Source organism: Coffea eugenioides, chromosome 6 (genome assembly GCF_003713205.1).
Source record: "Coffea eugenioides isolate CCC68of chromosome 6, Ceug_1.0, whole genome shotgun sequence".
Taxonomy (NCBI): domain Eukaryota; kingdom Viridiplantae; phylum Streptophyta; class Magnoliopsida; order Gentianales; family Rubiaceae; genus Coffea; species Coffea eugenioides.
The window spans coordinates 17,245,693-17,386,295 of NC_040040.1; the positions used below are offsets into that span (position 1 = coordinate 17,245,693).

General features: G+C 35.0%; 16 protein-coding genes and 1 non-coding gene across 25 annotated transcripts in view; 8 read left to right on the forward strand and 9 right to left on the reverse strand.

The window, feature by feature from the left end:
• Positions 1–2,168: 2,168 nt before the first annotated feature.
• LOC113776053 (protein FATTY ACID EXPORT 1, chloroplastic) lies at positions 2,169–9,759 on the reverse strand. The gene is made up of 6 exons (XM_027321123.1): positions 9,250–9,759; positions 6,939–7,179; positions 5,811–5,978; positions 2,797–2,843; positions 2,668–2,708; positions 2,169–2,535 (listed from the first exon to the last, which is right to left on the reverse strand). The coding sequence occupies exons 1-6, from the start codon at positions 9,349–9,351 to the stop codon at positions 2,442–2,444; spliced, it is 693 nt and encodes a 230-aa protein (XP_027176924.1). The 5' UTR covers positions 9,352–9,759; the 3' UTR covers positions 2,169–2,441.
• Positions 9,760–13,790: 4,031 nt separating this feature from the next.
• On the reverse strand, positions 13,791–17,048 carry LOC113774528 (E3 ubiquitin-protein ligase CSU1). Of its 2 annotated transcripts, none has more exons than XM_027319064.1 (3): positions 16,937–17,048; positions 16,532–16,780; positions 13,791–14,653 (listed from the first exon to the last, which is right to left on the reverse strand). In XM_027319064.1, exons 2-3 carry the CDS (start codon positions 16,768–16,770, stop codon positions 13,978–13,980), a joined length of 915 nt encoding a protein of 304 aa, XP_027174865.1. In that variant the 5' UTR covers positions 16,771–16,780; positions 16,937–17,048; the 3' UTR covers positions 13,791–13,977. The 2 variants fall into 2 exon arrangements, with proteins under 2 accessions (XP_027174865.1, XP_027174864.1); XM_027319063.1 differs by having other exon boundaries at positions 16,532–16,784.
• A 3,229-nt stretch (positions 17,049–20,277) lies between these two features.
• Positions 20,278–26,669, forward strand: LOC113773035 (DNA repair protein recA homolog 2, mitochondrial). Of its 3 annotated transcripts, none has more exons than XM_027317556.1 (9): positions 20,278–20,551; positions 20,678–20,729; positions 21,770–21,987; positions 22,504–22,591; positions 23,560–23,732; positions 24,487–24,633; positions 24,720–24,854; positions 25,741–25,915; positions 26,139–26,669. In XM_027317556.1, exons 1-9 carry the CDS (start codon positions 20,453–20,455, stop codon positions 26,144–26,146), a joined length of 1,095 nt encoding a protein of 364 aa, XP_027173357.1. In that variant the 5' UTR covers positions 20,278–20,452; the 3' UTR covers positions 26,147–26,669. The 3 variants fall into 3 exon arrangements, with proteins under 3 accessions (XP_027173357.1, XP_027173356.1, XP_027173354.1); XM_027317555.1 differs by having other exon boundaries at positions 26,254–26,669; XM_027317553.1 differs by having other exon boundaries at positions 25,741–26,669.
• Positions 26,670–30,032: 3,363 nt separating this feature from the next.
• Positions 30,033–31,915, forward strand: LOC113776527 (glucan endo-1,3-beta-glucosidase, acidic-like). The gene is made up of 2 exons (XM_027321711.1): positions 30,033–30,163; positions 30,794–31,915. The coding sequence occupies exons 1-2, from the start codon at positions 30,085–30,087 to the stop codon at positions 31,744–31,746; spliced, it is 1,032 nt and encodes a 343-aa protein (XP_027177512.1). The 5' UTR covers positions 30,033–30,084; the 3' UTR covers positions 31,747–31,915.
• Positions 31,916–33,660: 1,745 nt separating this feature from the next.
• LOC113776530 (probable glutathione S-transferase parC) lies at positions 33,661–34,629 on the forward strand. The gene is made up of 2 exons (XM_027321715.1): positions 33,661–33,988; positions 34,258–34,629. Exons 1-2 carry the CDS (start codon positions 33,662–33,664, stop codon positions 34,606–34,608), a joined length of 678 nt encoding a protein of 225 aa, XP_027177516.1. The 5' UTR covers position 33,661; the 3' UTR covers positions 34,609–34,629.
• LOC113776529 (glutathione S-transferase U21-like) lies at positions 33,995–36,054 on the reverse strand. 2 transcript variants are annotated; one of them, XM_027321714.1, is made up of 3 exons: positions 35,680–36,054; positions 35,233–35,369; positions 33,995–34,056 (listed from the first exon to the last, which is right to left on the reverse strand). In XM_027321714.1, exons 1-3 carry the CDS (start codon positions 35,773–35,775, stop codon positions 34,032–34,034), a joined length of 258 nt encoding a protein of 85 aa, XP_027177515.1. In that variant the 5' UTR covers positions 35,776–36,054; the 3' UTR covers positions 33,995–34,031. The 2 variants fall into 2 exon arrangements, with proteins under 2 accessions (XP_027177515.1, XP_027177514.1); XM_027321713.1 differs by lacking the exon at positions 33,995–34,056 and adding an exon at positions 34,564–34,644.
• Positions 36,055–36,481: 427 nt separating this feature from the next.
• Positions 36,482–38,162, forward strand: LOC113776526 (glucan endo-1,3-beta-glucosidase, acidic-like). Its single transcript, XM_027321710.1, has 2 exons — positions 36,482–36,682; positions 37,049–38,162. Exons 1-2 carry the CDS (start codon positions 36,508–36,510, stop codon positions 38,002–38,004), a joined length of 1,131 nt encoding a protein of 376 aa, XP_027177511.1. The 5' UTR covers positions 36,482–36,507; the 3' UTR covers positions 38,005–38,162.
• Positions 38,163–41,171: 3,009 nt separating this feature from the next.
• LOC113776528 (glucan endo-1,3-beta-glucosidase, acidic-like) lies at positions 41,172–42,832 on the forward strand. Its single transcript, XM_027321712.1, has 2 exons — positions 41,172–41,334; positions 41,700–42,832. Exons 1-2 carry the CDS (start codon positions 41,256–41,258, stop codon positions 42,647–42,649), a joined length of 1,029 nt encoding a protein of 342 aa, XP_027177513.1. The 5' UTR covers positions 41,172–41,255; the 3' UTR covers positions 42,650–42,832.
• Positions 42,833–53,330: 10,498 nt separating this feature from the next.
• On the forward strand, positions 53,331–54,809 carry LOC113772826 (glucan endo-1,3-beta-glucosidase, acidic-like). Its single transcript, XM_027317304.1, has 2 exons — positions 53,331–53,409; positions 53,857–54,809. Exons 1-2 carry the CDS (start codon positions 53,331–53,333, stop codon positions 54,807–54,809), a joined length of 1,032 nt encoding a protein of 343 aa, XP_027173105.1.
• A 418-nt stretch (positions 54,810–55,227) lies between these two features.
• Positions 55,228–58,940, reverse strand: LOC113775319 (protein IQ-DOMAIN 14). 2 transcript variants are annotated; one of them, XM_027320145.1, is made up of 7 exons: positions 58,845–58,940; positions 58,488–58,702; positions 57,755–57,890; positions 57,410–57,685; positions 56,835–57,065; positions 56,323–56,454; positions 55,228–56,181 (listed from the first exon to the last, which is right to left on the reverse strand). In XM_027320145.1, exons 3-7 carry the CDS (start codon positions 57,827–57,829, stop codon positions 55,639–55,641), a joined length of 1,257 nt encoding a protein of 418 aa, XP_027175946.1. In that variant the 5' UTR covers positions 57,830–57,890; positions 58,488–58,702; positions 58,845–58,940; the 3' UTR covers positions 55,228–55,638. The 2 variants fall into 2 exon arrangements, with proteins under 2 accessions (XP_027175946.1, XP_027175945.1); XM_027320144.1 differs by having other exon boundaries at positions 58,787–58,862.
• Positions 58,941–64,615: 5,675 nt separating this feature from the next.
• LOC113775537 (probable inactive purple acid phosphatase 16) lies at positions 64,616–70,165 on the reverse strand. The gene is made up of 5 exons (XM_027320466.1): positions 69,768–70,165; positions 67,605–67,829; positions 66,577–66,853; positions 66,104–66,269; positions 64,616–65,053 (listed from the first exon to the last, which is right to left on the reverse strand). Exons 1-5 carry the CDS (start codon positions 70,066–70,068, stop codon positions 64,841–64,843), a joined length of 1,182 nt encoding a protein of 393 aa, XP_027176267.1. The 5' UTR covers positions 70,069–70,165; the 3' UTR covers positions 64,616–64,840.
• Positions 70,166–82,588: 12,423 nt separating this feature from the next.
• LOC113775403 lies at positions 82,589–85,484 on the forward strand. The gene is made up of 3 exons (XM_027320260.1): positions 82,589–82,913; positions 83,051–83,149; positions 84,360–85,484. Exons 2-3 carry the CDS (start codon positions 83,056–83,058, stop codon positions 85,274–85,276), a joined length of 1,011 nt encoding a protein of 336 aa, XP_027176061.1. The 5' UTR covers positions 82,589–82,913; positions 83,051–83,055; the 3' UTR covers positions 85,277–85,484.
• Positions 85,485–88,170: 2,686 nt separating this feature from the next.
• On the reverse strand, positions 88,171–89,816 carry LOC113773723 (cytochrome P450 71D7-like). Its single transcript, XM_027318345.1, has 2 exons — positions 88,914–89,816; positions 88,171–88,821 (listed from the first exon to the last, which is right to left on the reverse strand). Exons 1-2 carry the CDS (start codon positions 89,814–89,816, stop codon positions 88,171–88,173), a joined length of 1,554 nt encoding a protein of 517 aa, XP_027174146.1.
• A 16,178-nt stretch (positions 89,817–105,994) lies between these two features.
• LOC113774861 (U4/U6 small nuclear ribonucleoprotein PRP4-like protein) lies at positions 105,995–110,400 on the forward strand. The gene is made up of 6 exons (XM_027319505.1): positions 105,995–106,077; positions 106,749–107,674; positions 108,703–109,156; positions 109,301–109,498; positions 109,588–109,669; positions 110,142–110,400. Exons 2-6 carry the CDS (start codon positions 106,764–106,766, stop codon positions 110,234–110,236), a joined length of 1,740 nt encoding a protein of 579 aa, XP_027175306.1. The 5' UTR covers positions 105,995–106,077; positions 106,749–106,763; the 3' UTR covers positions 110,237–110,400.
• Positions 110,401–112,185: 1,785 nt separating this feature from the next.
• On the reverse strand, positions 112,186–112,405 carry LOC113776597. The gene has a single exon (XR_003469087.1). It is a non-coding gene; the product is annotated as a small nucleolar RNA U3 (small nucleolar RNA).
• A 353-nt stretch (positions 112,406–112,758) lies between these two features.
• On the reverse strand, positions 112,759–119,539 carry LOC113774519 (UDP-N-acetylglucosamine--dolichyl-phosphate N-acetylglucosaminephosphotransferase). The gene is made up of 11 exons (XM_027319048.1): positions 119,149–119,539; positions 118,743–118,830; positions 116,727–116,818; positions 116,486–116,601; positions 116,163–116,278; positions 115,940–116,067; positions 115,754–115,840; positions 114,342–114,402; positions 114,122–114,162; positions 113,913–114,033; positions 112,759–113,350 (listed from the first exon to the last, which is right to left on the reverse strand). The coding sequence occupies exons 1-11, from the start codon at positions 119,490–119,492 to the stop codon at positions 113,291–113,293; spliced, it is 1,254 nt and encodes a 417-aa protein (XP_027174849.1). The 5' UTR covers positions 119,493–119,539; the 3' UTR covers positions 112,759–113,290.
• A 12,902-nt stretch (positions 119,540–132,441) lies between these two features.
• LOC113776505 (DNA-(apurinic or apyrimidinic site) lyase, chloroplastic) overlaps positions 132,442–140,603 on the reverse strand; it is a 9,522-nt gene continuing 1,360 nt past the window's right edge. For all 4 annotated transcript variants that reach the window (XM_027321683.1, XM_027321686.1, XM_027321684.1 and 1 more), the window contains exons 4-12: positions 139,565–139,644; positions 139,169–139,405; positions 138,747–139,063; positions 137,074–137,184; positions 136,629–136,766; positions 136,495–136,542; positions 135,043–135,123; positions 134,183–134,342; positions 132,442–133,065 (exon numbers count right to left, since the gene is read on the reverse strand). In XM_027321683.1, the coding sequence (XP_027177484.1) occupies positions 132,944–133,065; positions 134,183–134,342; positions 135,043–135,123; positions 136,495–136,542; positions 136,629–136,766; positions 137,074–137,184; positions 138,747–139,063; positions 139,169–139,405; positions 139,565–139,644 (1,294 nt within the window). In that variant the 3' untranslated portion in view covers positions 132,442–132,943. The remainder of the gene's footprint in view (positions 133,066–134,182; positions 134,343–135,042; positions 135,124–136,494; positions 136,543–136,628; positions 136,767–137,073; positions 137,185–138,746; positions 139,064–139,168; positions 139,406–139,564; positions 139,645–140,603) is intronic.

Genomic DNA, 140,603 nt, shown 5'->3' on the forward strand with positions numbered 1-140,603 from the left:
ACCTTTAATACACTCAACAAGAAGTCACTAAATCTTGCCCAGTGCATTGAATCAAGACCACTGTTATCAGTTGCCTGCAAAAAGATTTTTGTTCATTTTTTCTTCAACCAAGACGGTGTCTACAAAGAAGGAATGGAGAAGGGGAATTCTTTCTAATGGCAAACATGAGTAGACATCTTGAAAGTTGAGGAGAGAACCAATCTTGGGGTTCAATCAAACAGCACCACCACTGGCCTTCTTGTAGCTGTATAACTAACAAAAACTGTATAATTAGTATGGTAGTTTGTGAAGTTTGAAACGTGAAAGGAAATCCCAAAAGGTCTGAGAGGACTAGAATTTGGTTGAAGTTAGTTGGTGGAGAACATGTTATGGGCCATGCGATTGAGTCAGGTCTGACAGCAAATTGGAGGCAAACATCTGACAAGATGAGCTTTGGAGGGGGGGCTTCAAGCTGTGCTTGGAATTTTGCCACTTGGAAGCATAATATTGGGATTCTTGGTTTATACTTGACACCCTCTGTTGTTGTTTTGTCAGAAGAGTAATGAAGACTAGAGAGCAAAAGGAATTGGAAGCTTATGTAGCACTTGACTTTCCTCATCAAGAAAGTAGGTAGCTGTCTTCAAAGATGCCGAGGGGTAGCAAGGACTGCAGGTGGAACCATTCCAAACAATTGAGGGTAAAATTTCGTGTTTGGATTGCTATTTTTTAGAATTTTTATAAAAAATATATTATAATAATTTGATACACGTGAGATAAGACGGTGATTAAAAAATATATTTACGAAAAACATAAAAATCGTTTAGTAGAAAACTCCAATCCAAAACACCACCTAAATTTTGAACTAAAATTTACCCTTAATTAATTCTGATAATAGATGCACATCGTTTTGACACACTTATCAGATTTAAGTGATAGTGTTATAAAATTTACATATTGTACAACAGGTTTATAATGGTAAATGTAATATTTATAATTTGTTAAGCACGTTATAATTCAGGAGAGTTGGAGCCCCTTGTTTCTTGAAGATAATTGAGGAATTATAGGCTGGGGTGGTGGTGGAGATTTGGATTTCTTAAAATAGTTTCACTTTTGACCCTATGTTTAGCTTTATTAACCTTCTGTGCATGTTCTACTTTAGTCCCTCATTTTTTACTTTGGCACATTTTGGCCCCCTACGGTTCAATAATTTGCAATTTAATTATGCTGTTAGTTGTCCCAAAATAACAATTTTATAGATCAAAAAGTGATTAAATTAGTGATACGTAAACACAAGAGACAGAACAGGATAAACGGAAACTGCAGGGACCTGAAATTTTTATGAGACGTATGGGATTAAGATCCTGTTTGACAACCCAATTCAGCATTTAAATTTAATAGATTCAGATCTTAACATATTCAGATCATTTGATAACCAAAAATTAAACATATGAATTAATTAAGTGACATTAAATTTTTTAGACAAAACTTGCTCCCGATATTAAGTTTTATCAAACTATAGTTTTATCAAATGCAGCCTAAATTGAGGATGCTAGTGCCAAACATGTAAGGCGGTTCATGAATTTGCACCAAATTTTTCTTCATTTTTCCCAGCTTAAGGACTAACAAAGACATGTAAACCGGAGAGCGACCCAAGGACGAACTAGCTCAATCAAACATGAACAATCTCGGCCCAACTAAGACGGTTCCCTCGGGCTGCTTTGTTGCAAATTTTTCTAGGTTTTCTAGCATTAGAATAAATAAAATAATTGTTGCATAAATCTAATTATTAGAAAATTTGTTAGAATTTTCAAAACTTTGTCGAGATTGTTTAGGAGATTTGTTAGCAAGTATTTTTCAGTTAAATTTTGGCAAGAGATATTTGCGATTGGTTTGTATTCTACCTCTCTATGAAAGAAAAAAATTGACGAATGAAAATTAAGTTAATTTTTTTTTTTTTAACAACATTGACTAAGATATTGTTTCTTAGTTTATACCTTAAAAACCAACCCGTTCGCTCATCTATGTTGACATTTTTGCTAAAAAACACAAGTCTTACTCCAACACACAACCGCGATCCCCCCAAACCATAAATAAATAAATAAACACTGATTTGAATTTCATTCTTGAGCCCAAGAGGTGGTAGAAACAATACTTGTTTTGAGCAAGAAGTTCCCAAAATCACAAGCACATACCTAGATAATGTGAAGACGATATTATAATGAGATAGCACAAAAAAAACATAGCAAGTAAACTGTTTATTTTACTTTAACTTACACTATCATACATTCACAAAGCCAACAGCAATTCTACAAGTAATCCAATCTATCCAATTATTTAGTTGGTTGTATTGCTATATATAAAGCCTAGCCTTCGCTTATAAATCCAACCTCACATACGAAGCACCAGACAAAAATGTTCAAAACGAAATTAAGAATCAATTTGACCTTCTGGGAATCTTCTTATCATGACTGGACAGCAGCAGACAACTTCTTCTTCTTTGGTGGTGGGTTGCCACCAGAAATCATCACATAGGCGTAGAAGCACAACATTGCAGCACTGTAGCAAATGAAGAGCAAAATAACCACAATCACCAGAAGTAGCAAAGTTGATGTAGCAGCACCATTGATTAATAAAAAGGCCGTTCAAAGAATAGCTAACATTTGGAAGAAAAGGGATTCATCGTCGTACCTAATTGCAGCATAAAAGCCGGAGGGAAATAGCTTTTGTGTCTGTATCAAACAGCAGCAGCATTTTACGTTGAAGTCCAAATTAACGAATGCAACAAATGAATAACAAACTAAAAAGTTTTTATAATACCAATGAGTATGTCTGAGTGTTCTTCCATATGAGGACTGCAGCAAGCACTGCGATGCATAAACCAATGAAAGAATTAAAGTATAGATAAAGCAATTTCAAACTAGACAAGAAAAAAAAATGCTTCACATCCTCCAAACACAGTATCAATAGCGCGCGCGTGCACGTTGGGGCCAGGGGGACTATCATCTTTTGGGTTGTGCGCAAGTTAGAGCAAACTGCTTCTTCTAAAAATAGGAAAAAATCAACTTTTCGGCTTGAATTTTGACAAGCAGCTGTTAACACTTGACTGTTATCAGCCATTCTAAAATACATCGTGGCTCAGAGGTAATGACCAGACATCAAGTTGCCTCATATGAATGCATGCACATAAAGGAGGTAGCTTTAGAATTCCACAACTGTTACAAGGTATCTCTTTTTAAAAGTCAGCCACTGCAAAATAATGTTCAGAATTCTAATGCATAAGGCAAACTTTGAGAAAAAGACACTCTGTCAGCGATAGAAAGTAAGAAACTTTATGACCAAGGATAAAAAATTCATGCCAGAAATAAGCTGATGCAAGCTTCACTATGTCGTATGAAGTCAGAAATGGGAGGCAAATATTGAAGAAACCTTGATAATGAAGATCAAAGCACAGATCAGTGTTGCCAAAAAAGAATAATTGTATTACTGTCCACAAGTCCTGTGAAAGACTGAAAAGGAGGAAGTATTCAATGCCAACCTAATTGCCATAACACTATCTACAATTTGTGTTCTATTACAAACTAAATATTTTGCTAAAATGATGCATTTGTTCATGATAGAGTAACTGTAAATAGTCCGGTTATATGATATATCATCTACAAGATAAGACCATCAACAGCATTAGCACCGCAAATACAAAGATCTGTCTGGCTTTCCCTTTTCTCGGCTGTGGCATTAAGTTCCCTAACAACCAATAAGCATGTCTTTCATTTTACTACACAAGTAGCACAAGAAACAACCTGTAAAGCTCACATTATTCCATCAATAACTTACAAAAACCTATTAAGGAAATGCTGGGTTTCATAACATCCGACAAGCTGACCAAACATAAAATCTGTGCAGGATCTTATGCCCACTGCCAGCTATTTAACATTTTTGACTGAAAAGATTGTATGGTTCCCAAATATACTCTATTTTTATTTTTAGAAGGGCAAAATGCACAAGAACCCTTCTTTCCCACTTACAATAAATTTTTCAACTCATTCTTACTAACTGCAAATCCTCTAGGCATACCCAAAATAAAAAATTTCATTCATGATAAGGAACTAAACATCATTTTTTTGTATTCAACTTGACTATAGTAGATAGACATGATTCTGAACTCTTCACTATACCAGAATATGCTTTTGTCAAATTTGCACGATAATTGTACATTATTTTAGAATCTAAATAAAATAAATTTATTCTCAAAATTTGTTATACCAATTCTATACTGATAGAGACTTAAAATAACAAATTGCAACAAAAGTTCAGCGCATCTTAGTTTGTTGAAGTAATAAATAAGTTACATTTGAATAAATTTACATGCCACTGTAAAATCATTTTTGAATTGACACTAATAATTAATAAACCGATTAAAGATTAAAAGGCCAGTACTTTGAATCAAATTTGTATTGACACTAATAAATCAATTCAAGATTAAAAGGCCAGTACTTTGCTTTTAAATGCCCAAGCTTGAGAAGAAAACAATAAACTAACCATTCAAACTTAAAATTCATTAAATCCCATTTCAGAAGAATAAGTACAATAATTGATCGTTAGACAATTTAGAGATTTGCATGGAAAAGAAAAATAATTGATTTAATATAGTCATGCGGTCACGGTGAAAAGATTTGAGAATACGCCATACATATAACTAAGAATTTTCTTGATGAAAAATAAAATTTAAAACATAAGCAACTAGTCCACGCAGAAAAGAAGCAGGAGTTTTTACGAAAAAATGATTTATGCCCAAAAACTACTAGAAGTCTAGGATTTTACTAGAATATAGGAACATGAGCTATTCAGAAATTCTGTATAAATTCATAAATCAGCTCTCAACAAATAAACATATTGCAAGCATAAGGAAGCTGTTAATACACCTTGATTCAAAGAGGAACTACTTAATTTAACTCAGATCAGGATTCTTTGATTACATGGATATTTTAGTCTATTACCTTCAGTTAACTGTTAGAGATTCCTACCCCAATTTCTTCCTATAAGCTAGATTTAGACAGTAGAACCAAATATAACCATAACCGTGTACCAAGGTTCTTAAGAATTAACATGTCCAGCTACTGCCAATGGCCAACATACCTTTCATTTTGAAATGGAATAAACAAAAACATACCCAAAAAAATGAAAAATAAGGAATTAAAAAAAAAAGGCCAGCACAACATTGGCAGATTTCAAGAGTCAAAAATTGAACTAAATGAATCATAATAGAGAGCCCAAAATTGCCAACAACAAGTTCCAGCAGATCAAAATAGTTTCTTTCATTATAGGCACGCTTCACACTTCAGAAAAATCTAATTATTGTCCAACTCGTTGTAAGCACTTAATTTAGTACATTACACAACGATATTGTGGTAAGAGTCAACTTTCCAAAAAATCACGAAAAAATGGCAAGCTCCAGAGAAATCAATAAGCCAACAGCTTCCTATCAACAACATGAGTGGCAATTTAAACAGTTGAACTGCTAAAGCACCAGCTGGGAAGAATGGGGGGTTTTAGTTTTTCATAATATGGACACTACATAATGTAAAATGAAACATCCAACAACAGAGAAATCAACAAAGGCAGATAGCCTTGTACCACAAAAACAGTTTAGAACACAAAGGACAGTAAACATTTCTAAAAGTTAAGTCAAAAGTAGAAGAAAGTTGCAATATTTTCTCAAGAGAAAAAGCAAACTACAAATAGAAAGATGAGCTAACCATTTTATATCAACAATGCTAACATTTTATATCAACAACGCTAACATTCTAAAGACATTAATAGGCAAAAAGCAATACCTGCTTGACCTAGCATGAAGGGCAGGCTAGATTTCCCTTTTCTCCAGACTGTTAAACTAAGAGTGCTCAAGGCCAGCAGAGGACCTCCAAAGAACACCCCAGTTATAAACGTTGCAGGGTTTCTGGAGAAAATGAAGCCAACAAGGCCCCCACATAAAACAAGTCCACCTGATCAAAGAAACTATCAATAAGCGTCATCTCCTAAATGATTTAAGCATTTCACACCTCCAGTTCATAATTAAACAAGTACAAAGAACCTACACAACCTTCTTTTACAAAGAATCATTAACAGGATTTAACCAAGGTCAATATGTTAGTTAAAACAGTCTGTTATATTTAAAACAGCAGTTCGGAACACTAGCAGTAGAAACTATGAAACTTACCGCACCAAGATAAGGAACAAATCTACCCTTCAAATTCATTTGCAGAAGCAGATAAGCTTATGAACCACACAAAGAGCACTTGACATTGTAATTGAGACCAAATTTTCAGCTTATGATACCTAAAAATGTGCTCATTGAAACTATTCTCTTGCCTAATACAAATTTGAACATCACATGTATCGACAAAACAAATCAGAACAGGTGGAGTTCACCATTGAAAAGATAAGACAAATACTGCATCAATCTGTGGCAAAATGTGGTTGACACCAATACTCAACAATTTAAAGTTGAGAAAAATCCTAGCTATCCACATGGAAAGACCTAGTTTTTTCCATTAAATTCTTTCTTTTACATTCTCCAGTTTTATATACTCTTGTTTAATCCACTAACTGCTTTCTCTCTCAAACATGGCAATACATCCCCCTTGTTAGTGAATGAGATGTCACATTTCTAGTAGACATCATTCTATGAGAACCAAGCATGCGGAATTTTATTATTTATACTTGACATGATTGAGAGAAAAAGCAACCCTTAGTACTTACAATTTGTGGTGAATTAAGAGATATATTTGCTAAAGCTTCAATCTGTGCAACAAGCTGAAGCTGCGCCATGACCAATTGACATGCTTTAACTTAGTTACAGCTCAAAAAAGTACTTGCACTTTGTCATGACATTGCGATTTTAGTCTTTCAATTTTTACACACACTGATTAAAATAAGACACTTTACCATGAATAAAAACTTACCAAAAGGAATTCCTAGACAAAAATCATGAATCTTGGCTGCCCTTATTTGTTGGGTTGCAATAGGTTCTTCTACAGGTTCGCTCTCCCCTTTAATAGCTACAGGTTCTTCAGCAGTAGAATCTACTATCAATGACCTTCCATTATGAGATTTTGGTGCACCGTCTGTGTAACTTAGAGCTGTCTTTATTCTTGAATTGGAAATGTCTGTGGCGCGTTCATCTTTGCTCATAACAACTAGAAACTGAATTACAGAAAATCTGAGATTGATATCATTTTCAAGCAGCCACATAAAAGAAAAATGAATTTTCAATCCACCTTTGCTGCCAAACATTCAACCAAGACTTTCATGTATGTATTTAAGAAACATGATCCTCCAAAACAAATTCACCAAATCCAAAGCTACAAAAAATGATGCTAATTTACTAACACCAATTAGTCAGTGAGTGCAGCATGAAAGCGACCAGAACTCCATGAGAAATAACAAAAAAAGAAAGAAATGATCATGTAACACAAGGATCCATAATACATCATGAGATACAAAAGTACTTAAATGCAGTCGGTAACTCAGAAAGTACAAGCACGAGAACAGCAGTAAAGTTCACATGATTGACGAACAATCTCCTTCTCAAAGCATAGTTGCATGACAAATATTTGGCAACTAGTCAATATTCCTCCGAAGGAATAATCTTTACATGCTTGCACATGCTTGTTTTCATTAGATGAGCAATATACCTAGTGCACGTATCTTGAGGGTTTTCAAAGTGTTTTAACACATGTTCCAGAAGTTGGAAAATATGTTCATAAGATTGTAAGCAAGGCATTCAGTCATCATCATAGAAATGTCCAATGCACATGCAAGATTATCTGCAGAACCCCAAGGATTCACAGATGCAAAATCGGGTCAAGATCTTATCTTAATTCTCAAGTACTTGATATGATCAAAATGTTCCATGGTTTTGATCATATAACTTGAATCAAAATAAAAGTAACCAAAATCATTGGGAGCACAAATGTGAATAAACGGTTGTATTAAAAATTCAGTAATTTAACCATAACCCCTTGTCAGAGTCTAATCCCATTGCCCGCCCAGCATTTGGGTTTCAAGGGTTATTCTTTTGGTTGTTGCCACCCCATCCCCACAGCCTGTATTCACCTCAACATAAACCATAATGTCAAAACCATCTAACTATTTTCTGCAAATCGTCAATTTCTTCCTAGATGGAAAAATGAATACAAACCACTCATGATGATGTCCTACCAATAATCAGTATAAATTTATTACTCCACCATAGGGAAGGGACATAAAGCTACCATTTTTTTCAACTATCTCCGTTCTGGCATGCAAATTTCTCCCATTTGACCAATGTACTTCAAAAACGGGGACAAGACCAGAGAGGGGCTGGCAGCTAAGAATTTTTAAAAACTCATTTGCCCCCTTATATTAAAAGTTTTATTCGTATTATGAACTTAACGTTAAGAAATTATTCTGATCTTAAGTTCTTGCCCCCAAGCTTGAGAATTTGGTATTCAGCAGAAATATTTTATACATTTTACTTTCGCCCCATAAAAGTTTCAAACACTCTGGTGTAAATGAAGCTAATCAATCCACACATTCTAGTGTTCAAGCTTGTCTGTCTATCTTAAAGAGTTTCAAATTGTTTCAAATTTGACTTATTTATTCATCAAGCTGGAATTCAGATGAACTTTTATCAAGCCAGGCTTGAGTCGAGCTCATTTGACTTTTTTACATATAAATTCCAAATTTATGCTAATCAAGCCAATCTCGAGCAGGATTTGAAATTTCACCAAATACAAAATGTTATTCATGTTTGATTTGAGATCAAATGAGCTCTTAGTAATCCAAGCATGATTAGACAATCAAATAGTTTGGTTCGTCTTCCAGCCCTATTTGCAAGTATAAAATTGATATTAAGTCCGTCTCCTCTAAATTTGTATATTTTCGCCCTCCAAATTGAAATCCTGGTTCCTTCGTTGTTTGAAATCAAGAATAAAAAAGGAGTCAAACGAATTAACATTATTGGAGCACAAAAAAATTGCAAAGAAATCAAATTACCAGTAACTATATATGATGATCCTCACTTCAACAGGAGGTAAAAATCAGAGCTTTGGCAATATTTCATTTTTTTTCTTTAAATTCACTCCAGAAGGCTACCAGTCTACCACTAACAATGAAGCCATTATACAGAAGGGGGAAAAATTGGGTTTTTCTTTTTTTGTTTTTTAATTCAAGTATGAAAGCAAAAACACAAATTTCATTCAAAAAGAACGAAAAGGGAATTAGTGAATTTGCCTTGGACCGAAGGATGGGATTTGATCGGGTTTGAAAGCTGAGTTGCTGACCCCGACTAATGGAGGAGAAGGCTGGCAACTGAGAGATCGCCACCGATGCCATCCTTAACCTTTCCTTCCTTCCTTCCTTTTTTCCCCCGGATTCCTTCCTTTTTTCCCCCTGATTCCTTCCTTTTTTTTTGGCTTCTGGGTTTTTGCCTGTGGGATCTTAGTTCTTCCTGAGAGCAAAAAGGGGGTAAATTGACTTGGAATTCTGGAAGGTGCTGCTAACTGCTGAAAAAATGTGGTCGCTTTTTGACAGTCTGAACTTGAGCTGAATTTTTTTTTTTTTGGTGGCAACGGCCGAATTTTTATAATTTAATCTAACCTGATCTAAAGAGTAGGGAAAAAGGACTCGATGTGAACAGATGCTTCATCGAAAAAAGTCAATTTAAACCGTTACAGTGGCAATTCACGAAAGGCAAGGGTTGAACTTTGAGCTCCCACCCCACCAAGACAGACCAAGACTGAAGGTGACCACCCGCCCAGCAGCTCTGAACTTGAGCTGATATGCAAGCAGTCAAAGTCGAGTTACTATTGCTTTTTGCACGCTTGATGTGTACATGATTATAATAATACAGAAATGAATACTAATATTAATATTTTTGACATTCTATATAAATTCTTCATTGCTAAAAAACCTTAAATTCTTAAATTTTTTTGAACATAATAATTGTTATATTGGTAGTTATAATGCTTAGGATTAATTTTGTTGAAAAGTAAATAGTTAAATTTAAATGCGTTCTTTCAAGAGAATTAGGGGAAAGGGAATGAATTTGGTGATATAGGAGGAGGAGAGATCAAGAGAATACAAGTGACAAATAATTTTTATACAAAATTCCATTTCTCTCCCTTTATAATATTTTGTATGTATATATGCCCTAAAATGTTTATAATTAGTCACTAGATTTTCATAAAAACGATTCAATTGTTTGGATAGTAATTTTTCAAAAAATTTTAGAAAACTTGAAATACATTCTCCAACAATTTTTTTTTTTATCTCACATACATATTTCTATAAACAAAAAAGTCTTAATTAGTATACCATCTTAAAAAAAAAACAATTTTCAATGTATGTTATGCCTAAACATTATTAATGAAAATATTTTGTGCATGACTTATGGTAGATTGAGCAATTGTACCTAGATAAATTTTGACATAACATTGTTTAATGTATTTTGTACCACTATTAAATTTTGTTATTACGTGATAGTTTTCTGGGATTTCCCGAGAAATTTTTCCATAAATGATTGCTCATGAAGATTTAAAATCCACCAATTAGATTAGGGTTTAGATCTTCTCCATTATTTTTTTCTCTTCATTTATATATCCATTTTTTATATTGATATAACTAAATTTTTTTTCACAATAATCTGTTTGTTTCGATAATTTTATTTCCGCAATTAAATCAACATATTTAAAAATCAAGCTCATTTGTGAATATAACTATGGGATAATTTCACAAACCTCTCCTGAGGTTTCTCACAATTACAAAGAGCTCCTCTCAGATTTTAAAAATTACATATACTTCCCTACTTTTACTGTTTAGTAACAATGTATGTTTAAGAACTTAGATTTTCTTTCAAAAATCCTAAATTGCCCTTTTGTACGAAACAAAGAAAGAAAACAATAGTATACTCAATCATTTTCTTCCACACTTTGCATAAATCAAACATATTTAAAAATCAAGCTCGTTTGTGAATATAAGTATGGGATAATTTCACAAACCTCTCCTGAGGTTTCTCACAATTACAAAGAGCTCCTCTCAGATTTTAAAAATTATATATACTCTCCTACTTTTACTGTTTAGTAACAATGTATGTTTAAGAACTTAGATTTTCTTTCAAAAATCCTAAATTGTCCTTTTGTGCAAAACTAAGAAAAAAAAACATAGTATACTCAATCATTTTCTTCCACACTTTGCATAAATCAACAAGCCAAATCCCTAATGACCATCCAAACATAAGTTCTAAAATCAAGTAGTCATCCAAAATATTCCAAATTGTATTATACAGTATCAATACTTGCCACGATAAAAAAAAACACACAAAACCCCATTGACAACCAATTTTATATTCACAAATTAAATGCTCAAATACCTTTTCAATATAAACTAATTTGACCTAGAACCACCATTATAACTCTCCTATGCCCTTCAAAATATTAATATCTCAAAAGTAAAGAATAAATTCTACCTCCTAAATAAAATCATAATAAAAAATTTCTAATCCAATGAAAGAAATCATTATGTAATTATTGACATTTTATAAATTTTTTTTCGTAACAACAAACAAAATATGACAAATTCCATAGCTTTAGTTCTTTTTCCTATTTCAATAATCAATTTCATTATTTATTTCTCTATCACTGCGGGTTTCTTCATTTCCTTCTAGTTTGACAATAATCTACTTTCTTTGTATATTTTGTAATTTTAATTTCAAAACTGAAGATAATAAAAAGAGATTATATTAACTAGAAAATAGACAAGAGATGGAAAAATAATTTTTTTTAGATTTTGTAATTTTATTGCCTTAAATTTAAAATTGTCTACTGAGTGGAGGACATTATAGATATTTTATTATGGATAATTTTAGAAACCTCCCTTGAGGTTTTTCCTAATCATACCTAGCACCCCTAAAGTTTCTAAAATCACACTTAGCACCCTTAGAATAACAACTTTTGTAACATATCAACCCCTTTAGGTAAAAATTGTATTAAAAATGTATTTAGAAGAGCAAGTTGATTTTTGAAAACTAGAAGATGAAAATAAAAACAAGTTGATTCTTTTTCAGCCTTTTTCATATTTCTTATGTAGGAAAAGGCAAGAAAAAAGAAAAATATTTATGTTCAATTATGTAAAAATAAAGTCACAAAAATGCCATAAAATTTGGGTACATTTTGGGCCTTTGTTTTGCATATGCAACTGAAGATAGGTTTTGAGGTACTTAGATAATCTAAACATAGAAAATCTATCTTTTTTTTTACTACGATTTTATCTTGTTATCTAGTTTAATCATTAAGAGGTGAGGAAAAAATAGGTTAAAATCATTCATTTGGTGATAAAAGGCTGAGATGTAGTTGAAATAATGATAAAATGCATATTAAATATACCTATAATGGTGTTCAATTATCAAAAACAAAATTTTTCAAAAATTGGTTAACAAACAATATTCAAAAATTTGTATTTCCTTTCTATCCAAAACTTTCGCACAAACCTTATAACAGTCATAAGAATCAACAAAAATTATACAATTCAATAGTTATTGTACTTACATCCCCTCAATTTTTATGTAAATATTGTAGTTCTATTTGTTTTTATTTTCATCTTCTAAAATTCAAAAATCAACTTGCAAAAGGGCAAACTTGAAAGAATATTATAGTATCTCTCCTAAATACATTTTTTAATATTAGTTTTACATAAAAGGGCTGACATGTTACAATGGTTGTCATTCTAAGGGCGCTAAGTGTGATTTCAGAAACTTGAGGGGTGTTAGGTGTGATTAGAAAAAACCTCAAGGGAGGTTTCTGAAATTATCCCATTTTATTATGTCAAGAGAAATAAGTATAATTTTTTAAACCTGAAGGAAGCCGAGTGAAATTATAAACTTCAAGGGAGGTTTCTGAAATTATCCCTGTAACTATTGTTGCTGGGCTGAGCAATGACAGAGGGAAGGGGAGAGTAGAAGAAATCTTAATCCAGTGAGTGGCACTTCATGGTCTGAATTCATTTTGTGGATTTGTTGCTCGACTATGACTCAGTTCTTAGGTACATCAAAGCATCCGAGCGGTCTTAAAAGCAATTTATTCTATTTCGAAGCTCAAAAAAAAAAAACCTCCTGGTTTACAACGCGAAAGTATATTGCGATATATCTTTACGACAAATTAAAGGTGTGGAATAATTATATCTTCATCACAAATTAGGAGTGTGAGATTTATCAAATAAAAATTCTAAAATTTTTAATTGTGTGTTTCATTCTCAGATTTCCTTTATTGCTTTATATTGCCCCTATATATGTAATGTAATTACACGTAGTTCCTACTTTGAAAATAAACACATGCTAAATGAAAATAAAGAATCATTTGCGGGGAAAAAAAAACCATATCCATAAGGTGTGAAATCCATATCCTTGTTTAATCAACTTACACTAGTGTAATTAGGGTAGTCATAATCGCTTCGTACATCGTAATTATTCTCAAAATAGAAGGGAAACCTTGGAAAAATAGAGAATACATGAGCTTTTGCCCTAAAACCAAGCCTTGGACAAGAGTTGGAAAACCTGCAACAAATATACATGAACTCAACACGCACAACTGCACTCTTTTAAGTTGCTGTTGCAGTCACAGTGACTTGAATCATCGTATTGCAGCAATGCAGGACAAAGACGTGTATGTTAAATCACTTCTACTTTCACCTAATCATATTCTATCCAAGTGTAAAAAACTGCCTCAATGTGTTGTGAGCAGTCGTACATCCTAATGGCAGCTAAACAAAATTGCATAAGATGACGAAAGAGAAATATCTGAAGAAAAACACAAATGCTAGGCCTTGGGCCAGAATATCAACCAAACACTTTCAGGGAGTTACGACAGACATAACTGATCCAAAGAAATGTAAAGGTAATATATCAGGTAACAGCCAAATATACATGCAGCTTGGACTTGCTTAACTGCCAAAAAAGAAAGGGAAAAATCATGTCTTCATTGCGGGTCTTACCAGTCCCAAGCCACTTCCACTACCTAGATGCTTGAAATCCTTCGCTTCAAGATGATCTCCATGGCCAGCAAAGCCTGTTCCTCCTTTTCCCAAATTGACCAAATTCCTCTCTTTACAAGGTTTGTTGCAGACCAGACAAACTTTGTCAACAGCAATAAACTTTTCTCCACATTTCTTGCAAAACACATGCCCACAAGAATTCAGAGCCATTAGTGCAACGGTGTTTGTTAGGGTGACCTTGCAGCTAGGACAGATAAAGTTCTTATCAAGAGACTTTGATTTCTTCAATTCACTGGTATCCTCTGTGAAGTAAACTGGGAAGAGTGACTTCAACTTGAGTTTCTCCCTCCCCTCTGGACAAATCGTGCTCATAGATGGAGCTTCTACTTTAACTGGAGCGTCGGGTGTAGCAGAAGGGAGCCAAAAGGCTTTCATGGTACGGAGTGCTTCTTCTTCAAAAGACGTGGTCTTCACACTGTTAGCCCCATGGAAACCATTCTTGTCTCTATTGTAGTTCTTATCACTATATTGGGGTACTGCACCATGGTTCTGTTGATCAAATGCATCAAGCTCTCTAGCCTTTTGCAGCATCAACCTCTCTTCCTCCTCTTCCTTGTCTTGCTTCTGCTGAGCGGAATGGGCTTCTAGCTTTCTGTAAGAAGGAAAAATATCATCAATTTGGATTCCAAAGACACTAATATCAATAAACAACCAAAACTAGAAAACATACAATTATATCCTACTATCATATCTGAGAGTAGTTACTGAAAGTTGCAGTAAAGTGACTTCTAGTTTCTTAAAAATACTTTAGGTGATAACCAGCTGAAACATTTTTGTTTTAAGACAGGTAAGCCAAACACGTGTGCAGCTCAAGTGCCGCACAATTGACTTGAATTCTGGAATTATGTATTTTAAAGCAATTAATTACTCAAACTAAAAAGCTCCCATACTCTTTTAACTTTCACGAACCGTCGAGGCTATGAAACCACATGGTTACTAAGCTCCAAATCTCACTTTAATAGGCATCTAGATGCAAGCACCACAAAGATGCACCAAAACTCAACATATTTGATAATGCAAATACTTTTTGATAATGCAAATACCTTTTCCGTTATCGATTCCAACTCTTCTCCTCTCTCCAAATTCCAATAAGCATCTATGGCAACAATACAATACTTACTTTATCTGGTATAGTACTAATTGTCTATGCCATCAAACAGGAACCAAACCAATTAATTTCTCTTTCTTTTAAAAATACTATTTACTTTGTTTTTAATTCTTTTCACACCTATTTTTAGCCTTTCAGTCACTGCACTCAACTCAACAATCCATAAAGTGTTCCAAACTACAGCAAGAGAATATCAAGTACAGATTGACGGCCCTTGAACAAGAGGAACCCATCTTTCCAGAACAAAGGTAGATGCTTACTGGAATTTTTTTTTTTTTTTGGGGGGAGGGGGGGGGGGGATATATCATGCATTAGTTGATACAGAGAATTGTTGTATTCTGGTGCATTACTATGCATGCGGCTCCAACAAAACCAAGTATTTTTCCTTTGACAAAGCATAAATGTAAGCGCAATTATATGTGGCTTAAGTGTCGCTTAATTGACTTGAATTCCAAAGCCATTCATCTCAAAAAATATACAGGTAACTGTATTCTTTACATGTACACTTTAGCACTCCCATACTTGCCCTACTCTGAAGGAACACCAAAAAGGATTTACCATCTTACGGCAAATTCCACTACACTAGTATAGATATATGCAAGTGCTACATGAACCAGAATAACAAGTAAAATATACAAAAAAAAAAATGCTTCTTCCAGTACATGATCTATACGTGCATAACCTATGTATTTAGAGTGCAAAGCAAAGAATCCGCCTAGTGACAATACAAGCAGAAATCTTTCCAATAACTAACTCAAAACTTAACAAAAGTATCCAAAAATTCTTCCTACTAATCACATATAAGCAAGAACTGAACAAGAAATATAAGTCCATACTTCTTGCTATGGCCAATTGAGCTTTCTGTTTGCTGGTCTAATACTTGATTCAATTAGCAAAAACAGACAAAATTGACTTTTCAATTACGAAATAATGTCTTAAAGGGATGATCGCTTTATGTAACATTTCAAAGTGGTTGACCTAGATTGAGCAAGTCCACCGATAATATGGTACATTAGACATTCAGTCCTTACAGGATATACTTCATAAAAAACCAACTGATGCATTATATGGGCTTTGAGTTGGACTACAACAATTAAACGAGTAATTCATGCCCACTTCACGAACATTAATATCAGCTAGCATGATTACACCTCTAATTTCACCCCCATTTCCAACCCAACCAAAAAAAAAAAAAAAACCCAAGATTCACGCAGTTTCAACATAAAGTTGGCAGCAACAACAAACAGAAACAGGCGCGTCATTTCAACATCAATATGTACAAAAGGTAATCTTCAAAGAACAGCAACATTCCATGAGACGAATCAGTGAGACAATAACATCTCGAAAGGGAAAAATACTTACCTTTGGATGTCCTTTTTCTGAGACAAAAGGCATTCAAGAATGCACTCTTTACAAAAAACATGACCTTTTTGACAGCACAAAGGGTCAATAAATGGCTTCAAACAAAGACAACAAGCATCAAACGGCTTGATAGAGTCCCTCCCAAGCCTCTCCTTTTGAGTTCCATAGCCAAGCTTTCGCTTCTCGTCGTATGTAAAGAAGGCAAGATCATTGTTGTTCTTCGAGTGTCTTTGCGGCATCTTCTAAACCCTAGCTGAATTAAGGAGAAATTTCGAAAACCCACACGGAAAAAAACAATAATACAACGTAAGAAATACTTCTAAACCTCGTATTAGAAGCATTAAATTGACCACAAAATTGTTCAACTCAGACCACCCGGAGAATAAGGTCAGGGCGTGGATTTACCTCACCGTTGGCTGCCGGAAAATTTGAAAAAGTTCTGCTGGGAAGTTAAGAGTCGGAGACCTTCAGATGTTAAGATGCAAATCTGGGATTCCTCCGTCTTCGGAAGCTAATCCTTAATGGATCCGAAATTAGGAAATTAGGGAATGGAGCGAGGGCGTAGATTTTTAGTAGACCCGAGCTTCTTGGTAACGGGTCGGGTCCTATACTATTAAATTGAGTCCCACCCTATTTTGTTTGTTTTGAGCCTAGGCAGACTACGTCCAACGGGTCAAGGCCCAAAACCAGGTCGAGATCCTTTATTATTATTATTATTATTATTAAGAAAATGTTGTTTGCACTCTCATTTTGTTAATCATACTTTCACTATTATTTTAATATTATAGTTTGAATTTGTTTTAATCATACAATTTGCATTATTAGATTATATGATAAAAGTATAAAACAAATAATAAGAGTGCAAATAGCAAAAAATGAAGTGCAAATAGCATTTTCTATTATTATTATTATTATTATTATTATTATTATTTATTTTGCTATTTTCTTTTTGGATCTATCTAACGAGTGCTTACTAGACACTCGTTAAAATGGATTTCAAGTGTTCATATTTTGAAAAGTAATTAGGAAAGCATATAAATCAATATGGGGTAATGATTATTAGTATGCGAATTCATATGATAGGTTATATATGATTTAGGTATACCTAGAAAAAACCTTGTTCCCTTCAACAACAGTTTTCTAAATTCTACAAGCAACTTTTACCAAAATCTTTTTATTTTTTCGAATTACCATTTTAACTCTCGCATACTAATTACAATTTAGCTATTGAGTGCTTTTTTTTTTTTTTGTGATATAGCAGGGAAAGGGGAACCTAGAGAGGTCAAAGGGGAACCAATAAGCCAACACCGATCCAGTTGTGATATACTAAGGGGAGGGGCATCTAAAGAGGTACAATGCAATTGTGATATACTAAAAGGAGAGGAATCTAAAGAGGTCAAAGTGGAATCTGATGAGCCAACACTGATCCAAATGGTTGGCTAAATTTTCAGGAAAATCTGAATATAAGAGCCAATCCCTTGACCTATACTTAAGTAGAGTTTTAAAACTCTATTGGTGGTCAACTACACTAGGATATTGAGTGCTTAAGGCACCCATTAAAAGGGTTTCAGATATTAGTTTTTTTTTTTTTGCAAAACTTTTCTAAATTATACGAACAACTTTTGCCAACATCTTTTTATTTTTTCTAATTACCATTCTTAACTTAAGCATAATAATTAGAGTTTGGCTAGTGCCTAAGGCGCTCATTAAAAGGTGTATAAGATAAGGGGAAGGGATAGATTGAGAGAGTATAAGTGAAAGGTTTGGAATTCGAATTCTTTTATTTATATTTTAAAAAATTTTAAAAAGGCACTTATTAAAGGGATTTTGGATATTAGTTTTTTTTTTGGAAAAAAAATGTATTTAATTAAAAAAATTGTCTAAATCCTTTTACTATATAAGAATGAGTTTAGATTTTGAATTTCAACCGCAAGGGTGGGGCTTTTTTAGAAATGTGAGAGTGTTTGAAGTGCAATTAGAGTATTGAATATGAGTCATTATAACTAATTTAATTTTGTTGTAATTACTTGGATGTCCTTTTAAACATATAAAGCTAGGGGTAAGTTTGATATGTGACCGTATTTGATATCTGATTAAATATTGGGTACAACTGAATTCATCTTGTATTTTAGTGAAATTACATAAAAGCCCTTCTAATCATTTAATTGTATTAACATCTAAGTCTTTTAATTTCTTAAAGCCTTTCTCATCAATTATTTGCAAAGTTATGATATATAGATGTTAAGACACAATTAATGTCAATTAGTAGAGAAGTCCGGTTCCTCAGCCGTTACCATAGTAACCCCCATCTATTCAAATTCATTTCATTTACTTATAGGTTTCGTTCCACCACAATCATGCAGCATATTGAATTCGGATGTTGCTATATTAGCTACTCCTCTTCTCCATTTTACAACACCTTTTTTAATAGGTATGTTTTCTTTAATCAATCTACTTTTTGATTGTAAAAAATCTGTAATATTGCAAGTTGTATGTGCAATAATTTTTTAGTATTTTAATTCAATTGTCCATGTTAGACAAGCTTGATAAAGAAGAGACCACATTTGTTAATTGTTATTTATGGTTTAAAATAAGTTTATCATTATAAATTTTCCCATTTATAGATTGCTTCTACTTCTTTTGTTGTTTTAACTATTAGTTAGGCTAATTTTCAAATCGTTTGCTACTTTATTGACTATTCCATTTAGATAATTTTTCATTTCATCTGATTTGCCAATATGTTTAACTATCTACTTAAAACTATTTGGCTACAAATCTAAAGCATGTACCTAATTACTTTTAATTGTTTTTTCTTGAATTGAGTGGATTAAGATGCTTTAGTACTTTTTTGAGGTAATTATTCCTCTAAATTAGCATGTTAGTTGTTGTATATCTTTGCAACTAACACAAAACTGATATTTCGTGATTGTAACCCCTATCGAGAAGGAGATGCTTTGCTATATGTCCTAAATCATATAATAAATTATAATTAATTGTTTGCTCAATGCGAAGACCTTGTGATGATATATGTCCTTGGAATCAATATAAATTCAAGAATTTGGCTTGCAAGAACCGAAATTTCACTAGCAATGATTTCTTCAAGTATGCTAATTGTTCAAATCTCACTTATATGACAAGATAATGCGGTGAATTGCTCTCATATCAAGATCAAATTCAAACTAAATAACAAATTTTAATATCCCTAAGATGCATGAGTAGATATAAATAGGTCTTTTATTATACTAGGTTAGATGCAAAGTAGTTAATCGTATCTTATAATTATGTTTTATTACATATTATATTTTTTAACTCAATATATAACTTATGATTTTTTTATTTATAATATCACATAATAAAATTGTTATACTTCAATTCTTATACTAGAAAATGTCAAATAATAATTATTAACCATCTTTAATTATAGACACTAAACTCCCACGTGTTGCGTGGGCTTTTCCCCCTAGTATAAAGCATGCATTTAAGTTAAGTGTAATTTAGATACGTTAATGAATACTATAACTCTTGTTTGGATTGCAGTTTTTTAAGAAAATTTTTTTATATTATTTATGAATATATTTTGTAGTCACCTTTTTACCTCCTCACGTGCATCAAATCAAATGGTTACACTACTTTATTTCTAAAAAAAACCTCTAAAGATTGGCTATCCAAACCGGACGAAAAACAGGGCAAAAAAAAGAAGAAGCTAGAATTGACAAAACACAAATAGAAATCCCATTTCAGCGGGCCCGCGCGAGGCAGAGGTCGGAAGCAAATAACGCCGCTTTCTTCCCTCCTCGGCCAACACTTCCCTAACCAAAACTTCGCCATTGGAATTCTTCAGACAAAAACTTTAATACTACTACAGACTACAGAGTATTCAGAATTTCAGTGAAGTGTTCAGAATTTCTGTGTTCCCCAAAAATGGTGCCTTTGGCGCCTCAAAATTTTCAAAAATTTCTCCGACTCGGTGCTTTCTCTGCTTCTCGGCTTTTCTCAACACTCCCCTTGTTCAATTATCAGGTACCCTCTCTCCCCCCAACTTGACAAAACCCTATTGTTGTTTGGTTAAAAAAAAAATCTTTATATAACTTCAGTGTATTCTTTTTTCTTTCGTTTATGGAATTTTAAATTTTGTATATTTAACAGAATGGGTTTTCCTGGAGACAAGTGATAGATAGTCGGCACTTCTCTTCAGCAGGTAATTTTTAGTTGGTTCATTTAGCTATTTTATTATTTGTTATTATGGTTTAATGTTTGTCAGAAAAATGCTACCTTCAGTAGCGAATGAAGTTTTATCGTTTTGCTGTTTTAATTCATGGGTGATGGGTTTGAGGTATTATCTGTTTTTATTAGGTGGGTTTTTGTCGTAAATTTTGATTCTTTGTTTTGTGGTGTCATTTGATAAAGCGGAGAGGTAAGCAATTAGCAACTTTTAATTTCGTTTTGCCTAAAATATCAATAACTATTTTTTTTTTTGTTTACAGAGCTTTTGAGTTGTTGAATGATTAGACTGGTATTTCCCACGAACGACTCATGAGAATTAATGAAAACTATTACGAATTTATGAAGTGAAAGGAAGATATTTGGGGTTTAGACAGGGGTAATGGAAAGAAGAGGTCTAGGAAATTATTGCTTGTATTTTCTGGCCAATAGTCCTCTTTTCCGCGTAGGAAGAAGGATTCATGCAAATAATAGTTTAATTTTCTTGGTTAAGTAAGATAATAACTATTAATTACATGTTAATAACAACACATTGTAACTCTAACTTGTCCAAACCAGCAGACAGTGCTTTATTTATTCTTTGTGCCATCATTACTTCTCATGGATAGGAATTTCCCTAGTAGGCCATATCCAACATATGCATTTGCTTCAAGGAAGTAGTCGTTATTTAAGTATATTTTTTGGGCAGGATAAGAAAGGTGCATCCTGTTTCGTGTGATTAATTTCAGTGATAAAGTTTCTCAAAATTTTACTTCAAGCTCCCAACGACATTATTATTATTATTATTATTTTGTTCTTTTCTTTCAACATTCTGCACTTAATGTTGAACTTCATCCAGTTGGCTAACATTAAGTTTGATCTTCACTTAAAACTAAAGGCTGAAGCTTTGGTTCTTTTTGCCAAAAACTTGGAAGTTTCATGGTGTTAGGATATTGTGATTGTTTGGTCAAAATAAGATGTAACTGTGTAGTGATATAGTCTGATGTGATTTGTGGATTAATTTCTTTCTTCTTTCAGCTGAAGCTCCAGAATTTGAGTTTGATGACATCCCTAATGATGCCAAGGCAACAGAGAAAGATGCTGCTTTACGTGTAGCTCTATCACAGCTTGCTGGTGAATTTGGGAAGGAATCAATGCTGTCTTTGCAGCGCTTCTTTCGCTCTAGGCGTGCACCAGTGATTCCTACAGGCTCACTGAGGCTTGACCTAGCCCTTGGGATTGGTGGGCTACCAAAGGTGAGCTACTGGTAAAGTTAGCTGCATATTGTTAATGTTTGTCCTCAATCTGCTATGTTGAAAATTAAAGATGGTGGTAATTTTTGCACTAGAAAAGCAACCATTGAATTTACACTTACCCTATAAGAAGAATGAGTTCCCTCCTTTTGGAATAGGTTTATTTTCTGATGCAGTGAAGACAGGTTTACTCTTCTCTGTTGTGCTAAATTACCTTCTTTGCATGCAGTATTGGCTTGGGAAGAGTAACTGAGATATATAGTTGGAGGAGCGAATATCAAGGAGATAATAGCTACTTTTTTTGTGAAACAAACATAACTTATTGACTGAAAGTATCTATTATCACCTTGACTACTTTAAGATTTTCATGGTAGTTTTACTTTGGAAATTGCAGCTGTTTGTTTTGTGGTGTTTTTTAGTTTTTTCAAAATCTGATGAATTTTCCTGATGATATTTAAAGTTGTTTATCTACTATAAGAAACAAATATGATTAAAACTAACTTGAATCATTCTCTGCAGGGAAGGATTGTTGAGATTTTTGGGCAAGAAGCATCTGGGAAGACAACGCTTGCACTTCATGTTATTAAGGAGGCTCAAAAGCTAGGAGGTGCTCCTTTGTTTATTAACTTCATTATGAGGTTTTGAAAGGATTATGCATGTGTATGTCTTTGTTGCTCCAGAGTATATTAAGAGTCCTACTGTCCTGCTTGTTACTGAACTTTGGCTGCTTCTGCTGGCTGGCTACATCTTATAGTCTGTTGACATGTCACTTGTGGATTGTGGTGAGCCATATGAAGTTGTCCATGTGACTAACTTAAATTCTCCTTGGTGCTTGGAAGGGCTTGAATTTTGAGGCTTAGATTAGTCAGTTGGAGACTGCTCAACTTATTTGACTTTGGACTTTTTGGTGGGGCTTGGTATTCTCAGATGGTTGTTTGTTTCTCATTTTGCCTATTGAGGAAACTACAATAGTTGGAGTTCTATGCTGACTAGTGATTTGCTTTTGGGGATCTTACTCTAATTATTAGGATATTTTCTTTTGTCTTACTGATGGATTATTCCTTTTTGCCTTTATAGAAGTGCTTTAGCTAATTATTTGACCAGAGTTGGAATAGGACAAATGCCAGTACTGTCATAGGAAAGTGTGCTTTAGATACTGTCAGCTTAATTATTTGCCTATTCTTCTCTTTGTAGTGTGTTAACCTCTTATTATGGTTAGTGGCTTATGATTTTCAGTGCATCAGAAAAGTTTTGAAGTTTCACTATGGCTTACTATCACTCATTAAGCTGCAACACTTCTTACAGGTTTTGTCCCATTTTAAGTGCAAGTTACTGATAGCCATTTACCCTTTTTAGTGATTGATGATCATAATCTTTGAGCAAGCAAACAAAGGTTCCATTTTTCCTGTTGCTTACTTCAACATGGAATTGACATTCCTTTTGGAGTCACTCCATCTGCTACAGTTCTTAATTAAACAAATGAAAGATTTGTGTAATTTGAAAGGCTGCAATGGTTTTGATAATCCTTTGTTGTCATGAAGTTTTGTTCATGATACTGAATTATCTTTCTAACAGGTTATTGTGCATATCTGGATGTGGAAAATGCAATGAATCCTTCCCTTGCTGAATCTATCGGTGTAAATATAGATAATCTCCTCATTTCACAACCAGATTCTGCAGAGAATTTGCTCAGTATGGTTGATACACTGACAAAAAGCAGGTCTATAGCTGTGGTTGTTGTTGACAGCGTAAGTTTTTCTAAAATCCGAAAGAAATATACAAGAACATTCTCAGAAGGAAAATGTTATGATGCCAGAGATTAGTTTAGGAAAGATTGAGTGTGCTTTAAGGAATATATGTTTTACAGATATCTTGAGATTGTACTGTTAATAGAAACTGTGCCTCTAACTGAGTTATTGTAGATTTCCTTGTGCATTCTTGGAGTACAAATGATAAAGCTTGTGTTCTAACATTGAGGGAGAGATGGTGTTGAGCTTACTTTACCATTATGACTAATAAGTTAAAAAAAGGTTATTTTATTGTGCTTTTACGGATTATTTGTTGTCTTTTTGTCATGTTGATGCTTCTTCCTATGTAACTGGAGTTTCCGTTATGTTGGGACTTCAAGGTAGTTCAAAGTTTACCTGGAACCTATGACCCTCTCAAAATGATAATTTTTTTTTAACTTCTGTAAATTATGTCAGATTGCCTTTGAGTTATACTTGGTCATTTTGCAAAGTTTTCCATATGTATGGAAGGATAGATGTAGTTGTACTTCTATTTCATAGAAGCACAACATATCTTTCTATTTGTAATATAGATCTTGTTCTTTTATTCCCACATCAAGGCTAGGATTTTGCTCTGCAAATTGATTTTCTGGAGATTTCGTCTGTTCCTTGCAAGTTAACATGCTACCTGCAGTTTGGTTATGCTTTTCCTCTTTGGTCAGCCTTGACTCATATATGTGCTTTGCATAATGTGTTTTCTTGTTTAATTTTGTAGGTGGCCGCTCTTATTCCACAACTTGAAATTGACAATGTGGAGGTTGGCTCCACTAAAGACATACAATCTCAAATAATGACGCAAGCACTAAGAAAAATTCGTTATTCATTGTCCAATTCTCATACTCTTATCATATTTGTTAATCAGGTTTGGGCTGCATTAGAATTTTTTGAGCGTTACATATTATGTTGCATGACAGCTGGGTTTACCATCTATGAATCTTCCCTGTCCAGGTGCGAGCAAATCTGAAGTCAGCCCAAGGAAATCGCCCAGCAGATCAGGTAACTTGTGGTGGGAATGCTTTACCATTTTATGCTGCTGTGCGTATGAAACTATTCAGGAAAGCTTTGCTAAAGACTCAGGATAAGGTAAATTTTCCATGCCAGACCTTCCACCATCTAATGGTGTTTTAACTTGAAGAAGAATGTTATCTGAGATTCTGATTGTGGTATTTAACATTATCTCTTGAATCATATGCATGTTTGCGAGAACAGTTTAGAATGTTTTCTGTACTTAAAATTGGTGTTGCTACTGCAAGAAAGAAGGCTTTTCTAATATCTCATTCAAATTAATTCTTAAATTTCAATTGTTAGTCTTTCATTTGCCATTATAGTTTTTCTTGTAACTTGATTAATATTTACAAGCTGAAGAGAACTTGTTTGAGGTTTGTCATTTGCTTGGCACATGTCCACACTGTTTAGTTCAAAAGCTCTGTTAAGTTTCATGTTTTCAGCTGCTCTGAAAAACTCTTACTTAATCTGCAGATGGGATATTTGTCTTGATCTTAACTGGTCGAATGCTGTATTGTTCTGTAGTTACTGGAGAATTTTCATCAAATGACCTTTTAGATTTTTCTTGGGACCATTGCGTCCCTTTAATTTTCTCTGAATGAACAACTTTTTAACACATGCACACAAGGAATAGGGGTCCAAGTGGATGAATAGTTATATGTATAATTTGGTGTTGTTAAGAGTTGCTATAAAGTTTATGAATGAAAATAACACCATAGGTTCAAGGCTATTTTTATCCAGGCCAGGAATAGGAACTATTTGCTGTAAAATGCCTTTAGAGTACGGTTCATTTTCTTCTGCCTTCTTAGGACGAAAATTTCTGAATAACTATCTCTGAGCTGCGTTACCCGTACAAACCTTAAATGCAGATGAGAATGGTCTATTTCTTTGTTGATTTCTGTTCTTTTTGCGATTGAGATCCTTCAAGGAGCTTTACATTCTCATGAGTTTTTACGCTGCTCAGGCTACTGGTCTTGGGATCTGTGTGAAAGTAATTAAGAATAAACTGGCACCTGCAATGACAAACGCTGAGCTGACAATAAAATTCGGGCAAGGTATCTGCTGTGAGTCTGAGATTTTGGAATTGGCTTGTGAGCATGGAATTATTTTGAACGAAGGTGGCAGCTATTTTATAGAAGGTAAAACTTTGAACACCAAAGAGGAAGCTGAAGATTTTCTTACTGCAAATTCTAGTGTTTTGGATCACATAGTTAAGAATTTGAGGTGTCAATTATTTGAGAGGAAATCAAAGCCAGAGTAGATCCTGTCACACTTTTATTGGCATCAAGCGTTCAACAGCTCGGGAACCTGGCTAATCTCCCGAAATATTTAACTGTGCACTAAAAATGTAATTCGTTGCAGAAACATGACTAAGCAGCACATCAAGAATCAAGCATCCGCAAGGGCTCAATTTTTTTTTGGAACACATTTGACTTTCGTTTCTGCAGAATGCAAAATTCTTCTATCCTTGATGCAGAGTTGAAAGAGCGAAGGGCAGCTCAAGCGTTTGGTCTGATTGTGTGATATGGTGATTACCGGATGAACTAAATCGAAAGGATCTTGATCCGTTAGAATTTGTTGCATCAAGATTGAAGACAATTTAGCAAGGTGGAATATGGTGGTGAAACAGTTAGTTCTCCTGTATTTTAATATTGGCTGGGATTTTTTAGCGTTTCCTGCAAAGTTCAATGCTATCAATCAGCCATAAGATTTTTACAGAGTCAAGGAAATAGCTTCTATGTATTATACGTTTTGGTTCTCTATTTTTCCATTTTTACTAGAAATTTTAGGTAATTATGTGGTACTGATCTGATGTTGTTTCTTGACCCCGTACTTACCTTGTACCATCAACAAGTACAATAGCATAGTGATAATTTTTCTATTTTAACTTAATGAGAGTGCTAGCTGCCAGCATGTTTTTTTTTTCCTTGTTTTAATCCTTGTGTAAGAAATTGTCAAAGTTAATCTAATGTTGTTTTGAAATGTTTGAGTTTCCCAGTTATATTCTTTGTCTGATCTTCCTTCGTGATCTTTTTTTCGAAGTTTCAACTTTCTTATTTATGGTATTTCATGACAATGCTAGTAATATTGAACTGCTTTTGCTTCTTTTTTTGGCATGAAAATATTGGTGATGAAAAAGAGTTGTTGTGCAGTAGAAGACTGGAGAAAGCACAGTGGATGCCGGAATAATTTTTAAGAGTTAAACAGGAAAACACACCATCGTTATTGAATGTGGATTATGGATACAAGAACTGTTCAACTTTTGAATGGTCTGAGACTGCTAACGTTTTCAACTAAACCAAGATAGATGTCAAAGTCTGCTAAACCGCCACAAACAACCTTTCCAGAGTTGGATTTCCACAAACTATAAATCCATTTAATAATGAATTATGAATGGGTTTATCACACTATAGAAAGCAATTGCTGTTAGTCAACAGTGATCCCCACCACTTGTGAAATCTAATAACTGGAATTGGAGACAAAATAGTTGAAATAAATGCAGAGAGAGAGCATGTGCTTATGTTATTAATGTCATAATTTTTTTTTTTTTTTTTTGTATTGGAAGTAAGTTTTTATGTTCCCTCCTATTTGTTTTAATTTATGATTAATAAAATTTAAACTAGCACCCACATCGCTTACGAAAACTTACCCAAAAAAAAAAAGTATATTACATGTACTGAGAAAATATATATGTTAGTAAAAGTCATCTACATACTCTACTACTTGAAACACTTCATACTCTATCAGCACAGTTCGGACGTTCTAAGCGTGTATGGTAATTCGTCCGATACGATATCCGAAAGATAATATGTTTTCGTCTTCTAGCGAAGACATTAAGAGTAATCATTGGATTTTGATCTAATGATCAGATAGAGCCTTTTAAAACTCTCCCTGGCTAATGCATCACAGGGAAGCGCATTTTTTAAAAAATTTAGAGAGTGCAGTAGTGCGCTTATCTGATGTCGTGATTCACTTAGTGTAGTAGCGGTAGGATAAAGTGTTGCCGTTGCGCAGGGGAAGGGGGAGAGAGGACATAAAGGGTGGCTTATCTTAAATTCTTGGATTCATATGTATTTGGCAATTAGTACCCAAGTGTTAAAAAGGCTTTCAAAGTGTCCGTCAATATCTGTTTTAAGTGCTCCCCTCCCAACCGAATAGTCGCATCACATTTTTATTGGTGGAATTATAGCTTGAATTGCGCTTGTCACGGAGTCAATTTTCTTGTGTTATACAGCAAATGCTTCTGAAGGAAATCCTCATCTTGATGAAATTGACAAAACGGCAATTTTCAAGTTGGAAGTTTATGAAATGCACCTAGCTGGTACCGGTCTAGCCGAAATACTATGCCGTAAGTTTTGAATTTCGACCTAATGAATCTCTATATCTCTCTCTCTGAAAAAAGGAAGAGAAGAAGATTTTGACTGGGAGTTTGTTATGGAACGCCAAACAAATGAGAATATATTGTATGTTAAGGATATAGAGGCTCTGCAGTTGAGGTTTTGTCCAGTTCTATCCAGTTGTATAAATTGACATAATTTTTCTTCCATAAAACTTCCGTGCCTATTGGGTCAAATTTGGATGTAGTCCACTCATGAGGGTGAAGTTTGCCTAATTCAGAATTGAAATTGAAATGGACCAAATTTTGGGATTTGACTGATTGTGATCTTGCCTCAAAGCCAAGACGTGACCAAACAATTTTTGATAGTCATCCTTATCCGGTTTAGACTATATTGGTTTTGTTTAGAACTCATTTTCTGCTTTTGATATTGTGCACTCTTGCTACAAACATATTTTGACACATTCCGTTGATGGGATGGCACTAAATATGCACTTGACATCCTGTGCTGTGCCTTGTTCTTTAGGTCATGATGTTAGCCTCACAGGCAAATTACAAGCGCCACCGCCAAAGTTGGTGGGGTGGGAGGTCAGGGATCAAACCTTGCCTCCCACCATTGGCCACAATAATATGGCAAGCCACTTTAAGTGGTTTCCAGTCGAGTGCGTAGTGCATTCGTTTGAGCCGGTAGGTGGTTCAGTCCTCTCCGATTTCCCTTCGATCTCTTTAGGTCCTTTCCTTCCCGTAGTATAGAATAATTGTGGGTCTATCGTATTAACCAAAAAAAAGGCTCTACTATTCAATTTAATCTTCGTGATGAATAACATTTTCGTATTTTGTCCCAAAAAGAAGTCAGTAGTAGCATGTCTCTTTATTTTCTTTTGTGAAACCTTTAAAAAAAAAGTGCCCATAGCCACCTCTTTCCTGGTGAAGATTTATTTTTTTTTTCAAGAAGTAATTAATCCACCCTTTCTCAGGGGCTGCTAGCCCAAAAACTGATGTTTACTCTTTAAATTTATCAATTTTCCTGAAGTTTATGTGGGAATATTCCAGGACTAGTTGCATGGTAAATAGCGTTTCCCAGCACCAAATTGGATCTAGACGATGCACACTTTTATGTGCCACGCTATACAATTTGATCCGTTTAACCTATCTATTTTGTCTAGAAAATTTGCATGAAACTCAGATTTTCATGTATAATAAAAAGCTGTTATTCAACAACTATTGACATGAAACAATATTCAATGATCAAGCCACCCCATTCTTAACTTCAGTAGTAATTGTTCTAGCTCCTCTTCCCAATCTGGTTTATATGCCTCCACTAAGCATTAATTACAGCAAACAGGATAAAGAGTTTTTTTTTTTTTTTGGATAAAAAGCAAGTTTTATTAACAGATTGCTGGAAATTATCCAGCACAAATTTGATTTTCATCGCTACCCTAGTGATAGATTAAATATGCACTACAAATAATAGATCTGCAAAATTTAACAGGTACGATAGATATGCAAAATTTTTTAACAAATCTGAAAAATACAAGAAATACGTAGAGTTTCATGTAAAACAAAATAATATTTCTGCTTTGCATTTAAGACCATATTTCCAGTGAAATAAGCCACTTTTCCAAGTGCATTAACACATTAGGGCGGCTTGCAAGACCTAATTTTGCCAAGTCATTCTCATCAAGGACATAGATAATGTTTTAAAATTCAAAATTTAACACATGGACATGGAAGTGACGTGCTCCACAAAGGCACAAACTAGCCATCCAAGAACAATTTGTTGTTTTTCCCATATTTCCACAGAGTGATTGACCTGCAATGCAGTAGACTTGTCAAGCCATCAAGACTTTAGATATCTACTTTTACTTTTCTATGCTTCTTCCTTCACTCCCTCACTATAAAACGGGCGTTAACTTTGTAGTTCAGCAAGTAACATTAAGTAGTAACCAAATATTGCTCGTTTCATTATCCATGGCTGGTGCAGAACCAGAATTCAAGGCCACTATGCTTCTCCTCAGCCTGCTTTTAGTTGCAACCCTTGATTTTACAGGTTTTCCTCTTCGGCCTGAAGTGCAATGCATTGTAGCTCTTCTCAATATATATAATATACAACAAGTTTTCAGAATTATAGAACTCCCAGGCCATCTTCTGTTATTTGAGCTTTAAGCCTTTAACTTTGTTAGTTGCATGATGAGTTCAAAAAGTTGCTGCCTGCAACGTACATTAAACTCGAGGTCAAGAATTCAGCTCTCGCCTCAAACATACCATTTGAAAATTTCAACAGAGCATAAATTAGTAGTGAAAATCTTGTTTCCTCGTTCAAGAATAAGGGTTTAAATTCAAATTCGTAATTTGTCGATCACCTATTTGTGCTTCCCCAAATTGAAAATGTTTCCAAGTGACGTACTAGAAAGTCTATAACCCAACCTGGTCAAATTAACATCTTCTAGGACTGCTAAGCCATATTTTGATCAGACAGACATTAAATGACTTTCACTAATCAACAAGTGCTTTTCTTTTTTCTTTAACTCTTTCAAGCAGAAGTTAAAATGTGGAAGTTTTCATTACCAGTTTTATATCCTACAGAATGATTGTGAAGCCTTTTTACATTATCTGCCCTGTTCGGAGAAGGAACTTAATAGGTTTAATCTAATGCTTATGTATATGAAATTTGATGCAGGGGCTCAAACAGGAGTTTGTTATGGAAGGCTTGGAAGTAATCTTCCATCTCCAGCAGATGTTGTCGCCCTGTGCAACCAAAGAAACATCAAAAGAATGCGAATCTATGATCCTCATCAACCCACCCTTCAAGCCCTTGGAGGTTCAAACATTGAAGTCATGCTTGGGGTTCCCAACACCGATCTACAGAATGTTGCTGCAAGCCAAGCTAATGCAAATAATTGGGTTCAAAACAATGTCAGGAAGTATCCCAACGTCAAATTCAGGTACATTGCAGTTGGAAATGAAGTCAGCCCACTAACAGGGACGGCTCAGTACACAAACTTTCTTCTCCCTGCCATCAGAAACATCTTCAACGCAATTTCTGCAGCGGGGCTCAGAAACCAGATCAAAGTTTCCACTGCTATTGAAACTGGACTAGTTGCAAATGGTTATCCTCCATCAGCTGGCACTTTCCAACCTCAAGCTCAAAATTTTATCAAGCCCATCGTTCAGTTCTTAGCTGGCAACGGTGCCCCATTACTCGTTAATGTATATCCATACTTTTCCTACACAGGCAATCCCAAGAGCATAGCTCTTGAATATGCTCTTTTTACATCTTCGGGCATCACCACACCAGATGGTGTAAAGTATCAAAATCTTTTTGATGCTCTCGTGGATGCAACATACTCGGCGCTCGAAAAGGCTGGAGGCTCATCAGTCCAAATTGTTGTATCGGAGACTGGTTGGCCATCAGCTGGAGGACAAGCGACATCAATAGACAATGCCAGGACTTACAACAATAACCTGATCAAGCATGTCAATGGGAATTCTGGAACCCCAAAAAGGCCTGGAAGGGCTATTGAGACTTACATTTTTGATTTGTTTGATGAAGATCAAAAGAGTCCAGAATATGAGAAGCATTTTGGGCTCTTTCTTCCAAATAGGCAGCCAAAGTACCCAATCAGTTTCTAACTAGATTGAGGAATCAACCGTATAACAGGAACAAGGACAGATAGACTCCATCTGTTGTCTCTCCTGCTTGTATGAATTGTCATCTCAAATAAGGGTTGCTCTAATAATTTCTAGCCTTGGCAATGTATGTGTGAAATAAACACAAATGTTTTGCTGCTGGAGCAATTAATTGTTAGTAGTTGCTAAAATGTTTTACTACATGTTTAGTTTTTAAACATAGGTTAATTACGAAAATTGCTTGGAAATGGATTAACCTAGGCCATCATAACCAAATAAACTTGCAGCTACCTAAGTTTTTCTCCTTTTTTTTTTCCCTTTCTTTTCAGGTTAGAGCAATCTTAATTTAGCAAGCAAATGAGAAAATTTTGATTTTTGGATCGTAGTATCACCAATCATAATTTAGTTCTGCGTGTTTCAATCAACTTAATTAGTCTACCGTATGTTCAACTAATCTTTCCAGTGCATGGTTTCTCATATTTGTATGTGACATGCAGAATTATCAAGTCAACAGATTAGAACTGAGGATTAACCCATTATTGATAGTAAAAGTAACATATAGCAAGATCATCATAAATTTTTTTTTTTAAAAAGAAATCATCATAAAAATAATGTTTAGTTAAATATGAATAGTGAAACTTAAAAATATACAATTATACTAGTTTTTTTTGTTTGTTTGTTTGGTATGACTTGTAAATATTAAGTATTTGTAAACTCTAATTTGTTTATATTTTTTTGAACAGTAAAGGTACTAGATTATATGCGCCTTTTATTGTGACAGCTGACCAGCGCATATAGTTTGGAGTTTGGAATCATTTTACTCAGTCTCTCCAATAATTTGTTTTGAATAAATAGGCAGTCTAAGTCACGCCGCCGCAAGGATCGAACACTCGCTTCGTGCAGCGTTGAAATTTTTTCAGACGAAATGTTTGCAGCAAGAAAGGGGAGAGGCAAATTATTTTTCTATATGTGATAGGTCTATCGCCACATGTCGACGCTCCTAACATTTTAAAAATAATCTATTTTGTTCCCTCTAGTTTCATATAAAGTGAAAATTTAATAGAATATAACCTTTACAATGTTATTAGTTGAAATATCAATATTGTCCTCGTTTAAACATTGAGTCGGACAATGGCCTAACCACTTTGTTTAATATTTCCTGTACGTAAAATTAGTCTTGTACATTGAACTGACATGAGAATACTGAATTCAACTTTCACCAAAAAAACTTCTCAAAAAATTTGTCTGCTGTAAGCTTTTTTTTAACAATTTTAGCTACAATAATTTCTCAAAATTTTTAAACGATACACTTCAAAATATTCAAAAATTTATACATTTTAAAAATTTTTCCTACATCTTTTACAGTAAGTTAAAGTAAAATTTTAGACAAACACTCAAAAACTCATTTGTCAAATGGGCCTTCATTGCAAAAGCATGATTCCGTTCTCAGTTTGCTTCTTGTTCGTCTGATTTTTGTGTTCTTTGTTTTCGATTTTTACTCATTAGCGAGTTGCATGGTGAAAATATTTTTGACTAGATTGGTGGTCTAACCTTGATTTAGGGGATGATGATTGATGAGGATGACACTACTAAACACAAGCATTTCTTAAATGCACTTTTCCAGGAGGGAAAATTTCTGTGAGTTCTTTTTTGCATTTTTAGCTTTAGTTCCAAATGTCAACCGAAAGGACAACTTCACGAGGCTTGATGGAGCAGTATTAGATTATGGATAACTACTCAGTTCTAGAATATACAAGGTGGCATGGTCAAGACTGAGGACGGCATGAATGTTACCAGATCAAATGGCAAGTTCGAGTTTAAATACTCAATTGTCCATTTCCACTATATATATATATATATATATATATACTCACTATTATCCAGTCTACTTGATAAGATTTGGGGTGAATTTGCAAGAATGGGTGAGGCAAGAGAGGAGGTAATTCTTCTAGACTTTTGGACTAGCATGTATGGCATGAGGGCAAGAGTTGCACTAGAAGAAAAAGAAATCAAGTACGAGCACAAACAAGAGGATCTAATTGGCAACAAAAGTGAGTTGCTCTTGAGGATGAATCCAATTCACAAGACAATCCCGGTTCTGATTCACGATGGAAAACCCGTTTGTGAATCCCTCATTGCAGTGGAATACATTGATGAGGTGTGGAAAGGTAAAGCTTCACTCTTGCCTTCTGATCCTTATGAGAGAGCTCAAGCCAGGTTTTGGGCTGATTTTCTTGACAAAAAGGTCAGCATGCATCCTATCATTGGTAAAATCTCTTTCAGCTAATTTAAACATTGCCACAAATATCATTCCTGCCATGTTGATGAAATTGAGTCTTAAAATTATATTAACCTTTTCTATACTGATAGTGTATACATTAGCAGGTATAAATATACATCATACGTCTAGATTTAGGGGATTAAAATTCCAATTGAGATTATTTGTTGTGTGTCCATGTACACACTTGTGGGAAAGATGCCTTAAGATGATGAGATAATGCACTCCAATTTCAGGTTTATGAATACGGTCGTCAAGTCACCTGGTCAAGAAAAGGAGAAGAGCCAGAAGCAGCAAAGATTGGCTTGACAAACTCCATTAAGACGCTGGAGGAGGAAGCCCTTGGAGACAAACTTTATTTTGGGGGTGACAAGTTCGGGTATCTTGACGTTGTTGTCATTGGACTCTGCAGTTGGCTACACACCTATGAGATTATCTGCAACTTTAATGCGGCGACTGAGTGCCCAAAGCTGGTGGCATGGGCTAAGAGATGCATGGAAAGGGATAGTGTCTCCAAGTCTCTTCCTGAACCCAAGAAGCTCTATGAAGCCATTTTGGGATTTAAGAAGGTTTTTGGACTTGACTAAATGTGAAGAAGAATTAATGGTTTTTGGTACTTTGTCCTGTAACAATAAAAAAGAATATGCTCAAAGGACTAATAAAACAATTTCTATATGTTGAAACATTGGCCAAGGACTAATTAGGTGAAAGAATGTTTTGAACTACTCTATACATATCTAACAAGTAGAGGAATCAGCTGTGAAAAACTCGAAAGAGAAAAGAAAAGAGGAAATGAATTCCTTTAATACAGGTTTTCACTAATTTCATAGTTGTAAAATTATACAACCACACTCCCATAGCAAGATAAATCCCCTACAATTTTCATTCCCAATTGAAACATATACAAATTATTTTTGTTTTGCCAGTAATAAACAGAGCGTTCACTCTGGACTTATTTGCAACATAAACTACACAAAGGATTATTGGTACTTTTGTTTCTTAGTCAATCCCATGTTTCTTCCTCAACTTCAAAGCATACTCATAAACCTTATGAAAATCAGCAAGGGACTTTGACACACACTCCCTTTTCATGCACCTTTTAGCCCATGCCACGATCTTGGGGCACTCTGTCTCTATGTTGAAATTTCCAAAAATCTCGTAGGCATAAAACCAACTGTAGAAAGGTATTAGAGCTATATCTAAGTACGTACCCAAAGTTTGCACCTCCAAAGTAAGGCTTGTCTCCAAGTTCTCCTTCCAAAATTTTGTAGGTCTCTATGAATTCCATATTAGCTGCCTCCAGATCTTCTCCCTTTGTAGCCCAAGTTTTTCTTCCTACAGTAAAAACCTGCGTCAAACAGTTCAAAATTTAATTTAATAACACCAGCAGTAATAGATGTTAATTGTTTAGAGCATAACATTATCTATTTGAAAAGAAAGTGATGGATTGCTATCTTTTGCAGTTTTTGTAGAAAAATGTACTATAATGATTTGATATACGTAAGGTAAAAAGATAATTGAAAAATGTAAAAAAATTTTGGAGAATGACAATCCAAACAAGGTTAAGTCAAACAATAAAAACACAGAAACAAATTAAATCTACACTGAAGCTCACAAAAAATATCTATCAGTGAGGAATAATAAATTGACCTTGGTACCTTTTTATCAACAAAGTCAGCCCAGAACCTGGCTTGAGCTTTCCTGATGGGGTCAGATGGCATGAAAGGATTTTTATCCCGCCATACTTCATCCATGCACTGAACAATAATTATCGACAGAAAGCCCGGAATTCATAGCATGAATTGCACCTATCATGGATGCAATTTTCTTGTGTTATTACATCAAATAGTTCTTCTGGGAAATTCTCATCTTGATTACACGTCTTCTTCTTGATAACTACTGTTTGATGAATCGACAAAATGTCAATTTTCAAGTCGGAAGTTTATGAAATGCATCTAACTAGTTCCGCTCGAGACGAAATGCTTTCATTTTACATACATCTCTCAGCAACAGATACTATGAAACAAGTTTAGAATTTGATCCTAATCGATCTAATAAATCTCTCTCTCTCTCTCTCGCTGGAAAAAGGAAGAGACGAAGACTTTGACTTAGAGTCAATGTTATCAAAGGCCAAAGAAATGAGAATATGGTATGTTAGAATTTAATGAGTTGAGAAAATTTCTTTCTGCCATTAAAACTTCAGTGCCGTTACGTCCAATTTGGATATAGTCCATACATAATACATGAAAGTAAAGTTTGCCTAGCTAACTCAATGTTGACCAATTATTGGGTTTGACTGATTCTAGTCTTTCCTCAAAGCCAAGCCATGACTAAAACTACTTTGAATAATCATCCCTTTTGGTTTTGTTCACACCTAATTTTCTGTTACCGTATTCTGTCGGTTTTAGCCGTGTTTCCAGAAGAGTGATTGACCTGCGATGCACTAGACTGACCAAGTCATCAAGATTTTAGATTCTAACTTTTCTATGCATCTTCCTTCATACCCTTTCTGTAAAAGGGGTGCTCAATTTGTAGCTCATCAAGTAGTACTGGAATATTGCTTGTTTCATTATCCATGGCTGGTGAAAAACAACAATTCTGAATTCACGGCCACTATGTTTGTTATTGGGCTGCTGTTACTTGCAACACTTGATTATACAGGTTTTCCTCTCTATCCTGAATTACAATGCAATGTAGCGTCTAAAATCTTGATATGCAGAATGTTTGCAGAATCATAGATCAAAAGTTTTGTAAATGGCATATGAAAAGTCTAAAACTAGACCTGGTGACACTAGCAATTACTAGGGCTGGTAAGCCATACTGTAATCAGATGTCAAATGACTTTCACTAATTGATAAGTAAGTTGTTTCTTTACTTGTTCAGGAAAAAGAGGGGAAGTGTGGAGGTATTCATTACCAGTTCATCCTGCAAAATGAATGTAAAGCTTTGTTACATAATCACACCTGTTTTGCAGAATGAGCTTAATCAGGTCAATGAAATCATTGTGCATATGAAATTTTGATGCAGGGGCTCAAACAGGCGTTTGTTATGGAAGGCTTGGGAGTAATCTTCCATCTCCAGCAGATGTTGTAGCCCTTTGCAAACAGAACAACATCAAAAGAATGCGAATCTACGATCCTGATCACTCCACACTTCAAGCCCTAGCAGGTTCAAATATTGAAGTCATTCTTGGGGTTCCCAACACTGATCTTCAGAATGTTGCTGCAAGCCAAGATAATGCAAATAATTGGGTCAAAAACAATGTAAGGAATTATCCTAATGTCAAATTCAGGTACATTGCAGTTGGAAATGAAATCAGCCCACTAGCATGCACGGCTGGGTGCCCAGACTTTGTTCTCCCTGCCATCCGAAACATCTTCAACGCAATTTCTGCAGCTGGGCTAGGAAACCAGATCAAAGTTTCCACTGCAGTTGAAACTGGACTAGTTGGAAATAGTTTTCCTCCATCAGCTGGCACTTTCCAACCTCAAGTCCAAAAGTTTATCAATCCCATAGTTCAGTTCTTAGCTAGCAAAGGCGCCCCATTACTCGTTAACGTGTATCCATACTTTGTCTACATAGGCAATCCCGGGAGCATAGCTCTTGACTATGCTCTTTTTACTGCTTCGGGCATTACCCTACCAGATGGTGTAAAGTATCAAAATCTTTTTGATGCTATCTTGGATGCAATATACTCGGCCCTCGAAAGGGCCGGAGGGTCATCTGTCGAAATTGTTGTATCAGAGACAGGCTGGCCATCAGCTGGAGGTGGACAAGCTACATCAATTGACAATGCCAGGACTTACAACAATAACCTGATTAAGCATGTCAATGGAAGTTCTGGAACCCCAAAAAGGCCTAGAAGAGCTATTGAGACTTACATTTTTGATTTGTTTGATGAAGACCAAAAGAGTCCAGAATATGAGAAGCATTTTGGGCTCTTTCTTCCAAATAAGAAGCGAAAGTACCCAATCAGTTTCTAACTGGATTGAGGATTCAAGTGTGTAAAAGGAATAAGGATCGATAGACTTCATGTGTTGTCTTAATTTAGCAAGCATAGGTACATTATGTAAATTGCTTGGAATTAGATTAACTTAGACCATCATAACCAAATAAATACAGCCACCTAAGTTTCTCTTTTCTTTTTTTTTTTTAAGGTTAGAGCTATCTTAATTTAGCAAGCAAATGAGAAAAAATTTGATTTTGGCTCGTAGTATCACCAAGCATATTTTAGTTCTGCGTGCTCCAATCAGCTTAATTAGTCTACCATATTTTCAACTAATCTTTGTATGTGACCTGCAGATTTAGCAAGACAACGAATTAGAACTTAATCAGGATTAATCGATTATCAATAGTAAAAGTAACAAATAGCATGATCATAATCAAATAATGTTTAGTTAAATATGAAGAGTGAAAATTTGAAAATATACAATGATACTGTTTGTACCATCAACAATGACAATAGCATAATGGTAATTTTCTACGGTACACTTTTATTCTATTTGTTCAAATCCTCATATAAGAAATTATCAAAGTTAATATAATGTTGTCGTTAAGAGCCAAGAAAAAAACTTAAAAAAAATTGATGGCAGCAAAATTATTAGAAAAAGTTAATCGGGGAAGCACAACATCTTTAGCCAAGTCAGACGGATAATGGTCACAAGAAGTGTTCAACTTCTGGATGGTAATGAGAATGTTATCGTTTTCAACTAAACAAATGTTATCAAAGTCTGCAAAACTGCCATACTCCACAACCTTCCTAGACTTGTGTTTTCCACAAAACATAATTCATTAATTCTTGAAATAATGAATTAATTATGACTTTTCACACTATCAAAAAGTGTGAAGGCTTACATAGTTTCTGTCGATATCTATGTTTAACTGCTACTTTCGTATAGAATATTCGCATCCCATATTGACATTTCAATTGCAGGAAGCCTGGAATTTATAGAATGAATTGCGCCTGTCACGGATGCAATTTTCTTGTGTTATACATCAAATAGTTCTTCTAGGAAAATCTCATCTGGATTACATGTCTTCTTCTAGATAACTACTGTTTGACGAGTCGACAAAACGGCAATTTTCAAGTTGGAAGTTTATGAAATGCACCCAACTAGTTCCGGTCTAGATGAAATGCTTTCATTTTACATACGTCTCTCAGCAACAGACACTATGAAACAAGTTTAGAATTGGTCCCAATCGATCTAATAAATCTCTCTTTTCCTCTCCCTGTGGATAAAGAAGAGACGAAGACTTTGACTAGGAATCAATGAGTCTGTTTGGGTAGAGTATTATTTGAAATAATTTTAGTAGCACTTTTTGTGATGTGACGTATGTGAGATAAAAGGATGGTTGAGACTATAAAAAAAAAAAGTGGATTAGAGAATGTGTTTATGATGCAAGTAAAATATTATTTGGAAAAATTTGGGGTAAAATACCAAAAAAGCTTCCTATGGTTTGATAAATGTTCAATTTAACTCCCTCTAGTTTGGAAACGTACATTATAACTCCCTGTGGTGTTGAATAAATTGAAAATTGGATAGAAAGCATCCAATCTAACGGTTGTGTGTGAAATGTCAATATTACCCTTACTATATGTAAGATGCTTTCCATTCAATTTTCAATTTAGTCGAAATCACAAGGAGTTATAGTGTAATTTTTCAAACTAAAGAGAGTTAAATTGAACATTCGACAAACCATAGGGAGTTCATTTATATAAGGACAATATTGACATTTTACGTATAACCGTTACATTTGACGTCCAATTTTCAAATTAGTTAAAACCACAGGGAGTTATAGTATACGTTTCCAAACCAGAGGGAGTTAAATTAAACATTTTGTAAACTATAAGGAATTTTTTGGTATTTTACCCAAAAATTTGCTATCCAAAATGTTGTCAAAGGCCAAACAAATGAGAATATGGTATATTAGAATTTAATAAGAAAATTTCTGTCTTCCATTAAAACTTCCTTGCCAGTTCGGTCCAATGTGGATATGGTCCATACAATGAGAGTGAAGTTTACCTAACTAATTTAGAGATAACGAAACCAACTTTTGGGTTTGACTGATTCTACTCTTTCATCAAAGCCAAGCCATGATTAGATGGTTTTGTTCACAACTCATTCTCTGTTTTCATATTCCGTAATCTTACTGCAAACATTCTTCCAGAGATGGCACCTAATTTTGTACTTAGTCAGAAGAAGAGGTTATTCATCTACTATTGACATGTAATAATATTTCAATGATCAATCCACCTTATTCTTTACTTGAGCAGTAATTGTTCTTGCTCCTCTTAGCCAATCTGGTTAATATTCCTCCACTAAACAATAATTGCAGAAATAACCATCTATTGGGTTGGTAGCCACCACAAAGGCCTTAAGTGTTTTTGTGGGGTGGAAAGTTAAAAGTTTAGAACCTTGTCTCCCATCCAAATGCTATTTAACATATGACTTCTTCTAAATCCAGCAGCTGCTTAACGCACCCGTTTGGTTTGATGGTAATTCAGTTTCAATTGGTCTCTAGGATCTAGTTGAACCTGTCTCTCTTCACTCCTAGCTGATGTATGACCCCAAAAAAAAAAAAACCATTAATTGCAGAAATGAAAACTAAAAATTGCACATGAAAAAGTCTCGAGCTATATAGTTTAATTCCTTTCTAGTAAGGACTCAGGAACTGGAAGCTGTTATAAGGTGGCAACCACGTTGCAGGCCCTCTAACCAAAAGTACTACCATGTAACAAGTCATACCCTTTGCACACCGAGTCTTGGAAACCAAAATAGGAAGAAACTACATGTAATTGGACGTGCAGAGTTTCTTGTGAAGGAGTACTTCTGTTTAGCATATGCTGCTGCAACTATGGTCTAAGACCATATTTCCAGTAAAATAAGCTGATTTTCAAAGTGCATTAAAACATTAGGGCGGCATATACGATTATTATTGATTGATTGAGGAAGTCATTCTCATCAAGGACATAGAAAAATGTTTGAAAATTCAAATTTTAACACATGGGCAGGCGAATGACGTGCTCTAGAAATTAGCCACCCTGCAACAGCGATGTTTCCACAGAGTGATTTGACCTGAAGTGCAGTAGACTTGTCAAGTCATCAAGATTTTAGATCCTGACTTTTACTTTTCTATGCATCTTCCTTCATTTCCTCTCAATAAAAGGGGTGCTTAATTTGCAGTTCATCAAGTAGTATTAAGTAGTACTGGAATATTGCTCGTTTCATCATCCATGGCTGGTGCGGAACAACAATTCAAGGCCGCTATGTTTGTTATTGGGCTGCTGCTACTTGCAACGCTTGATTATACAGGTTTTCCTCTCTATCCTGAAGTACAAAGCAATGTAGCGTTTAAAATCTAAAATCTTAATATGCAGAATGTTTGCAGAATTATAGATCAAAAGTTTTGTAAATGGCATATGAACGTCTAAAACCAGACCCGGCAACATTATCGATTACTAGGGCTGCTAAGCCATACTTTAATCAGATATTAAATGACTTTAACTTATTAATAAGTGCTTTCTTTACTTGTTTAAAGAATGGGGAAACTGTGGAACTTTTCATTATCAGTTTATCCAACAAAATGAATGTAAAGCTTTCTTACTAAATCAGCCCTGGTTTGCAGACTGAACTAAATCAGGTCAATCTCATCATTGTGCATATGAAATTTGATGCAGGGGCTCAAACAGGCGTTTGCTATGGAAGGCTTGGGAGTAATCTTCCATCTCCAGCAGATGTTGTAGCCCTTTGCAACCAGAACAACATCAAAAGAATGCGAATCTACGATCCTGATCAATCCACTCTTCAAGCCCTAGGAGGTTCAAATATCGAAGTCATTCTTGGGGTTCCCAACACTGCTCTTCAGAACGTTGCTGCAAGCCAAGATAATGCAAATACTTGGGTTCAAAACAATGTAAGGAATTATCCCAATGTCAAATTCAGGTACATCGCAGTTGGAAATGAAGTCAGCCCAATAAAGGGCGACACAGCTCAATACGCAAACTTTGTTCTCCCTGCCATCCAAAACATCTTCAACGCAATTTCTGCGGCAGGGCTAGGCATCAAAGTTTCCACTGCTGTTGAAACTGAACTTGTTGGAAATAATTTTCCTCCATCAGCTGGCACTTTCAAACCTGAAGTCCAAAATTTTATCAATCCCATTGTTCAGTTCTTAGCTAGCAAAGGCACCCCATTACTCGTTAACGTGTATCCATACTTTGCCTACATATACAATTCCCAGAACATAGCTCTTGAATATGCTCTTTTTACATCTTCGGGCATTACCACACCAGATGGTGTGAAATATCAAAATCTTCTTGATGCTCTCTTGGATGCAACATATTCAGCGCTCGAAAGGGCCGGAGGCCAATCTGTCGAAATTGTTGTATCAGAGACTGGTTGGCCATCAGATGGAGGACAAGCGACATCAATAGACAATGCCAGGACTTACAACACTAACCTGATTCGGCATGTCAATGGGAATTCTGGAACCCCAAAAAGGCCTGGAAGAGCTATTGAGACTTACATTTTTGATTTGTTTGATGAAGATCAAAAGAGTCCAGACTCTGAGAAGCATTTTGGGCTCTTTCTTCCAAATAGGCAGCCAAAGTACCCAATCAGCTTCTAACTAGATTGAGAAATTAGCTAGTGTATAACAAGAATAAGAATAAGAATCCATAGGCTCCACATGTTATCCCTTGCTTATATAGATAGATTGTCATCTCAAGTGGGGATTGCTCTAAAATTCTAGCCTTGGCAACCTATATATTGATAAATAAAAATGTTTTGCTGCTGGAGCAATTTATTCTTAGTAGTTGCTAAAATATCTTGGTGCATATTTAGTCTTTAAACATAGGTAAATTGTGAAACATGCTGGGAATTGGATTAACCTGGACCATCATAACCAAATAAAAATAGAGCTATCTAACAAGTTTAGCAAGAAAATGGGGAAAATTTTGATTTTGGTTCACAGTACTATGAGAAATTATAACTTAAGTTCTCTGTGTTTCAATCAACTTAATGAGTCTACTGTGTTTTAACTTGTATTCCCGGTGTACGGTTTCTCACATTTATGTCTCAGTTGCATATTTAGAAAATCAACCAATCAGAGAATAGTAGTATTAATCAACTATTAATAGTAAAAGCAACAAATAGCAAGATCATAATAAGAATAATTTTTAGTTAATTATGAATAGTAAAAAAAGGAATAATACTTGTTATTTTGTTTATTTGGTATCGTACCATTTTCAGCTATATTGCAAAGTATGGAATACAATTAGAGTGAGCTCTTAATTCTACAAAAATGGTAAATAACCAACTAGAACTTGAGACGAATCTTCAGATGCTAGCTAATGCCCATAATTAAACTCGGCAAAGTAAAGATTTGCAATTGAAACTAGGGATAATTTCAGATACCTCCCTTGAGGTTTCTAACAGTTTCATTTAGCTCCCTCAAGGTTTTAAAAATTACACATACCTCCCTTATCATTTAAAGTGATAATACTACCCTTAATTAATGAAATTCCCTTATTTGGTATGCTTATGCTTAGAATGACTTTTAAATTTATTTTTTCATTCTTTTTTCTTCTTACTCCTTTTTTTTATTTTTTGCCAATAAAACTGTATAACTAGCATTATTACCTCTAGTTTCTATTATAACCAAATGTCGAACTAGTGATTTTTTTTTATGAGTTAACTTATATGTAATCCAATGTTTTTGCTGATCTTTGTTTTCTATTTTTTGGTATTAAAGTTAATAATAAATATAAAAAGAAATGGCCCAAAATCACTATTAAATTATGATAATCCCACTACTTAAAAAATTCATAAACTCTAAATGAATTATTTCAGCATTTTCTTTTTAATCTTATAAATCTAAATCTATAATAAAATACCATAAAAAATATCCTATCATAGTGATAAAATTATTATTATAGTTGTTTATCAAATAGTAGTAGGTATGGACATGAAAATTTTGGTACTTTTTTCTTATAATTATACTAGATAATCTTATAATTGTGTAGGTAAATAAATTAAAACTCATTACACAAGGGCATTTTTGGGTATTCATTTAAAAATTTGACCAAGTCAATATTATTTTAAGGTTTAGATACTAAAACTATCAAATTAAAGGAAGTAGGTGTAATTTTTCAAATTTTAGGGGAGTTCAGTAAAATTGTTAGAAACCTTAGAGGAGGTTTCTGAAATTATCCCTTAAAACTAAGCAAACATAACTCCACCTAGTCGACATCTAGCAAAAAAACAAACTTCTCATGTATATTACAAGACTAGAATAGTTGGGAAAAAAATTAGCCACTGATTTTGGGTGGCTAGCATATATGTCCCAGCAAAGTGGCATATATATTAACTTCAGGACATATTAATTTGATTCATAATGTAACCACAGGAAAAGACGCTATCAAAGCACCCTATCAAAAAAAAAAACTTAAACTAACTAGTAATAGGTCGCGTGATTTGCATGTGATTATAATATCATAAAATATAATATTTTATACATTAAAATTTATTTGTGAAAAGTTATTTTAACAAATTTAATATTTGCATATTTTCTTTTTTATTAATTTTTTATCTTCTTTAATTAATTTTCTTTAAAACCATTATTTTAAAAGCAAAATAAAAGTTCACAAAATGTTATATTTACAAATTCATATAAAATCTCCTCAGAATTTTTAACAGATAACGATACATTTGGTCTCTTTCAATTTAAAATAATGGTTTTAAGGACAATTAATTAAGGAAGATGGAAAATTAAAAGTTTTTAAAAATAAAGATTTGACCAAATACGAAATGATTTGACAAAAGTATCAATATATTAAATAGTATGTATAATATTGATACTTTTAATTACTTTTTTTTTCTTTTTCCCATGACAAACAAATTATGAAAATAGAATTACAATTGTTTGATTTTAATTAGATAAACAAATTTTTATTTTTCTTTTAAAAGTTGGATGACCTAAATTTGCATGCTACGCAAAAGTTAAATGTTTGCTAATTACTGGGGTTGGTTCAGTGGCCAAGGTAGGTCTTTTAGAGTTCTTTTCTATTCAGCATTCGAATCATATACATGATAGTTGGGATGAAAAAAGAGTATAGAGAAGGGTAAAAAAATAAATAAAATAAATAAAAACTAATTGTTTGCATAAATATCAGTTGCATGCTTTATCATTATTATTTTTCATGTTACGTAAGTTGAATTTGTCCATATCTTGATGAAATTTCTCAATATGAAGTTATATGCACCATCTTTTGAAAAATGAAGAGATATATATTCTTTTAATTTGAACACTTTGTAGTATTTTGTGTGTTATTTCTGTTAACAATAGAGTATAGATGAGTATTACATATAAATCTTTTTTTTTTCTAATTGTTCACTTTTTGAGAATAGAAATTTTATTGGTAGAGATATTGAGTTTTTTTTCTTTGCTTTTATTTTCTATTTTTTGGGCAGATCTAACATTAAGTACAAACGACAAAGATTTTATTGTCCTAAGAGCCCTTGTTTTGGTATCAATAGTAATATTTTTGAAGATTTGAAATTTTAATTAGGTTGTGACTAATAAAAATTTTTTAATGGAAATAAAAAACTAAAAATAGTAAATTTTTCTTAATAAAATATTATGAATATACATGCAATTTTACTATTAAAATAAAAATTATATAATATATATATGTAATATCAAGCGGCTCGCGAGTTGACTAGAGTTGAATGTTGACCAACCTTGAGTCGAGTCTTGACGGAGCCGATTCACAACTTGATTCATTTAGTCAGTGTGCAACCAGTCCAGTGTACCTTGCAAGCATTACTTGTGCAATAAAGAGAGGGTGCTTTTGTAATCTGCACACAAAGGATGAGCAAAGAAGGGTAATTGGGGATAGAATACAACATCTATGCAGGTATTAGTCAAATTGGTAATGCCTAAAATCTACCATTATCATTATAAAATGAGATAGAATAGATTGCTCTGCCTCTTCTGATCTCCAATTTTCTTTTCTCAATAGCCTTCTTCAAGGTATAAAGGATGATCATATGTATTCCTCTTATGTTCTTCGTAGTTTAATCAAACACTTTGGGTCATGTATAGCAGAACACTAAACAGCTGATTGGCAGCTTGTGACAGAAGCTGAAATTAGTACTTAATTTCAAGACAATTCTTAGGTTTTTCGTAGCTTTCAGGAACCTGAGATACACCAAATAACCTACCTTCTATGCATAGCTCTACTGAGATGTCAATGCCTGGACAATTTTTGGTATTCTACCACTTTTTCATCAAACAAGAAAATGCCTTCATCTTGAACGGATGACTGTGTTTAAGTGAAAACTGAACTCTCAAGTACGCATAAACCTCTTCAATTTACTCGTCAGTGAAAAACTAGCATAAACTCAAGCTCTGAATTCATCAACGTACAAAACAAGAATTCATAAACTCAAGATATGTACAAAACTGAATAGCTATATGAACTCTTACATTAATAATACAAAACAAGAAATCAAAGCTGCAACTCAAGGTCGAATTCAATATATCAAGTTATGAACAAAAGTTAACAATTTGAAAAACTTGATGATATCTACAGTGCAAGTTAACTTGATGTGCAAAAATACTGGGATTCGATGATCTCTCCTTCTTCTACTTCCCCACGACTCAAATATGCGTCTTCATCATCATCATCCGCTGCCCGGAATTCCTCCTTCAAGTGCAAGCCAAGCTGCTCTAAAGGGTGCAAAACTTTGCCATTCTTTAAACCTCTCAATACCATCACTGCTGGTCCGTTGCATCCATGGATAATGTAAGAGGGAGCACACTGACTTAGTTGCTCAAGTTCCTTCACAATCATGAGATTGTCTTCCAAATCAACAGTGCTTTCTATCATCTGTATCGCAACGCGGGCTGCTTCTCTTTCCCTCTGCCTCAATTCAGCTTCTTTCTTCTTCAATTGCTCCGCTGATCTTAGCACCTCTTCCTCTTTGCCCTGTTTTATTACCGGTCTCTCCTTTTCTTGATCGACGTTAAATTTTGCAGCTTTTGCTACGGAAATAATTTCGGCGAAGCGGGGTGTTAACCTTGCAGCACATAACGCCGTCTTCAAAACATATTCGTCGGCAAGATTAGCTTGACTCGTACAGCAGCATTGATCACCGGTGGTAATCGTCACAATACCCTTTTCCTGCTGCTGCTTAGGCTTAAAAGTACCTGCGCCAATCCTGTTCTTGCTGCATCGCAACCTTTTTAATGTATCCATTATTCTCTTCTTTTTCCCATTCCTTTGATTACCATCTAGAACTACTAGGACTTGGGCCGCTCCTTTGTTGTTGCTCCCATTAATTCGAGAAGTCAATTTTCTATCTGCTAAATCGTTCTGCTTCCCAACTGCGCCCTTCCTAGCAGCAGTCATGTTGGATGGTAATGGCGGAAACAAACCCTAGAATGATAGATGTTAAAATCTACAATCTTAACCAAGCCCAAGAACCGAAATTGCAAAATCCCAAAGAACCCTATTACTAGGTGATCAAAGAAATATGACTCCTTCTGAGGAAGATGAAGAAAACAAGAAATTCTTGAGGCTATCTACGATAATGTCTGCTTACTCTTCAAGCACCGAGGAATGAAACCTAGAAGTCGATATGATCACTTGCTTCTTAATTTCTGCTTGTAATTTTTTTGTGAAAAGAACAATGAACAGAGTGGTTGTTAAATATACTTTCAGTATTAGGAAAGTAGTGGTTTCCTTTTCCTATGTTGTTCGGGAGTTCGGGTCTCAGTCTGGCGGCAAATTCAAACGCAGAGTTTACGGGCTTGAGCTTTTTAGCTTCTTTTATTTGGGCCTTTCCGGGTACGGCACATGTACGTTTGGGCGGTGGGAATTGCTTATTGCAGTTCTTTACTTCAATAAACTTCAATAAACTCCATGCCTCCCTCAAATCACTTCGTTGTTGGGAGTAGGAATTTGCCTATTGTCGGGGCTAATAGAGTGAATATATAATTAGTAAACAGTGTAATTAGTAATTTATTATAAATTTATTGGTATAATTAATCAATAATTTGTCTTAGTATAAATGTATAATTATTAGTATAACTAATATTATTAAATATATTTATTTATTTATTTATTTTAGGCAGGTGACAGGGTGGGAGTATACTCTCCTGTCCCTCGCCCTGTTTTTTAACTGGAGGAGAAAATGACCCCCAGCTCGCTTCATCAACCTCCTTTGAGCACTCGTCCCAATTATCATCTCTAGTTGAAAGAGGTTTTTATGGTACTAAAGTTGGGATAGATTGTGGCTTTTGATACATGTAGATCTGATAACCCCACCGGCTAACTAATCTTTCTATCCCTCTTTCTCTTCACATGTGATGGATTAAATCACTTTCTATATTGGTCGTGGTTTGGACAATATTATACAAAAAACTTGTCTTTCATGCAAAAGGAGATGTTTAAAAAATCAATTAGATATTTTAATTAATTAAAATTGTTTGATACAATCATCTTAATTGTTAATCCACAAGTGCTTTCTAAAATTATATTTCAATCAAATTTGAAGTGTAATTTGCCAAAAAGGAAAAAAAAAATTTCTTAACACAATTTAAAAAAGCTTGAGTTTTTTATGCACTGTCATTGTACAAATTTTTATATTAGCAAATTTAGATCATGACACATAATATGAACTCAAATTTGAAATTCAAATCATACACATGTATAGCTTCTAGTGTAAAAAAATCGCAATACTGTTAGTGCATAAAAAGTTAATTTTTGAAAAGAAAAAATTTTCCCATATCCTCTTATATGATAGAAAGAGACAAAAACATTCTATCCAGCCTCCACCAAATTAGAGGGAAAAAAAATGAATGCCATCAAAGTGAATGAAAAAAAAATAAAAAATCTGAAACCTCTATTTAAATTTGTATTTACTTTCACATATTTAATTTTTGTTAAATACAAACCTACCAGTTTTCCTTTCATAAAAATATTAGTGTAACACTTTTTCAATTTTAGTTACAAACATTTATGTATTTAATATAAATTAAATGATTCAGAATAAAATGTCCATAAAGAGCCAATACTTTGTTCATGTAATGGAGGAAAGTCATAAAGAATTAATACTTTATGGGCCATTTCTTTTTTTAAAACTATTTAATTTATATTAAATATATAACCTATCGGTTTCTTTTTTGTAAGAATATTACTATAACACTTTTTGAATTTTACTTACAAACATTGATGTATTTATCATATATTAAATATTTGAAAGTAAAATGCCCATAAAGAACTGGTACTTTGAATAGGTAATGCATATTTGCCCATGAACTATACCCCTTAAAGTTTATTAATTGTTAATTGATTTGTAGTACTTTGTCATTCCTTTGCTAATACTACTTAGCATATAACACAAAGGGCAAATCTGGCACAAATTTCTCATTTTACTCCCTAAAATAATATTTTAATCGCCTGGACTGAATATGCAAAGAATCAGTAAGTTTGGGGAAGGTGAGAGTGCAATTTTTTAAACCACAAGGGATGTGAGTTCAAGTGTCAGAAACCTCAGGGGAGGTTTCTGCAATTTTCCCTTCAAGTTAACATGATGTGCAGAATTCTAGTATTTGATGATATCTACAACGCAAGTTAACATGATGTGCAAAACTACTAGGAATCGACGATCTCTCCCTCTTCTACTTCCCGATTCAAATATGTGTCTTCATCATCATCCACTGCCATGAATTCCTACTTCAAGTGCAGGCCAAGTTGTCCTAAAGGACGCACAATTTTACCCGTTTTTAAGCCTCTGAATACCAGCACAGCTGGCCCATTGCATCCTCGGACAAAGTAAGACGGAGAACATTGACTTAGTTGCTCAAGTTCCTTGAGAATCGTGAGATTGTCCTCAAAATCAACTGTGCTTTCCATCTTCTGTAGCGCAAAAGGGGCAGCTACCCTTTCCTTCTGCCTCAATTCATCTTCCTTCTTCTTTAATCGCTCAGCTGCTTCTCTGATTCTTGCTGCTTTATGCACCTCTTCCTCTCTGTCTTGTTTCCTTTCCGGTCTTTCTTTGCCTTGATGGACATCAGTTTTCTCGGCTTTTGCTGTAGAGATGATTTCTGCAAAGCGGGGCGTTAACCTAACTGCACTCAGAGCCTTCTTCAAAACGTATTTGTCATCAAGATTTGGTCGACTTTTGCAGCGGGTTTGATCAGCAGAAATCACCAAATTTCCCTCCTGCTGCTTAGTCTTGAAAGTACTAATTGCACCAATCTTGTTCTTGCTGCTGCGTTTCCATCTTTTTAGAGTATCCAATATTCTCTTTCTTTTTCCATTCTTTTCACGACCATCAAGAACCAAAACTACTCGATCAACTTTTCAATCCTTACTCCCAATAATTCGGGAGGATGATTTTCTTTGTACCGAATTGTTCTTCTTCCCAACCATTCCATTCGTAGCAACTCCCACGTTCGATGGTAACAACGGAAACCAACCAACCAAACCAAGAATATATTTTTAGAAGCTCAAATCTCCCAAACCCAAGAATCAAATCAGATAGTTTTCAAAAAAAAAAAAAAAACCCAGATACAGGTAGTTTGTTACTAGGGATAAAGAAAGAAGACGAAACTGCAGACGATATGAATAATGATGAAGTATGTCGCTCTCTTTTGGATACTTTTGCTTACTATTCGAAGATCAAGGAATGAAACCCTCGATGATATGATGAGCAGAATCCTTAAATACTAAACCAAAGACTGTTGGATTTAGGAAAGTTGGAAAAACAGCACTGGTAGTTTGTTTGCGTATGTTATAGGCCGTGTCTGGCGGCAAATTTCAAAAATTGCCGTTAGAAAATGGGATTTGGGCCTTTGAGATTTTCGACCTTTTCGAGTTTGGGCCCATTTTCCTTTTGGGGAATTTCAATTCTTTTTCTTCCATGAACTTGCATAGGCTTGATCCAAGTATACTTCATCCCTGTGTTTGAAATCACTCTGCCGATGGTTGGATTGGTTGTAGTCCTTTTTTTTTTTTTTGTGGATACAATGTGGTTGCAAACGAGTCGATTTGAGTCGAGTTTTATTCTAATTGAGCCAAGTCTCGACTAACTTTATCAAATTCGAGTTCGAGCAGAGTTGAGTTTGAGTTCGAGCCTACTCGAGTTTAAAAAGGTAAAAATAATTATTTTATTTTTTTAAAGACACATTAGTTTGGAGTGTGATATTTTATTTATTGTCTTCATAATTCAAATTTAATTAAGGTTACAATTTTTTTCTAACCGCTACAATTATTGCTATAATTAAAATGCAATAAATCTAATTATTAGGTAGAATGGTATTTTGGACAAATAGAAAACTAAGAATAGATCCTACTTGGTGTCTAATACTTAACATTTTGTCTTGTCATCAACTATTACTTTCTTCTAAATCAGTAGATATGATATAATGAATTTTAATCATCAAAATAAATTAAAAAGCATAATATAAAATTTCAATCATCAATAAATAAGGATATAATTGACATAGTGAAAGTCAAGATCACAAGAGTGCTTATATTTACACTCCAAATTACCAAAAACTCATGGTACTTTTTATATAGTAATGATAATGATACCTCATATGTTTAATAATTAGAATGTGACCCAATTAGATGTTTACAATTTCTGCATCATGGTATGATTCGTTTTAGAACATACATCTATCATTCAAGTTGGATGATTATCATAAGAGATTCCCAACATATCATAAGAGTCTTGTTCCTGAAAATCCACACTTTTTCATACCCTTTCAGGCGGAATTTTAGGATTCCTCTTTTAAATAAATACTATTATCCATACCTCTTCTCATTGATTCATACCATACTCTATTCTCGTAAAGTGATATACACCATCTAATAGCCAGCCGGGGGCTACATCATATATTCATATAGGCGCATTGGGAATGGAGATAATTGTAACCATACATATATAAAATAACAATAATAGAGTGTCAATTCTCGGACTTTATTTGTAAAATCTCTTCTATTCCTTGATAGTCAAATCCCAAAAATCTATGAGTTAGCTCATGCTTGACTAGCCAAGCAGACAGCCAACCCTGCATTTTTTTTAGTTCTCCCATATTTTTATTTGTATTAACTATCTCACTTTTATGATGAAATTTATGAAGATTAATTTTACTTTATACAAAGAAACACTAACTGTCTAATATAATTCACCAATTCATGGAAAGAGGCTGAACTTTTGTATTTGAAAAATGTTTCAATAGGTATTCCCAAAGTAAAAGTAGATGCTGGTTGATAAAGCTGTTGTTGCTTTTGTCATTGGACTAAAATTCATTTGTGATTACTTTATTTGAAGGGCGGGCATTCGATGGAGTTGTACCTTTGACTTTGAGAGTAGAGGAGACAGAAGTTAGCCTCTGTTAGCTTGGAAACGTCCGATGTTATCCAAGTTTTGACTGATTCTCTGGTCTGACAACATTCCATATCCAAGATATGGACTAAATCCTGGAATCATTTTAGTCAATTTGAACTGCTTAACACAGAATTCCTTTTAATTTTTCTCTGGTCTTTTCCCACTTTTTTACACTACGAGCGTCACCATGCAACAACATTTCGACGTCTATAACAACCTTGACACATTATTCTTTGATGTCATTAAGGGAACCAACACTAGAATATTTCTTCTAGTTTTCTTGAATTTAAAGGTAATGCCTCTTAGTCCTTATTGCGTTTCAGATTTTGGGCCAGAAAATTTATTTGTCTAACAATTTTGCACACAAAAACTAGATGTGGCCTTGCAGTTTGTGCCATGAAATTTCAGGTAGGAGTTTGCAAACATCATATGCATGGTGTCATTATCCAACTGAGTTGCTGGAAACTGTTTGAAGTGAACCATACTGTTTTATTGTATCATAGAAAAGTTTTTCTGCAAACGTAGCACTTTGAAATAAGACACTGTACCCAGTGAAAACATGCTGCTGTCCAAGTTCATAAGCAAATCAAGGCGGCTTATGAGAGACTATTATCTTGTCGATTGCGAAAAGTAATCTCATCTAGGACATGGCAAGATTTTCTATTTTTGACTGAATATTAAAACCTGAGAATGAGTCCAGAAGTTGGCAAACTTAGGAGAGTTTTTTTGGTATAGATTTATCATTACTGATGAATTGACCGGCATTGGAGTTTATTAAATTTAACTATCTTATTTTAATCTTCTTTTTGATTCCTCCCACACTATAAATGGGAGCTTTTGCAGTGCTGCTATTAAGCATTAAGTAGCACAAGAAAAGTGTTACAGCACCATCTCCTTTTATCTCCATGGTTAGTGCAAAACCACAATCCAGGGCCATTATGATTTTGCTTGGCCTGCTGATAATAGCTACCCTTGATTTCACAGGTCTTGCTCTCTCCTCGCCCTCCCCCCTTCTCCCTATCAGTCTTTTTTATTAGATTTTAGGCAGATGTAGCATTGTGGTTTCTTTTTCAAGACATCATCTAGACTGTTGGTCTGATAAATTAGAATTTTTGCAAAATAATCTACCTCTAATTTTTCTTTAGTTAAGAATATAAAGTCTGTTTGCATATTAAGCACACTAATCATATCTACAAGCATAGGCGTATTATTCCAAAACTCACTTTGAAGGCTTGCCAAGCCATGCTGCACACGCTCAAGCAAAATCAGCCAATTTTTAGAACATAATTTCTCATGAACTGCCCCTACTAAGTACTAAGATTTAACTTTATTTCATCTACTAGATTAGTAAGGTGCAAAAACTTTTACATGGTTTTTTCTTCAGAAGAATTATTTCACTGATCAGTGAATATCGCATGTAATCTAATGCAGGAGCTCAGACTGGGGTTTGCTATGGAAGGCTGGGTAGCAGATTGCCATCTCCAGCAGATGTTGTGGCCCTATGCAAACAGAACAACATCAGAAGAATGCGAATCTACGATCCACATCGGCCAACCCTTCAAGCCCTTGGAGGATCAAACGTTGAGCTCATACTGGGGGTCCCTAATACTGATCTTCAGAACATTGCTGCTAGCCAAGCTAGTGCCAATAATTGGGTCCACAACAATGTCAGAAACTATCCTAATGTCAGGTTCAGGTACATTGCAGTTGGAAATGAAGTCAGTCCGCTGAGAGACACAGCTCAGTACACAAGATTTCTTCTCCCTGCCATGCAAAACATCTATAATGCAATTTCTGCAGCAGGGCTAGGAAACCAGGTTAAAGTTTCCACTGCTGTTGAAACTGGACTAGTTGGACAGAGCTATCCTCCATCAGCTGGAATATTCAGACAAGAAGTTCGATCATTTATCAATCCCATCGTTCAGTTCTTAGCAAGAAACCGTGCCCCTTTACTTGTTAACGTGTATCCATACTTTGCATACACAGGCAATCCCAGAGACATTAGTCTTCAGTATGCCCTTTTTACATCTTCTGGCATTGTTACACCAGATGGTGTAAGGTACCAAAATCTTTTCGATGCTCTTGTGGATGCTACATACTCGGCACTTGAAAAGGCAGGAGGATTATCTATTGAAATTGTTGTATCAGAGAGTGGTTGGCCATCAGCAGGAGGACAAGCAACATCAATAGATAATGCCAGAACTTACAACAGTAACTTGATTGAGCATGTGACAGGGGGATCAGGAACTCCAAAAAGGCCCCGAAGAAATATTGAAACATACATTTTTGCTTTGTTTGATGAAGATCAAAAGAGTCCAGAATATGAGAAGCATTTTGGACTCTTTCTGCCAAATAGGCAACCAAAGTACCAGATCACTTTCTGATAGACTGAGGAACCAAAGGTCTGTAGGAATGGGAGTAGACTCCTTAATCTTATCAATGCATCTTATACCAATTTCTTGTTGAATAAGGGTTGCTCAAATTCCAAGTTCCAACCCGTATGTTACTGAAAACCGTTATTCTAATAAAGAGGTGTCTTACTATTATTGAAATCGGGTAATTGCTATCCTATACCGCTGTTCTGGAAACAACCCAGATGTTTTTTCTACTTCAAACTATCTTGTACTTTTTGGTGATCTACATTGCTATCCTAGAAAACAGTGCTCAGTTTCTTTTCTTCTTGAAGATGGAGGGGGAAAAAAAGGCCTGATAACGACTGAAAATTGACAGCATATCACAGCAGAAGCAAATAAAATGAGGGGAAAAAAGGAAAAAGAAAATTAATCCATCAAAAGCAAAATCTCCATCAAAACTTTTCAATAAAAATGCTCGCGGCACAAATAACAGTCGAGTGTCGATTCTTCAAAATTTGATCAAAACTAAGAAATTATTGAAAGGAACAATAACACCCTCTTGAGGTCAACCAAAATTAAAAAAAAAAAAGAAGACAAAAGCGGGGACTAAGGCTTGTAAATATGTACACATGTAAATGCCCTATACATCCAGTTCATGAAGAAAACCATAATGCAGTCGTTCTTGTGGCCATTCAACATTAACTGCTCAAGCTGGGAAACTCAGTTATATCATTTAGAAAGTGAAGGATTTGACTACAGTCTGTCATAAACTGCTGAGTAACCAGAATAAAGTTGCTTGAAGCTCTTCAGCATTCTCCTGTGCCTTCACCATAAGACAAGGGACATAGACCTGGAATTCTTAATCCCAACGAAATGCTCTCGAATTTGTTTGCGGCGGCTGAAAAATGCCACTCTTTCTATTACAGTTGTTTATTTCTCCATTGAGTGAACGCCATGAAGAAAGCCTGACCTTGTATGGAGAATGCTGACCTGAGAATGATTCAGATAACAAAAGCCTTTGTTTTGGTGTGCTCACAGATCTGGTCTTTGCTTTTGCAGATTCTGTCGTAGCCATGTAAGTTGGGAACATAGGAGAATTTGGTAAAGAGCTGTCATCTCCAATTGATTTTTGTTTTACATGACAAAATGACCTCCTTGGTAGTGAAAAGGGGGAATTGATAACTGGTTCTGTTGAATCCTGCTTGCTTGCACTACTTTTCAGTTTGAGTTGTCTAATTTTATCTGTGTCACCCGCAAAAACATTTGGATGTGCAAATGATCGTGATCTTTCTTTTTCTCCTCTTTCCAAAAGATTGACTTCATTCCATTGATTAAATCGGCTGCTATGCCTTCCATTTTCTTTCTTCATTGATTCTTGTAGGATTTGATCATTTCTAATCTCCTGAAACAAACAATAGTTTTTGAAAAGAACTAATGTAAAGATTCATTTATTTTTTTGGATGGATGGACAAAGAGCTAATGGCTCTTATAAAAGCCCCAGCAGATTATGAATCGGTAAGTTTCTAAATACGAATGAAGTTACCCGATGTGAATATGAGTATTTCTTCATGCGCTCCCTTTTCATAGTAGCTTCTTGCTTCTTGAACCACAAGGCGTCCATTTCTTCCTTTGTTACCAAGCTCAAATCCCAGCTCATGTTTCTGTTGCCATGAAGCTGTTGATGATGAAAGTGGAAAGTTATGAAATTTGCTTTGCTTCTAGCTTGTTCAGAAGTCAGAAATGGTACTTCATATGAGGTATGAAGGTTAAGATTCACAATTCAATTACATGATCTTCTTAATCACTTCATCTAGTGATGTTTCCAAACTTGTGGAAAGCTATTCCTGAACTCCAAAATTAACAGTGAAAAACTATATGTTACCTACAAAAACGAGCTGCTGCAAGAAAGCACAGAAAACTTTCTTCTGCATTATTAGTCTATTTATTTAAGATGTACTTTGATAATAGTTTTGTTCTCTGTGACATAGCCGATTCATCATTCACAAACTGTCATCTCAAACTTCATGAAAATTTGCAATCAAATTCATAACTTACTTTTAGTTCTTCAAATTTCACACTTCTTTTGGGGCTAAGAGTTTGCATCCATTCCCCATCAGTAAGATCTTTATCGAAAAGTGGAACTCGAATTCGACACATTTGTAGCTCTGTCTTTGCAAGTGATGGCAAACATTTCAATCTGGGGACAACTTTTCTTCTCACAATTTCTCCACGTACCACTGCTTGAAGCTTCACAAGTCCCTTCATTGCACTTAACGCTTTCCTTGCCTAAACAAAACCACAGCAAGAAAAGGAAAAAAAAAATCAGTCATTGTAGTTGTGGCTCCCAATAACTTGAAACTTTTTCTAACTATATATTGAAAGCACAGTACTTGGATTGAACAGATATCCCATGCTTGTAAGTAAACCAAACTAATTTGAAGTTAACACCTCTCCAATAGCAGCAGAAAATATCATCAACTTCATAAGATGCAGCATCTTAATTTTCATGGAAAAAACAGCTACAATATGCCATATAATAAGGAAGAAATTATATGAAGATTTTTAAGTAGTTGTATCATCAGCTGCTACAGAATTAAGTTTAGGAGAGAAAAATTCTTTAAGATGCTCACCAAATGTCTACGATATGAACTTTGAATTTTGATGGCAGCCAAGTTTCTTCTCCTCCTTTCAACTTCACGAGGGAGATTCGTGAGCTTGACAACCTCAGCTGCAGCATTGGCAGCAGCAACTGCCGCCTCTGCTGCAGCTGCGGTTGCATTAGCAACAGCAAGGACACGCTTTCTCTGTTCTTCTGTTGCCTCACTCAGTGTCTTCTGGGGTGCCGCAATTTCAGGGTACTGTTTGAACTTGAGCCTTCCAAATATCCATCCCAATCTATTTGATTTCTGAAAATTCATTCATACAGACATTAGTTAAAACTCAATCACAAAACTCAAAAAGAAAATCAAACTAACCTTCTCATTCTTTGGTTTCGTCTCTGGAATAAAAAGTCTTTTCACAAAAGAAAACCAGCCTCTTTTCTTTGCCATCGCCGCTTCCCAAGTCTTCAGCAACCAAATTTAGCGGTCTCCTACTCCTGTATCAACTTATCTGAAGAGATTGCATGATAACAATCACAACAAGTTCAAATTCATTGTTCAAACAGATAAGGAAACAAATAAAAATTACCCGTTTTTTGATTGATACAGGCAGCACGAGATGAGAACACAACACAAGAAGACTATTTTCAATTGAACCAGTACAGGAGAAAATACTAATATAAAGAAAGGCATGTGTCCTGTATCAACTTATCTGAAGAGATGCCATGATAACAATCATAACAAGTTCAAATTCATTGTTCAAACAGATAAAGAAACAAACTGATACAGGCAGCACGAGATGAGAACACAACACAAGAAGACTATTTTCAACAGAACCAGTACAGGAGAAAATACTAATATAAGGTAAGGTATGTGTCCTACTTGCTCTGCCTTCTGTAAGATCTTAGTTATCATCAAGATTTGTTGTCTGTCTCTTCAGTTACAGTTTTAGCTAAACAATATACATGCAAGAGTTTTCAAAGGAACTCAACATCTTGAAAAAATTAATCCTTCAATTGACTACTCAAGAACTGCGGAATTTGGAAGGCCTTTTCAGTTATTTTCTCAGATGAAACGAGTAAAAATCTAGAAGCATTGCAAGACATACCTGGAGAATTTACAGGCGAAAATGAGGGGAGATAGACAGAGATTCTCTGCCATATCAATTCAGAGACAGCATTCATGGTCGAAAAATATCTGCCATATCTTCTGAAGTCAAGTCAATGTTGTTGGATGATGACGGTCCAAACTATACTTAATTCCTCCTCTTTCTGCTTGCTGAGATGAGTTCTTAAATCAAAAGGGCGCTCCTTAACTGTGATCCTGAAAGCATATCAGAGAAAACAACTAAGATTACTGAAAGCTACTTTAGACAGAATATAATAGTAAATGAAAAAAGTTTGGAACCCCATTGAATATTGATCTCTCAATAATGGAAGCCTTTGCAGGTACTTTTGGTAGTGACCTGTGAGGACTGAGGACTGAGGACTGAAGGAAGTGTGTTTCTAATAGCAACGGGGGCCTCCCTCTTTCTCTGCCTCTTCCGTCTCCCATCTAACAGTCATTTTCACAACTTCCACTGACCATTTCAAAGGTCTATTTCTTCGCAATTTACTGGTTTATCCTTTGGGCTTTGCACTTGTCCCCTTCAAAATGTCTGCATGCAAAGCCAACCTAACATAACAGTGTCAAAATGTCAATAAGAGGCAGTGATGAAGCTGGAGCAACCAGGGCCAAGGGCGTGCTCTTTGTTTTTATTCTTCTGCCATTTTGTTACATTTTGGATAAATCTCAATTGGTTTTAGGATTTCGTTCTACAATTCTAAATATGTCAAATTTGTTCCTCATGTTTTTCACATCTTATCAACGGTCCTTTAATGTTTCAATCTCAATTTTTGGCATGTCTATGTGCAACTTGCTAGATATTGCATTGTAATTGACCAAATGTGTGGGCTAACACAAGTCAGTTCAATTGACAATGAGGAACTATTTCCTCACAAAAGATCGTATTGGTTTAACTGGTGAGATGGGATTATTTTCTCATAAAAGGTTGTATGTTCGAATCCTATTAGCATGCCTTTGACCACCCCCATGGTGGTGATCGGAGCTTAATATATTCAAACTTTTATTCAAATTCTGCTAGTATGCCTTAACCCATAGTGCTGATCGAAGTACAATTTGTCCAAACTTTTATTTATTAAAAAAAAAATCAAATGCATTGAACTTTTTGAAATAAAATCAATTTAGGATTTAGAATAATCCTATTGGCATGCCTTTGACCACCATGGGTGGTGGTGATCGGAGTCCAACTTATCCAAACTTTTATTCAAATTCTGCTGGTATGTCTTGACCCATGGTGCTGATCGGAGTCTTACACATTCAAACTTTTATTTATTAGAAAAAGATCAAATGCATTGACCTTTTTGAAATACAATTAATTTAGAGTTTAGAAAAAATTAACTAACGTAAGAGGGGTCATAATTAGGATATTCAACAAAATAAGAATTTTTCCTATAAAATGGTTAATCTTTCCTTGGGGAGGAGGTTTGGTGGGGATTTGCTCCCGAGCTTACAGCACATTCGATAGATATTGAGGATTAGTAATAAGTTAATGATTACCAAGTTAATTATTAACATTTTCCTTCTTATTGGTACTTGTTACAATTGTGCTGAAGTCATCATTACATTTTACATGCCAGTGTTACTATGCTTTATTAGTACATACTAAGAAATTCCGTAGGCAAAGTCTGTGGAAATTTATAAATAAATAAATATATATATATATATATATGTATATATGAAATTGATGCCAAATGATATTAATTTGTCACAGTCTACTCTGCAATTATAAGTAGATCTGGAAAATAAGGCACATTTTATTTACACTAATTTTTTTTTGTTATAATGACAAAATTATCTCTTTTTAGTCTAGATTGCATTTGTTATTTTGGCATTTTGTGTAAAATTTACTGTGACATTAACGGCAACCTATATTGAAGCATTGGCAGATTCAAGTTAGTAATACATATACTTAATATAAACATAGCACGGGTTAAATAATTGATCAATTTATACGTGGTGTATATGAATAAAACAGGTATAAAGATTGAGAAAAAATATGTTCAAATCTCCTTTCTTTTAGGTTAAATTATCTTTTATCCCCATGTAGTTTGATGCTTTATCATATAATCTGTCCTATAGTTTAAAAATTTTGTATAACCCCCTTATAATTTGGATTAATGTGTCACCGTTAGTTTTTTCATTAAAACTAATGGTCAATAGTAAAAAAATCAAAATCAAACTAATAAATTAACAAATTTATCCTTTCATTACTTCTTTTTTTCCCCTCCAAACATAAAAAAGAAGAAATTGAAATAAAAAATAGATAAATAAGAACTAGAAAATACCATTAAAGATTTGGTTTACAAACCTATAATGATATTTGTACTACAAAAGATTTGGTATTTTTTTGTTTTATATTTCCTTTCCATCTTTTTTGTTTCCTATTTATTTATTTTATGTTTCCCTTCCACCTCTTCTGTATTTGAAGAAAATTAAGATTTTGCAGGTCAAACTATAGGTTTCCAAAATTATCTCTTCTCTTGGTATTGGTATCAATGATGGTAGGCTAGGTTATTGTCTTGTGAAGGTGACAGGCATTGTGCTCAGAGTTTGGGATATAAGACTAGTCGTGTTAAATTTAAAGGTATCAATTGACGCTTTTAGGTTGTACAAAAGCCCTGGATGGTGTTTTAGGAGGTGGTTATAGTAGATTGGGTGGAAGTATTCGGGCAGAGGCTGCCGTTAAAATGTGTTTGGATTGTTCATTATTTCACTTTATTTACACCTTATTTATACCCATTGATTTGCTTGCATCATCAACACATTTTTCAATCACCTTTTTATCTTACATACATCATATCAAAAAAATGTTACAGTACTTTTTGATAAAATTATCTCAAATAATTTACAATCCAAACACTAGGAATTAAGTTGAGTGTTTACTTCATTGAATAAGCTTTTGGAATTGCAATCAAATATGGCTAAACCATTTTTTCCTTTTTTAGTTAATATATAATTCTAACAGAGGGGTATTTTAGGATATTTGATGATAGATCTAGTCTACTGGGTCTATATTGTTACTTAAAAACTAAAAATAAGGGAGGTTAGTGTAATTTTCAGAAATCTCGAGTTAGGTTTCTGAAATTTGGAATCTGAAATCTGAATCTATTAAATTATTGAATTATTAAGTATTAAGTATTAAATCTAATACATTTGAATGGATATTACATCACATTCAGTGATAAGTGAATAGTTTATTATTTAATTTTGGAAGAAAGTTTTACCTAAGAAATTCAGTGTCACTTAATTAATTCAAATATTCAATTTTTAGTTATCAAATGGTTTGAATATGTTAAAATTTGAATCTATTAAATTTAAATATTGAATCAGATTATCAAACACGGCCTTAAACTCTAAAAATAAAGGAGATCGTTATTTTCTAAATCTGAGAAGAGCTGAGTGAAATCGTCAAAAACCTCGAGTTAGGTTTCTGAAATTATCCCTCTTCCAAAGATCTCTAAAGTCCAACTGATGTGTCAAAGACCAAACTAACAACCATTTATTATTATTCATCGTCATGTGCTATACGACTTTGCTGATCTTTTGGGAAACTTTTAATGGATTGGACAGTCCCAAGTCTTTTCTGAAGTGCAACTTTGGAATCTTACTTGATTTAGGTGAAACATATCTAATCACTCTGGCAAATGCCTTCTGGCGCTCTTACGAGCTGCTTTGTGAAAATGACAGTAATGAATATATGGTCAAATAATGATTTACTACTAATATAAATAAAGTGAAGAGTGAATCAAGCATTTCTTCATTTTTTTGCTTATGAAAAAAGAGTGTACCTTCTCTAGGGGGTGCGTGCAGGTGTAACTACAAGAATATCTAATGATTTTCTTTTCCTACATTTTGCTGCACTCTTTCATTGGGTTCTTGAAATAATACTCTATTCTGCAGAGGGTTTGTTTTTCCCAGACAAACATGCATAAGAATCACAAGTATTTTCGGGTACGTTTGGATTGCAATTTTTTTAAAAAAAATTGTTACGCTTTTTTCATAGACACATTTTTCAATCATCTTTTTATCTCACATATATTAAATCGCTACAGTAATTGTTCTACAGAAGATCCAGAAAAATTCATTTTTCTTGCCTTACATTCTTGTGCCTAAACTTTTGCAGAAGAATCTTTATAGCCATTCAAACAGAGAATTTATGATTATCACTGGTAGTTTATTGAAATACTGTGGACGATTAACTAGAAACTGTAGAAAATCGCATGAACTTGTTGAAATCCCAAAGCTGATAAAAGATTACTTAGTTCACTTTTTTCACACTTTTTCCCTGTATTCAACCATGCATCCCTGGTTAAGGAAACAAATAAACATCAAATCGTTTTCTCCAAAGTGGAAATGAAAGATACATCATTTTTGGGTGCTGTGGCAATTGGATTGCACAATGTAGGTCCAACTGCCCTTTAATCAAACCATGTGAAAAACCCTTTTGAAAATTGACTTTGGACTTGTCAAATTTACTCAAAACAACCACCAATTGCTTCCTAAATTAGGTCCCATCAGAAAGAGGCCTTGACCACCAAAGCAATTCATATCATACTTTTTTTTTTTATGTACATCTTTCCCCTCGTGGATCATGGAACTCCTTTACTCTTTTGAGCTGTTAAATGGCCCCATAGATTTAGAACGATGGAAAACATATTATTGTCTCCTTATCCATTTTTTGACATCGAAATTACTTGCATTTTTTTGGTGTTTGAAAAGCCAATGGTTAACAATTACTGCCTCCTGTCCTTTCTTTCCGGCAGTGCATATAAAACTTGTTTGGCCGAAGTCCAAACACTGCTACTTTTAGTTTCTTTTATCTTTGTAGGCAAAGGCAGAACACATAAAACTAGTGAAATAAACTGAAATTAGCCACTACATGCCATAATTCTCTGCTATCATTATTGACTAATTGCTGGGCTCCCTTTTATCTCTTTATTCTTGATGCATGCCCCCCGAACATAGAGATTAATCATATCAGAAAATGTAGTGTGATGTGATCATATTCTCAGTTCTCAATTTCTGGAACATGCTTCGACCCTATAAAATTGGCAACTGCTACAAGCTTTTAAAGCTCAGTTAAAGGAGACCCAAGTAGGACCAAAAATGCCCTGTAAACAAACACACAAAAGTCTCAGCACCATCAAAACATATCCAAGCATGAGTCTGAAGCGCAGAAAGCATCAAGTCATGATTGCTTACTGGTGTATGCAGTCATCATATTTGCTGCTCTGTGAGGACCATTTCAATCTTGCAAGCAACAGGCAATAGTCAGATCTGACAACATTTGAGTCTGATCAAACCCATTCTAGTGAATTTTCTAAAACTGATGAGCCAGGAAATTTGAAGTTTTTAAGGTCCATTTGAGCTGGATGTGTACGGACCAGGGGTGCAACCGTTCCTGAAGGTTACGTGCATTTTGCATATTACGTAACTCTGTTTGTACATGGTGTAACTTACTTTCAACAACGTGTAATTTTAGAACAAAATTTTGTAGATCCCACACATGTTAAAAATAAGGTACAAGATGAGATTTGGATCGTACTATTTTTTTTGGCCAAATCTTGACCGTGAACTACTCAGGACGGTCTGCCTGATGACCATCCCTGCCCCAAATCCGGATGTGTACTGCTTCTGTCACACAACTCACAAGTACACCTGCAGAATGATCCAATAGTTTTTTTTTTGGAATTTAACCATAGGAAAAGTAGTTTGGTACACAATGCTCTCTTGAAATATGCCATAGAATGGCCTTTTGAAGAAGGATGTGTGTACCTTGAAAGCCACTTGCCATATTTTGGCTCCAGAAGTTAAGGATGCTTGGACACAAAGACAGCTAAAAATAAAAAAATGTTGCCATCTAAATATGCTGACCAAGTAATGAAATCTCCTACTTTCTTTTCGTTAAAAAGAAAAAGAAAAAAAAAACTCAAAGAAAAGAAGGAGTACTCCTGGAAAATGGCACCTGCATATTTAAAAATTTACAGGAGCAGTGCTTTGTTGTGGCTTAGCAGTGAATTATGCCGCAATTTTCCAAGCATTAAACTGATTATTCAACTTGTGCCCGTCTCGTGGTTATAGCTACCACGAATTAAACTGGTCCCTGTCTAGAATCAAGCAGTTAAGATAGTCAATGTGATTTTTATGTACAAGGGCTATATATTTACAAAGTTCGTGTTACAGCTGTTCCATGTTTTTCTTTTTTTGTTTCTATCCATAGTAAAACAATGAAAGTACCAATAAATCATGTAACATTTCAGCTGAAAATTTGCAACATGTTCCCCCCAACCCAACCAATACAAACCCCCATGAAAGCCAGAACAGAAAGGAACATGACTATCAAGAACTCAAGTCCACTGTACTGTGTGAGCTACCATCTTCCATCCGAATCCATGACCTGATAGAGAAAGGCTGTTCAGTTATCTCTAGAATCCTAGACCCCCGAGGCCAGTTTCCATAGCCACCATAGCCACTGTGCCGAGCGTAGCACAACCACAGCTGCTTATATGGGCAGCACCAGTCCAATCCATGATTGTGACCTACAAAAACCACCTGCAATATGCAGACACACAAAAAAATGAGGCTGAAGTTCCACAGTCATATCCCACTCAAAAGGCTTCAAAGTTATAACTAGGCAAATTGGATGAATGCCAATGCTATCAGGATCAATGAGTTGCTGTGATTAACTGTTAAGCTAAAAGGCCAAAAAAAAAAATGAATTATAGTTCAAGACTAGAGATTTGTGATGAATTATACTTCAAAGACTAGAGATTTGTGCTTATAAGTAAATCAGTTTTTAACTCTAGAAAATTGTTGTAAATGCAGTGAGAGAGGGATATCTGCAAGTGTGCTTAGGACCCACGCACAGACAGAGAGAGCATGAGAACTTGTGCAAACAGTAGAGGGAGGGATGCAAGCAGGGGAGAGGTAGAGAGGGAAATTTTAATCAGGCAGAAAAAAGAGCTTGTTTTCAAGAAATCAGCAGTCAAAAAGAGCAAACATGTAGACACTGACCTTACAGCTTAAATGTTTTCTGAGACTGTGTTGAAAGGAAATTGTTGTAGAAATTAAATTGTATAGATGTTAAAATTCAATGTGATTCTGAAGTAGGATGAATGTAGCCTAAAAAAACCCAAAAAGTCATCTATAAGACGAGGTTCCTGGGACATTCTATTCAAATTTTCAACATATGGAGGATAAATACATATTGTCCCATCTTTTTAATCCATTCAAGTCTCGATTCCAATATTTCCAGAAGAAATGCTGTGATCTCTTCACTGGGCTTTTAGGAAGTGTAAGAAGAGCATGAGGGCAACAGACAAAAGTTAGAGCCCGAGGGCAGGTAAACATTTCTGGTGTAACTCCATCACATCCTTACGTGTAAAAGTAGCATTATTTTACCTAGTGTAGAAGTTCAGAAAATTTTATCTTGATTTCATGTCTAGAAAGGTTAGATATTGAGTATTCAAACTCCAAGCGGATGTTTGCTGGTGTGTGGAAGTGATGTAAACTTTTCTGTTAAGTGTAGAAGTACAAAATATGAAAATAAATACTAAAAAAAGGGTGGAAGTAAAAGAATATAAAATCTGCAATTTTGCTAACCTTAACAGAGGGCCTTGCTTCAAGAAGTTTCATCATGCCCATTTCTGCTTCTTGAGCAGCAACACTCTCGTTAAACATTGAACCCACGCACTTGCCTTTGAGAAACCTTGGAGCTGCCTGCTTATAGGCTTGACTTGGTATGTGCCAAAACATTATCTCTGGCACCCTGTTAAATGCTATCCAGTGTGAAGAAGAATATAGATGACCTAAATTAGCTTTTCTGTTTGCACACCACACAGCCAAGAGAAAAGAACCAAAAGGTAAAATCAACTAATGTGCCTGATGTGTGAATTTAACAGATTAATATTCTAAAGTCCCTTTCCCATCCTTCCACATTAGCAACCAACACCATGATTGCAAATACTATTCAAACCTACAAAATATGTTCTACAAAATCTCTATTGCATCAAGTGACATGCATTTGGTGCATAGTAGTTGTTTAAAACACAGATCAGAGTTTCATCTTTGACAACCTTGAGTCAGGGTTGACCTGCTGAGACGTCTGATTGAACCAATTTGCTTGGGAACTAGATAAAACCTCTGGGTATGATCCACCACCAGAATCCAAGAAGTACATTAAGGCCAATGTGACTTCAGGGTCACTTGATGATGACAGTTTGAGAACATAGTTGGAAACGCTTGGCCATAAATTACTTGGCCCACTCTTGGAGTATGATAATGAGTTATGTTGGATCTCATTAGTCATCAGCTCCAAGCGTGGTGTGCCTCTGAAGCTACAATTTTTGCCTCCTGAGACATACCAAAGGACATATCATCAAATTTAGTTTCTGCATTTGTAATCAAATCTAAATTGTGCAAACCTGATTTGAATATTAGTTTTGCAGATTGATCAATTGCCATTTTCCAATTGCGTAAGGGAAATTACGGGGAAGACGGAAAACAGATTTGAAGATGTATGCTTTTGCATGTACGCCATAACTGTCCATTTTACTGCAGTTTACCAGATTCTACAGACAGATTGGATACTCTGGATTTTTACGCTTCTCCAAACTCACTTAAGTAAGCAGAGTGCCACTTAGCTATACAAGTTCCTTGATAGATTAGCAATGCAGTTACAGAGATCCTTACATGTAGAAGTAGAAACAACTAAGCAAAGGTATCTTAATTGGTAAGGAATCTTCATTATAAGTTTAACTTTTTATCATGCAACAGATAACCTAAAAGTGAACTTTTGGCAGGAGTCTTCAGGGCAGCACCATACAATTTAAATTTTAAATCGAGTAAAAAATAACAACTCATTTCACTCCTAGATGAAACCGCAAAAATTAAAATATCACAGAGGATAAACATAGTATTCAGATGTTGATATCAGTTTCCGGAACTAATTGGCAGGTCATTTTCCATTGTACTACTAGCAGTTCTCATGCATTCTCCATTATACCATCATACTGGAGAAATGGTAGAAAGATCAATTTATGTTATCATTTTAGTAACAGACCCTATTTTTCTGTCGGAAGTTGGAATATAAGATCAATGAAACCTGAACATGAAACATTTGTTGAAGGACATCTAAGCTGAGGAATTCCGCTGGACGAAAACCACTCCATTGGCCACTCAAATGGTGCGTCATCATGATTTCCAAAGACAGTGGACCACGGTATTCCTTTCTCTCTTGTTGGAGAAATTGCTTGATCCCAATACAGACTTGCATTTTCTATTGGTATGTTGTTGGCTGTGATGACATCTCCAAGATAAATCACAAAGTCTGCAATTGTATTTCAACAGGTTATATAAAGGATACAAGTTGTCCTTTCTATCTACTATTCAAACTTATTCTTTAGCTTCCAATGCTGGTAGACGCAAGAATTCCACAAAAAAAAAAAAAAAAAGTCAACTTCAATTGAAGTTAACCGTTCTGATTTTGCCATGAAAATCCTTAGTAAATTGCATAAAGCCTAAGCGAGAAAGAGTTAAAAGAATTCAAGTCATATTCGTAGTTTCTGAAAGATTTCTTAAAATAGTCGAAGTAATCATGATACATAAACATGGATGTTCTGCAGACATTTACCTTCAGTTTTAATTAAATAAGTTGTAAAGAAAAACTTCCTCAAAACATTACTCAGAAACATGAAATTGGAGTTTCACTGACTCCAACATCTTTCACAAACCAGTTTGTTAGGGTCTGTCGTCATGGAGCTCAGAAATTGATGATAATGCTAGTGATTTTGTCATCAGATGAGAGTGTAGAAGGCCTCCAAAAGTTTCAATCCTAAACGTGACATTACTCAGAACTATATCCCCTTCCAGCTCACTTTAGATGTTTTGAGGAAAGGACTAGCAAATTGCAGACTGATAGAGGAAAATTTCTTTATGCATGAACAAGTATTAATCATGACAGCTGATTATAATAGTCGATCAAACCATTGCTGGATATCGGTCAGAGACACGGATTTTAGTGAATCGCACAAAGCTTCGGAGGAAGTGCTTCTAGCACCAATGATCATCTGCATAAGCTTCCTAAAGGCCTCCAACAAAATAAACAGGTGCTAACTAGTCCGAAAAGTGAAGTTAGGACATTTATCAACTTGCAAGATTTCAAGTGACAAGAAATTGCAAACAAAAATGTGGTCATCCTGCTCAAGTTACAAGAAATTGCAAAGTGTTATGGTGCTGCAACATTTTACTTAGGCAATTGCCAATCAAGCTTTTGTACTTCCAACCATCCTTGAAAAATGAAATTATGAAATTGTATTTGCACCTTAGAGATTCTAACGACTTATATGTTGAATAATTCTCCAAAGTAGACATAAAATAAGCAAGCAATAAAAAATATGCTGATTTGCATCAACTGCAGATGTTGCAGTGAAAACCAGAGGACATTACCTTAACAGGTCCAACATACAAGTTTCGACATACTTGCATGAGAAAAGCTTAAGTTTTTGGCCCATACTTTATAGTGTATAACGTATATACACAAATTATACTAATTGTATACAGAACAAACACAAGCTACAACCCACCCGGGTTGGTGCACCATTTGGGAAGCTTTTAGAGTTCAAAGACTTATGTTTAACTGTTTTCCATCCTATTTTAAAATAGCATCATATCCCACATTTAGTTAAAAGGCACTCATCCCTAACTTTTGACGATCAAGAATCAAACTGCTGATATCTAAAAGTCTCATTTGACATCTGCTTTGCTGAAATAGCAATAACTACAGTCAAGAATCTTAAACAGTCTTCCTCATTTTCTTTCCTTTGCTGAAAAAACAGAAAAAGGCAAGAAGGGGAGCAGTGGAGCGAAGAAGTGGAAAGGAGATTGGAACGAGAATCGAGCCGGAGTAGTACTAAGTAATTATGTTCTGTTACATCTTTGAGCAAAAATCATCAGTGCCTTAGCCTTCCAAAGTTAAAATTCTAATGCTGTATTACATCTTGAGCAAAAAATTAAGTCATTACGTAATTTTTACAGGAAAATTTCATTGTAAAGTCTTACATCAATGCTAATTCAATCACCTTGACTGGCATAAAACGCTTAACCCCGATTATCAGTTACTCACTACCTTACATATCATTAATCAATCAAATCTCCCATATCTAAAGAATAGATGCAAAACGCAAATAAACTTAGAAATAAACTCATGAATAATTGATGAAATGCAAAACAAGAACAAATAGAAAACCTGAGACAGATGTTTCCTTACCTGGGTGCTCTAGATCAAGAACATTGGACAAGACTCTGATGGAGTTCACATCTTGTTGCGGGCCCCAATCAGTCCAAGCATCCTCACCAAAATGCAAGTCAGCAAAAATAGCAATCTTAAATGTTGAACCCCGAGGCATCTGCAGATAATCTACTGGTTTGGTCCGTAGATTAACTGCTGTCAGCTCAGATGGCCCCGAACTGACGGTCAGGATCATCAGTTGGATTACTATTTCCAAAACCCAGTAATAAAATGATAGAATCGATAAAGGGTTTTTCACAGAATTCTTGTTGGCCATCATCAAAATGTTTCCTCAGTTTATCACACACATGCATACACGGAGACAAGAAGAAGAGCCGTTAGGTGGGAATGAAGCTTAACTAACTTACCAGCTGATCAATGGTTGATTAAATAGCTTTGATTAGTGAACTGTTCATTGACTAAACTACCCATCCATCTTTTGGTTGATTATGTCATTACATTTTGTACTTATCTTCTCAGTAATAGAATTGGAGATTTTACTGTTATTTTGTTGTTTTTCAATGGTGCTGTGGGATCAGACATTACAAAAAGACAAAATATTGTTCTCTAAATTATATGTTATGAACTTGTAAGAGAGAACAAATTTTAATTTGGCCTTTGACTGCTTACAATAACTGATTGTATTTGGTAGGATGGTTGTTCTTTGTATTTGGTAGGCTATCTAGTCTAGGGTAAAAAAAAAGCGAAGCACACGGGATGCTCAGTGCCACTTTTTCAGTGGCAATTCAATGTCACTTCTATATTTATGTCAAGTGTCGATTATTTAATTTGTCATGTGCTATTTATTTAAATTTCTTCTAACACCACGTGATAAGTGGAATTGGTATTGAATTTGGTACCAAGTAATGGCACAGAGGATCTCAACTGAAAAAAAAAAAAGTAAATGTGAAAAGCATTTTGTGGTTAGTACACTTTTTCTATCTATCATTTAACACCATTTATTGTCCAAATAATTTTGTTGATTTTATTTTTCCCGTTTTGATTAAGTTAAATGTACGATCTCAAATTCATTCTTTTGTATGTAAGGTCAAATTTAATTATTGCATCTCTTATTAGACAGATTCTTCTATTCTGCTTTTTAAGGCACAAGATAAGCACACAAAATATAGAAGCGAACCTATTAATCCTAAATCGTAGCACTAATCTTGGAACAGTAAAACGTCATGCACCTTGCCTTGAACTAAGAGGTTTTTTAGCTATTGAAGCGGAAGAAACCAATAATATGCACCCAACAAATTTTTTGTAAGTTGAAATCTACGCTAGCTAATATGCGGGGCAGGCGGCGGGGAAAGCGCAGAAAGAACTAGGTGGTAACCTGTTGAATCTAGACTAATATTAATTATCATTAACTTTACTAAAATGGGTGCATAATTTTGAAAATGTATGCAGACTTGGCAGCACAATTTATTTCTCTTATTGCTTTACCAAGAAAAGAAAATAGAAAATTATCCATGTCTAAGATGACTCTTCGTATCCTCGGCCACATCATTCCTGCCACACAATAAAATTTATTCTCTTTAGTTTCCTTTAGTTTCTAGGCTAGCCTAAGGTTTGGTTCTCAGTTTTAGTTTGACAATATGCAAATTGTATAATGCATTTACAGCGACTGATTTTGCTGTGATCTTCCCTGCTTGAAGAAGATATAGGATTTGTTTACAATTTACATTCTTTGTTTGATTGCAGTTTTTTTTTCTTTTGGTGAATGAAAAGTTTAAATGGATTCGAATCCTGTCTTCACTATGGGTCAGGACATACTTCTGAAACCATAAATTGCTTATAGAGATTCTTACAAATCGCTCATCAACACAACCTAGGACGTACCTCTGAAACCATAAATCGCTTACAGAGATTCTTACCGATCGCTCATTGACATAACCTTCACATCAGTAATGGATTTTAAACATACAATCTTTTGTGAGAAAGTGACTCGTCCTTGCCAATTGAGCCAACTTGTATTGGCAGTTGAGCCAACTTGTTTTGGCTTATTTGATTGCGATAAATAATATGTCCAATGAACCCAAAAATTTGTTGGGAGAGAAATGGGTTGGATGATACGAAAGGAGGAAGTATAACTGAGAAATCTCGGGAAGATCTGGGTTCGACACCTCCCACTTACACTGAAAAAAAGAAAAGAAAAGAAAAGAAAAAGAAAGAACCCAAGAATTTGTTATTTTCGCAAATCATGATTCAAAGTATTACGCGTCTTTGTGTTTCGTTCAATTAAGATCTGTAACTTCCAGTTCGAAAGGGAACCAATTTTGTCATTGTTAAATTTGCACATTAGCGTCATACAAGTCGAGTTAACCATTAATAGTAGTATTGTTCAATTCTTTTTTCTTTTTCTTTTTTTGGTTGAAATCCAAGAACTTTATTTGTGCCAATTCCCTAAAATGAAGAAATTACTAGTTATACGAGAAAAAGAAAGCTTAGTGGATTTAATCCTGCTAATATATCAACTGCTGTACAAGTTAATTATAGACCTTAAAAACCAATGCTTTACAGTGTAATCTCACCAACAAAAGAGAAGTTTAAGTATTAGGGTTCTTTCTTTTTGTTAAAAAAAAACGATGTGTCTATATATATATATATATTTATTTATTTATTTATTTATTTATTTTTTCTGATTTATCCTAATCCCTTGTGTTGTTTATGATCATTCACGTTGGTTATAGTTGAAAAATAAAACAGTTGAGCTTATCATTACGAATCGATTCCCATATTTAATATGGGACTTAACTTTAGTTATACAAATGAAGGAAAAAAGATGGTACGTATAACTCATGAGTATAAATCAATGTCCATGATGGCCTGAATATTCCGAAAAAAATAATGGCAAAATAGATTTTTTCCACCATTTAAGCATGAACTGAAGTAAATTGCACCTTAAATTTGTTTAGATGTACGAAATAATGCAAAAATAACATTAATTGTCTTTAATGAATTAGTAAAATCTTTCAAAACGTGCATATCGAAATGATAAACAGATCAATTCATGCTCTCCTCCAATAACATTATGACCATTTTCCATTGATGAGGGGATGGAAAAAATTTCTGGAAAATGATATCCATATTTTTTTTTTTTTTGGATTTTATTGCATTAAGATTTTTCATGCAAAATGTGGAGAAGTTTACATCCAACAAAATGGACGGTAAATGGTAATGGGTAAGTCCAGTCATTTGTAATTTTGAGGGATTATATTGGTGATCAAATTAAGGCAAATAGATTCAATTAGTGAAAGGTAACAACGTGAAACATGGGTTTTGTACTTTTTGTTTCGCTTCTTGGACAGGCAAATGGATAAAATTAGTGAAAGTTAGCAACGTAAAACATTGGTTTTGCTTCTCTTTTTCGATAAAGAAGATAAAGCATGCTTACAGATCAAAGCCACAAACAGCGAAGTCCACCATTTTTTTTTTTTTTTTGCCCCTCCTATCCCTTCCCACACTCTTTCCACCCTCACAGGATTTGAGTCGTAAATCTGACACTGCGAAAGACTCTAAAAGCTCTCTCCCTTGGCCACTGGATCAATCGAGTGATCATTGCGATGTCCACATTACACACTTTTTTTGTTGTTTTTTATAAGGATCTGTCTAACGAGTGTCCATTGAACACTCGTTAAGACATAATTCAGGTAATGAATTTTTAGAATGATAAACTTAATTAAAAAAAGTGCATAAATATAAGAATGGATAATAATTGTTAGTGTGTATTCACATGATCGATAGGTTGAGTGTGATTAAAGTGTGTTAACCAGTATTCATTGGGCATCCGTTAAAAAAAATCTTTTTTTATAAACGAGAAAATCCATGTTATATTATCAATTTAATAATGCATTTTTAATTATTTTATTAAATCCTTTTGGCCAACTCATTTTGCTCACACCGAATGAAGATAAATTTGCATTAATGTTTCATCAAGTGATATTTGTTTCGTCTTGTTGCTTGATAGAATGATAGTTGATATCCTTGCATTGTACAGATGAAAATGGAGCTATAATTTACACTATAATTAAGATTAGAAGACCTCTATGTTTAGTCAAATAAATAATATTATTATCGTATAATCCTGAAAAGATATCCAACATGGTTCATGATTTGATGTGTCTCACAAACTGCCACGTTTCAGAATATATTATTCTCATGTAATTGAAACCCCACAAAAAAATAAAAAATAAAAAAACCACAAAAGTTAAAATGGACTACGAGGAAAGTACTCCTTAAGTTATTATGGAAAATTCCACATAAACATGCGACCTAAATACCTTTCGACCGACCTAAGGTTGTCCCTTAATTATCAAGATTAACAACTGGCAAACACGTCTAATGACGTTCAGACTGAACATCACTCGCTGCTGCTTTTAATATGTAGCGCGTGTAGTCATCGTTTTGTAGGAATTTGTTGTTCATTTGCAGGTTTTGTCCTCCAACTTTACGACGGGAACGAGTTTGACTCTAACATTCCACACACAAAGTGGCACATAAGGCACCGAAGTGATACGTCTGCCACAAGGCCTACCAGTTTCATAACATAGAGATTTCTACGAGCATCGCTAGGCCATCTTATATACTATACTATATATAAAGCCAGAGGGAGAGGTTCGTATAAACAAAATCTGTCACTTAATGTTTTGTCAAGTATACTCTTATTTCTTAATGCAATTACATCATTTTAATTAATTACTTGTTTCCCTACAATCACTTCACATCCTTACATTTGTTGAATTAATTGTCACTTTAAAATATTCTTTTGGCACAGTTGAACCCTTTTAAACTACTATTTTCTAACAAATATAATTCTAATCATTTAATATCTTTTATTAGTTGTATACACATTGGGCATGCACTTAGGGCAAAAAAAAGTTAAGTTTTACAAGTTACTCAAATGTGTTAAATGTAGAGGTTAACCTCATTGATTCTTTTGAAGCACGTATTGAATTCGATTAAGTAAATATTCTTTGAGTCTCAAAAGGTACGAGCATAATGGCTATAATTAGTTTTATACAATTCAAAGATCATTTAAAATTAAGTAAAGTATTTTAACGTATAAGTTTTTTAGATATTCAAACAAGTTCATCTAAGATGTGGAGTCAAATTTTAACCACTAACATATAACTATTCTTTTTAAAAACTAATGATGAGATCAAGAAGCTTCTCTCTTAACATCATACGTACCTTGATGGCGTCTATATATGCAAAGAAGCATGAATTCAAACTTAAAACTCATTCTGTATGTAATTGTTACAATTACATTTTTATTGAATATATTGAATATGTATTCTCTTTTCCTTTTTTTCCCTTTCATAAATATGTACCTTCGTATCACGTGTTTCAATCTCTGAAACATACATCAGCAATATTGTAACGTATAGTTTCTTATTGAATATCTTAACCTAGAGCCATTTATCTCATCGCAGCGTATGCATCAACACGTGTCATTGTAATGTATAATAGCTGTTTATGACATTATAATGTATGCATTAATACGTGTCATTTGTAACGTATAGTAATCATATATCTCATTATAACATATGCATCAACATGTATCCATGTAACGTATAATAGCTATTTATCTCATTGTAACATATATATATCAGCATGTGTCATTGCAACCGTATAGTTTTCAACATTTTTAGTGGCATTAAGCTTTAAAATTTTTTTGGTATGTTATCTAATCTATCTTTCATGATTATCTTATCTAATTAATTCACTTGTGAAAATTATGAACCTAATGGGTAAATATCTAAATTTTTTTACTCATTGTGAGAATTTAAAACTTTAGCACAATCGCATCAGTGTCTTCTAAAATGCTTAACTTGTTACTTGGAAAAGACTAAGTTACACACAACTAAATTAAATTAATGGAATTCCAAAAATTTTGAAGAATTCCAATGCAACTTCACAAAACCTTGATCTATACTCTAAATCATACAATAAACATTGAGGCAAAAGAGCTGTTTCCTTAAAACTGGAAAAGTATCCAGCTAGAAAGGAAAAATGTAATGTTTAAGACATTTGTATGTACTATTCCAATATTACTAGTAATAGTTCACGTGCTTTGCATGTGATTATAACATTCTAAAATATATTATTCTTTAGACACTAAAAACTTTTTGTGAAATTTTGATCATCAACATCATAATATAGTATTTTTATATTATTTATTTTCTTTAACCAATTACTTTTAAAAATTTTATTAAATGGAAAGAGACAAAAAGCACTCCAATGTAGTTAACATGCCCCTTAGGATTAAATTTAGAACAATGAACCAAACATTTTTTTGATTTATAACTTGAATTCTAACATTTCAAATATATTGATAATATCATGTTTTACCAAAATTGTTGTACATTCGTGATTTTATTACACATAAATCACATTCAGTACAATTTTTCAGAAATGAATAATATAATTAAGCTAAAAAATAAACATATATGTAATTTCAATTCTTCGTCTTCTTTCTATTACTATTTTTGTTAATAATGGAGTAATAATGATCCACCACGTAAAGTTTATTTTTTAGACTTATACATTTTGACAATTGAAATTTCATAGATAGAGATAATTGGACTTTTTCCATTTTCTTTTCTTTTAATCATATTTTTAGCACAATCCAATGCAAAGCAAAAGTAACAAGTCTACTTTTTTCAAACTTAATTTTCATAAATATTTTAAAACTTTACATTTCATAATTGCTACTGTTATTCACTAATATTACAATACAATAAATATATGTAATCATTAGAAAAATAAAGGTATTTTGGGCATCACAAAAAATAATTTGGATATCATTCTTCATTTTAAATTTACTCTTATTATAATGATTTTTTTATGATTGAAGATGACTTCTGCATTGCTTGATGGATGGATTTGGTTTGCTCAAACTAATACAAATGAAGCATTATTATATGTTACCAAAAGCAATGTTTGTCTTCCCTTAGATATCAGTGATTTGAATGTTGTCTTTAATATTATTTGAATTGTATTTCGGATGTTTTAATTAATTGCTATTCACTTTATATCATTTTATGAATCATTTTCAATTTTTTGTCAGTTTTTCTTGTTTTGAGGGATTGCTATTAATAATAATAATAGTTTGTATAGCGCTATTTCAAATACATCCCATAAATGTTTCTCAAATAATTTCACAGTTTATAACTTGAAGGAGATGTTTCCTTCTAAATAATATGGTATGATGCAATATAATAACTTTTATAATCAATCATTATTTTCTTCTAAGCCACCTACAATTAAGATTGTATAAAATTTTAATCACAAATTAAGAAGGGCATAATTGAAATGACAAAAAGTAAGATCACAATAGTGCCTACATTTACACTCCTGAGTACCAGGACTCGTGATACTTTTTATATAGTAATGAGATGTACCTTAATGTCTTCTATATATGCAAAGAAGCACGAATTCATTATATATATATATATTGACTTAAAACTCATTTTGTATTTAATTGTTTCAACTACATTTTTATTGAATATACCAAATATGTACTTTCTTTCCTTTTTTCCATTCATAAATAAGTCCCTCATATCACGTGCTTCAACTTCTGAAACATACATCAGCACGTATTATTGTAATGTGTAGTTTCTTGTTGAGTATCTTAACTCATAGCCGTTTATATCATTGTAAGGTATGCATCAACACGTGTTATTGTAATGTTTAATAGCCGTTCATCTCATTATAATGTATGCATTAACATGTGTCATTGTAATGTTTAGTAATCATTTATCTCATTATAACGTATGCATCGACATGTATCGGTGTAACGTCTAATTGCTGCTTATCTCATTGTCACGTACACATCAACATGTGTCATTGTAACGTATAGTTTTTCAACTTTTTTTAGTGGCATTGAGCTTTAAAATTTTTTGGTATGTCATCTATCTTTTGTGATTATCTTATCTAATTAATTCAGTTGTGAAAATTATGAACCTCATGGGTAAATATCTAATTTTTTATACTCATTGTGAGAATTTACAACTTTGGCACAGTCGCATTAGAGTCTTCTAAAATGCTTAACTTGTTACTCAGAAAAGACTTAGTTACATACAACTAAATTAAATTAATGGAACTCCATAAAGTTTGAAAAATTCTAATGCAATTTCACAAAAACCTTGATCTATACTCTAGATCATACAATAAACATCGAGGCAAGGGTGCAATTTCCTTAAAAATTGAAAATTAACCGGTTAGAAAGGAAATATGTAATGCTTAAGACGTTTGTATGTACTGCCTATATATTAATAGTAATAGCACGTGTTTTGCACATGATTATGCTATTTTAAAAATATTATTTTTTAGGTACTAAAAACCTTTTGTGAAATTTTAATAATCAACATCAAAATATAGTATTTTTATGTTATTTATTTTCTTTAACTAGTTACTTTTAAAAAATTTATTAAATAAAAAGAAGCAAAAAACATTCCAATGTAGTTAACATGTCCCTTAGAATTAAATTTGGAACCATGAAACTAACATTTTTTTTTATTTATAGCTTGAACTCTAACATATCAAATATTGATAATATCATGTTTTACCAAAATTGTTGTATATTCGTGATTTTATTACGCATAAATCACAATCATTACAATTCTTCATAATTGAAGAATATAATTAAGCTAAAAAATAAACATACATGTAATTTCAATTCTTTGTATTCTTTTGATTACTATTTTTGTCAATAATAGAGTAATAATGATCCACCACGTAAAGTTTTTTTTGGCCTATACATTTTGACAAGTCTACTGTTTTCATATGAGTATAATATTTTTGGTTTCAGTATCAGTGTTTTTGATGATCATGGAATTAGAATGAGAATTTTGGCTAATTAACAATTTTAATATTAATTTTTAGTATATTGCAGTATTATTTTTTTTCAAGAGCTAGTTTTTAATCCATAACCGCTACCATTATTGTCAATTATTGGAATGCACTAAATCTGTCTAATTACAATTGTCACCGTAAATGAAATTTACTTAATTTTAAAACTTTACATTTCATAATTGCTACCATTATTCACTAAAATTGCAATACAATAAATATATGTAATCATTAGAAAAATAAAGGTATTTTGGGCATCACAAAAAATAATTTGGATATCATTTTTCATTTTAAATTTACTTGTATTATAATGCTTATTTTATCATTAGAGATGGTTTCTACTTGAATTAATGGACAGATTTGGTTTACTCAAACCAATACAAATGAAGCATTACTATATGTTACCAATAACAATGTTTGTCTTCTCTTGGATATCAGTGATTTGGATATTGTCTTTGATATTATTTGAATTGTATTTCAAACTTTTTATTTCATTTGCTATTCACTTTATATCATTTTATGAATCGTTTTCAATTTGTTTTCAGTTTGTCTTGTTTTGAAGGATTGCTATTAATGATAATAATAGTTTGTATGGTGCTATTTCAAAATTTTTTTCCAATTTAATACTATTATTTCAATTATAAAGCTGTTAAAACGTTTTGTACATTGAAATTTCATTCGGTGTAACATGAAAAATTCTTCTCCTTCTGAATTGGATATATACAACTTATATAACACATCCGAAAAAATTTTCTCAAATCATTATGTTTCTCAAATAATTTCATTATTTATAACTTTAAGGAGATGCTTCCTTCTAAATAAATATGTTATGATGCAATATAGTAACCTTAATAATCAACCATTATTTTCTTCTAAATCACTTATAATTATGATCATATAAAATTTTAATCACAACTTAAGAAGGGCATAATTGAAATGACAAAAAGTAAGATCACAATAGTGCCTACACTTGCATTCCAAAATATCAAAACTCATGATACTTTTTATATAGTAATGAGATCTACCTTGATGGCGTCTATATATGCAAAGAAGCATGAATTCATTTTATAAATATATTGACTTAAAACTCATTCTATATTTAATTGTTACAACTATATTTTTATTGAATATACTGTATATGTACTATTTTTCTTTTTTTTTTCCCTTTCATAAATATGTCCCCTCATATCACGTGTTTCAACCTTTGAAACATACATCAGCACGTATTATTGTAACATATAGTTTCTTGTTGAATATCTTAACCTAGAGCCATTTATCTCATTGTAATGTATATATCAACACGTGTCATTGTAATGTATGATAGCCGTTCATCTCATTATAACATATGCATTAACAGGTGTCATTGTAACATATAGTAATCGTTTATCTCATTATAACATATGCATTAACACGTGTCATTGTAACGTATAGTAATTATCTCATTATAGCGTATGCATCAACATGAATCGGTGTAATGTATAATTGTTGTTGATCTCATTGTAACATATACATAAGCTTGTGTCATTGTATCGTATAGTTTTTCAACATCTTTTAGTGGCATTGAGCTTTAAATTTTTTTGGGTATGTAATCTATCTTTCATGATTATCTTATCTAACTAATTCACTTGCAAAAAATTATGAACTTAAAGGGTAAATATCTAATTTTTTTTTTACTCATTTACAACTTTTACGGAGTCACATTAGTGTTTTCTAAAATGCTTAACTTGTTGCTTAGAAAAGACTAAGTTACATACAACTAAATTAAATTAATGGAACTCCAAAAAGTTTGAAGAATTCTAATGCAACTTCACAAAATCTTGATCTATACTCTAAATCATTCAATAAACATCAAGGCAAGGGAGCTGTTTCCTTAAAAATGGAAAAGTAACCAACTAGAAAGGAATATGTAATGTAAAATGAAAAATGTAATGTTTAAGACATTTGTATGTACTACTTTTATATTATTAGTAATAGTTCACGTGCTTTGCACGTGATTATACTATTTTAAAATATATTATTCTTTAGATACTAAAAACCTTTTGTGAAATTTTGATTATCAACATCATAATATAGTATTTTTATATTATTTATTTTCTTTAGCCAATTACTTTTAAAATTTTTATTAAATTAAAAGAGAAAAAAAGCATTTCAATGTAGTTAACATGCCTCTTAGGATTAAATTTGGAACCATGTATAGCTTAAACTCTAACATATCAAATATTGATAATATCATGTTTTACCAAAATTGTGGTATATTCGTGATTTTATTACATATAAACCACAATTGTTACAATTTTTTTAAATGAAGAATATAATTAAGCTAAAAAATAAACATACATGTAATTTGAATTCTTTGTATTCTTTTTATTACTATTTTTGTCAATAATGAAGTATAAATGATTTATCACGTAAAAGTTTTTTGGCTTATATATTTTGACAATTGAAATTTTATAGATAGAGATGATTGTATTTTTCATTTTTCATTTTCTTTTAATCATATTTAATCATATTTTTTTCATTTTTCTTTTCTTTTAATCATATTTTTTCTTTTTTTTATTGCTCTTATTGATAATAATACTTTATATGGTGCTATTTCAAATTTTCTTTTTTCTAGTTTAATACTCCCTTCCTCCAATTGAAAGTGTTATCCTTTCTATTTTGGGATGTTGCACAACATTTGTCATGTTTGAAAAGTCAAAGTACTTTTAGTTTCTCTTTCCAATATAGTTATTTTTTCTAATCATATACATGTTACCATTCAAATTTAAAATTTGAATTTGTGGAGGTAAAATTGAAAAGAAAAGTACAAACATCACAATCAAACCACTATTGTTAAAAAGTTGGATTCCCCAAACATGATTAAATAATTGGGACGAAGGGAGTACTGTTATTTCAGTTATAAAGCTGTTATAACTTTTTGTACATTGAAATTTCATTGGGTGCAACATGAAAAATTCTTCTCCTTCTGAATTGGATGTGTACAACTTATATAACACATCCGAAAACTATTTCTCAAATCATTATGTTTTTTTCATCGTTTATAACTTTAGGGTGATGTTTCCTTCTAATTAAATATGGTATGACATAATATAGTAACCTTAATAATTAACCATCATTTTCTTTTAAGCCACCTACAATTAAGATTACATGAAACTTTAACCAAGAACATAATTGAAATGATAAAAAGTGTTATTATAATAGTGCTTACACTTGCGCTCCAAAGTTTCATGACTCATGATGATACTTCTTTCTGGCTAATAGCTGGGTTCAACCATGAATAAATCAAATCTGACAGTAGACCTTTACCACCTTGAAAGACTTCAAATTGGGGACAACCTTAAAACGTAAAAAGCACATAGCATTGGATTGGGACCAATATTGAAGAAAGCATGATTGCGGCCTTTGCTGGCATCTCACCAACCACACAGATCCAATTCCCATCCTGATCAGAAAACCTTGCCGCCATATATTGCCGTTTTAACCGACCTGCGCGTAATAAACGCGCCTGTGTAGAGACTGGAATCCATATCGCCTCCACAGCAATAGTGCTAGAAAACTCCGGATACGGGGCACAAACGGTTGCACCTGTAACCGTTTGTGAAGGTTGTCCTCATTTTGCACTGCACGTAATATTAGTTAAACACGATGTAACTTTTTTTTTTACAGGATGTATTTTCAGAACAGATAGTGGTGGGCCCACACTTGGCACGAAAATCGAGTTACATGTTGTAATTTCAGCCGCACAAAATTTTGAAGGCAAATCTTGACCCTTAACCGTGTAGGGACGGTCCCTGCCCCAAATCCGAAAACTCCTGATCCTTGTCAGAAAAGAAAACAAACCGACCGCATCATAATTACATAAAAATATAAGGGGGTATAAAATAAATCTCCCAAAACCGTCAAATCTTTGCCAGTTTCGCTTTTGTTTTCTGTCGCTCATTAGAGCAAACGACTCTGTTCCAATCCAACGTGGTTTCGAGGGAAAAAAAACAAAATAAAGTTTCCTTTTCCTGATCACTTTCAAAAACCCAACCCCTTCTTCTAAGTCTGCAAAATTAGCCCTTTTTATATATAAATCCGTCCAATTCAAACTTCACCTGTGTTCTCTGACAAGGATTTTGACCTGGGAAAAAATTACCCCTTTTGCGCTTTTGTTTTAATATTTTAATATAAAACTTATTTCTTGGAAGCTTGTGAAGGAAAACCCAGTCACGGTATTCTGTTTCCGTGCAAAAATTCCTTGCTTTCTCGAGTCTTCTGCTGTTCCTGGTAAAATCCCAGTTACCAAAATCTCAAGAAGAAAAGAACCCTTGTGTTTGTTTTTTTTTTTTTATAACTTATTAGGCTTATTTTTGTTGCTTGCTTGATTTTATCTAAATTTTCTTTTGCTTTTACGGGTTGTGAAGTGATCATGGAGAGTAGAAGAGGAGGAGGACAAAAGGGTGATAAGTATTCTAGTCCCGAGGCTCCAAGAAGGAGATCATTCAGCAAAAAGCCACCTAGAGGTATCGTTTTCCGTTTGATTTTATGTTATTATATATATTTTTGACAGTTTTCATTTTTGTTCATGCTTCGATTAGTTGATGCTTGATCAGTTCTTTTACTTGTTTTCTAAAGACTATTCATTTTTCTCTGGTGATTTGCATAATTTTCTATTATATCGTGGTAACAGTATTTAGTCCCGGATGGTTTTGGTTGATGATGACAATAATTCCTCTGTTTACCGTTCATAGCTTCTGTTATCAGGTGCAGTTTTAGGAAACTCTACATGGTCCCCCCCCCTCCCCCTGCCGCCGCCCCTCCCCCCCAACACAAAAAAAAAATAAGGAAAATAAGGGAGAGGAAATCTATTTTGGATTTTTGCTGTCTGGTGGTGTTCTTGTGTCTGCTTGTTGTACTTTGTACGGATCTTGCCATCTCTGGTTCCCTGTATGTGGATTAGGTGCATTGTTTGGAATGGCCTTCGAGGAATTAGAAATCAAGTTCATTTTTTTACCTATCTGAAGTCTGGTGAAATTATGTAGCGTTCTCATAGGGGTCATGTTAATGTGTCGAAGTATAATATAGTTTGTAAAATTTGGGAAACATGTAGCATTTCTTAGATGATAGCGATCTTGTAACTTTCTTAGCTAATATCTGTTGGATTCTGGCCGGTGTATGTGGTAATAGGAGATTCTTAGTTATCAAAAAACAGATTGAAGTAGCTTTCTGGAAAATGTATGTCCTGAGTTTTTTTTTGTTCAGAAGAAAGATGGTGTGTTGGAAATCATAAATGAGAATGTGGCATCATGGTAATTCTCATAAATGAGAATTGTGGTACAATAATGACAGTCAATTTGGAGCACTACTTGCTGAATGTGCTTTAATAAAGATTGGTTTGAAAATTTGGTGTGTAGTTCTTATGTGTCATTTTCGCTGCTCCATTGTACCATGAATATCCTTTTTTTTTGGTTGTTGGTGCATTTAAGGATCAATAGCTTGGGCTTACGCATGTTCTGTTTTGTTACTTTGATTCGTTTGCTTTTTGTGTTTCTCAAAAAGCTCCCAATTATTACCTTGTCATATAATTACTCTTCCCACCAATTAGTAGGGTTATCCGGGTTATCCCCCCTCCCCCCCAAAAAAAAAAGGCCCCTGCTGTTTAATTCGTTTATCTGATTTTTTGTCAGATGCATTGCCAGCAGCAACTAAATTCATGGTATCCATTTTCTCCAGGTAGTTGGCAGCCTACAGTGCCGTCATGGGAGAAAACATTCTGCAAAGTGGTTGGTTCACTGGATTGGGAAAAAATACTGTACATGAAGAAGTTTGTGTACCTGTATGAGAATGTGGTGAAGTGGGATGACTCTGCAGGTGAAGAAGCATTTCACAATGCGAAAAAACGGTTCTTGGCCAACATGCGTGGCCTTCCTTGTGATGTAACATTGCCTGATCCAGATCTTTACATCGATGAAGTTGATTGGGATTCAAAAATTGATACTGAGCTGCTATCAGAGCTTGAATATAGATCTGTGGTTCCTGATATGGCTGAAAACCACGAACCAGTGGTAATATTTGGTGATAGTCTTCTCGACAACCAAGGTTTCTCGGCTTCTGGTTGGGGTGAATGTGAAGCGGATTTCAAAAAAGCTACCAATTCATCTTCCCATAATCATGATAGCCCAGGGGAGCGAAGTGTTTGCAAGAGCAAAGTATCCGCAAAAGAGAATGGCTGGGAAGATTCAGGGAATAATGCGTGTGTACCAGATGCTGGTAGTGGATTCATGGGAGATACTGGATGGGGAGATGGTTGGGACAATTCCTGGTCCTGGGATAATCCTAATGATAAAAAACTGGACTGTAACTATCTGAAAGGTCCTGAGAATGGTGGAGCTGGGGACACTTGGGATGGAAGCTATGGCAAGAAGGTTAATGCTGGTAGATTCATGTCAAGGTACAAGACTACAAGGTTCCATGGCAACGAGCAACACGGTAGTTACACATGGAGGAATGGTAATGGCCGCAAGGAGAGGGGAGCTTTTGTTTATAACAGCTCAAATGCAGAACGCTGGATGAACTCATGCGGGCCTTTGAGTTACCATGCTGCTGGCAATGCTGGACAGGCATGGAATTTGGAAAAGCCAGTTTCTTGAAATATATTGGAGACATGATTGTATTCTAGTAAATCATTGTGAAGTAGGGTGTATAATATTCTTATTGAACCATATTGTCTACGGTATAGGTACCAATTTTGGTGACATATTGTTTGAGAGACCTTCTCCCCTGAAATTTTGAACATAGATGAATTGGGGGCGAGTGGAGTGCCAGTTTATGTAAGATTGGTTTGCTGTTTTTTGTTTTCTTTTTTTTTTTTTTTTCGCTTTTGATTTCACTTGTTTCTCCACTGGCTAAGGGAAGTTGTTGTTTTGTTTCTTTCATCTTCTTTCTGGCCTAACAAAAAAGAGGGAGGAGGGGAAACAAATAGTCAAATATGGTAAGGTCAAAAGAGATCCAAAGTGGTAAGGTCCTTGCTCACCAACTAGTAATCTATGAAATGGAAGGTATGTTTCCAGAAAGACAGCAAAGGGTCAGCTCTTCTGAAATATTTGCAAATTCACTCAGTCCAAAATCAGAAGATTAAGAGAAAAATGTTTGCATGATTTATGAGCAAGCCCAAGGCAGGGGAGTAACGATTCGCATTCTTTAAGGGTTAGAGAATTAAAAACAAGAAACAGGGAATAGAAGCTAAATGGAAAACAAAATCAGGCAGCACGAACATGAAGAAATATATTGTTTATGCAAATTGGTAGCGAGTATTTTTGGCTAAAAAACTTGACAAGGGATCAATCGAGGACCCCTTCAATCTAATAATAAATTCTGGATCCAGGATTGATCTACATCAACGACAAAATTCCAAGCTATGATTACCTGTCTATAAATGATCAAGAATGATGATACTCTAAGAAGAATAAGACAAAATAATGAATGATCACCCCTGATGATCAAGACAATGAAGTTTACCAAGATGCAGCAGAGTCCTCTGGCGGCAGTGGGTGATACAGGAAAGCAGCTGACTGAGAAAGGAGAGAGTGAAAACTTAGAGGCAAAAGGGCTGTATTTATTTCGAATCCTAGTCCAGACAGGTTTTTGGGTCGTAAATTGTCTGCTGCCCAATTAAAGCGGCCCATTTCTTTGTCCTTAATAGTAACAAGAAAACCAAAAATGTAAAGGAATTCGGCGCTCTATTTCTTTAATCTCAAATTAAAATCAGTCTGCTAAAATCCTAGCTACGTTTTTTTTTTTTTCCTTTTTTTGGTTTCTTTATCGAGCTTTCTTTTGAATTGTCCTTTTCTTTTTTGGGTTTTATAGGATTTTACGTCAAGGAAAATCTCTAGTTCTTGTTAGTTGTTTGTGTGGTTTGGCAGCCTTTTAGACTTTGAGATGAATATTATGATTTTTACTTACCTCTTTAGAAAATGAAAATCATTGGTTAAAAGTTTATTAAGGACTAGAAAATTTGGATGATTTTATTGGCTATATCAATTCAAAATAGACAGTGTAACTGTGAAAAAAAGAGTTTCAATCATCAAACGGGCCTTGCCTTGTCTAAATTCGTGCTTTCTCCGGTTAGTTCGCATGAGCAACCAATGTTAACCCTTTTTTCCGCAGGTTCTTGGCAGCCTAAAGCACTTTCATGAGAGAAAAGATTCTGTGAAGTAGTTGGTTCACTGGATTGGGAAAGAATATTAGGTGCGAATAAGTTTGTTTAACTTTATAACGTGTTGGATTGGGAATGGCTCTGCTGGTGAAGATCCATGAAATGAATATAGACTCATGGCATAGATGGGGTTTATTCATAGGACCTTAGCTGCTATTGGACTTTGAACGTAGATGGGGTTCGTGATGTGGCTAAATATAACGACTATGTGATCATTTTCCCCAAAAAAAAAAGCTACATAATTCATCTTCCATAACATGATAGCCCAAAGGATTGAAGTCTGAAATGGCTAAGTAATTGCAAGAGGCAATGATAGGAAGATTCTGCAGGTAGCAGTGCATTTGCACCAGATCTAGTTGCTGGGTTGAGATCATGGTTCAAAGACTCCGCTGAGTCATCACCGAAACAGGGCTCTCCATTCTGATATTAGGACGAGATAACTCCAAGATAATGGATCATTGAGAACTCGACCGAGTCTCAAGACGGATAGAAATGGCGAAATCGCTCCGAATCAACTTGAAATTTTATTATTTTTGTTAATATTTTATTATTTTTATTTATCATATTTTTTTATATTATTCATAATTCTTAGAATATTAAATTATTTAAAATTTGTTTATTGCGGAGATCGTGACTGATATGCCGAAATCGATGTGCAACGGTTCGAGCAGCGACGCGAATTTGAACCATGGTTGAGATAGTTTCACTCATTATCAAAAAGGTACCGAAATATCTGAAACCCATCGAGATTGGTGGAATTTTGGGCAGCTGGGATAAAAGCAATGACAGATAAAATATGCTTAAGGTGAAAGACTTGAAGATTTCATGTTTCTGAGCAACATGGTGGTTATGCGTGGAGGAATGGGATTGTCCATGGCCCCAAGGATTGATCAACTCAGCCGGTCTGGTACTTGAACTTTTCTTGGCCTGGAAGCTATCTTGCTTCCGGCAGAGTTGGCAGAGATGAAATATAGAGAAGCCTGTTTCTTGAAATGTTGAGGACTGATGCTACGTTATAAGTCAGTGAGCGTGCATGGGTGTATGGGACTGTTAATGGAAATGGAGTTTGCTTGCATATTTTCAGGAAATATATTTCCCTGAAATTTTCAACATTAATAAGATGGGGACAATTGAAGTACCACTTGATATCAACATAGGTTTTAATGTCTTTATGATTATGGAGACTAAGAAAATTTCAAACTTCTGCCCTTTTTTTTTTTTGGTAATTGGCAGCATTATGGGTTTGAGAGATGATAGGTAGGCTTTTATTTTCCACCAAACAGTAATATATTTTTGTTGTAAATCAAACTATGGTGGTGATGAAAAACTTCAATCTCTTGTTGGAGTTTGGCACGCCATATCAAGGGCAGGACCATGCAAGGAGGCCAGCAAGCAAAGGCTGTGTTTTCTTGAGGCAGCTAATCCCCCATTCTCGCTCATGTCTAAATCATTGGAGTTAAATCCATCCGGCAGTTTCCAGTCAAAATGGTAAAGCAAAAGAGCTAATGGAAGCTCAATATTGGCTAAACCAAATGAGATTCCTGGGCAAATCCTCCTTCCTGCACCAAACGGGAGATACTCGAAATGAGTTCCAGCAAAATCAACAAACTTGTTTTCAAATCTCTCAGGTCTAAAACTCTCTGGATCATCCCAATACTCAGGGTCCCTTCCCAGTGCCCAAGCATTAACTACGACTCTTGTTTTGACTGGGATGAGGTATCCATCTATTTCACATTCTTCCCTACACTCTCTAGGAACTAAAATTGCTCCAGTAGGGTGCATTCTTAAAGTTTCTTTGATGACCATCTTTAGATATTTCAATTCCTGAAGATCCGTTTCTTCAGTTATCGTTGCCTTTCCCATAAAGGCTTTCCTTATTTCACTCTGAGCCTTAGCCAACGCATGTGGATTTCTGATCATCTCAGCCATAGCCCATTCCACTGTTGAGGATGCAGTTTCAGTTCCCGCTGAGAATATATCCTACATCAAACCCTCTTTGTTACGAACTGCACATGCAAATTTTAATTGAAGTCAAAATAAAAAAACGTATGCATTATTACACCAGTACTTACAATCAAAACAGCTTTGATGTTATTGTTGGTAATTGGAACTTGAAGGTCATAACTATCTTTTATTCTGAGTAGAACATCAATTAGATCTTCATCCCCGGACTCTCCCATGCCCTTATTTGTTCTCGCTAGGTTCTCAACATGCTCAGCAATTATGTTGTCGAAGATTACATCAATCTTTTGGTGCACCTTGGCGAATTTATCCATCACCCAACTAAAGGAATGAAGAATCTTGTATGACGGGAAAAGATCAGAAACACCAAAGGAACTTACTAGGGGTAGTGCTTCCTTCAGTACCTGCAAGAATGTGTCCTTGTGGTGTCTGCATGCTTTCCCAAATGCTGCTCTGAAAACCATGGAGCTCGTGTATGTGGACAGTTTTCTTGTTAAATTGATTGGGACTCCAGCTTTAGCTGCAGCGCTGATAGATGAAATGAGATGCAAAGCCTCATCTTGGCGGATTGAGCCAAACGATCGAACTTTTTCAGCACCAAGGAGTTCCATGTTGCATATTTTCCGCATTTGTCTCCAATATGCACCGTATGGGGAGCCAGCAATGTTTGTATTGTTGTAGCAAACAATCTTTGTTGCCAGAAGCTCCGACCTATCTGCAAAGGCAAGATCATGAGTTTTCATAATCTCTCTAGCTAAACGTGGAGATGACACCACGACTGAAGAAATCTCTCCCAACTGAAGGTGCATCAGAGGTCCATGTTTCTGAGCTAATTTTGCAAGGGCACGATGGGGTGGGGAACCTAACAAATGATGCATATGTCCCACTAAAGGTAGCTTCCATGGAGATGGTGGCAGCTTCTGGGCTGCTTTTGGTCTCTTGCGTCTCTTGATCAAAGCTGAGATAAAAGCCAGGAAAAGAAAACAAGCAATGAAGTTGGAGGGAAGTTCCATTACCTGGCTATGTATCGGATCAGACTCGTGTGATGCAGCTTTTCCTATGTTTTTCTCATTTTATATAGTTGAACCTGCTTAGCTACTCGAATGATCGACACTCATTTATTTTTGCATCATCAACTCGGCCTCCTGGCTGATTGCTGTAGATCGATTTCACGTTTTTCAATAAATACGGTTGGTACAAGAAGGACCACGGGCAATCGTTTCTGACGGTTTTGTGCATTTTACACACCGCGTAACTTTGTTTGCACACGGCGTAACTTAGTTTACACAATGTGTAACTTTAGAACAAATTTTTGTGGGCCCTACACACGTTGTTAAAAACGAGGTACAAGAAGTGATCTGGACCGTACAATTTTTTTGAGCCAAATCCTGGCCGTTAACTGTTCAGGGACGGTCCTTCTGATGACCGTCCCTACCCCGTCTCCGTACAAGAATGTGCATGGCAGAGAACTATTCATTCCACAACGGATCTTCTATCCCACATCCTCTGCCACTCTCTGTCACATTTTTTATATTGCTATTTCTCCTACATAAATATCGCAATGGATCTTCTATTCTATATCCTGTACCACTTTATGTGCCACTTTTTGTTGTATTGTTATTTCTCCTACATAAACATCATATTTTAGTTCTTTTTTGTTTCCTTAAAATTCAATAACTATTAATTGAGTAAAAAATAAATACAGTAGCTTCAAAAAAGCAATATATAATAGAAAATTAAAAAATACAACAGAAAATTCATAAAAAAATTTCATTTTTTCTGCATTTTGATTTTTTGAGTTTGTTAAATTTTGTGTATTACTCAATTAATAGTTATTGGATCTTAAGAAAACAAAAAAGAACTAAAATGTGATGTTTATATAGGAGAAATAGCAAAATAATAAAAAGTGGAATAGAGAGTGGCACATGGTGTGGGATAGAAGATCCATTGCGCATAAATATTATGTTTTAGTTTTTTTTTGTTTCCTTAAGATCCAATAACTATTAATTGAGTAATATACAAAATTTAACAAACTCAAAAAATCACAATGCATAAAAAATGAGATTTTTTTAATGAATTTTCTGCTATATTTTTTAATTTTCTATTATATATTGCTTTTTTGAAACTGTTGTATTTTATTTTACTCAATTAATAGTTATTGAATGTTAAGGAAATAAAAAAGAACTAAAATGTAATGTTTATGTAGAAGAAATAACAACATAATAAAAAGTGGGACAGAGAATGGCACAAGGTGTGGGACAGAAGATTCGTTGCGCGTTCGTACTTAGTACACTCTCCGTTGCAATTATTTTATCGTGTTTCGAGAATTCAATTTTTTTTAAAAAAAATAATAGTTTAATTGTGATGTTTACTCTTCCCTTTTCAATCTTATCCGTACAAATTCAAAACTTGAATTTGAACGGTAGTATGCATATGATTAAAGGGAAGGACTATATTGAAAGTAGAAGCTAAAAACGTATTTTGATTTTTTCGACGTGACAAATATTTTAAAGCATACCAAAAGAAAAAATATAATACTTTCAATGAAATAAATGGAGTACTTCATACGAAATTGGGACACGTGTAGATGTGTTGTGTTTGGCTAGTAAATAAATGTTATAATTTGTAGTATATGATCACATTATAATTTTATATTGAATATATATGAAATTGTTTATTTATTTTTATATAAATATAATAATATAATATTATTATACACCATATAACGTAATAAATATGATAACTGTATCAAATCGTACAAAAACTACAACCGCATTGCCTGTACCTTTCATACCAATATGCAACTCTTGGAAAAGGGGGACGAATAACTTACTCGAAAACAAAGATGGAACACGAGTAAATATAATTACCTCCTTGAATAGAAATTAAAGACTAGAAAAAGGAAATGAAACTAGCACCATACGGCTTCAATTAGAGAAGAGAATTAAAAAAAATCAAAATTGTCATCATATTCTTTTTTAGGAAGGAAAAAACAAAAAAGTGGGCAGAGTCTCTTCACTGCTTTTAAGGGCAGCATAAGTACTAAAGTGCTTTACCAATCACCATCACTCAGGTCTCGATTGCTTGCCCTTGTCAACTGTAATTGTAAAGAACCATAAATAAATAAAGGGAAAATTGCAGAAACCTCCCCTGAAACTACTGACAATTGCACTGAGCTCCCCTCTAAGTTCTGAAATGGCAGATAGCACCCCTCAACAGGAACATTAAGTTGCAAAATCAGTCCAGGCAGCTTCAATTCCCATTAAAAAATTAGCTGTACAAGTGAGATAAAAAATTTGTTCCAAATTTGCCCTGATGTTGGTTGACAAGTAGTATTAACAAGGGAGGGGCTTTTTCATTAAGCACAAGGAAGTTCAGGGGGTATAAATGCAACAACATGCTTCCAGATGATGACCTGCAACAACTTCATTTGCTGAGAAACCAACGGCTACTTAACGGCTAATTGATGTAACTAAGGCACTAGCTTATAAACGATGGTCAGTAGCAAAATGAATACCAGAATCTGGACTCATGTATGCAGCAGCAATTTTCCAGCTCAAAACACAGCTTGCTTGATACTCAGTTTGGCAGTTTCAAGTCATATTGCAGAAATCAGAAAATGGCTTCTTCCAGCCACAGGAGAACATCATGGAACTCTCCTACATCCTTCACAATACAAAACAAATATTGCTGGTGCAATAGAAAGGCAACATTGAAGATTTCTGAGTCTGAAAACAACCCCAACAAATTATACTTTTTTGGGTAAACAACAAAAAAGCCCCCTGTGGTTAGGCAATCATACATAAAAACCCCTTGTGGTTTCATATCATACCAGTCGATACCCCGTGGTTTGAATTAACCTGAAAAGTGGACGGAAATCGTCAAATATTCGGCGTGTGTCTTAAACGAACTGCAAAGGCGCGTGCATATGCGAAAAACAGATTTCCACCACAAACTTTCACCTGATATGCCTATTTTAGCCTTCACTCTTTAATAATAAGAGACCAGCTTCCGTTTCTTCTGAGTCTTCATTCAATCTGTTTCCAGATTATTCATTAACTACTGTAGACACCAAATTTTTAGTGTATTTTTATTTACTGTTATTTTTATTTTTCATGCTAGTTTTTATTTACTTTTAGTCTTTTATTTTTGTTTTAAGTCATTTTAGCATAGAATTTATTTTTAAAAAAAAAAGAGGGAAACCCGCAAGCGGGTTTCAGGCTATTTAACAAATTACTTAAAAAAAAAAAAATTTTTTTACATGCAAGCTGCGTTGAGTTGCACATGCCCATCGGAGGGCCCTAGGATGCCCAGCAAAACCTCCCCTCTCATCCTCACCCTTCAGGTGAGGGTTTGAGAGTATGTGTTTGATATAAATAGAACAGAAACGCAGCTTTTAGTCATTTTACATAAAGGGGAAACCCGCAAGCGGGTTTCAGGCAGGCTATTTAACAAATTAAGAAGTTAATTAACTAATTAGATAATTAGTTAAGCATCTAAAGTTAATTAGTTATTTATGTCAACAGATAATTAGTTAATTAATTAATTAGATTATTAGTTATTTAGTTATTTAGTTAAACTATGCATAAATAGTTAATTTAGTGTAAACTACAATTATCAAAATGACAAATGTTTTACTAGGTTTAAGTCATCACATTCTTTGGTAAAATTAAATTTTAGTGAGGGTATTTTAGTAAATTGACAATGAAGAATGTATTAAATTGTGTCAGTCTTTTTTTAGGGAGGTGATTGCTATTTTAAACTTCATAGGGGAGGTCAATGCTATTACCATAAAACTCAGGGGAGGTTTCTGCAATTATCCCATAAATAAATATGTGTATATGTATATAGGCATGTACACGCCCAAGGGAATTCTAATAGTAGTACACTATTCGTCTCATAAAATTTGTTATTTTTAGAAGAATGTGCAATTTATGTATGGTAATGTTAGTGGGAAAGAGAATTTTTACTTTCCTCTTATGTTTTTAGTGGTGGATTATTTTTTATTTGATGTATTGATAATTATGGAAAATAAGTGGCAGATCACATGAAGGGTAAAGATAAAAATTTATGAAAAAATGTGAGTTGATTTTTCTAAAATGACAATTAATTTGGGTCAAGAAAAATTAACAAACATGGCAAAACTTATGGGTCCGGGGGAGTGTTAGTTGTTAAGTCCTTTTTTAACTATACAACTTTAGTGTTTGGTCTTTTTTGTCCCTTTGGTCTAGGGATGGCAATGGGGCGGGGGACACCTCGCCCAACCCCCGCCCCGTTGCATTTTAATTCCCCCCGCCCCCGCCCCCCTGCTTCCCCCGCCCCGTCCCGCCCCGCTTCCCCCACGGGTGTTAAAAAATTTTTATTATATAACTTAATTATAATTAAATTTAAGCAAATAATCAAGTACTAAAATATCAACGCATCACCAAATTATTATTCATTGTAACTTCACAATTGAAACTCATAAAAATAATAAAACAAAGATTATTTGAATACAATCTAATATAATAATAACAAATATAACTAAAATAATCAAGTTTTCACTTTTGATACAACTACAATTACTAAATTATTATTGTGTTTTTTTAGAAAAAGTGTTATTGTATTAAGTGTAGTTAGGAATTTAATATAAATATATTAATAAATTTAGTATAAACAATTAATAATTTTTATTAATAGACATGTATAATTAGTAATATAATTGATAATATCATTATATATATAATTATGTACATATATATATATTTCAAACGGGTGGCGAGGCGGGGGAGTATAACCCCACCCCCCACCCCGTTTCTAAACGGGGGTAAAAAATTCCCCCCGCCCCAGCCCCAATGACCCCCCGCGGGGTGCTCGCCCCCGTTGCCATCCCTACTTTGGTCTGGTTACAGACTCAAATAAAGCTTACTTGTTATAGCTATTGCAACTTTATGAGTGACATAAATAGAAAGTCTACAACACTAGCTTTCAAGTCTTTTCCCATTTAAGTTATTTTTTTTTTTCGACACTCGATAGTTGTCTATTTTACATTTATCCCTACTCCTACTCTATCCTATTTTAGGGGGGGACCCAACTGGACTTATGGAGGGGCTGACGGGAACTGAACCACATCGTATCAGACAGGTGCACTACACATCCGTCTAGATTTGAAGAGCCACACCTATGGCATTTAGTGGGATCCACCAAGCCTTAAAGGCTTGATGGTGGCCAACTCCTGTGTTGGGAGTTGGTTCTTGTCCTATTTAAGTTATTAGGATCTATTGTTTTCGGCCTTTTTGTTTTTATGCGAAGGAGTCTCAACTAACCTTACTAGTTATGATATCTGCAACTCTACAAGTGACAAATGGGCTGTCCCTTTTTCTTTCCTGTTTAAGCTTAACATGTCTTTGGTGAAGGTACAACTAGGATTGCTATCACGTGTGCGGATATTTTTATTTCTTTCAAGATTTAGTTTGATGAAAAATATACCGTAATGATTTGATGTATATAAGATAAATAAGTAATTAGAAAATATGTTCACGAAAAATATAAAAATTTTTGTATGAAAAATTACAATGCAAACAAGGAACACGTTTTTCAATTATCTGTTTAACTAATATACATCAAATCACTACAGTATATTTTCTACAAAAACTTCTAAAAATAGCAATCCAAATGGAACTACCGCTATTTTGGCTTTATCCAAGCAATTTGAGCAAGTTTATGTTTACGTTGATTCTAGTTTGTTTTCCTGCTTAGTTACTCACTGGTATTATTTTTTTAGACAACAAAAGAAAAATAATGGATGCTAGTAGATTGGTTGTAATTAAAGTCATTGAGCTGTAGAAAGAAAAGAAAAAACAAAACACACAAGCGAGCGAACAAACAAAACCAAATAACTTGCTGATAATGGCTAAAGGACAACCAAAATTTTTTTCAAGTAATTTGACTAAGAAGATTTTCATGATCTAGGAGGGTCGAGAGAACCATTTTGTCGATCCATGAAAATAATAGGAGAAAAAAAAAACTTAAAACACATGAAAATAAGAAATACACTCTCCGTCTCGTACAGATAAGTTTATTTTCACTTTCACATATATTAAGAAATGTAAGTTAATGCAATCATTTTTAGCTTAGTACAGTATTTTTCTCCTATGCCATCTCATTAATACGCGATTTAGTATAGTATCTATTACTCCTAAAGTGGTTTATCAATAGAATAGTTTATTTGTTGATAAAGATGTACATTAAATAAGGGCATGATAGAAAAATTGATAAACTAAGTACTTTTTTCAAAAATGAAATTGCCCTATAATTTGAGACAATCACAGAAGAAAAGTAAGTCATTTATGGGATGGAATATGATGTTTTCTCAAGTCTGAACACAATCTCACCAGTTTCTGTTGAGATGAGTACTACTCATACAGAAGGCGACCATACACCAAGCATACTAGATATTTTGAAAATCTTGCTGTTTTTATGATTGAGAACCATGCACAAAGATGGACATAAAGGGTGGGGATGAGATTCTTAGTTGCCTAAATCACGGTACCAAGCCGCTCGATTTAATATAATTGTACCACGTGACTAGGGGTAAAAAGACTCGCAGTTCAGACTAGAAGATTAAAATAAAATACATGACTATCAAATCGTGTCAGCACCATATTTATGGTATGGTGTGACCACAACTTTAAGTGACCGAACGGTTTGATCCCATAAAGAGTGTGGGAGGTGGTAGTTGGAGAACAAACATTTACCAATTCATCATTATATGGTTACCTTTCTTATTATGATTGGGATGGTATTTCACAAAATAAAATAAAAAAACAAAAAACAACAGAAGTTGAGTGCAATGAACCTAAAGTGGAGTTGTTATGTACATAAAAATGGAGTGTCCACACCATCTAGCAAAACCATTACCAAATAAAATGCCATTTAGGTGATTTTGAATATAATGCAAAAACTAGAATGACATCTTGATAGGAATATATAGATAGATGAGACGTTGGGATACACTAAATCAAAGAGCACATTATTTCGTTAGTTGAAGGCCCTTTGGAGCAAGAGTGCAGTATCTGCAATCTCGACCATGCAAACTAAGACAGAATTAGAATTTGTAGGAATTAACATATTATAAATTCAACCAACTAAAGTTTATGTCCCTTTTAGAAAGGGGAAAATATTGTCCACCTATGCTTAGAAAGTTGAAGGTACGATAGTTTTTTGGAATATTGTACCACCAGTTATTTGCCCTGTTTGGCAAGGCAAGTTTTTGCCTAATTTTTCTCTTATAAGTTTTTTTAACAATATTAACGATAGTAATGTTAAAAAACTCCCTAAAATTTTTAAAACACACATTTCAAAAATATCAAAATATATAAATAAAACTCCCTTATTTCCTTTCTTCTTCTTGCTAACCCACATCAACCTACCACTACCTGCGGCATCGATCGTCTCTTCCGACGCCGGTAGAGGTTTTTTTTTTTTAATCTTTCTCTTCTCTCTCCCTCTCTTCCTCTCTTCCCCTCTTATCAGATCTATACAAGGAAGAGGATGAGGCTGGCGAGGGAGGGAGAGGAAGGGAGAAAGGTGGCTTGGAAGAGGGGAGGAGAAGTGGAGAGGGGAAGGGAGGAGGAATGAGGAGAGGGAGAAAGAGAAGAGAAAAGGAAAAAACAAAAAAAAAAAACTTCTACTGCCACCGACACCAGTTGCCGGCGGGGTTTCCGGCTCCAACAGTTGGCAAGTGGTGAGGTAAGGGAGAAAAAGTGGAAAGGAAAGAAAAAGAAAAAGAAAAGAAAAAAAATTTACATCTTAAAATTTTTTCTACAACTTCTATAATTAGTTACAGTAAAGTTTTAAATAAACAACCAAAAAACTCATTTGCCAAACGAGTGTTATTCTAGTATTGGTGTTTATTTTATAACTAGTTTTTCAGCCTTGATGCCATGCGTCAGGTAGCTGAGACTCGTTATTTTGCTGTTGTATTTGTGTGTTTTTTTCTTTGTTAGATATAGTAGTCATGTGTGTAAGCGTGTGTTTTTTCCTAATTGCATAGATAAACATGACTTTGAAATCAAGTTATCTAACATTCTTAATGTAGCATTAATCAGTAAGTAATGCCTAAAATTAGGTAGAAATAAAGGGCATGGTTATCTAACATTCTTAATGTAGCATTAATCAATAAGCAATGCCTAAAATTAGGTAGACCTAAAAGGCATACGGCTATACCTGTAATGTGTAGCCTTACTTATTAGTCATGTTTCTTCTCTAAGATAAGCAATTTGACAATTTTCATTTTTTTCGACAATTTCTGTTTGCTAGTACTTCATATTTAATAGTCTGATTGAAGAAAGAAATAAAGAAAGACAATTATAAAACGAATTTATCATTTTCTTTTGTTTGCTAGACTTGAACGAGCATTCAAACATATTTAAAAATATTTTCAAACTAGCGTAAAATTGAATTAATCTTTTTTGTATATACAATGGCTTTTTTCTTTTACATTAATTGGTCTAGATGCATGACACATAATTTTTATTCAACTTTAGCCCACCATGACCTTGGTTTATATATACTACCATTTCTTCTAATCAAGATTTCATATTGGATCCTATTCTTTTTTGTTGCAATTTAGATGATTGTTTGATTGATAGATTAAAAGTGTTCAAGAATGGAGGGAGCAATAATGGTTTCTTTGGATAGGACATCATCTATTGAAAATGAGTCTCGCACTCTCAATATTGAACAACTTCAACTTTCAACAGTAAATATACATTTTTTCTTTTTTTTTCCCTTTCTTTTGGTTGTGTATCTCTTTGTTTTTGTTTTTTTGGAGATTTTGATGATTTTGGTTCTGATAATTTGTATAGGGTGCAGCACTTTATGTGGTGAGTACGAGAAGCATGGAAGAAGCTTTTTGAATTTTCACTAACATAATGGCTTAGATATATAATAATACAGTGTCTACCGATTTCTTGAGTTTAAAATTTTTTCTTTTCTACTTTCTAGGTTTTTGGATTTATAATTCTTACTTATTTGATGATTCTTTCTATTACTTGGTTGATGATCTGTTTTTTTGGTAATCTGTATCATAAGTTGCAAATTTATAGGTTATTTTGTGTTCCTAAACCATGTGCTAAAATAGATGGGTTTCTCTTTTTTTTTCTTTTTTTTTTAAAATAAAAGTGGTATTCAAAATTAAGAGATAGTTGGAATCTTTAAATGGTGAATTCCAAATCGACTTGTGTTTAAGGATAGGTTAGAATAAAATGCTAAGAAATAACCGATAGAGCTATTCTACAAACGGGGTAACAAACTCACATTTAAGATTAGAAAATACGTATTAATAGAGTCAGATTTTCATGCTCGAAAGATAAAAGTTGAGCCTATTGTAAAAGTTCACAAACTATAATCCATTTCTTAAATTGCATATTTTTTTATGAAGAAAGTTTATCTTTTTGCCAAAAAAAAAAAGGTTTACATGGGGATCCCTTTATATATATATTTGGCAAAACAAAAGGACCCAATCTACAGTTTGACATGTATAAGTTTTTTTTTTCAAGACGATAACTGTTATATAATCTATTCTATCTTAAAGAGATTTGTACTAAGAATTAACAGGTACACAGACTTTACTGGATCAAAAGGGTATTTTGACACCATTCTTGAATTTTTTTTTACTGCAGATGAAATTTTGACATCTATATGGTGATAATTGACTTCTCTACTCAGAAGCCCTTTCTCCGCCCCTACTCGTGAAAAGGAGAGCTACGGGAGCTAACATCAGGGGAAGTGGTACCCAAAAGTACCAGCTGTCATTTTGTGATTGTGAGCAAATAAATACATCGGTCTATTCCCTCTCGGCCTCCTCATAATGTCTCACTTTAAGATCATGCATTGCTTAATGAAGTTTTTGCCCTACCCTATCTATTAAGTACTCAATGCAATGTGTAATTACGTTAACAACTCTAAAATATCACTAATTTGTGCTAAGAACAATATAAGACGAGAATTATGTCGCCTGGTCAATTAACCATGGTAATGACAATTGCAAGATGTGAAAATCGACGAAAACGCCCTCAAGATCTAAATTAACTTTTGTTAAAGCAACGCAAAAGCGCAGATTATGTCCGCATCATTTCAGAAGGGCACGGACAATTTATTTGTTGGGTACATTTTGGAAGCGATTTTCCCATCCTAGATGAATTGCGAGAAAATGGAAGTTCTTCTTTAGGAGTTTTTGTTTGGAAAGAAAATTGATTTAGCCTCTGTTTGATAACTCAATTCAGTATTTAAATTTAATGGATGTAGATGTCAGGCTGCACAATTTCTGTTTTCAAGTGTAATAAGGGCTAAACTGGGCATTAGCTAGTTTAGCCAATGATTAGTGTAAACGCAGTCGTTTAGGGTCTATTAGGCACCACAAACGGTGCCGTTCCATTTTATCAATCAGTTGTTAGTTAGTGTCAGGTTGTTAGAGTTGGTTATAAAAGTGGGGTCCGCATGTAAGAGAGGGATATACTGAATTCTGTTGATTTCTGATTCCTTCAGTCTTTCTCTCCTTCCTTCTTCATTCTCTCGTTCTCTCTCTTTCTTCCTTCTTCCCCAATTTCCTAAACCTCCCTAATCAATTGACTCTGAACTTCCAAAATTCCAGAATCATCCTTGAGATCGTGACAAAGTGGTATCAGAGCAGCGATCCTTGGATTCTGTACCACAGATAATGGCGGAAAGCACCAGATTCCGCACCATCGAAGAGCAGATGAGGAAGCAAGAAGCTAAGCTCCAGGAGCTTGCGGAGTCCCTGCAGGCGTCCAAATCTGAACACCAGCAAGTCAAGAAGGACTTGAAGACGGAGCTGGAAGAAAACAACAGGCGCATGGAGAACTTGTTATCCGGAATGGAGCTGAATTTCCACCAGATTCTTGAGCAAAAATTTGGTGAACTGTTACTGAAGATGACGCCTGGGAAGGAGAAGGTGACCGAAGGAGGTAGCCGCATGACAGATCAGGTGCCGCTCCTACCAACTCCACCAGCTCATCAGAGGTTATCAATGGATGGCGAGGCTCACAGGACTTTCAGGAAGGATTGGGGTAAGTTCCAGCTTCCAAATCCTCCTAAGATTGATCTATACATGTTTACTGGAGAAAATCCTAGAGATTGGTTGCGCAAATGTAACAAATACTTTCTGAACTATCAAGTTCCTGATGAGCACAGAGTAGATGTAATTGAGATGTATTTAGAGGGTAAGGCTGACCGTTGGTTCCAAGGAGTTAAAATGGAGAGGTCTAAGCTTAATTGGGAAGAATTTGGAGAACTGCTCTGTGGCAGATTTAATGACAGGACTTGTAAAGATGTAGTGGAGGAATTTAATAAACTGCAACAGATAGGGAATGTTGAAGATTATCAGGAGAAGTTTGAGGAGTTGAAGGCCTTAATGATGATGAAAAATCGAAATCTGGATGAGAAATACTTCATTTCTAGTTTCATTAGTGGCTTGAAGGAGGAAATCAAACCTATGATCAAGATGTTAAAACCTCTGACCCTGACTGAGGCATTTGAACTAGCTCAGTGGCAAGAATATTCCTTGAAGTTGCAGCATAAGAGTTCTAAAGAGAATGTCAAACCTCTAGGAGAAAACAGACTGGGGTTGACACGGGGCACCACAACAACTCAGGGAGCTAATTCATATAAGGTTCCCTTCTACAACAGCCATAAGCCTGCTAAGTTGGGGAATTGGCAGGAAGGCACTAAGGATACTAGGAGACTTTCTGCACAGGAAATGCAGTTTAGAAGGACGAATGGGCTATGCTTTAAGTGTGGGGACAAGTATGGGGTAGGACATCAGTATAAGGTAGGCCATACAAACTGCATGATATTGGAAGAGGAGGAGGAAACTACATTTGAAGATGCCCTGGGGGAACAGGATGAACAAACTGGAAATCCTGGGCAGACCATGGAATTGTCCTTAAATGACTTATCTGAGGCACTAAAGAGGAAAACTATCACCCTTACAGGGGTCTTAAATGGAGAAGAGGTGTCCATCTTAGTGGACACTGGGAGTTCTGATAGTTTTATAAACAGTGAGCTGGTCATTGGAATGGATCTCAAATATCAGTGGGTGGATCAACCCTTCTCTGTTATCATGGGCAATGGAGATTGTGTCACCAGCAATGCAGTATGCCCAGGTGTGCAATGGAGTATTAATCAACATCACTTCAGGTTTAATCTCAAGGCGATGGAACTAGGAGGATGGGATATCATTCTAGGGGTAGATTGGATGACACACTTCAGTCCCATTACTTTTGACTTCCAACAACTGAAAATATCATTACACCATGAAGGAGGGGAAATTCACCTACATGGACAAGCAGATAATTGTGACTTGGACCTGATCAGAGGCAAAGACTTGAGGACCTTTATTGAATACAAAAGGCAGATGTGCCTGGCCATGAATTTACAGCAGAATGAAGGGAGCAGATTAGATACTACACCACTGGAGGTGCATCAATTGCTGCAGGAGTTTGAGGATGTATTCCAAACACCACAATCACTACCTCCAAGCAGAAGTATAGATCACGAGATAACCCTTAAACCAGATGGCCAACCCTTCAAACTCAAACCTTATAGATACCCTCATTGTCACAAGGAGGAAATAGAGAGACAGGTGACTGAAATGCTGCAGAAGGGCATTGTCAAACACAGCAACAGTCCATTTGCCTCTCCTGTATTGCTGGTCAAGAAGAAGGAAGGCACCTGGAGATTCTGTGTGGACTACAGGAAGCTGAATGAGCTAACTGTCAAGGACAGGTTTCCAATACCCAATGTAGATGAGTTGCTGGACGAATTAGCAGGTTCTGTATTCAAAACCAAATTGGATTTGACTGCAGGTTACCACCAGATCAGGGTCAAACCACAGGACTCTTTCAAAACAGCCTTTCAGACCCATTGTGGTCACTTTGAATTTCTGGTAATGCCTTTTGGCCTTACCAATGCTTCTGCAACCTTCCAGTCGTTGATGAATCAGATATTCCAGCCTTATTTGAGAAAATTTGTCCTGGTCTTCTTTGATGATATATTAGTATACAGCTCCACCTTAGAGGATCACATTCAACATCTGAGACTTGTGCTGAGTCTGTTGAGGGATAATCAACTGTTTGTAAAGAAGTCCAAGTGTGCATTTGCTCAGAGGAGGGTAGACTATCTAGGACATACTATTACTGACAAAGGAGTTAGCATGGATGACTCCAAGGTTAGTAGCATCTTGCATTGGGCTGTACCTCAAAATGTCAAAGAGTTAAGGGGGTTCTTGGGGTTAACAGGCTACTACAGGAGGTTTGTAAAACATTATGGCCAAGTGTGCAAGCCCCTGACTGAACTGCTCAGGAAAGATAATTTCAGGTGGAATGAAAAAGCACAGGCAGCCTTTGAACACTTGAAGGAATTGATGTGCTCAGCCCCAGTTCTGACACTACCAGACTTTACCAAGGCATTCGTAGTGGAAACAGATGCCAGTGGGGGTGGTATTGGGGCAGTTCTGATGCAGGAAGGACACCCTATTGCTTTTCTGAGCAAGGCACTGTCACCCAAGAATTTGGGACTGTCAGTATACGAAAAAGAACTCCTTGCTCTAGTAATGGCAGTCACTAAATGGAGGCATTATCTGGTTGGGAGTCATTTTGTTATTAGAACTGACCATCAGTCATTAAAGTATCTGTTGGACCAAAAATTGAACACTGCCCTCCAACACAAGTGGATGACAAAGCTCATGGGATTGGACTATGAGATACAGTATAAAAAGGGGACTGAAAATAAGGTTGCAGATGCTTTATCTAGGAGACAGGAAACTGTTTCAAATCCTTCCCTCAAGACCTGCCTAGCTATAACTGCAGTGAGACCAGGATGGATGGAAGAACTGCAGAAAAGTTATGAATTAGATGAGCATTGTCAAAACATCATGGCTCAGCTACTACTGGATTCCACTTCTCACAATGGCTATACTTTGGTGGATGGGGTGCTACGATACCAAGGAAAAATCTATGTGGGAGGGGCCAATAATATCAGAAACCAGATCCTTCAGGTGCTTCATGCCTCAGTACTGGGAGGGCATTCGAGACAAAAAGGCTGTTGGCAGAGGATCAAGTCACTGTTTTATTGGCCAGGGATGAAACAGGAGGTGATAGCTTTCGTACGTAGCTGTGATACTTGTCAAAGGAATAAATCAGAGAATGTTCCATATCCTGGTCTGTTGCAACCAATTCCTGTTCCCACGCAGGCCTGGACTCACATTTCCATGGATTTCATTGAGAAGCTACCAAAGTCACAAGGTTTTGACACTATACTGGTGGTGATTGATAGGTTCACTAAGTTTGGGCATTTTGTTCGACTCACTCACCCATTCACTGCCAAGGGGGTTGCACAAGTTTTTCTGGACAACATATACAGAATGCATGGTCTACCTGAATCCATCATCACAGACAGGGATAGGATTTTCACCAGTGGATTTTGGAAGGAGCTATTTAAGGTACTTGGGACAGAACTACACTACACTTCTTCTTACCATCCTCAGTCTGATGGTCAAAGCGAAAGGCTGAATCAATGCGTGGAGAACTACTTGAGATGCATGACAGGAGAGATGCCATCACAGTGGAGCAGATGGCTGTCTATGGCTGAGTGGTGGTACAATTCCACCTATCACTCTAGCCTCAAAATGACACCCTTCGAAGCTCTATTTGGATATAGACCATTGCCACTGCCACTGGGGCCTTATTTGGATTCTGTAGTTCCGGCAGCTTCAGATATGATCCAGGAAAGAAACAGGATCTCTAATTGCATAAAAGACAACTTGGCCAAGGCTCAACAAAGGATGAAGCACTTTGCTGACCAACACAGAACTGAGAGGGAATTTGACGTGGGAGAATGGGTGTTTCTTAAGCTTCAACCCTATAGACAACAAACTGTGGCAGTAAGGAAATGTCTTAAGCTATCTGCCAAATACTTTGGGCCTTTCCAGGTGGAGGAGAAGGTTGGTGCAGTGGCTTATAGATTGAAGCTGCCAGCAGGTACTAGACTACACCCTGTGTTTCACGTTTCACTGCTAAAGAAAAAACTGGGGTCAATGCAAGGAAGCTCTACCAAGTTACCAGAATTGGACAATCAGGATCAGTGCCCCCTGCAGCCAGAAGCAATACTGAGTAGAAGAGTCATTTTGCGTAATGGGCAGACTATCATTCAGTTTTTGATTAAATGGGAGCAGTTAGAGCCTGAAGAAGCTTCTTGGGAGGATAAATCATTCATTGAAAGCCAGTTTCCTGCGTTCCAAACTTGAGGACAAGTCTGGTTTCAAGGAGAAGGGAATGTCAGGCTGCACAATTTCTGTTTTCAAGTGTAATAAGGGCTAAACTGGGCATTAGCTAGTTTAGCCAATGATTAGTGTAAACGCAGTCGTTTAGGGTCTATTAGGCACCACAAACGGTGCCGTTCCATTTTATCAGTCAGTTGTTAGTTAGTGTCAGGTTGTTAGAGTTGGTTATAAAAGTGGGGTCCGCATGTAAGAGAGGGATATACTGAATTCTGTTGATTTCTGATTCCTTCAGTCTTTCTCTCCTTCCTTCTTCATTCTCTCGTTCTCTCTCTTTCTTCCTTCTTCCCCAATTTCCTAAACCTCCCTAATCAATTGACTCTGAACTTCCAAAATTCCAGAATCATCCTTGAGATCGTGACAGTAGACCTTAATATATTCAGACCGTTTGATAACCACAAAATTGAACATTTGAATTAATTAAGTGGCACCGAATTTCTTAGGCAGAACTTGCTCCCAAAATTAAGTGATAACCTATTCACTTATCATTGAATATAATATGCACCCAAATGTATTAGATTCAATACTTAACAATTCAATAACTTAATACATTCAAATTTCAGATTTCAGGTTTCAGACTTTAGTTTTATCAAAAGCACTCTTAATTAAGCTTTACCTTTGATTCTGGCTAGTTTCTTTCTTTTCCTGCTTCCTATTCGAATCAGTGTTTTTTTTTAAACAATGGGATTTCTCAATTCTGTGGATTTAATAAAATTCTGTTTTGTTTGGGCTTACTTGTGATTTTGTAGTTTTTGCGCAGCCCATATGTCAGGCCCATGTGAGATATTAGCCTCTTACATTTTTTTAAAGTTTCCTGTATCTGCAGGTTTTTTTCTTCTTCTTTAAATTAAATAAAAATTGAAAGAAATCTCGCGCTTTCTCGCTCCACTGTCGCTCTCAATCTCGAACTGAAACAAGTCTGCTAAAAACCCTAGGTAAAGTTCCCTATTTCGATTTTGACTGGAATTCATTTCTTCTGGTTTTAGCTCCATTTTATTGTTTCTCTTCCGTTGAGCAAAAACCCTATTCCTTTTTATGCTTTGTGTGTGTGTGTATTTTTTTTTTTTTTTTGGTCTTTTTGGGTTTATATAACCTTCTGTTAATTTAGGAGAAATTATAGAGAAAATTTGCTTAAGTTTCTAGCTCTGCTTATTAGAATTTTTATTAAAAAAAATGATGATGCATTTCATTTAGAACTGTGCTTTCTTGAGCTGAAAAGGTTAATTTATCAATGTTTCTTGCTTTGTGTTGGATTGACTAATTATTTATTTTTGAAGGGAATTCAGCATGTAGAAGATGGTAAGGTTATTTATGGTTTTGAGAATACGTTAATGTTGAAAACTGATCTGGTATTTTTATGTAGCCTGGTAGACTTGTGTTTGTGTCTTAGAATGTTTCATTGGGTTTTTATAGGGACTTGGTATTTGACTCACTCAATTTGGATTTTTGATTCGCCATATGACAAAAAAAAGGAAAAAAATGAAATGCTGCCAAAAGAAAATCATAAAATGGGAATGCTGGGCAGTTCTTTGTAGATACAAGGTTGCGTATGAAAAGATTTTCACGTATTTACGTTCATCGGGCTGCCTTTTTTTTTTCGCTGTAGTTCCTGTGGTGAGGAATGGAAGTAGACGAGGAGAATAGTGTTTCAACTTCAGTTACAGAGCCTATGACCGTAGAAGCTGATGGTAATCAGACTGTGGTATCTGGAGTTGGCGGAATTTCTCTTCAACCAGTCACTGCTAGTGTACCACCTACAATTCCACCTCCTCCTGTTATTCCTAGTATTGCTTCAGGACCAATTGTGCCTCCTTCAATTCCACGACCATTGGCGCCTATCCCTGTTCGTCCTCCTGTATTAAGACCGCCAGTGGCACAAAATGGAGAGACTAGGGGGAGTGGATCTGATTCCGATGAGGATGAAGCAGGACCCAGTCGTGGTACTACTGGGGCATCTGCTGAATATGAGATTTCAGAAGAAAGCAGACTGGTTAGAGAACGGCAGGAGAAAGCCATGCAGGAACTTCTGATGAAGCGACGTGCTGCTGCTCTGGCTGTGCCTACAAATGACATGGCTGTTCGAGCTCGTCTTCGCCGGCTTGGTGAGCCAATTACCCTGTTTGGAGAGAGGGAGATGGAAAGACGGGAACGTTTGCGGAACCTTATGGCAAAGCTTGATTCAGAGGGTCAGTTGGAGAGGCTGATGAAGGCTCATGAGGATGAAGAAGCTTCTGGTTCTGCTACACAAGGGGAGGGACTTGAGGAAGATATTGAATATCCCTTCTACACTGAAGGGTCAAAAGCGCTTCTTGATGCTCGAGTAGACATTGCTAAGTATTCTATTGTAAAGGCAGCTTTGCGTCTTCACTGTGCAAGGAGAAAAAGAGATGATCCTGATGAAGACTTGGATGCTGAAATAGATTGGGCGTTGAAGCAGGCGGGGAACCTGGTACTTGAATGCAGTGAAATTGGAGATGACAGACCCCTTTCAGGTTGCTCCTTTTCATGTGATGGAAAGATGCTTGCCACCTGGTACCTCTCTCTCTCTCATGTGCGTGCACACATGCACCCACGTCCACGTGCATGTACAGCCATGTGTGCTAGTCGGTTGTATATGATTGTTGGTTAAACTTTGTGTTTTGTGTGTTCCACTGAGATCTTGTGTCTCTGGTGTATTAACTTGCATAGCTTGCATGATTTGGAATTCATTTTAATCTAAGATTTAAGTTTTGAAATCTTAATTGGCTGAGGCTGAATGTAGTAACAGTAGGGGTATTGTTGGCTCATTTTAGTACTAGGATCAAAATGGTAGATATATATAGTATACTTGCACCATGGCAAGCATACTGATATGGTTATGAAAGAGAATTTCATGTTAAATAAAGCTGGACTTGTTTCTGAAAATATTTAATCACCAATACGTGTGAGAAACTTATAGTAACCAATGCTCATTTGCTATGTCAACTGTTGAATGAATCATTATAATGTTATTTTTTAGTAGTAATCATCATTAGATGAGGTCTATTGAGGAAATTTTTTAGTTTGACAAAAAAAATTGAGGAAATTTTTTGCACAGGTATTTACATTGGCTGCACTGATATGAGCCAGTCTGTGCATATTTTTGTCTGTCATGATATATCATTGTTTTAAATGTAAACCAGATCCATTTCGTGGCTAAGGCTTTACTAGGTACCAGATATCTATAGGCTAGACACAGTCAGTAACACCCACGCATTCATGGGCACATACATGTACATGTTTGTATTTTCATAGCACTAACAGTATCCTGAAGCCTGTAGGTTTGCAATCTGTTTCATTGAAATTGAGAGTTTAGGTCTTTGCAGTCAATAATTACTTCTGTTTTGGTTTAGCTCACGATGTCTATCCAGTTCCAACTGCCTGTTAGAGCTGAACTTTTTGGATTATATGATTGTTCTTACTGCATGCATCTTCGACTTCACTGTATTTTCATGTCCAAATGCTGTTATATTACTGATATTCTATACACTCAAAAGAGTGTCTGTTAATTTCTGTTCCATCCTTTTGCACAATCACTTCAGTTGTCTAAGTGGAGTTGCAAGGACATGGAGCATGCCTGAGGTAAAGAAGGTGTCAACCTTGAAGGGACATACAGAACGAGCTACAGATGTGGCATTTTCTCCCACCGGAGACCAATTGGCAACAGCTTCTGCTGACAGGACTGCCAAATTGTGGAACAAAGAAGGATCTCTTTTGAACACATACGAGGGCCATCTGGATCGCCTCGCGCGTATTGCATTCCATCCATCTGGAAAGTACTTGGGAACAGCTAGCTTTGACAAGACTTGGAGATTATGGAATGTGGAGACTGGTGAAGAGTTACTCCTCCAAGAAGGTCACAGTAGGAGTGTGTATGGAATCTCCTTTCAGAATGATGGTTCCTTGGCAGCGTCATGTGGACTGGATGCGCTTGTTCGGGTTTGGGACTTGAGGTCTGGAAGAAGCATTCTTGCCCTGGAAGGCCACGTTAAGCCTGTGAGATTATTTCTGCCTTGATATTACTGGTCCCCCCAACCCTCCCCCCCCCCCCCCCCTTTTCCTGTTTTTACTCCTGACATTTAAAAGAGAATTGGGTGCTCAAGTGTTAATCAGAGGATTTTCTACTTTCATTTTTTGCAGGTTCTTGGTGTCAGTTTTTCTCCAAATGGTTATCATTTGGCCTCAGGTGGCGAAGATAATACTTGCAGAATATGGGACTTGAGGAAGAGAAAATCTCTATACGTAATACCTGCTCACTCCAACCTTATATCTCAAGTAAAATTTGAACCTCAAGAAGGGTACTTTTTGGTTACAGGTTCATATGATACTACGGCTAAGGTATGCTCTCTTTATGTCCAATTCAGTTGTATCTTTTGGGCCTTTTTTCCTGTTTGCATTTATCTCTGATTTCTGATTTATGCCACTAGGTGTGGTCATCAAGAGATTTTAAGCCCATCAAGACACTGTCTGGGCATGAAGCTAAAGTGACGTCACTGGATGTCGTAGGAGGTAAAGGAATCTTCTTTGAATTTTTGTTATTCGTATTCTTGTTAGTTCGAGTAAAATAGTTGCGTGAGCGTTCAGTTCTGCAATTTTGATCTTTCTTCTCTTGCTCTCCTTGCATACATATGGAGATCTTGCACAATCTTGGGTGATTTTCAGACTTTGGATAGATGTCTTCAAGTTTTGTGTTTTTTTTTTAAAAACCCGTGCAAATTTAGCTTGGAGCCATGAGGTCTTAGCTCGCTCTTTTTCATGTCCGTTCAGTTTGTGCCTTAGGGAGCATGTATGAAGTTGCAATTCCTAAAATATTACTCTGTTGTTGGAAATTGAGGCTTGCTGTCTGTCAATCAAATGTCAATATTGAATGGTGAATGCATTTCTGAGCATTTGAGATGATGTGTATCTTGTGGTAGATAAAGCGTGAAACTTCTTCAATTCTGTGAATGGATAACTAATTGATCAGATTTATATATTGCAGATGGACAATATATTGCAACCGTTTCACATGATCGCACCATTAAGCTTTGGTCTGGAAGAAACAGTGAGAAAGAGAAGACGATGGATGTCGATTGATTGAGATAGTGGAATGAGCAAAGCATGTGCTGCTGTTAGTGTGGAAGCTTGGGCTGCATATTTTGACATACATTGGCAAATAGGGGCTCTCTTGCCCTTTAAACATGCTTGATATACGTGTTTTTATCCTGAGGCAATCAATTTTGTCATCTAATGTTTTTGTCCAAGTATTGCAATTAACTCTTTGAATCATGGTTAAAAGATGGAGCAGAATATGCCCCGGCATGGTTAAAGCGTCCTGTTCCCATAATTTTACCATTTTAATGAAAAGCCAACAAAGAAACTGAAAAATGTAACTAGGGTGTGAGCACAATAAATTTAAATGCAGGTTAAAAGGGAAAGTAGCAAATCATCAGTCATTACCCATGAGAGAGAGTAACGTAGAGTGCTTTCCTTTTCTTTTTCTTTTTCTTTTTTTTTTTTTTTGCATTTTCTTTTTACTTTTAATTTTTTTTTTTTTAAAAAAAGGAGAATGAAGTGAGAATCCAGTAAATGGGCTACATTAGTTGGAATTTTGTTCAGTGTTTTTTTTTATCCTAGCTTGGTATTTTGTTATTGATGTTGATCAATCCTAGTCCCGGAGATTATTACTTCTTCATAAATCTCTACCAAGTTTTAGGCCGAATATACAATCAAACCATTTTTGTAGTCAAATTTCTTGGATTTTGAGGAGTTGATATAATTAGCGCTACTGAGTTTGTTTCTCTATTTACTCTCTGTTCCTTGTTTCTTGTTTTCAATTTTGAAGCGAATTTCTACTCACTGCTTTGCTTTTGGGCATGCAAACACTCCCTTTTTTTTAAAATTTTTATTTGTTGTTTGTGACTTTTCATCTACTACTAGTAAGGACTAAAAGCTTAGCCAGGAGTGAATTTGCAATTGCTGGCTTTCAGTTGGACTCCTCCTTTTTTGTTCGATCAAATTAGTTGAACCTATTGTGAGAAGCGGATTCCATCCCGTTTGCATATGTACATACTGTATAGAAACATAAAGGGATAATTGCAGAAAGGTTTCTGACACTTGCACTGACCTCCCCTGTGGTTTGAAAAATTGCACTGAGCTCCCCTGAACTTACTAATCCTCTGCAAATTCAGTCCAAAACGATTAAAATATTGTTTTATGGGGTGAAATTAGAATTTTGTACCAGATTTGCCCTTTGTGCTATATGTCCAATGAATGACAAAGTACTACAAATCAATTAACAATTAATAAACTTTAAGGGGTATAGTTTATGGGCAAATACGCATTACCCATTTAAAGTACCGGCTCTTTACGGATATTTTACTTTCAAACATTTAATTTATAATAAATATGTCAATATTTGTAAGTAAAATTCAATAAGTGTTACAGTGATATTCTTACAAAAAGGAAATCGGTAGGTTATCTATTTAATATAAATTAAATATTTTTAAAAAAATAAATGACCCATAAAATATTAATTCTTTGTGACATTCATCCATTAGATGAGTAAAATATCGGCTCTTTATGGGCATTTTATTCTGAATCATTTAATTTATATTAAATACATAAATATTTGTAACTAAAATTGAAAAAATATTACATTAATATTTTTACGGAAGGGAAACTCGTAGGTTTTGTATTTAACAAAAATTAAATATTTGAGTCACGGAAATATTTGAGAGTATTAATTTGAGAGTTTTCATCTACTACTAGTAGGACTAAAGCTTAGCCAGGAGTGAATTTGCAATTGCTGGCTTCAGTTTGACTCCTACATTTTTGTTAGATCAAATCCTATTGTGAGAAGCGGATTCCATCCCGTGTGCATATGTACATATTGTATAGAAATATAAATTGTAGTCGAAATTTTGGGGTCTAGGTCAAGAAGGAAATTATGGTTTCACCATTATCAATAAACTATGATTAATTATCAGTATACTTCCAGAAAAGTCCCTGGATTCTGCAAGGGAAAAAAGAAACTGAGGGGGAAAGGTCTGTCAGACAACTGCAAGACCACCCTAGTCCGCGTACACGGACCAGGAACGATCCTCCACTGCACTTGTAGCCCGACAACCGGAGCCGCAAGAGCTGTTAATCACGCTCTGATCAAGCAGTTATATTTCATCCACCAGACTTGGTTTCCTGTCTCCTTAGAACTCAAGGACACAGAGGTACGAGCCTATAGAACAGATCCTGTTCAAGTAAGGTCGTGACCTCTGTGTTCCAAACCTAGACATATAACTGGTGCATGGCTCAATCAATTCGTCGATGTGGGATATTCTTATGTTGTCAAATTCATTCCATTCCATATACAACAGGTGCTAGGGTCAATAATACAACTACCTTCCGGTGAATAATGGGTTACCGCTTGCCATAAAAGATAGTATCCACATGCGGCTCACTGGAAAAGGGATTTACTCGGCCAAAAGATCAGGTCCTCCTTTGTAGTAGGAGATTGAATTGTAATGACATTTCTGGATTTTAGTCCATCAAAAAATGTGTTGCAATTATTCATATTCGATCAGAAAATAGGACTACTGAACATAGCGGTTACCAGAAGGAAATAACACACCAAAATACTCTGAGGCAGTATGCTCCTAAATTCAGAATAAATTAGGACTTTGGTGGAAGTGTTCTCAATAGAACAGGATTTCGTAAAGCATGCTCAACAATTAGAAGATTTCGAGTACAACAAAGAAATACACTATTTTTTAGAATCTGAGTTATTATCTAACTACGAGCAGGCAACCAACTGGGCAAAATTGCAACCAAAAAGGCGTAATCGAAAGAGACAATTCCAAGAGCAAAAGTTGTCCTAAACTGAACCACAAGAGAAAAGTACGACACGTCCATGCTCGTAAAGTCTTCAATTTGTCAGCAAATTCCCCTGGACTCTCTTCCCCAATATTCATATGCAGGTACAGCCGCTGCTCTCCACTTCAGACAATTTGATCATCCCCAAGACAAGATGACATTCAGGTCTCGAGCAAGGACATGTTTACCCAGGAGAAAGTGCTTAATTTCCAAATTAAACAGTGAAATAACATCCCCTCTTTCATTTCCACGCACACAGTGAAATTCATCTTGCCTCACAGCTTACTTGTACCAGCCAGTGAGGATATATCTCAAGTAGAAACAAAAGCAGCAACATATCGCCTGTGATGCAAATTTAGTTATTCACAGAACAAAAAAGAAAAAATGTACAGCATTTGGGAACATATATGAGACCTATAGATGCATCAAATACTTAAAAACAGTATCATGAAGGTGTTTCCAAATTGAGGAAAGGAAAAATAAAAATAAAAAAAGGGGAAAATATCAGGCTTTGTGGGTTCAATTGCTACTCTCTAGCCACTAGCATTTCTGTCAGGGCAAAAAAATTTTATTCTCTTAACTACGGCCATTATTCCCGTCAGACTGAAGCAAGTATGACAGCATTAGGAAATGCTCCCATCTTAGTTGTTGATGTAAGCTGAAGAATTCAAGTGGAGCACTACCAATTCTCATAGTTCAACTATAAGCTGATCATAAATCCGTCCTCTTCTTTTTCCTTTAAATTAGTGTGAAAAAGAAGATTATGTTTGTAAGCGGCCAGAGCTTTGGTAAAATCAAGTTTTAATTTTGTTAGGTAGTTCAAACATCACATGATCACTGGAAGTAGAACAGATTCGCCAAAGTTCGTTTCCAGCTGGGAAATAAGGAAAGGGGATATAATTACCTGGAAAACAAGTAGCAGGATGCAGAGCGACCTTTCTGATCTTCTACCAAATAGTCTTAAGAATATATTCACAAGAGTACCATCTTTTGTCCCGGTCAGTAAGCCAGATTGAGGGTCGAATCTGCAAGAAGTTCAAAGAAACAACTGGAATAAAGTAGAAAATTTACAAAATCACAAAGCCAAATCCTGCATTAACTGAAGAAATGTACCTAGGCAGTCGATGTCGTGGACAATATATGATACCAGCTAGCTGATACAAAGAAAGAGAAGGGGATCAGACTTGCTTAATCAACAAACATGAAAAAACACATTCCATTTTGGAGCCAATTGGCCTCGGGGTCCAGGGGCAGGGCCATATGCATGCACTTGCATGTGTGTGTGTGTGTGTCCCATGTGTTTTTTTGTGTGTGAAAGAGAGAGAGAGAGAACCTGAGGGAGGGATGCCAAGAAGTTTAAAACTTGAGGAGTAAAAAATATCAACAGAGTCTCACTGAAAGAAATTCGAAAAATAATTTTATCAGCCAATTAATACTATAAATTAGCTAACCAAGCTTTAGCTTGATTAGCACATAAGTAACAGCCAAGACAGAATAAATATGAGATCTGCACTAGAAAACTAAATTTATCAGCACAAAATATTTACAGAAAATTTTCAAATTTCAGTAAATCCATGATAATTTGCAAGTTAGAATTCCTATGACCTTTCATCTTCCAGTCTCAGTAACTGTAGGTCTTGACATGGAACACATGACCGAAAAATTTGACACGGTTAGGCCTGTTTGCTTTTGGTTACAAACACTCAATCACATTATCTAGTAACTTGTAATGGAACAGAACTAATTACAAATGGATAGACAATACAAAATATTTAAGTTTACTTGGGCCAGTTTTCAGCAATTCCTCATTTGAAGAATAATCAAGCTTACAGTTGCACATATCAGTGCCAGCATCCTCAGTATATCTTAGCTATGAAATTACTAATCATTAATTGTGATTCAAATAAAAAAAAAATAGAAAGCAAGAAAAAGAGTAGACTGAACATCATATCCCACTTTGAATATCAATTTCCTTACATTACCATTAATACTGCACTGTATTCTATCACTAAACATCTTAAAATCTTGACTGTGTTAGCATCTCTTATAACATGTACAACTAGACCTGATTAAAGCATGACATGTGCATGAGTAAAGAACATGAAGCACAATGGTATTCATGTTAATTTAGGACACAAGTTTTGGGAGCAGCACCAAAATAGAATAAGGAGAATTTGTAGAAACTTTAGACGATGGAGGAGGACAATATTTGGCTTATACCAATTTCATAATCCACCAGGATCATAATAAAGCTGTAAATCACTAATTATCCACTCATATAATTCATTTTGAAACTTGAATTTGAGCAAGCTAACAACAAAAACCAGTATACCTTGTTATTCAATCAAAAGAGACACTAAATTTCCAAAAGAGGAGAAGCCTGAGCTTATAGATGCATTCGGGTGGGTAAAGAATAAAATAGTCAGCCAACTTGAAATTTCTATCTACATATTTTAATATGTAAGTCCTACAATTTCAGAAAATCTTTAGTATTTTTTTCCTTCAAAAGTACAGGCACCAAACTGATTTCAAATTTCAATTCAGTTAAAGTTGAAAATCCTCATGATTTACTCAATGTATTTGGAGTTCATAAAATGCACTTTCCAAGTTGAGCACAAGCCCAAAAGCCAGATAGGAAGCAAATTCATGTTTAGAGTTTCAGACTTTCAGATAATAATCAAAAGCAAATTTGCTGTTCAAAGTGAGTTATATTGATAGCCAGACCAGGTAAATGAAAATACGCACCTGAAATGGCCCAAAATGCCAACAACTGCCATTGTCATTCCAGCAAAGTATGTAAATGTATCACCAACAAAAACAGAAGAAGGATTCCTGGAATAGATTATATAAAGTACAAGAATTAGAAATTTAGAATATACAAACATGAAAATCGACATTACACTGCTAATCAAAGCACAAAAGTATCAGTACCAGTTGAAGGAAAACAAAGCCAGTGAAGTGGCAATTAATGGTTGAACAAGATATATTGAGAATGCATGGGCTTGTTGATACTCGGGATCTTTAGAACCTCCAATTTGCATGATGTTGTGTGCCAGGATCTGTAATTATAATTACTATCATTAGCTCTGGGCCCAACTGCCAACGCACAGTTGAGCAAAGTCAAATTACCAAATGAAAAAGAATAATCACTTACAGCACAAGCTATAACAACTGTCTGTCCAACTTCAAGGCCATTAATGCCAGCATGAATGTTGATTGCATTTGTGCAAAATACAGCCAAAAGTCCCATGTACAATTTATAGATCCATCCTGCACACAACTATAAATTAGATAATTTGGATTTGCAAACGATATCTACCACAGAATTACACCTGCTAATTACAGTTTGCAGCATGGACTTATGCAGTAACCTTTTTTTCAAGTGAGAAAATAACAAAGCCAGGCCAATTAACCAGAAAAGAGAGCTTCTTCTATTTGAGAACACAGAGTAGCAGGGTATGTTACAGAAAAAATTACCTAAATCAATATTCTCTCCAAAATATTGTACGAGAGGCTTTGGTATAATAATAGTTGTGTGCCCAGCATAAGCCATTAGCAGTGGCAGAGCTGCAACAGATGGCAATAGCAATTTCCTGTCTTCAAAATGACATGACAGTAAACAAGCATGCAGGACATAACTTCAGGAAGACTATGAAACAGAGAAATTCAGAAAAAAAAATAACAAACAACAAAAGCCGTTATATGACTTAAAACTCACACTCTCCAAGGTATGTCAAGGACATCATCTACGAAGCCAAGCAGGATCATGAAGCAAATCGATGCTAGTGCTGCATTGTATTCGACAAGCCACTATCCAAACAAAATACCAATTGTCAGAAATCCAGTTACTGCAAGGTAGCAAGAGCCAAACTACCCAATGAACAAGAAACAGGCCATTAAAACAGCTAATTTTAAGTACTAGGCAAAAAACATTAATCAGCCGAAATTCCCTGGAGCTAACTTGCGTCCAAATTCTGCTTCCTTTCCCCCTTTTGCTTCAATTTTTTCATTGAAAATAATAAGTTCAAAGCTCATTACCATCATTTCAATATGTTTTATATGAAGTGAGGTATCACTTGCTCAGGATGAAAGGCTTATTATTGTGACACTGGTGTTACGATAACATAAATTACATCCATAGGTATCTGTTTCCTTCTGAGTATACAAGGAATTTCAGTAGGAGAAGACATTGCCTTTAGAAGTTGTGGCCCCAAAAAAAATGAAAAGAAACGTTGTACTCCCATAAGCAGCAGCAAAGGTGCAAGAACCTGGCTAGATGCTAAGGGAAGATATGTAGAGTGAATCCATAACCTAGTAAGCAATCTAAACTATGCTAGAAGTCCTGTTGCAGAGATTCCAGTTCAATTTGCTTGAGGCATAACCGGTAATGAAAAGAGTTCAACATTCAGAATGAACTGTGAAACACCCATACTTAGTATAGCAAGTACGCCACACACGCAAGTTTTAACCATGTGCATATTTCCATCAATAAAATACAAATACAATTTGCCCTAATTAAGTAGGAAAAGAGATTCTAGCACTTGCTACAAGACCAAAAGATAGAATAAACTATCAGCAACTGAGGTAATTAACAAAATATAAAACATCACTGACTCAGTTGTCTCAAGCTCCATTTGACATTGTAGAGTCTTATAAACAACTAAGGCCAATATTTCCTCTCATTGAAACTACATTGTTGCCCCCCCCCCCCCTCCGGGGGGCCTTTCTATGATATGCAAAGGCCATAAAGTCTCGGTTGACCTTATCTTCCCAACATGGTTTTTCTCCTACTTTGTCTATCTCATCAATAATGCTGCAATTCCACTGCCTGTAGTGATACAGAACCCTAAACAGACTAGCCAAAAAGAAGAAAAAGATAGTCTCACATACCATGCACAACATTCTATGAATCCAAATATATGCAACAAAGGGTTAAAAATGAAGCAGTCAGAAGCTTAGCGATATCATAACGGTATTTCATAACTAATTTTAGCTCCAATGGGTGCTAGAAAGCAGGATACTTAAATATTTTTTACTTGACTCGCACACCATGTAATATTACAGTTCAAGCTTGAGTACAAAAAGCACATTACTTATTCATGTTACAATTTTGCAAATCAGTTATACTTCTGGATTGGTTTCAGATTATCTCACACGTAGGTGGATTCAGCTAACCATCTTGCTCGGATCGAACCTGGACGACATGACTTTACATTCAGGAATACAAGTACACTTCCATATATCTGCATTATGTACAGGTTTATTTACCAGTTTATAAGTCGTCCTACTTTTCCTTGGATTCACCTGAAAAGTGAAGCTTTGAGATTGGTTGACTATCACTGCCCACACATGCTAATGCTTCCTCACTAGTCAACAGCTTTGCTTATCTAATAAAAGGTCCATGCCCATCTAAACTAGGTTAATTCATTAAGAAAGTTCCACTCACTTCTTCTTTTTGTTAGGAATAAAATACCATGACCTATATACCTCGCATCCTATATCCTATCCATTATCTAACTAAAATCCAATATTTTCTCAATAAACAAATTTTTTTCTCTTCAGAAGTTTTAGCTTAACCAACAACCAATTTCCTCGTGCACTTCATCACCACAGAAACAACAATAATTCAAGATACATCTCACGCACTTGTAAGAGATATGTTTATTGCAAAAAAGGTATAGAGAAGATTGAATTTGCATGAACATAGGAGTAATAATCAATTATATGCACTCACATTTGAATCTGCTGGGATATTGGCAAATTGAAATAAGATCGCTGATACTAGAAATACAATCCCAACCACGATTCCCAACGACTCAGGCCTGCAAAACATTAAACAAACACGGAATCAATCCTGCAACTTAATTTAAGCTCAGTATTCTAACAAGCTGAACTATCGAACATTGGAATAATAATACCCAGTTCTACACAAATTTCAGCCACATTTAGCCGAAAACAGAATCAACTTCCTGCTATTTCAAGACATTCACAGTTCTTCATCAATCAAGTCTTGCCTATCAAAAATTTACTTGTAAAAATCATATAAAAATGCAACTGAAGAGAAACATTTCAGAAACGGAAAAACCTAAACATTACCAGGAAAAACCGGAAAAAGAAAAAAAAAAAGAAGAAAAACTCACACTTTGACGGAGCCCTGAGGGGTACCCTTCTTATTGATGTCATAGCCGAACAAATTCCTCCTCAAAACGTACTTAGAAGCAACAGGGATCAAAGCTAGGGTTAATACAAACCCTAATAAGCTGACAACGGCATTAATCAAAATCGACTTTTTCAGCTCCCATTCGATTTTGTAATGGTACAAGATTGCGTAGATATAAGGTACTGCAATAGCCAACCAACAACCGATGATGACCCCCCATTTTGCGCCGGCGATGGGCTGGTCTTCGGGTTTGGGAGTCGGATTTGGTTCGGGTGGTGCGGGTCGGACTGGCCCCGGCACTGCTGCTCGTTTCCTGACAGTCATGGCCTCCGTCTCTACCGTGTTTTCTTCCCGTTCTCTGTTGAGTCTGCTATATGTTTGAGTGTGGTATAAGGTGATGTTTACTTGGGTGGTTGGACGAATGAGAATTGTACACGTCGGATGATATTGTCATATGTGGACCTTAATTCTGACGTGGCAAAATGTTGTTGAACAAATTTAGGAAAATGAGGGAAGGCTATGGCATTTTGCATCTGATCAACTATTAGGATTGAACTTTAAGATTGTTTTAAGGGAAAAAAAATATATTAGAAATTTATTTAGCTAATGAGAAATCAACTCTCCAATGTAATGAAAAAATTTTAGTACTTCAAGGTTGTATGATGCTGCTTTATGGAGCTTGGCATCTGCAGACAAACTTTTATCCAATTTCGCTCAGTTATGTAATTTTTACAATATTTGTTGTGAAAAAGTACAAATTTAATATGAGTGAGGCTAAATTCACAATCTAAATCCACACACTTATAACTAAGTTGACCAAAAAGCACGTAGAATTTATGAGAGTTGGTAGAAACTTTCTCAAGAAAACAATTGGCCTTCTTTTTGTGAAAATAGATTGTGCTAATTTTGATTTAAAATTTACATAATTATGAATGGTGTTAAAATTTTTGATTTTTTTTTTCATTCACTTTGATGGCATTCATTTTTTTCCCTCTAATTTGGTGGAGGCTGGATAGAATGTTTTTGTCTCTTTCTATCATATACGAGGAGATGGGAAAATTTTTTTTTTTTCAGAAATTAACTTTTTATGCACTAACAGTATCGTGATTTTTTTACACTAGAAGCTATACATGTGCATGATTTGAATTTCAAATTTGAGTTCATATTATGTGTCATGATCTAAACTTGCTAATATAAAAATTTGTACAATGACAGTGTATAAAAAACTCAAGTTTTTTTTAATTGTGTTAAGAAAATATTTTTTTTACCTTTTTGGCAAATTACACTTCAAATTTGATTGAAATATAATTTTAGAAAGCACTTGTGGATTAACAATTAAGATGATTGTATCAAACAATTTTAATTAATTAAAATATATAATTGATTTTTTAAACATCTCTTTTTGCATGAAAGACAAGTTTTTGTATAATATTGTCCAAACCACGACCAATATAGAAAGTGATTTAATCCATCACTTGTGAAGAGAAAGAGGGATAGAAAGATTAGTTAGCCGGTGGGGTTATCAGATCTACATGTATCAAAAGCCACAATCTATCCCAACTTTAGTACCATAAAAACCTCTTTCAACTAGAGATGATAATTGGAGCGAGTGCTCGCAGGGGGTCATTTTCTCCTCCCGTTAAAAAACAGGGCGAGGGACGGGAGAGTATACTCCCACCCTGTCACCTGCCTAAAATAAATAAATAAATATATTTAATAATATTAGTTATACTAATAATTATACATTTATACTAAGACAAATTATTCATTAATTATACCAATAAATTTATAATAAATTACTAATTATACTGTTTACTAATTATATATTCACTCTATTAGCCCCGACAATAGGCAAATTCCTACTCCCAACAACGAAGTGATTTGAGGGTGGCATGGAGTTTATTGAAGTTTATTGAAGTAAAGAACTGCAATCAGCAATTCCCACTGCCCAAACGTACATGTGCCGAACCCGGAAAGGCCCAAATAAAAGAAGCTAAAAAGCTCAAGCCCGTAAACTCTGCGTTTGAATTTGCCGCCAGACTGAGACCCGAACTCCCGAACAATATAGGAAAAGGAAACTCCCGAACAACATAGGAAAAGGAAACCACTACTTTCCTAATACCGAAAGCCTATATAACAACCACTCTGTTCATTGTTCCTTTCACAAAAAAATTACTAGCAGAAATTAAGAAGCAAGTGAAGTGATCATATCGACGTCTAGGTTTCATTCCTCGGTGCTTGAAGAGTAAGCAGACATTATCGTAGATAGCCTCAAGAATTTCTTGTTTTCTTCATCTTCCTCAGAAGGAGTCATATCTCTTTGATCACCTAGTAATAGGGTTCTTTTGGATTTTGCAATTTCGGTTCTTGGGTTTGGTTAAGATTGTAGATTTTAACATCTATCATTCTAGGGTCTGTTTCCGCCATTACCATCCAACATGACTGCTGCTAGGAAGGGCGCAGTTGGGAAGCAGAACGATTTAGCAGATAGAAAATTGACTTCTCGAATTAATGGGAGCAACAACAAAGGAGCGGCCCAAGTCCTAGTAGTTCTAGATGGTAATCAAAGGAATGGGAAAAAGAAGAGAATAATGGATACATTAAAAAGGTTGCGATGCAGCAAGAACAGGATTGGCGCAGGTACTTTTAAGCCTAAGCAGCAGCAGGAAAAGGGTATTGTGACGATTACCACCGGTGATCAATGCTGCTGTACGAGTCAAGCTAATCTTGCCGACGAATATGTTTTGAAGACGGCGTTATGTGCTGCAAGGTTAACACCCCGCTTCGCCGAAATTATTTCCGTAGCAAAAGCTGCAAAATTTAACGTCGATCAAGAAAAGGAGAGACCGGTAATAAAACAGGGCAAAGAGGAAGAGGTGCTAAGATCAGCGGAGCAATTGAAGAAGAAAGAAGCTGAATTGAGGCAGAGGGAAAGAGAAGCAGCCCGCGTTACGATACAGATGATAGAAAGCACTGTTGATTTGGAAGACAATCTCATGATTGTGAAGGAACTTGAGCAACTAAGTCAGTGTGCTCCCTCTTACGTTGTCCGTGGATGCAATGGACCGGCAGTGATGGTATTGAGAGGTTTAAAGAATGGCAAAGTTTTGCACCCTTTAGAGCAGCTTGGCTTGCACTTGAAGGAGGAATTCAGGGCAGCGGATGATGATGATGAAGGCGCATATTTGAGTCGTGGGGAAGTAGAAGAAGGAGAGATCATCGAATCCCAGTATTTTTGCACATCAAGTTAACTTGCACTGTAGATATCATCAAGTTTTTCAAATTGTTAACTTTTGTTCATAACTTGATATATTGAATTCGACCTTGAGTTGCAGCTTTGATTTCTTGTTTTGTATTATTAATGTAAGAGTTCATATAGCTATTCAGTTTTGTACATATCTTGAGTTTATGAATTCTTGTTTTGTACGTTGATGAATTCAGAGCTTGAGTTTATGCTAGTTTTTCACTGACGAGTAAATTGAAGAGGTTTATGCGTACTTGAGAGTTCAGTTTTCACTTAAACACAGTCATCCGTTCAAGATGAAGGCATTTTCTTGTTTGATGAAAAAGTGGTAGAATACCAAAAATTGTCCAGGCATTGACATCTCAGTAGAGCTATGCATAGAAGGTAGGTTATTTGGTGTATCTCAGGTTCCTGAAAGCTACGAAAAACCTAAGAATTGTCTTGAAATTAAGTACTAATTTCGGCTACTGTCACAACTCACAAGCTGCCATTCAGCTGTTTAGTGTTCTGCTATACATGACCCAAAGTGTTTGATTAAACTACGAAGACCATAAGAGTAATACATATGATCATCCTTTATACCTTGAAGAAGGCTATTGAGAAAAGAAAATTGGAGATCAGAAGAAGCAGAGCAATCTATTCTATCCCATTTTATAATGATAATGGTAGATTTTAGGCATTACCAATTTGACTAGTAGCCTGCATAAATTTTGTATTCTATCCCCAATTACCCTTGTTTGCTCATCCTTTGTGTGCAGAATACAAAAGCAGCCTCTCTTTACCGCATAAGTAATGCTTGCAAGATACAGTGGACTAATTGCACACCTGCACCTAGCAGATGTGACAATTGCAAGTTCCATTTTTATGTTCCATTAATGAGTGTAAACTTCATGAGATGAGACAGCGGTAGAGTAATTCATGCTTGTTGGGGTGAATGGAACTCACTAATTTTGCATCCATTTGTATGTTAAAAGAACAAAAAGGACATCCAAAAACTTGCCTACTTTCGAACAGCCTGTATTACATGCATGGTGCAATCTGTTTCAGTACGTGGAGAACCAAATCCAGTTTAACTTCTTGATTCGAAAAAGATGAGCCACTTGCTTTTGCACAATTGCACTCCTGATTATCAACTGGAACAGCTAGAACAACTTAGCTTTCGGGCCTTTGGGTTCTACTTCAGATCATCAAGGTAATTCCAGGACCAGGATCTCTCTCACTTGCCTCTGCGTCAACGTCTAGAATAACCCAGTGGCTCACTAGTTGTCAATTGTCATGCATTACATCGATTCTCTTTTACATATCCCCTACCATGGTTGTCATAATTTGTGGACGTTAAATTGGCAGCAATCTTCCTCTTCACATTCACCTCAACCAGCAGATGAGAAACCAGGGTTGGTGGAGCAAAGATTGTGACCATAATTAAAGCTGGAGAAGTATTTTCAGCCATATCAGGAACCACAGAGTAAAGATGCCAATCACAGCAGCTCTACATCAAGTTCTGAGTGTCCGTCAACTTGATCAATGCCAAGGTGTGAATCAGGCAATGGTATGTTACAAAGAAGACCATGCATTTTGGTCAGGCATTAGATTTTAGCAGTGTTCAATGCTACTGTCCTTGCAGAGTCATGCCGCCACTTCCTCCATACTGTCCTAGGGGCACAGAAAATGTTTTCCATATCAAATATCGTTTCTCGATCAACAAGTTAACAACCACTTTGCAGCACCATCGACTGCCAATTACCTGGAAGAAAATGAATACCCTGAATTTGATTACAAGATGCAAATCTACAAGACAAGAAAATCAGATACATGCATGCACTAAGAGAATGAATGAAATTAAGTGGAAGCCGCAAAAGAACATAAAGAAATTCGCTGAACCATGAAAAACGCAGAGAAAACAGATTATAGACTGTTGATTAAAGCATATCTAGTAAGCAATGTTGAGAAAGAACTGTTATTGTCAACTGTCATTACCTAAAATTCTCATTTATAATGATTCTCAAGATGCCACATTCTCATGTATATATGGTTTGCGAACAAAGTTATAAAACTTTGCCATATTTCAATTGGAAAAAGAAATGTCAAATTGATCAAAATCCATTTTCAAGTAAAGTAGCACCAGACTATGGATAAAACGACAACCGATCCACAAAAATGGCAAGGGTTCAAATGAAGTTACCTCTGGTCCGACTTGAACCTTTTTTTTTGTGTGGGTAAATCCCACGCGAACCATGATACCGGAATTTTTGTCATCTTCAAGCAAGAGTAGCCCGACTAACATGCAGTTTGGCAAGTATTCCACTTAATTACATATTGTCCCCGTGTCATTTGGGGTTAGTAGCAAATTACTCTCATATTTTGTAAAACTTACAAATTATCCCCTTAATAATAATAATAATAGTCTAATGTATTTGGGTAGTAAGAAGATAATTATGCCCTCACTGTTAGAATATTGTCAAATGACCATTTGTCTTTATCTCTTTCTTGTTGTTGTGTTCCATTTTATTATTTAAATTTCATTTTTCTCCGTCTCAAATCCTACTACAAAATATAGATTTCGATAATAATGTGATAAAGAATTTCTAATGAAAATTTTAATTATCATAAAAAATTTTAAAATATGTATTTATTCTAAGTAATTTCTATTTTATTAGCAAATTAAATATTTAGTACACAATGTAATGAAAAAAATTTTAGTACAATGAAATCAATTCTCCAATCTAATGAAAAAATTTTAGTACTTCAAGGTTGTATGATACTGCTTAACGGACCTTGGCATCTTTAGATGAACTTTTATCCAATTTCCCTCAGTTATGCAATTTTTTGCAATATTTGTTGTAAAAAGTACAATTTTAATAAGGGTGGGGGCTAAATTCGTAATTTAAATCCACACCCTTATAACTAAGTTGACCAAAAAGCAAGTAGAATTTATGAGAGTTGGTAGAAACTTTCTCAAAAAAACAATTAGCCTTTTTTTTTTTTAAATAGATGGTGCTAATTTGAATTTAAAATTAACATCATTATGAATGGTCTTAAGATTTTTTACTTTTTTCATTTACCTTGATGGCATTTATTTTTTTCCATTTATTTGGTGAAGATTAGAGAGAACACTTTTATCTCTTTTTATCATATAAGAGGAGATGAGAGATTTTTCTTATAAAAATTAACTTTTTATGCACTAACAGTGCAGTGATTTCTTTACACTAGAAGCTATAGATGTATGTCATATGTGGATGATTTGAAATTTAAATTTGAGTTCATAGTATATGGCATGATGTAAACCTGCTAATGTAAAAAATTTATGCATTGATAGTGTATGAAAAAATCACTCTTTTTTAATTATGTTAAGAAGATATTTTTACCTCTTTGGTACATTGCACTTCAAATTTGATTGAAATATAATTTTAGAAAACACTAGCAGATCAACAATTAAGATGATCATATCAAACAATTTTAATTAATTAAAATTTATAATTGATTTTTTTAAACATCTCTTTTTGTATGAAAGACAAGTTTTTGTATGATATTGCCCAAACCACAATCAATATAGAAAGTGATTTAATCTATCACATGTGAAGAGAAAAAGGGGAAGAAAGATTAGTTAGCCAAGTAGGGTTAATCACATCTACATATGGTACAAGAGAAAATGGAAGGCAAACTAGTTTTGTTTAATCATTGAAAGGTATGGACGGATCTATCTCCAATCTTTGCTTTTACTCAAGTATGGTAGCATCAAATACGTTTTAAATACCTATAAAGTAAATGTTTAAACTGTAATGCCAAAATCTAGTGGCATTAAGTCAATAATGTATTTGCTTACTTCATATTTAATGTTTCAGGACGCATGTTGTACTAGTCTTTCACTCCCAATATATCTCTAGCTACTATACCCCCCTAAATTTGATTTGGTTCGTCTTTCAAATAGCCATAACAAAATCACCAACCAGTTAGAGTACAATTTTCTTGAAGTAAAAGTAAAACTCATGATCGACTGTCAAGTGAAATTAACAAATTTTAACAATGAAAAGAATAAGATTTGATCAAATCTGAACGAATTTGACAAAAGTATCAGTATTTCTGAATGGTATTACAATATCAATACTTCTACTTACTTCTTCTACATTTGTTTTTTGCCACTACAAGCAAATTGTGATAATACCATTAGAATAGTTTGACTTTTAATTAAACACATGAATAATTTTTATTTTTCTTTGGAATTGGATGGCTTGAACTTTCACACTAAGCAAAAGTTAACTTTTATTTTTTCAACACAGGGGTGCCCTGGTCAATCCTTACGGGGCCCGACTAATCTCCTGTGGCCCGGGAGAGGAGGCCCCACTCCACACCGAGCACGTTAACAGCGGGACTCGAATCCTGGACAAGCCAGGAAGGTCGCCATACCCTAAGGAGGGGAAGCGGACCGCTCAAGCTATTCCGTGGGGACACTAAGCAAAAGTTAACTGTTTGGTATAAATATCGTCTGCATACTCTACATTATTATTTTCCATTTAACATGGGTTGGATTTGTTAGTATTTTGATAAAATTCCTCAATATCGAATTAAATGCATTGTTTTTAAAAATAAAGATATGTTTATTCTTTGAAATTAAGCATTTTGCATTATTTTGTATGTTATTTCTGTTAATAATGGAATATAAATGTGGACCTTATTTCTGAAGTGGCAAAATTTAGGAAGATGAGGGAATATGCTGCCAAGGCTATAGAGCTTTGCATCTGATCTACTATTAGGATTGAACTTTAAGATGCTTTAAGGAAAAAGTAGTCTAGAAATTTATTTACCTAATGAGAAATCAATTCTCCAATGTAATGAAAAAATTATAGTACCATGAAATCAATTCTCCAACGTAATGAAAAAATTTTTGACTTCAAGGTTGCATGATGCTGCCTGATGGATTTGGGTATCTCCAGATGAACCTTTATCCAGTGTCGCTCAGTCATGTAATTTTTACAATATTTGTTGTAAAAGGTACAAATTTAATATGGGTAGGGCTAAATTCACAATCTAAAGCTACACCCATACATAGAATTTATGAGGCTTGGCAGAAACTTTCGCAATAAAAAACTAGACTGTTTTTTTTGGTGAAAATAAATGGTGCTAATTTGGATTTAAAATTTACATAATTATGATGATCTTAAAATTTTTGACTTTTTTAATTCACTTTGATGGCATTTATTTTTTCCTCTTATTTGGTGGAGACTAGAGAGAATGTTTTTATCTCTTTCTATCATATAAGAGGAGATAAGTGATTTTTTTTAAAAAAATTAACTTTTTATGCATTAACAGTATAGTATTTTTCACACTAAGAGTTATAGTTATATGCTACACGTGCATGATTTGAATTTCAAATTTTAGTTCATATTATGTCCTATTAATGTAAAAAAATTGTACAATGTTTGTGTATAAAAAAAACTCACTCTTTTTTTTTTAATTGTGTTAAGAAAATATTTTTACCTTTTTGGCACATTGCACTTCAAATTTGATTGAAATATAATTTTAGAAAACACTAGTGGATTAACAATTAAGATGATTGTATCAAACAATTTTAATTAATTAAAGTATATAATTGATTTTTTAAACATCTCTTTTTGCATGAAAGACAAGTTTTTGTATGATATTTTCCAAATCACAACCAATATAGAAAGTGACTTAATCTATCACATGTGAAGAGAAAGAGGGATAAAAAGATTAATTAGTCAGGTGGGGTTATCATATCTACACATGTCAAAAGCCACAATCTATCCCAACTTTAGTACCACAAAAACCTCTTTCAACTAGGGATGGTAATTGGGGTGAGTGCCCTCCGAAGGTTGATGGCCTCCGAAGGTTGATGGGGCGGGACAGGGGGGTCATTTTCTCCTCCCTCCCGTTAAAAAATAGGGTGAGGAACGGGAGAGTATACTTCCAAGTCCCACCCCGTCACCTGCCTAAAATAAATAAATAAATATTTAATATTTAATATTATTAGTTATACTAACAATTATACATTTATGCTAAGACAAATCATTGATTAATTATATCAATAAATTTATACTAAATTACTAATCACACTTTTTACTAATTATATATTCACTCTATTAGCCCCTCCCGACTCCCAATTGCCATTCCTAGTTCCAACAACGAAACTAATTAAGTGATTTGAGGGAAGCACGGGGCTATCTCAATTTGTATCAATTTTATTGAAGTAAAGAACCGCAATAAGCAATTCAAACGTAAATATGCTGAACCCGGAAAGGCCCAAATAAAAGAAGCTAAAAGCTCAAGCCCGTAAACTCTGCATTTGAATTTGCCGCTAGACTGGGACCCGAACTCCCGAACAACGTAGGAAAAGGAAACCACTACCTTCCTAATACCGAAAGTCTATATAACAACCACTCTGTTCATTGTTCTTCTCGCAAAAAATTTACTAGCAGAAGTTAAGAAGCAAGTGATCATATCGACGTCTAGGTTTCATTCCTCGGTGCTTGAAGAGTAAGCAGACCATTATCGTAGATAGCCTCAAAATTTCTTGTTTTCTTCGTCTTCCTCAGAAGTAGTCATATTTCTTTGATCAACTAGTAATAGGGTTCTTTTGGATTTTGCAATTTCGGTTCTTGGGTTTGGTTAAGATTGTAGATTTTAACATCTATCATTATAGGGTTTGTTTCCGCCATTACCATCCAACATGACTGCTGCTAGGAAAGGCGCAGTTGGGAAGCAGAACAATTTAGCGGACAGAAAATTGACTTCTCGAATTAATGGGAGCAACAACAAAGGAGCGGCCCAAGTCCTAGTAGTTCTAGATGGTAATCAAAGGAATGGGAAAAAGAAGAGAATAATGGATACATTAAAAAGGTTGCGATGCAGCAAGAACAGGATTGGCGCAGGTACTTTTAAGCCTAAGCAGCAGCAGGAAAAGGGTATTGTGACGATTACCACCGCTGATCAAAGCTGCTGTACGAGTGAAGCTAATCTTGCCGACGAATATGTTTTGAAGACGGCGTTATGTGCTGCAAGGTTAACACCCCGCTTCGCCGAAATTATTTCCGTAGCAAAAGCTGCAAAATTTAACGTCGATCAAGAAAAGGAGAGACCGATAATAAAACAGGGCAAAGAGGAAGAGGTGCTAAGATCAGCCGAGCCATTGAAGAAGAAAGAAGCTGAATTGAGGCAGAGGGAAAGAGAAGCAGCCCGCGTTGCGATACAGATGATAGAAAGCACTGTTGATTTGGAAGACAATCTCATGATTGTGAAGGAACTTGAGCAACTAAGTCAGTGTGCTCCCTCTTACATTATCCATGGATGCAACGGACCAGCAGTGATGGTATTGAGAGGTTTAAAGAATGGCAAAGTTTTGCACCCTTTAGAGCAGCTTGGCTTGCACTTGAAGGAGGAATTCAGGGCAGCGGATGATGATGAAAACGCATATTTGAGTCGTGGGGAAGTAGAAGAAGGAGAGATCATCGAATCCTAGTATTTTTGCACATCAAGTTAACTTGCACTGGAGATATCATCAAGTTTTTCAAATTGTTAACTTTTGTTCATAACTTGATATATTGAATTCGACCTTGAGTTGCAGCTTTGATTTCTTGTTTTGTATTACTAATGTAAGAGTTCATATAGCTATTTAGTTTTGTACATATCTTGAGTTTATGAATTCTTGTTTTGTACGTTGATGAATTCAGAGCTTGAGTTTATGCTAGTTTTTCACTGACGAGTAAATTGAAGGGGTTTATGCGTACTTGAGAGTTCAGTTTTCACTTAAACACAGTCATCCGTTCAAGATGAAGGCATTTTCTTGTTTCATGAAAGAGTGGTAGAATACCAAAAATTGTCCAGGCATTGACATCTCAGTAGAGCTATGCATAGAAGGTAGGTTATTTGGTGTATCTCAGGTTCCTGAAAGCTACGAAAAACCTAAGAATTGTCTTGAAATTAAGTACTAATTTCAGCTATTGTCACAAGCTGCCATTCAGCTGTTTAGTGTTCTGCTATACATGACCCAAAGTGTTTGATTAAACTACGAAGAACATAAGAGTAATACATATGATCATCCTTTATACCTTGAAGAAGGCTATTGAGAAAAGAAAATTGGAGATCAGAAGAGGCAGAGCAATCTATTCTATCTCATTTTATAATGATAATGGTAGATTTTAGGCATTACCAATTTGACTAACACCTGCATAGATGTTGTATTCTATCCCCAATTACCCTTCTTTGCTCATCCTTTGTGTGCAGATTACAAAAGCAGCCTCTCTTTACTGCATAAGTAATGCTTGCAAGATACAGTGGACTAATTGCACACCTGCACCTAGCAGATGTGACAATTGCAAATTCCATTTTTATGTTCCATTAATGAGTGTAAACTCTTATGAGACAGTGGTAAAGTAATCCGTGCTAGTTGGGGTGAAGGGAACAGAAAAGTCCAAACTAGCCTACTTTTGAACAGTCTGTGTTACATGGTGCAATCTGTTTCAGTACTTGGGAGAACCAAATCCATTTTAACTTCTTGATTCGGAAATAGAAAAAGTGCTTGCTTTTACACTCTGATTATCGATTAGAGGAATTAATTAGAACAACCTAGCTGTCTGAAATTTTTGTCGTACTTCTGATCATCCAGGTAATACCAGGACCAGGAATTCTCTCAATTGCCTCCGTGGCAATATCTAGGATATTCCAGTTAATAGTTATTGGATCTTAAGAAGAAAAAAAAAAAAATTAAAATATGATGTTTATGAAGGAGAAATAGCAACATGACAAAAAAAAAAAGGGACAGAAATTGTCATAAAGAATGGGATAGAAGATCTGTTGCACAATTTATGGGGAAAAATATAATTCTAATCAAAATTGCAAACACAAATTTATTTTCAAGACATTCTAGCTACACATTGTAATTAGAAAATCCAAAAAAAAATAAAGGAATAAAAAAAGGAAAAGAGAAAAAGTCTGAAGATAATTGTATCTATGTTTAGAAAAAAATTACTGCAAGCATCATTTATATAAGATAAATCAATTTACAAGAATTAATTTATCTTATATATTAAAATGTATATTTAATTATTAACATATAACATAGAAGTGCAAGCCATAGGATGAAGAGACGGTGAAAAATAAGGATTGTTTTTTATTTTGGATTTTCTTGAACATAAGCATGCCATACGAGAGAAGGAAAAATAAATTCAGAATATAGTGTCAGCTCGTGTTGTGAGAATAACTTTATTCTTTTTTCCTCTGAACAAGCTTGCAACAAGAAACCACTGGAGTTGACCTAGTGATCAGGGGAACGCTTTTAAAGTGCTCCTTACTGTCAAATTTAGGATTCGAATCTTGGAGATGGGAGGTTTAAAAGAACAAAAAAAAGCTTGTAACAAGAAAAGAACAAGTACAAATGTCTTCCTCAAATCCTAATTAAAACGAGTAAATATTAATGTTTTTTTTTTTTTTTTTTTTATCAAGATATCTTGGAAACTTGCTGTCATGAGATGGTATGACAAGGAGTGGAATCTCTCAACATTGTTGCTTCAACAATTTTTTTTTCATCTAGAGCAATTTTTTTTATTTAATTAGTGTTTAATAAATCGTGTAAAAGAGTAGATGATCTATAGCCATGGAGGGACATGAAAACCTTAGCTCCTAATTTAAATGAAATGCAAGACAAAGAACCTTACCATTGTTGCTGCACCATTAGTTCCATTGCAGTGAACCTGCAATCTGACATCAAATGATACCACTCCAGGGAACGGCTTGAGCAATTACACTTGCCTTCAAATGGTTCAAACTTTGCAAGTTGATTCTTGATAAAATTTATTTATCTTTCTATGCCTGACCTTTGTATTTGAGCACTTGCAAAAACAGAAATTATTGAATGTTATTAACTTCTTTTGAAGGAATAAGATGTTTTAATTCTGCTCAGAGCTACTAAAAACAAATGCATGAAAATCAGTTCGAAAAGAATCGCAAAATTCTCTACACATAGGATAGGAAACTTGCTTGGGTTAAGGAGTTGACATTGTCAAAAGGCATTGACCCTTGAGAATGCTTCCTCTTAAGCTGGAAGCCAACCTGTTATTGGTTATAACCAAAAGTCTGACAAAGTAGTAACAGGCTTGGTGACAGCTGCTATTTCTAGCACAAAAACTTAGTATATGTTAACATCCTGAGAAGGATTAAGGCAGTGTGTGGTCACATCAAAAGGCAATAAGACTAAGAAAACCCTGGAAATACTATACATATTTGCGCCAGGTTACAGAGTCAGTCAGACAGTCATCATTCGGCTAGCATGATTGAGCAAAATATTGAGTGAAATTAAAACCATGGACCCCAACTTGAAATCCTCCTAGGTTCTTCAAATTGTTGTGCAAATCATCGAGCACTCTTTCAAGTACCAGCGACAGCATATTCACTTGTTCACAAAAGCACTTCATTCTGCTTCAAGAATTTCCTGCCACTTCGCTCTTGATGCTGCATTTTAACCACCATGTATGTACTGATTATGAACGCTGGTAGGGATTGGCCAAGGACAGTGCTAGGCCTAGAGCTTAAGAATGAGACCAATTGGACAGTGATCACTGCCTGCAACATCTGGGAGAATGTACGAGTCGTGAACCTTGTCTGCGATACAGTCTGAGACAAGGAAGTAATCCAGCCGCCATCCTGAATGTTCTAAAAAGCTTAGTTCAAAGAAAACCAGGGACTTGCATCCAGCACAAATGATGCAAGAAGCTCCTTCAAGCAACAAGTCAAAAAACAACAAAAGAGCAACCATGCCTTGGCTGAGATGGTTAAGGAACATAACCCAGATTTTAACCGGCAGAGTGATGATGGCTAACTCAAATAAGTGGATGATGATATCACCAACTATCCCGAACAAATAACCATAGTGCCCTGACTTTGGAATAGTGATTCTAAAATGAGCAGGAATGACATGCCACATCAGATAACAAAACTGCTAGCATATTAGGGCCAAACAGGATCATGTTGGAGTTTGAGAATTGCGGAAAAGTTTAACTATGATTACGATACATAATCTATTCTATTTGACTTTTAGATGAGTCTATATATGTGCTGTACTGCTGCACATATGTTAAAAAAAAAAAGAGATAACAGGAGTGAATTAGGTGCACAAATGGTGATGAAAATCTAGTTATATCACCTGTTTAATGTCCTAGTACATAATAATCCATACCATTATAATCAGAAAAGAGCGACAAAGCAAAAGGTTCAAATTTAGCCTATATAATTCAGAAAGTGGGAAGCAGAGAGATGAGAGGCTGTGAATAAACCAAGCACGGAAGATTATGCTTTGTGAATAGCTCAGTCATGAAACACCCAATCCAAGTCCTTGCTAGAGCTTACTTAGATCAGGGAGAGGGACTTGGTATCCTGTGTGCAGAAAAAAATAGCTGGCAGGCAGGTATGCAATACAGACATATAAAAAACTAAGCATTTTGGAACACATTTGTTCTTTACACTCTCTAATAATTGTATTCTGCAACCAAATAAACAGCTCATGATGCATTTACAATATGCGAGGGTTGAAATAATACAAGTTTTCAAACAGAGAACAAGTGAAAGCATCACATGGTACGAAATGTAAATCCTAGCAACCTTCTATATTTGAAGTGATCATGCATAGCATGTCCTTGATTTTGTTATTGACATCAACTTCACCCCAGAAGGAAAATGACACGTCCAGAGATGCCTTATTTGGATATTCACAATCAAATTTATAAACAACAAAAGGACCCGAAAAAACTATTGCACAACACACCTTTATTAGCCTTCCGTCCACCATGTCTATACCCCCAATAAGTATAGCCAACAACACCAGGATGCTGCGTCCTGAAGGTATCCACAAAGCCCTTATTTAAGAAGTTTGTCTCAAATGATTGTCTTTCTTCAACTGTGAACCCAGCACTTCTTTTATTTCCCTATACAGGAATGCAACAAAAAGCGATTATCAGCATACTAACTATACTAAAATTTCTCTCCTTCTTTCTACCCTTTTGCCACAGATGGAGGAAAAAGAACAACTAAAATGCCAAAGGCAAGAAAATTCGGTCCACTTCAAGTTGAATGTTCAAAAGAATGATTGCATAGTTCATTATCTCATTATGAACTGTTATATAGGTAATCTTTATGCGTGATACTACAGTGCTTCTCAATCCTTCATACCCGGCATAACATGCGTCCAAGAAAAGAAAAAAAAAAGAAAGGAATTTGGGGGGGAGGGGGGAGGGGGTGGGGTTGGAGCTAGTCAGGAACTCATCCATATGGACTTGAAATTTCTGTCAGGCATTAAGCATACTGCATTGAAATTCCTTGCTCTGCATCAACATATGTAAAACTTTTATTCTGAATTCCTTTCTTTAAAAAAAACGGCTCCAATCTGTTGATATCATGTATCTCAAATAGGTGTCATATGCAGTTATAGAAGATTTAGAATTTGCCCTCATCAAGGATTATTTTTTCTTGCTGTCATTACTTATTAGCAAGACTGAAACTAAATTGACTATATGTAGACACAGATGAATTCTGATCACATGACTGTGTTAATCTGCTATTTTCTTGGTCTCAAACTAGGGGACAAATGGACAACAATATACACTTCTTAAAAACTGTAGTACTCACAGCAGGATCATGAATGTCAATCTCTTGATGAGCACAATTCAAATCACCAGTCAATATGACAGGCTTATATTTTTCTAGTTCCTGCAAAGTATATACACAAGACAGAACCATTAAGTACTGAGGAAAATTCAGCAGCACAGTAGCATGTACTCAAGCTGATTTATAAGTCGTGCCACAACTCAACAAGATGTAAAAGTTCATCACACTTGATGCCTCTTCTAGAATTACATGTACCAAATTAAGGAAGAACATAGAAATACCTCAAATAAGTACTAACTCATAAAAACAAATAATTCAAAATTATATACAAAATTCCTCGACATATTAAAATCCAGAAAAAGGTATAATTATCACTATGAAGTACCATGATTATCCTGAAGATTAAAACCTGACTTAGTCAACAAAGAGCTCAAGAAAATACAAAAATAATGATTTCATAATTTTTCTCCAGCTTCAGTTAGGCATCCCTTGACTATTAGAAGCCTATTTAGGAATTGGAATATCCCAATTAAGTGTCATTCTAGTATTTAATTCCTCAGCTTCAGTACTTTCCAGAATTTTAGTTCTCAAGGCTATTTTATTCTTACATTTATTTGCAGGAAATATCTTGGAATTGTGCTAGTGAGTCTTATTTAGGTAATTTAGTGTATATAAGAAACTAATTGAAGTCATAGCAGTTACATGAGAGTACCAGAAGTATTTTGCTTATGAATTAAGATAGAAAGCAGGAATTCTATTCAGACTAGAAATCTATCTTTCAGACTCTTCTTTCTAGGTCTTCTTACGCAGGGATTAATCAAATAAAGAATTAAGTCGTTTGTTTTCCAGCTATTGCGTTCTTCTTCCTAAACATTTCCATTAATCCCTTCTTCTCCCATATTTTTCCCCTTATTACCATTCACAGCTTGAAAATACTTTCATTCTTCTGCTGCCGCTAGTAGGCAAGATCACACCTATCTTGTCCTACATCACTTCTGCTATTCATCTCTTTCAAAATAAACTAAAACTAGCACAACACATTAGAATCAAAAAATGCCAAGGAAAGGGACCATTCTGACAAGAGAAGAGAGAGAAGAAGCACCAAAAACCTTCAAATTAAGAGCACATTGCAATATGCGTCAGCACAGTGGTAACTGTGCAATAACAGTAAGAAAGATGACCAATTACCAGACTATCAGTTCATTCGTGTAAAAATTTAATTTGTGAATCATCTCCTAAATGTCATATATAATTCCCCTTTCTCTTCCAGGGTTGCAGGCTAAGTGGTTTAGAGCAGGGATGAAGTAATAGGGGTGCTATCATATGTAAAGGTGTTATTTCAACCTCTATGGACCAAAGGTGTTATTTCAAATGCAATTGGTTATGTATCAATTTGTTTGGAAGAAAACACTATAGATAATGAGGAAAGAAATGGGAAAGCTTCAATGCACAATAAAGAAGAGACATACTTACTTTCAAGTAGTTACCAAGACACGGATCCCACTCGGTTATTCTGTATGACTAAAAAGAAACTATAGTCAACCAAAGTTCCATTTGAGAAGCTAGGTTTCTGAGATAAGATCACTAAACATTCAAGAATTATTTACCAGTCGCTTCAGACCATCACCAGAATTAGGCACGTATCCACTCAACAAATAGAAGTTGTCAAATTCTGCTGTCACAAGGCGTCCTTCAGTGTCGTGATCTGAGATGCCCAGACCATATCTGACAGAAAGTGGTTTCATCTGTGAATGAACAGGAGAAATGGTAACAGAAAAATGACAAGTTAGCAGGGCATTTACCATCTTTGCCAGTATCATGAACCAAAACCAATTCATTCAAAACTGAGAAGAAAGATACAAGCTATTGTCACATTGCTGTGCACAAAAGGATCATATAGCTCCAATCCACAATCAATTAAATTCCAATATAGTAGTCCCTCAGGGTTAAAGGATCATAACCATAATGTTTATAAAATGAGAGACTGGGTCTCACAACATCAGGCTTTTAATGACCATGACAGAAGGAAAGGAAAAGAAGAAAAAGGCATACCCGTGAAATGATTGCAGTCCCAGAATACCCAAGTTTCGAGACGCTACACGTCCAAAAGCTATGGTCATAATCTTCAAGGAGAGTATTCCTGATTGCCTCAACATCTTTCTCCTATTTTTCAAGAGATTAGACAGCAATTAACTATTAACGGCAAACAGAAGGCAGTTAGTTGGCATAAATTACACAAGGCTTCATATATGATGATATAAAATTGCAATACAGTATTCATCCGATGAGTAATTTTCAAAGCTTATTAAAACACAAAATTTGCTTGATTGAAACAAAAAAGTCATCCTACTAGTTAGAGTAATGTAACATGACAAGATAATCAGTTTTGGGGACAGTTATAATGACTACTACTACCAAGGAAAAAGTATTTCATTTTAAGAATTACCTATAAACTTGAACATTTAGATTTTAAGAATCCTGACAGGCTAGATGAGCTTGAAGAAAAGCACTGGAAAATGGAAATCATTGATTTAACAGATCTTTCCATAGAATGAACCAACTTTATAGGCATTGCTTTATTTGCAAAATTTGGACAAGAGAAGTCAGAGGGCTTTCTAATACTAAAGTGCTTTATGTGAATTCTATCCATGGCTCTCTGCATTTCAATTATGGAGATGTTTTTGTTCTCTATTTCTTCCCCTAGTTGGTCACTTGCCAGGCGAAGAGAGGATCCTGCTGTAACCCATCAGAAATTTGTTATAATGTGCAAAATAATAATGAAGACTATAATAAACAGTAGAAAAAAAATTTATAAAACAGAGAAATAACAAGATTTACGTGATTCTGACAATTAGTCCAAAGTCCATGAGCGATGAGAGCAAATTTTACTAGTATGAACTACAAAGAAGATTACAAAGATTAGGAGAAATTTTCTAAAGCCCCACATATATAAAAAAGAAAGATACTACAAGACACCAGAGAAGCTAAAATAGACAAAAGGGAAAGACCCAAACTGAACTGAAGCTTTTTGCATATGGATGTTTTGGAGAGTTTGAACCTCTACTCCATCTATTTATAGTCAAATTCAAGTTGAAACTTGCACAGTCTATGAAATATATTGGCAGCCAGGACATGCTGAATTAATTTTCAGCAATTCAGTCCAAATACGGATGTTATCCAAGTTCTGTCGGCAAAGGCTGACAGCATTTGATATAACTTACGTTAAGCTGAATAAAAAGTATAAACAAATCCACAGTAGGAGGGGGAAAAATGGGAAATCTCATACTTCTATTTTTTTGGGAACGGGGCCTAACCGTTCCATTCCACTCTGCAATATCTAAGTGATGATTTTCTTTATGAGTTATGCTGTAAACAAGTTTAAACTCTGTTCAACTAAAAATTAGGTTATTCTTCAATCTCTCAAATTTTACTTCCGTATGAACTCACAATCATGCCTCACTTTAGTCAGTAAGGGCAGTTATCCCATTGTGAGAACAACCATTTGGGGGCTTTCATGGTGAACTGAAACAGTTAAAGAATGGCCCAAATAAAAGGCATTTATCAGGTTTATTATATCAGCATCCAGGATAAGGTACAGTCCTCAACATATCCATGGAGAAGGCAAGACATTTTGAAAGAAATATAATCAGTTAATTGAACAATAGCCTAAAAGAAGCACCTAATCAATGAGCTCATTGACTAAAATCAAGTTGTTAAAAACTTGCCTGAAGTTTTGTCTCTTGCAAGCACAGAACATCAAAATCTTCTCTTCTAGCCAGTTGCAGTGCAGACAAGCTCTCCAACTTTAATAGAGCTCTCAAACCGTTTACATTCCAGGACATTAGCTTAACATGCTTAATGTCACCAGCAAGAGGAGGAGGCCGCATGATTTTGGGATTGTATGCAACCCACCCTTTTTGGGGCTTCTTATGAGTGAGAATTGTCCAAGGTTCTCCAGAGGAATGAACAGAATTGGATGCTTCAGAACTCATACTGATGACTTCTGATGAGACCTTTCTCTTTTTCGTAATTGATCTCTTAGCTGTAAGCATAGATCGTTATTCACTTTGATTAGTTTAAAATAATGCCAAAATAGACACAACTTTAATGAGACAGGAAAAGAAAAAGAAAGGCCCAATAGAAGCACCTATTGGCTCATGATACTCAATAGATTGCTCATCTTGTGCACTCGATCCCATTCTGTTGATTTCAACTTTGTTATGGCCGATAAGGCTTTCTTCTACCTTTCTCTTAGTTCGTTTAGTTCCAGAGCTTCTAGTCATAACATGTTCTCTGCAAGGCAAACTTCCAGCTTTTTGAGAATTGCTTTCATTGGACTTCTTTCGAGAAGATTCATGATCATCTAGCTCCAAATAACCTGTGCCTGAAGCAACAGGGAAATCTTAAGCATTAGAAATCAGTACAGAAATGCAAAGGTTGAAAAATGTGGAAAAGGCAACAATCAGATTTAAAAAGAAATTCCAATTTTCTGATGGAAAAAGCTCTATATTCATGAAGCATAGTTTCCATGGATGGGGAATACCATCTGTTTTGCTTTTAACGAACTCCTTCCAGGCAGAGACAAGTTCATTCTTGGAACCTTTGGCTGGAATTCCAACACTCCTGCAGATCCGATAACCATAAGAACCCACTTAAGCCATAAATCTAAATCAATTATTGCCAGTGCAATGCATGTAAAACCTCCTGTTATGCATTTAGAAATTAACTGGACACAACCCATAAATATTGCAAGCTTTCAACTCAAAATTGGTCCTATTCCCCAATCTTCTGAAATGCAGCTCCAAATCAGCTGAGCACTTACCAGGTTGTGGCCATTGTACACATTAAAAGGCGAACAGAAACAAATAACTGGATAGGCATGTGGACATTAGTCTGGTTTTCCACTCATATAAAACATAGAGTGCAGGGAGTTTTAAAAAATGCAGATTCAAAATTTCTTCAAAATTCCCTAGCCAATGGCAAAGAAAAACTCCATGGGCTGCATAGAAATAACAAATCTAGCTCTCATTTTTCCTCACATACACTCTAATGAGATTAAACCAAACTTACTACAACAGATCTAGAAATCTAATGCCCAAATCAAATGAGAACCCAAAATTCAGAATGAGACCAACTCTGTTCTGCTAATTTCTGATTGAGTTCTCTCTATTGACAAGCACTCCCATAGTCCCATACACAAACAAGTAATAGGAAAGCATCAGCGCTCATCGGCTGAGCAAAACAATGACCATCAGCAATATAATATTGAAGGAAATGAAGACAAGGAAAGAAAGATGGGCGCTCATTTATCTGTTCCATTAGAAATAAATTGATACTATTTTCCACTGCCCAAGAACCGCCCTTTCCTCTTCCAGTTTGATCAAATCTTTCCTTCAATCATCAAACATAACAAAAGATTACCAATGCTACAGAGTTAATTGTACTAAAGTGGTAATAGTAAATTTTCCAAATTGGCTTCTCTGAGAAAACTCTTCAACTTTCAAAGTATTCAAGGTGATAGCTACTTATAACTAATAACTTCACCTTCTATGATGATATAAAATGGCTAAATGCATAGTAGA

Excerpts from the sequence above, each read along its gene's own strand:
- LOC113774528 (XM_027319064.1), bottom strand. The coding sequence starts at position 16,770 with ATGCCGCAAAGACACTCGAAGAACAACAATGATCTTGCCTTCTTTACA. Across the intron at positions 14,654-16,531 it reads CAGAAAAAGGACATCCAAAG|AAAGCTAGAAGCCCATTCCG; the intron begins GTAAGTATTTTT and ends TCCTTCTTACAG.
- LOC113773035 (XM_027317553.1), top strand. The coding sequence starts at position 20,453 with ATGGTGCCTTTGGCGCCTCAAAATTTTCAAAAATTTCTCCGACTCGGT. Across the intron at positions 21,988-22,503 it reads GGATTGGTGGGCTACCAAAG|GGAAGGATTGTTGAGATTTT; the intron begins GTGAGCTACTGG and ends CATTCTCTGCAG. Across the intron at positions 22,592-23,559 it reads GGAGGCTCAAAAGCTAGGAG|GTTATTGTGCATATCTGGAT; the intron begins GTGCTCCTTTGT and ends TCTTTCTAACAG.
- LOC113773723 (XM_027318345.1), bottom strand. The coding sequence starts at position 89,816 with ATGGAACTTCCCTCCAACTTCATTGCTTGTTTTCTTTTCCTGGCTTTT. Across the intron at positions 88,822-88,913 it reads ACATCAAAGCTGTTTTGATT|GATATATTCTCAGCGGGAAC; the intron begins GTAAGTACTGGT and ends GGTTTGATGTAG.
- LOC113774861 (XM_027319505.1), top strand. The coding sequence starts at position 106,764 with ATGGAAGTAGACGAGGAGAATAGTGTTTCAACTTCAGTTACAGAGCCT. Across the intron at positions 107,675-108,702 it reads GGAAAGATGCTTGCCACCTG|TTGTCTAAGTGGAGTTGCAA; the intron begins GTACCTCTCTCT and ends CAATCACTTCAG. Across the intron at positions 109,499-109,587 it reads CATATGATACTACGGCTAAG|GTGTGGTCATCAAGAGATTT; the intron begins GTATGCTCTCTT and ends TTATGCCACTAG.
- LOC113775319 (XM_027320145.1), bottom strand. The coding sequence starts at position 57,829 with ATGGCAAAGAAAAGAGGCTGGTTTTCTTTTGTGAAAAGACTTTTTATT. Across the intron at positions 57,066-57,409 it reads GTTCATATCGTAGACATTTG|GCAAGGAAAGCGTTAAGTGC; the intron begins GTGAGCATCTTA and ends GGTTTTGTTTAG. Across the intron at positions 56,182-56,322 it reads AATACTCATATTCACATCGG|GAGATTAGAAATGATCAAAT; the intron begins GTAACTTCATTC and ends TGTTTGTTTCAG.
- LOC113776526 (XM_027321710.1), top strand. The coding sequence starts at position 36,508 with ATGCATCTTCCTTCATACCCTTTCTGTAAAAGGGGTGCTCAATTTGTA. Across the intron at positions 36,683-37,048 it reads TGCAACACTTGATTATACAG|GGGCTCAAACAGGCGTTTGT; the intron begins GTTTTCCTCTCT and ends ATTTTGATGCAG.
- LOC113772826 (XM_027317304.1), top strand. The coding sequence starts at position 53,331 with ATGGTTAGTGCAAAACCACAATCCAGGGCCATTATGATTTTGCTTGGC. Across the intron at positions 53,410-53,856 it reads AGCTACCCTTGATTTCACAG|GAGCTCAGACTGGGGTTTGC; the intron begins GTCTTGCTCTCT and ends AATCTAATGCAG.
- LOC113774519 (XM_027319048.1), bottom strand. The coding sequence starts at position 119,492 with ATGACTGTCAGGAAACGAGCAGCAGTGCCGGGGCCAGTCCGACCCGCA. Across the intron at positions 116,819-118,742 it reads ATATCCCAGCAGATTCAAAT|TGGCTTGTCGAATACAATGC; the intron begins GTGAGTGCATAT and ends TTGTTTGGATAG. Across the intron at positions 115,841-115,939 it reads GCTTTGTTTTCCTTCAACTG|GAATCCTTCTTCTGTTTTTG; the intron begins GTACTGATACTT and ends AATCTATTCCAG.
- LOC113775403 (XM_027320260.1), top strand. The coding sequence starts at position 83,056 with ATGGAGAGTAGAAGAGGAGGAGGACAAAAGGGTGATAAGTATTCTAGT. Across the intron at positions 83,150-84,359 it reads CAGCAAAAAGCCACCTAGAG|GTAGTTGGCAGCCTACAGTG; the intron begins GTATCGTTTTCC and ends CATTTTCTCCAG.
- LOC113776053 (XM_027321123.1), bottom strand. The coding sequence starts at position 9,351 with ATGGCATCGGTGGCGATCTCTCAGTTGCCAGCCTTCTCCTCCATTAGT. Across the intron at positions 7,180-9,249 it reads ATCCCATCCTTCGGTCCAAG|TTTCTAGTTGTTATGAGCAA; the intron begins GCAAATTCACTA and ends TCTGTAATTCAG. Across the intron at positions 2,844-5,810 it reads CTTCATGCTAGGTCAAGCAG|TGCTTGCTGCAGTCCTCATA; the intron begins GTATTGCTTTTT and ends TATGCATCGCAG.
- LOC113775537 (XM_027320466.1), bottom strand. The coding sequence starts at position 70,068 with ATGATGGCCAACAAGAATTCTGTGAAAAACCCTTTATCGATTCTATCA. Across the intron at positions 66,270-66,576 it reads CAGGTCAACCCTGACTCAAG|GGTGCCAGAGATAATGTTTT; the intron begins GTTGTCAAAGAT and ends AGCATTTAACAG. Across the intron at positions 65,054-66,103 it reads AAGCAAGGCCCTCTGTTAAG|GTGGTTTTTGTAGGTCACAA; the intron begins GTTAGCAAAATT and ends TGCATATTGCAG.
- LOC113776529 (XM_027321713.1), bottom strand. The coding sequence starts at position 35,775 with ATGGATGAAGTATGGCGGGATAAAAATCCTTTCATGCCATCTGACCCC. Across the intron at positions 35,370-35,679 it reads CTGACTTTGTTGATAAAAAG|GTTTTTACTGTAGGAAGAAA; the intron begins GTACCAAGGTCA and ends TGTTTGACGCAG. Across the intron at positions 34,645-35,232 it reads TTTGGAGGTGCAAACTTTGG|GACAAAGTACCAAAAACCAT; the intron begins GTACGTACTTAG and ends TTATTGTTACAG.
- LOC113776527 (XM_027321711.1), top strand. The coding sequence starts at position 30,085 with ATGGCTGGTGCAGAACCAGAATTCAAGGCCACTATGCTTCTCCTCAGC. Across the intron at positions 30,164-30,793 it reads TGCAACCCTTGATTTTACAG|GGGCTCAAACAGGAGTTTGT; the intron begins GTTTTCCTCTTC and ends AATTTGATGCAG.
- LOC113776528 (XM_027321712.1), top strand. The coding sequence starts at position 41,256 with ATGGCTGGTGCGGAACAACAATTCAAGGCCGCTATGTTTGTTATTGGG. Across the intron at positions 41,335-41,699 it reads TGCAACGCTTGATTATACAG|GGGCTCAAACAGGCGTTTGC; the intron begins GTTTTCCTCTCT and ends AATTTGATGCAG.
- LOC113776530 (XM_027321715.1), top strand. The coding sequence starts at position 33,662 with ATGGGTGAGGCAAGAGAGGAGGTAATTCTTCTAGACTTTTGGACTAGC. Across the intron at positions 33,989-34,257 it reads CTGATTTTCTTGACAAAAAG|GTTTATGAATACGGTCGTCA; the intron begins GTCAGCATGCAT and ends CTCCAATTTCAG.